The sequence below is a fragment of the Silurus aristotelis genome (assembly GCF_946808225.1).
Source record: "Silurus aristotelis genome assembly, chromosome: 8".
Taxonomy (NCBI): Eukaryota; Metazoa; Chordata; class Actinopteri; order Siluriformes; family Siluridae; genus Silurus; species Silurus aristotelis.
The window spans coordinates 21731776-21875954 of NC_139581.1; the positions used below are offsets into that span (position 1 = coordinate 21731776).

Here is a 144179-nt window from a genome sequence, read left to right on the forward strand (position 1 = left end):
ACACTTTTCTTCCTGATTTTATATAAATTTTTCATAATCGAATTATCAAATATATTACAGACAATTGCTAAAAGTGTCCAATTATTTCCAAATCCTGTGTAAGCAACTGCAACATCCTTCTTCCTGATTTTATATATTTTTTAATTACTAAATTATCAAATCAATTACAGTAAATTGCTAAAATATCCAATAATTTCCAAATCATTTATTTATTTATTTTATTTATTGCTCCCGAGAAAATTGTTGTTTTTTTGGCACTCTTTTAGACAATTGATTTGTAGACAAATAATTATTTGTGAAATAAAGTCTTTAGCATAAATATGCTGCTTTTTGCACATGGGTGTGTCAGTGTTGTTTTGTTCCAAGTCAAATAAATATATCAAGGTGCCATGTATAAACAAAAAAGTGGGTTAAAAATATTCTCAAAAAATCCAACCTTTTTTTCATTATAGTGTCTAAAATAATAGAAAGCCTTTTTTCCCAGACATTAATTTTTTTTATGTTAAATTTGAATAAAAAAAAAAAAAGAACATTTGTGCAATACTTGCTCTAATGCTTTTAGAACACATTAACTTATTTACTTTTGTATACAGCTACAGAAATGAAAGAATACAAAATGAACAGTTTTCTAAAATGGTGTTCAAATAGGTGGTCTGTAGTGTTGGCTATTAAATTAGAAACTAAGTTCATTTCCTTTGCCTGTTTTCATTTTCACAGTATGGTGTCAATGAGCTGCATAATTTCTCCTCACTTTCACACACACACACACTCTCAAACATGCACACCCCTCAGAAGCCTACAATCAATATGTATCATTTCACAACAAATAAATGCAAGATATAAATATGGAGAAAAAAGATATGACAGTTTCACACGAATGGGTTAAGTCTGATATTAGAGTAATGTAAACATTTTACCTTTTAATGGGGAAATTGGGGACTTTCCTTCCCAAGGCTCAGCAGAGACCTGCAGTAAGTGTGTCTCTGTAACATTCACAGCTGAGTATACAACAGCAATCTTGTCTCGTTGTCACTATGTAAAAACAACAAAATTGTCACAACAGCATAATAAAGCTGACTTTCACCCTGAAAGTGAACCTCAGTCAATGGACAGCATAAAAGGGGACCAACTAGACAAGAGTGAGGTCAGTACTGACCTCTAGACCAAAAATGATGGGCCTGTGACAAAGCTCTGTTTGATCATTCAGTTATTTGTTGACAGTTTATCAATTGTGAGCAATGTTTCTAAAGTGTAGTAATAACTGCAGTATTTGAAGACAAACCTTACTGTTATATGATCTGGATCCAGTTTTGTTTCTATATATATTTATGTTTGTATAGTATAATTTTACTATTAATGACATATTGTCACTGTTCACTGTTATATACTGTATGTAGCCAATTAGTTTCCAATTACTGTCTGTGCAATTGTATCTCTCTGTGATGCCCTGCACTGGAATAACCTTCACACACTGTATTCTTATGACCACTCTTTCCAGAACAGGCTCTGAAGTCACCACAACACTGACCTTGCTGCTATAACTATAAACAAGATACTAAAATCTAGTCTTTTCATATGCCTGGTTTTTCTAACATTTTTTATTCTATTTCTTTATCAATTTGTTTGCTAATAAATTAACTGGGTTACTCCTTATAACTGACACAAACTTGATTCATAAGGAACACAGCTCCCAAAATACAGCGTGGCCTACAAACATGGCCACCGAGGACTATAACTCAGCCATCGCAAACACTTTCATGTTCATGTTCACTTGAGTATACACACTTGATCAGTCACACACAATATAAGCACTTTTACTACATGTAGGCTTCATGGATTTGCAGATTGTATAAATATTGTTATCCTGATTTATGGCCTGGTTTATGACTGAAATTATCATTTTTCGTTTTAAATAAGGAAAACTTTATTTTGATTTAAGCTCAGCATCCACACCTGCATTTCACCTATTCTCATGAAATGCAAACACTACTAACATAACTGCAGTGGAGAGCTACTTTTATTGGCGTGAGTAAATTCGGGAGCACCAGCACCTAGAACTACTTGCCAAGAGCACCAAGAAATTTCCATTTCATGGGGAAACACCCACCTATGAGCCCAGCAACTGAGAGTGGCTCTCCACACAGGAGGTTTAAGAAATCTGGCAGTTCAACGATGTCACCTATAAGCTGGAACTGCCATGTCACAGGAGTTTAGCTGTTTCATTTCATGATAAACCATGTTCCCAATCCCCCTATCCTCACAGAATATCTTGACACGAAAAACCTGCCGTACATCAATAAGGAGTTCTTAGACTCACCACACAGGCAAGGTAAACTGTAGTACCCCATAGACTGGCAAGTCTACAGACCTCAGTAGAAATGCGGGGGTCCCATCCATAATGTACCCTTCTGCACTTCAGTGTTCGCCACCTAAATTTCCCAGTGGGGAAGCCAATGGGAAAGTTAGCTCCCAGAGTTAGAATTTGGGGGTGGGTTTTTTGTCTTGTTTTTTCCGAAATCAAAATATAAAGGCAGCATATAAAGAGATTTGTCTTTTATATATATATATATATATATATATATATATATATATATATATATATATATATATATATATATATATATATATATATATATATATATATATAAAAATAATTAAATAGTGGTTTGTTGTGTAAAAGTTGCACTAGAAGTAAAATTCGTTCTCTAATAAAGGAGCAGGTTTTAAAAAATGTTTGTGAATAAAACTATTTTCTCTTTTAGGATGGAAGTTTTACATTTACATATACATTTTATTTGCTCTTAATATAAAAGCTTGAATGTTAAAAGTTTAAACTTGGTTACTTCTCCGCACACAAGCCTGTGTAGTCTTTTGGGAAACAATATTAGAAAGAAGAGTGAGTTTATGCTTTTTTTTATATTCATTTAAGAACGTTGTGTATTTCAATTTGTCTGGAAGAGAAAATGATCTAAGTGCCTTTGTACTAATTTCCACCTTTGAAAAATCAATCATATGCAGTCTTATTCAATTTCTGAGTCAGAAATGAGCTTCTAGCAAAGACAGCAAAGTTATTAGTGCTGAATTGTGAAAACCGGGACAATAAGTGTCATAAAACCCTCTGCCATCTACCCAGACCTAGAGGAGTTCTCACCTCCAAGTATGAGACTGAGAATGAGATGAGATTTCAAAAGTAGTCATATTTTGTAAGTGCAATTATGATTTACATTTTATCATTTAGAATGCCTGATATAACTAACACTGGCCATTGTGTTACTTTCATATCGCCGTTTACCAAAAGCATAAAGCTCTAAATTGTGATGCTTATGAGGATCTCAGCCTGACCCAAATATATAATTCTATTTTATGACAATAGTTTTTAAACCTGTATACACGGCCCAGCCTGCAGCTCATGGAACCATGACCTTATCTAGCTAGCCTATAACTTGGATTTTTGAACCTATTATATTTAGCTTGATCATGAGAACATACAATATACAACTACATAATACAGCATCTATCTTTAAAAAAAAAAATACACACTTTTCTGTGTTAGTTTTGAAAACTTTGTCTCATTCTGCCTTATTACACCATTGCATCAACCAGGAGTTCTCAGGCCCTTCTACATTTCACTATGTGCCAAGATTGCCTTTATTATGTTATGTCAGTAGTTATCTTCTAGTTAATTAACAATAATTATAAAATAATATGAGTTAAATAACTAATTAATATTGACTTATGCAGCCCTACATGAAATTATCTACTTGCTTATGAGTTTGTCTCTGAACAATTTTTTTTTTTTATTTTACCTGAAAATCTACTTTTAAAGGAAGTACAACTTTGACAATCCTTGATTATGTATCCCACATTTCCATTGGAATCCTGCCAGATTCCAGAGGGTACTCAGGAATATTTTTTTCTAATTTTTCATTGGTCCTGAGTTCAAACCATGCATACAAATAAAACAAAATGAAACCAAGTAAATGTAATGGTGTCCTGCAGTGTGACACATTTTAATTCAAAATACTTAAAAAATGATATTGCACTTTTCTTTACATTTTTCTATTAACGCAGATGTCCAGGGATTGTTTATATTTTGTAACATTAAATTCATAACATTTTTGAACTAAGATTTTATGAGACAACCTAATCAATTATTTGTAGTTAAAATACTCAAGTCTGTGGCCGTGACATGAGTCTACACAAAGTCTTATTAAAACTTGTGAATTACCATAGTTGAAGAAATTATGATGCAATTGTTTCACCTTTTTTCCCAAGCCAAAGTTAACCTATTATGGTTTACAGTAAGTAAAATGGAGTTTGCCCAAAGTAGTAGAATTGACAACCTCCACACCTCCTGGAGTGAATTTAAAACAATGTTAATGAGCACCCCGAAAAAAAGGCACTCTAGGCAACCTGTATGTTACTCTGGCATTTATTCAAACTCAAATCTGCTCTGAAGCAAAGGGTAATGAGGTGATTGTATGCTTTAAGCAAACTTAAAGTAAATTGTGTTGCCCAAAAACATATATAACAAGGTGAACAGGAAGCTCAAAATGTACTTTCATCAGCACAATTTTCCAAATTCAACCCATTATACTAGTTAATAATGTTAAAATGGTGAACTTCCCATACAACTTAGACATCAGTTGTTACCATTTTTCTAATAACAACTAATCAGCTAACAAACAAATTTGTCATTGTGTTAAATTTGGCAAGACATGTTGTGCAGTACAAGGATGCTTCAGGATTCAGGTGTTTGTTATATTGATATGAGGTTATTATGACTATGTTAATTCAAAATTTTATTCAATTTAAAATAAGTTTCAAATGATTTGTAAAGTGCTTTCAACAATAAACATTGTCTTAAAGCAGCTTTTCAGAGATAAAGAGTGATAAAGTTATTTAAAGGAGTTGATTTAGTGTCCATAATAGTTTAGATTTTAAATTTATCACCTTGCCCGCTTTTCCTTGCCTGTGGTGACTGGCAAAAAAAAACTCCCTGAGATGGCATGAGGAAGAAACCTTGAAAGGAACCAGACTGAAAGCATCCTGGCACAGAATGATTATTCATTACAGTTCCATCTTTGTTGAGGCGTGCTGTTCGGCGATAGGTGCTTAAATGCAGAAATGTTCATGCAACCTGTGGTCCTGAGCCATTGTAGTAAACTGTTGATATTAATTACAGTCTAAATCCATCATCAAAGTTCTTGAGTTTCTCACTAACTTCATGGATCTTTAGTCTGTTGATGTGGAACCATCCCCAGCTGCACAGAGTGGACTTGAATTGAAGACAACTTCATCCAACGGTAGGGGGTGTCAGGATGAATCGGACAGATCCGAAGAGAAGAATGGGATAGGAACTTTGCTCAGTGGTACCTCAGGAGCATGTTTAACTCGACATAGAAAACAAAAAAAAGAGAGGAGAGAGAGCGAGAGCGAGAGATGGAGAGAAGTGTGGTGACAGGGAAAGAGAAATAGAAATTGTTAAACAATCTTCTGTTTCATGAATGTTTAAAGACACAGGTAGGGACTCCAGCAAGACTAGCTATGGCAGAAAAACTGAAAGGAAGAGCCAAGTATATGAAATAATTAAATCTTTACAAGAAAAAAATCACAAATGTACACTATGTACAAGCTGCTGTTAATATATAAGGAACACAATAGTAAATATTGGTTAAGACCTCACTTTGCTGGTACTACAGCATCAATTCTTCATTACATGGGCTTTACACGGTGTTGAAAGCTTTTCTTTGAGATTGTGGTCCGTGTTGACGTGATTGCATCATATAATTGTTGCAGATTTGTCAGATGCACAATTCTGCTGTGAATCTCTGGTTCCACCATACCCCGAAGATGTGATATTGAATTCATGTCTGCTTATACAGAGATTCGTTTCCATGGCCATAGAACCAGTTTGAAACACTTTGTGATGCATTATCTTATTGAAAGTTGGCATTGGTTGAAATGTGGCCATAAAGCAATGCACATAGTCAGCAACAATACTCAGATAGGGTGAGACATTCAAACAATGATCACATGGTGTTAAAGGGGCCAAGTACAGTATATACCAATATACCTTACCAGCCTGTACTATTGAAAGAAGGGAAGTTAAGTGCATGCATTCATTCTGTTGGTGCCAAAGTTGGCCCTACTATCAGTGAATTGCAGCATAAATCTAAATTTGCCAGACCAGACATTTGTTGAGCCTGTGCTTACAATAGCATCATATTCCTGTACTTGGTGACAGGAGTAGAACTCAATGTGATCTCCTGCTGTAGCTTCCCCTCCTCAGGCTTTAATATGTTTAGTGTTCTTGGATACTTTTCTGCTCATTATTGTTACAAAGAGTAGTTATCTGATTTGTTGTAACTTCCTTGTCAGCTTCTGTAGTCTGGCCATTCTCTTCTGAACTCTTTCATCAACATGGTGTTCTCACCTGCAGAACTTTTGGAAGTTTTTTGTTTTTCTCCAATTCGATTGAAACTCTAAAGATTTCCAAATCAACACTTATTAAAATAATGAAACCTGCCAATTTGGCACCAATATCCCTACAAGAGTCAAATGTTCCTGAACAATGGTAAAAGTCCTTGGATTTGGAGTCTAGGCATTACCCTGAATATCACTTGCAACTTAAGGCTCTCATGTACCTTGTGCTAAAGAGACTCCTAACTTTAGAAATATTGCCTGAATTTTCAGATTGTTTGAAAATTCTCTTAGCCAAACCTGCTGACACAGGCAACTAGGTTAAGGATGCTTAATATGTCTAGCCAAAATGTGCAGCTGCTCATCTAGAACCTTCCCAAGGCAGTGTCCATTCAAAATAATGCTTTGTCTGGATGAAGCTGCAAGTAAAACAATGTAAGCATCAATGGGAGGCACAAGTCCAGCCTGCTCATCATCCATTGTATTGGCAGAACATGTGCCATGGATCACAAGTGTGGGTGAAGTGGAGCCTGCCAAGACTCATAAGGAGGACAATTCTCAGACATCAAGTATCTGATTTGCACTGTCTCAGCTCCTGGATCACTGATTTATGTGAGCCATGACTGTAAGCCAAGACATTAATTCATCTAGAGAGCAACTCAGGCTGTTTTCAGAGTTTCTCGTGGCACTCAGTGCTTGTCACCAGTCTTGACTGTTTCTGAACATCAGGTTGTTTGCATCGAGGAGTCTGGGCCAGATTTAAATCTGCCAGCTGAGCATATGTGTTGGCACTGGCATTTCTTTACTGTAAATTCAAAAGATGACATCCTTAAGAGGGTCAGTGTCAAGGGAGTGGGCACAATTTTGTTGGCCATCATTTTTCACAGATTTAGGAATAGTCTGCTTTAACTAAATCCTGTAGCAGAGTTAGCAGTGACTGCTTACTGAGTGCAATATAGGCGATGGTACAATCCAAATACTGATAAAAAAAAAGTGACTGACAGTCCAAAAAAAAAAAAGTTGTGAGGGAATCCAAGCTAGAAATGGAATGGTGTGGTATAGAATGAGAAACCACTGTATGATGTTTAAGGGCTTATGTTAGTCACAAGCTTCATTTGCCCGTTTAGTAACAGGACTCACTAAAATTTTGAACACTTTTAGGGAGAGAAAAAAAAAGAAAAAGTAAAAGATAGAGAGCAGCAGAGATGAGCTCACTCATCTCTGAGAGTGTGTGCTGAAGTGAACATCAGAACTACAAACAACAGTGAGGGCTAAGTGCACTCTAAGAGTAGCAGAGAACACAAGGGGGAAAATGACTCAAGGCTAATAAACACTACAGTGCTTAGTAGGGAAATGTAGGATCAGAGAGGGTTTAGCATGATGCACAATATTTCAGAAACATAACAGCTGATATGTTGTCTGTGTGTCAAAGACAGGAACAAGTTTTTTTACATGCAAATTTAATTTATTTTAAGGTTATTAAATATCCATAAATGTTTGTATTGGAAACACTGTTGCAACTGACCACACACCATACCCTATTTTGAAATCTTTTATGCTAGCTAACCAGCTTAGCATTATCAACTAACATTCATGTTAAAGGTCAAGTACACAGTAATTCAACTAATTATTCCAACTTCGTTTCAATAGAAAAATTTAATATTTAAATAGTGATCAAATGAATACAAAACTTTATTTATTAATATGTAATTTATGGGAATACATTCTGCAGATTTGAAGTTCTTGTGTTATAACAGGCAGGCAGACGATGCAGCTCTATCCTCAATCTACCAAATCGGAAACTACAGTATCTTTGCATATTGAGTTTAATTCCTGAGATTTATACTAATGTATAATGACATTGTCAGGAATAGAATAAAATGTTTTTAACACAAATCTACATTATTTTTTTTTTGTCTAAAAATATTTTATCCAGTATTTCCACCCTCTTTAGATCCAGATGAGACATAATTGAAAATCAATTAAATTCACATGAATTTGTAGTGTTTTTAAACAATAGAAGTTGTCACAAAGCTCTGAATTTTGGATGTAGATTTAGATTCCTAATGAGCAAGCCAGAGGCAACAATAGCGAAAAAAAAGAAAAGAAAAAAACGAAAACCTCTCTGAGATACGGTGTACAGATACAACATGAGGAAGAAATCTGGAGAGGAACCAGCATGATGGTCTAATCAGGCAAAATTATTATACATTATGGCAAAGGAGGATGTAGTGAGGAAACAAACTATTTCAAGGCGCAATGCTGAACATTCACAGTGAGATGTCTTCATCGAAACAGAAAAGTGAAGGTGGTATGGAAGTGAAGAAAAATGTAATTGACAACAACAACAACAAAAAAAGACAAGAAAAGAATGAAATGCATCAGTGCACTGAATGTTAATTTTACGTTTGTTTATGGTGATTAGTTTCTTTATGCTATCAGAAGGTGTTACATTAACAGCCATTGGGGCAAAGGTTCATTTTCCGTGTATTAAAGTTTGCATCATTAAAAAATGCATTGCATCATAAAAAAAAAAAAAAAATATATATATATATTTATATATATATAGTATGATAATGTCACCCAGGAATGCTTTGTGTGGTTACTGATACTATTTTTTAATTACATCCCTCTCTTTTTTCTCTTTCTTAAAAAAAATAGAAGTTATACTTATATAATTTTTTTCACTGGCTTTTTTGTGGAGCAAAGGAATTGTGCCTTCTGAAATAGTGATTAGTGATTATAAAACATTTATAATGGTGCAGTTTAATTTGGAATAAGAAGATGGCCTAAAGGGAACATAATGATATAGATCCTTAATTTGATGCTATATTTTTATACAGTGTAGAATTGTACATCATAATAGAGTTCTTTACAGTGTACTGCATTAGAGATGGTGATGTCTTGAGTGTGTGACCTAACTCCACATTCTCCGACGGTGCATCATTAATATTATAAGAATTAAAGATTCTTCAACTTTTCTTCTTGCAGGGTCAGAGAAGGTGGGTTATGACCACGGAAGAGAAAAACAGTCTACAGTATATGACAACCCTCAGAAGCTCATGCATTGGCCTTTTTTTGTGTGTGTGTGTTACCTTTCAGAATGTGTGAACTTTCTTACACCGATGCTGCGGGTGAGGATGTCTGCAGGCTGTTGAACGGCAGAAGTAAAAAAAGATCTCACTCATTTATTCCACTGATTTGTGGGACTAAACAAGTCATAGAGCATTTAATACTGACGATTAAATAGATTTTAAATTTCACCTGCATTTTAAGGAGAAAAATTGCAGTTTATTTTTACGACCTGTTGGAAAATACTGATTTAGGATTCAGATTAGGCAATTCAGATTCTCTAGTATGTGAATGTATGTGCATGGTATCTTTGAAAGTATGTGCAATTTTGTTTAGCTATTCATTTGGGGAATTGAAATAATTTAATTCATAATTATTATGATTATTGTTATTGATTAATGTTACTATACAGTGTGTGTAATTCGGTTTAAGTCAGGATCATATTAGAATTGTGGTTTTTTTTACAGAGCTTTCTTAATATGCTTTATTTTTATTTCTTTTCCTATAAGTATGATTATTTGTATTTCTTCTTTTTTTATAAATGGCTCAGATACATCATGGTCTGGAAAGAGAGACCATCATGTAAAAAAATGCACATTAACTCTGGATTTTAAATTATATTATATTATATTATATTATATTATATTATATTATATTATATTATATTATATTATATTATATTATATTATAATGCCTTCAATGGTTTAAAAAACTGCATCAAGACTATGTTTTGATTCATTTAAATTCATATTTCCCAAAAATGTATATTATAAGTATATACGTAAATGCCCTTTTTATAATAATAACAGTCAGTGTGGCCACTATTATGATATATGAAAAAGAGTGAATTTTTCTCTTTAGTTTTTCTTTCCCTCCTCACTGCAATACATTTTGAATGATTCATTGCTTTGTTGTCCATACATCATCCTAAATTTGATTTCAGCATTTTAGCGCAAAAGGCTATTGCAGCATACAAAGAACATAACAAAGCTTATTTATCACACTAATAACAAACACATGATTTTTCCAACAACTACACTTCTAGAATACAAGACTAGACTACGGACTATCCATATAAAAGTCACATGTGGGTTATAGGAAAGGCTACTGACTGTGTGTGTGTGTGTGTGTGTGTGTGTGTGTGTGTGTGTGTGTGTGTGTGTGTGTGTGTGTGTGTGTGTGTGTGTGTGTTGTTCTTTTACCATGAAATGTTGAAAGCTAAATAAAAGACTAATCCTGAGTCTGATTTCACACCTCATTTTTAGACCGAAAACATCATAAAAATAGTCTAAATTGAACATATTCTTTCATGTAATGCATTTTAAAGCATAATTAAGAAATTATGAAAATAGCAAGATATATATAATTACATGTTTAATATAATTGTGTATAATTATATATTATGTATAATTACATAGTATATTTAATGTGTAACAGGTAATTTGCTACCTAAGAAACAAAGGGTTCTTACAACCCACACGTGCATGTGTAATGTTACTCTGAGTTGCATATAAAACATTAATGGCAGCATGATTCTTTGGGAGCTGGTGATGAAATTATGGTGTAACCTTTATCAATGTACCAGCAAACCAGCGGTGTGCTCCTGCATATCACAGATCAGCTAGACTACTCTCAGCAATCCTACAATCTTATCAGAAATCATATATATATATATATATATATATATATATATATATATATATATATATATATATATATATATATATATATATATATGATTTCTGATAAGATTGTAGGATTGCTGAGAGTAGTAAATATATATTTTTTATATATAAATTGATCTTTATTGTAAACAAGATTATATAGATATTTCACTGAACAGTCTCTGCACTTATACTGAAGCCTAGTTTATTCATTCTAATTAATTGGATGCATCATTTAGCTCGAAGAAATTAAAAAGAATTTACCCTGACAGATAAAGATAGGACCCTGAAGTTTTCTGGGGAAATTATATAAATAATTAATATAACAATAAATATGATAATTAATTTAACAAAATATGATGATAATAATGATGATGATGATGATGATGATGATGATGATGATGATGAAGATAATGAGGATGATGATGAGGATAATGATGATGAAGAGTGGGAGTAGTAGAAAAATTTTTTGTGGTTCTAAAAGTTATTTTACTGCCTTATTAGTTTTATATAGTATCTATATATGTTAAATAAATTATGAATCAATGTTATTATTGTTAATGCTATACGTTGTTTATAAAACAAAATAATGATATATATATATATATAAAATATAAAACAAACATATATACGAAGAAAATATGCATGTATATATATCTATTTCTCTCTCTCTCTCTCTCTCTCTCTCTCTCTCTCACACACACACACACACACACACACACACACACTCACACACACTCACACACACACACACACACACACACACACACACATATATATATGTATATGTATATATATATATATATATATATATATATATATATATATATATATATATATATATATATATATATATATATATATATATATGCATACATTATATTTGATATTATATTACAATATATTACATTTATGTGCGTGTATGTGTGTGTGTGTGTGTGTGTGTGTGTGTGTGTGTGTGTGTGAGAGAGAGAAAGAGAGAGAGAGAGAGAGAGAGAGAGAGAGAGAGAGAGAGAGAGAGAGAGAGAGAGAGAGAGAGAGAGATTGTATGTTATGATTGTTCTTATTATTTTGATCTAGTGGCTCTTTCGATATTTAGTGTAAGACACAACCACACCCACGCAAACACGCCCACTCACACACACACACACACACACACACCTGTCCACGGGACGGACATACATACATACATACATACATACATACATACATACATACATACATACATATATACATACACACACACAGACAGACAGACAGACAGACAGACAGACAGACAGACAGAGAGATAGATAGATAGATAGATAGATAGATAGATAGATAGATAGATAGATAGATAGATAGATAGATAGATAGATAGATAGATAGATAGATCGCTTTGAAGTGCTTCTCGGTCATGTTTTGGGTCAGATCAGGTTTCAGGGTGATTTTTGGGAGGAGTTTTAAAGTTGATAAGTTTTGCACTCCCTCCACCCCAGCCATAAAGCGCGCGCGCGCGCGCGCACACACACACACACACACACACACTGTACATGCTTAATGTCCTGCATGTGTCCGTCGTTTTAGCACATTACAGCGTGTCTGGGAGAGTCTGAGGCGTTTAGACAGCATGCGCTGTGCCTTGAGCTCTGACAGCCTCCTCCCCCTCAGGCTACACTTCCTGAGACGGATTGTCACATCCGAGAATGAAAGTATATTTCCCCCAAACAAAAACAAGTTTTTTTTTTTTTTCTTTTTCGAGGATGATTTTTCACTTCCCAAACAATATACTATAGGAGCGAAACTTCTCAACACGGAAGCGTAGGTTATGGACAAGAGTGGCAACAGAGTTTGAACACAAGGCAAAACTCCAGCAGATCTGATGCAACACTCGTGCAACCGGCTCCCGCTCCAAACTGTACAGCTCCAGTGTCCTTCCTCTGCGCCTCTCATTAACTAGTCCTCTCTGTCTCTCCGCCTTTAAACGGACTCTCATTCATTTGATCAGCTTTTATAGCTCCATCCTTCTTAACAAAACCAGTCCAACTTTCAATCCTTCGGAAGAACTATACATTAATAGTTATAATAATGATAGAAATTGATAGAAATATCTCTATCAGGTTATAACTCATTATAATAAATGGTTTATAGCGGGGTATTATAGCAACTCTGCTCGCGGTCATTATAGTTCAGAGCGGCGCGGATTGATTTGAGTGGGTGTGATCAGGCTGGATTGTATAGGCGTAGTGCTCCCTGGTGCCCAAAAGTTTTTTAGAAAGCTTTTTGAAATCCTTCTCCAGATCCTCTTCAACATCAAATCTTTTCAACGACAGCAGAAGAGATGCTTTATTAATTTCGCCCCTTTTTTTTTCTCCTCCTTGTGCTGGAGTTTTAACCGCGTGGACAAGATCATTTCAGCCCACATCAACATGGAGTAAGTGTTCACTTTGTTTTTGTTTTTGTTTTTTTTCTCATCCTAGACTATTACAGAAAACGCCCGAGGTGTAAACACTTTGCGTTTACTTGGTTTTAATTTTTTTACATAAATAGATCAACAAAAATAAACTTTGTTGTGATCATGTTTTGCTCTATAGAACAGTATTTGGGTAAATCCCTTTCTTTAAGGATTTGTTTTAGAGGATCATCATCTCACAGAAAAATCACTACTTCTTTATTTTTGTATGCAAATGTTCGATTTTTTATTTTTTGGTTGTTTATTAGTTTTAAAATTATTTTCCTTTACTTAACAGCTGTTCTGCTCTGTCCTGGTTTATGTCATTAATTACTCTCCTGACAGCCAGTGGTCCAGAAACCACGTGACTTCTTCTCTTCTCTCTTGGCACTTATGATTTTGTTCAATCTGTTGAGACTCCTAAATCTATAACTATAATAAAAATAAAAAAAAAACTGATTTGTTAGGGATAATCCAAGTCTTGCATTTTGTGTTACATTGATTGTGTATGGAGAAAGAAAAAAAAAAAAAAATCTAGATTGAAACCTGTTATAATATTCATCCTTAAATAAATCAACTCTCCCCAAACGTTTTCAAAATGAAACCTGCAAATACAAATGAGGATTAAAAAATTTTGAAAGGGAAAATTATTTGAAAAGAATAAAAAAAAAAAAAAAACCTGCATAATAATGCAATACATGTAACACATGTAATAGAGTCATGATTAACCCCCACATAACTGGTGTTTTTTTTTCTCCCCTGGTGTCCTTTATAGGTATCAGTTCTCCTTGCCATTGCGCTGTGTGAAGCAATCCTTGAATTCTGACACGTTCGAGTACACAGTCGAGTACTTCAATCAAATCGGAGAACATTGTGGCAGCATAGACCCTGTTCTGCAAAATTCCCCTCATTTGCAAAGCCGACCTCCGAATTCTCTCTTTCCCACTGGCTAATGACAGCCAATCCCAGAAAAGAGGGGAGGAGTCAACACAGACTTACGGACGTACATTGGTAAGCAGAGAGATGATATTTTATTTTACCTGATAGTCGGTGGACACCGCACTGCAGTATATGTGTTAATGGCGTACCGTAAGTAAAGCTAATGACTTTATTTTGTGTTGTTTCTTTTGTTATGCTTTGCTGGTGAATGTGTGTGTGTGTGTGTGTGTGTGTGTGTGTGTGTGTGTGTGTGTGTGTGTGTGTGGTATGTTTATTGGAGCTACAGTTTGAAATTCATAATTACATGCCGACCTGATAGAATTGGGTGCGTAGGTATGTTTAGTAGCAGTAAGTCGAAGTGACTTTCGAAATTGATTTTTGTATTTTTCGGAATCTTTTATCCGAGTTTATAGTTTACCGTTATTTAACGTTTGCATTCTAATTTTCAGATTGGATGACAGAACATTTCGACACCTACCCCCTTTCAGCATCAACTGAATCGTCTCCTGGCTCATCGATTCCACCATCCCCCTTGGAACATGATGTCCAGGTGCCCTCGGATTTGGAGGTCATGACCTCCCTCCTGAAAGAAGAACTTGCCCAACTCGAGGATTATTACCTATTTGAATCAACGCCCATGAAAGCAGACAAATGGCAAAAATGTGATAAAGGCTACCAAGCGATGTCTGCGCCATCATACTACCAGTTACCTTGCACTTCATACAATGTGAACCAGTCCGAATCGAACCCCAGGCTTGTGACCCTAGCAACAGGTGAGCTTGACCTAAGAGGGTTTTGTGGCAGCTCTGTTGGAAGATCTAAAACATCCAGACCTGCTCCTTACAGCTACGTTCGGACCCACTCCACTAGCCAAAGGATAGCGTCAAACGGTTGCAAAGACGTGGAAGTTTTTGAGAAAGAGACTTGGACTTTCAAAGGGACTCATTCAGGGTACGCAGAGGTGGCTTTAGACCAGTGTGCTGTTGACAAGATTTTTGGGAGGAACCATATTGGTGCAAAAAAGGTTCGAGAATGTGCCATATTGCTAAAGGAAGAAGAAAAGAGGTGTCTCACTGAAGACGTTTTTTACAGATCAGAGATGGTGAAAAGTTTCGATGCAGGTGCCCCCTTGGACCCCCACCACAGGAGAGAAGGTCAAGCTCCTGCAATGAAGATGCTCGGACATGGTCACGAATCTGTCGCGATGCCCGTACTGCATTGTAGTGAAAACGGAAGTAGTCCTGCCTTTAAACACCCAGAAGTAGCTGAGTGTTACTTCAGTCAGATTACTGCCAATTTAGAACCGTATCATGGCTTTATGAATGAGGTGGATCAGCCAGTCCGGTCCGGGGCTGTCGAGTCTATGAATAGCGGTTACTCAAGCCATGAATGCCTTGTAGATCAAAGCTTTGAATGTCTGTCCGGCGACAGTGTTGGATCTTCGTTGGAGTTCCCTGCACAGAAACCAATGCAACGGCTGAGAGAAAACCTGTGCATGTTCAAGCCAGAGGTCAAAGTAAGTTGCCTGGAAAGAAGCCATGGAGAGCGCAAGCAGAAGAAAAGAGACCAGAACAAGACAGCTGCTTACAGGTATTGTGGCAACGTGCTTTACCACATTAGCAGAATGGAATAACGCATATGTTATCAACTGAAGTGTTAAACCATTGTAGCTATTAGATGAGTTGATTGTGCCATACAATAAGTAGATATTGATTTCAAGAACTTTTTTTCTTTTTTCAGTGAGAAAAATTAATATTCTTTTGCTGATAGTTTTCATTCTGCGAGGTCTAGTTTGTCTCCTCACGCAGACAACAATAGCTCAGTAACGCTGATCTGATTTGAACATATTAACACCAGGTATCGACAGCGGAAGAGGGCGGAGCAGGACTGCTTGGAGGAAGAGCTTCATGGATTGGAAGGGAAAAACAGGGAGCTGCGAGACAAAGCCGAATCTGTAGAGAGAGAGATCCAGTATGTCAAAGACCTCCTGATTGAAGTGTATAAGGCTCGGAGTCAGCGCCTCAAAGAGGATTCCAGTGCCTAAATCTGTTCTAAGCACCAGCATCAGAAAGATCAGCTTTTTTTTTTTTTTTTTGGCAAGGACCCTTTTAAAACAAGCTCTGGTAGTAAGATTGTTTTTGACGTTCAACCTAAATGATAAGACTCAAAAAAAAAAAAAAAAGAGCTCTTTGCTGGGTTTGCTAAAAAGAATTTAGCAAATTACATAATGAACACTGTGATAATAGCCTTAGGCTGACCAGTATTCTTAGTATTCTAACGAGAGCTAAATATATTATGCATTTTAACGATTCGGTTTGACTTTTTTTGCTTCTTTCATCGTTTTTTTTTTTTTTTTTTTTTTTAATTGCAATCCTCTGTGCATATTAAATCATTTATACCAAAAAAGAGAAACCAACAGCTAAACATATGCTAGCTCAGATGTTTGTTTGTTGTGTGGGGCATGATGGTATAGCTAGGATTTGTAAGAATGTGATTGCGAATAATTACTGCTATTATTTGATTTGCGCTGTAACTATAGAGCCCTGTAATGTTAAGTGTATATCATTTTCGATTTTATCAACATTTTTTTTTTTTTTTTTTTTTTTTTGGGGGGGGGGGGTATTTTTCATATTTGATTTCGCTTGTACGTCTTTTAAGAGTTTTTTTTTTTTTTTTATAATCACATTTGAAAGTGTACATTATCAGCCAATGTACTGTGGTTTGAAGCACACTAGTAAGCTTTTAGATTTCTTGGTAACTTCACTGGCTCAGGTACTGAATGCATGTCAGAAATATCGAAAAAAGCATGTTAGGTTACGATTTACTGCATGACTCATTATATGACTGCATTGTACATTATGACAGCAAAGTAGACTTTGTTTCTTCCATCAGACCTTTTATTGCCATTTTCTTGATTAAAGGCTGCCATATTATTTGCTCGATTTCGTAAGGCATGGAACTGCATTAATCCGTATGAGAGGCCGTTTGCTTTCTTGTGCAGGTTTGCGGCAAACAATCACTGTCGTTTACTAAAGAGCTTAAAGACTATAGGCCTAATGTCGTTTATATTTCTAAGATATATCCAGGTGCATATTAGGTCTGTTATGAAAAGTTCACTCGTCTCAAACAGCAGATGTGTGAACCAAAATGATGGCATTTCTGTATACCGGTATTAAAATTAATTGTTTAATGTTGACAAATGCTCAGAATCTTTGTGCTTTTGAGTCTGGCTGGATTTCTTTTTGACGTTTCTGTGGCATTTGGTGAGAAAAAAATTCTACTAGAAACTCACTTCACTGCTTTGGATTATATTGTGTTAATCACGTGTATTTACTTGTGGATTTTTTTTTATTTATGTCCTACTATTTTTTAAAAGAGACAGCTAATATAAATTAAAATCAGTGAAAAACCTGAAATCTATAAATCTGTTTTATTAATGATATTTTATCTGTAATTTTTTTTTCTATTGGTATTATTTTGTACAACACTGACTCAAAACAGTGAATCTAGTGGTCATAATAACGTAATTATTACTATTATTCTTTTTTATTATTATTATTAATATTATTAATGTTGCTAGAAAATGCACAATGCAGTGCGTAAAATAGGGGATCTCAGAAAGAAAAATCACCGAACCCAAAAGCAATCATTTTACAGATCCTTGGCAGAGGAAATACAGAAAAAAATTACTTAATTTACATACAAGGTTTTATTTCTTAAAGAATTATTATTATTATTTTTTATTTTTTATGTCAAGCTATAGAGGTATTTTGGACCACACCTTTAGGTCTGCCAGATAAACCTTATTTTCTAGATTGTCCAAGTGTATGAATAAAATTATAATATTCATTAAAAAAAACGATATATAATATGAACATAAATTCTTCCATATAAGTAATTTTTTTCCAACAATTTAAATATTTTCCATATAAGAAGGTAAACATTATACAAAATATATTTTAACGATAGTAATATTCTATTATATCTTATAACATTCATAATATAAAAAAAATATTCTACAATTTTGTTCAAAATATACAATGCTTAAAAAGGTCAAAAAGTCTATTCATAAAAAGAAATATAATTTAGAGAAACAGAAATCAGAAAAATGACTAATGACAAATGATAAGCATTTTGGTGGGGATTTATACCTTATATTAGACTAAAAACAGCCTTAAATTAGCTGTCAACAAATATGGACCCTGTCTAAACAGGTTTAAATTAAATACAATTTACAACAAATGAAATACAATACAATTATTGTCTATTTAACAACATTAGACCCACTCACGATATATAATAATACAATTACAATAATTTAAACATCTTATTTAGAAAAATGGGATGACAGGGCCTCATTATAGTTTGGGTTCATTTACTCTACCATCTTCTGACTTTTATTTACGATTAGTTGCAGTTCTTAACTTATCCGCTAGAGGATGCCCTTCTTACAAGGCGCTGTCTCGATAGAGTGCAGGTTAAAATATAGAAGTCTGCCCTGGTCACATACATATTTTGTTATACATTTTTATTAGATTATTAATTATTACAGATTTTGTTTATATAATGTGGGCTATCATGTATAGATTAGACTATTACACTCACATCTTGGTAAAGGCAGAAAGTAAAGAAATGTAAGGCGATGTCCATTTTGGTGACTGGTGATTTTGACTTCAGTGACATTCAAACTAATTTTATTCACATCAGTAAATTTTATTTCAATAATAGGATATAGGGAGGGTTTTTTTTTTATCCAAATTGATTATCATATATTTTGGTTTTTAAAATTCAAAATAGGCTCATATTTTCAGGGGAAACTGCTGGCATCAGCAACAAACTGTTATTATTATTATTAATATTATTATTATTATTATTATTATTATTATTATTATTGTATTATTATTTTTTTTTATCAGCAACAGTGTTTAAAAATCAATTTTTTACATTTAGTATTTCTACTTGATTTCTAATTTACTACCAAAATAAGAATCAAAATAAGGAGACATGACTTACATCAACACCAATATCTAATTCTAGATAAACACAGTTTGCTAAGCAAAAAAAATAAAAAATAAAAAATAAATGATAGGCTTAGGTATAATTTATTTTTCCTGTCTAACTCGACTTCTTGCAAACCAAATGATGTTCGGCAATTTGGGGCATAATAATTTGGGACATCTTCGAAATAATTATGCTTAGACTTTATAATTTTCAAATATGCACTATGAATATATATATATATATATATATACATTTTATACCTACTTCCTGTTTAATGCTGAAGACACCCACTTTTGTGGCATCAAATGAATTGTGGCATATTTGATTTTTTTTCTAACAAGAAATTAGTATTGTAGGCTTATAAATTATAGTATATATAAATATAAAAGTCTGGACAATAGCAGGGTTAAAAAAAAAAAAATGTTGATAAGTTAAAGTGTGCAAATTTACTTTACATCCCATAAAATAGCTGCAATCACCCTAGTAAGGGGAAATATATATAAAATAATATATAAATAATATATAAAAAAAAAAAAACATTCTTTAGTATTATTAATAGTATTAACATTAAAATTACCCTTATAACTCATGTAGGTGCTAAAATTGTGTCAAAGAATAAAAAAAGAAATCGAAATAAATAAACAGAATAAAAAATATAAAAAAAAAAGAAAATCTATATTTGGAGTGATTACTATTTACCTGCTAAACAACATTAATTCTTGTAGAACTAACCACAGAACCACAGCCTCGAATCCATCTGTCTCTTCATGTGATCCCAGACCGTCTGGATGATGTTGAGATGAAGGCTCTGTGGGGGCTAAACCATCCTCCTTGTTCTTCTCTATGCTGAAGATAGTTTCTAATGACATTGGCTGTATTTTCTGGTTCATTGTCCTCCTGCAGAATACATTTGGGGCCAATCAGACGCCATCCTGATGGTATTGTATAAAGGAGAAGTATCTGCTTGTATTTCTCAGTATTGAGGACACCATTAATCTTGACCAACTCACCAACTCGATTTGCAGAAATGCAGCCCTGAACATGTATGGGACGTCCATCATGCTTTACTATTAGCTGAAAAAACTCATTATTGAACCACTCTTCAGCTCTTAGGCCTCCTGCTACAGCCAATTATTTCCCATCAGTCCAAAGCTGCCATTTCCTGCACAACAGTTCCTAAGTTTTTGTGCATGGAGTCATTTTGTTCTTCTCCAAATAGCTTGACCAGCACATCTTGAAACTCCAGTCTGCTTTGAAATCCTGCCTCGGAGAGACCTTGCTGATGCTGTACATCTAAATTGTGTCTTGTTGCTGTGCTCAGTGTTGCCATGGTTTGTGAACTGTGACATGAATCTGTCTCCCACACAGCTGTTTCTGTTTCAGTTAATGATTGTGTTTCAACTTGATGATCATTAGCATGGTATAATTAGTTTAGTATAATCATACATCTGACACTGATCCGACAAAATCCCTGACTTTGTGCAAGTATACAGTGGGCAAGCGTAAGAATTGAAAGGACAAAGCTAGTCACACTAAACATAGATTTTTTAAATTTTACAGTATTTCTTCAAGATTGGTATGTGCATTAAAAACATCACATCCCACATTTAGTCCCAATTTGCTGTTATAATTCCTACCACAAGATTGCTTATGAAGATTTTTGGCTCATTCAGACAAAAGAGTGTTAATAAAGACATGTACTGATGAGTCCTGGGGTGCAATCAGCATAAAACATTCATCCAAAAGGTGTTGAATAGGGTTGAGATCAGAGCTGTATAGCAGGAGATCTTCCACTCTAACCCATGATAAGCACATCTTTATGGAGTTGGCTTTGTGCACAGGGGCATTGTCATGCTGGAACAGGTTTGGGTCTCCTAATTCAATTCAATTCACATCATACAAATCATTCTCAACCTTCCATAAATTATTTAGGAATCATTGCAAAATTGGCTGTATGCAAACAAATACTGTATATTAAACAATAGCAGAAAAACAGGTAAATAATTTAAATGGGCAAGTTAAAGGCCGCTGGCAGGGCAGGGGGGCCTCACTGCCCCCCCTCACAAGACCCTCATATATACACAGTAATAGCGTCCTCTTTAAGCATAAATCATGGGCCCTAAAGTCATTAAAAATGACATCAACGACTTGTTTGGTCCTCAGTTTCAGAACTCGTCACGTGTTTTGGAACGAATTTTCGACGAGTACTGAGGTATTTTTTTATTTCAGATGCAGTAAATAATTTATCCACTAGAGGCCCATGCTTGTCATGATTTGTCACCGTCTCAGTGTATACAGATGAAGGTACACCTCAGCATACACATTACAGCAGGGGTTTTCGACCGGTGGTCCGCGGCGGCATTGCATGTGGTCCGTGACAGCCTACATAATTTCACTATTTAAATAACTTTTTTTCCATAATTCATTTTTCCAAACATTTCCAGAATATTTGTACATTAGTGGGAAAACTGAATTTAATGAAAATATCTAAAATATTCAAACTGACACAACCTCACACCTATCAGGCCTATGCTTTGCTAACGTTGTGTTTTGCGTCATATACGTACACATTCATCTTGCGTGCGAAATAGACCAGCATCTCGGAGTTAAGAAAACACATTATTCAGGTTTTATTGAATAGACGCTTAATAGTTTTGGTGAATTAAAATTTGGAGTGGAGCTGTTAGCTAACATTTCTAACTAAGGTGAAGTTTGCTAGTCAGCACCAGCATGGATCGCTTTTTACAATAGTGGGCCGCAGATTACTTGTTAGTCAGAATGGTGGTCCCTGGCACAGAACCAGTTGAAAACCCCTGCATTACAGTATTAAATTCTAAATGAATTTCCAATGAGAAACTAGAAGAAAGTTTGTGTATTTTCAAGGAACAAAATTAATTAGCTTCAAAATATTTCATGTGACTGTGTAACATTTCAAATTTAGCATTGGCTTTACAAAAGACTGGTGGTCTAGTGGTTAAGATGCAGCGCTCTCATCGCTGCGACCCGGGTTCGATCCCCGATCAGGGAACCATCCCTAGCCACTCTCAGTGCCGGTCCCAAGCCCGGATAAATTGGAAAGGGTTGCGTTAGGAAGGGCATCGAGCGTAAAAAAAAAAAAAAAAACTTGGGCCAAATCAAACGTGTGGAGGATCTGCTGTGGCGACCCCTAACGGGCGAAGCCGAAAGAAAGTTTTTTTACAAAAGACTTCTGGACAGCAACGGTCAGACGAGGTAAACTAACCAAAAATGTACGAAATGTATATCTCAAAAGTTACAGTGAGTCACTCGTAGTCATGAAAAGAACAGAGCTGCTGAAAAGGCTTGCAAATGTCAACCTATTATTTACGCCATATTGCACTGGCTTCATGTAGTCAATTGTAGACTTGTTGCCTTTCTTTTATTCAAAGTGACATATAATCATGCTTTCTATGAATATTGGTTTAAAAAAGGAGGTGAGCAAAAATCCTCTTGTTTTTTCCTGACTCCAAAGCCTTAACCACTGAACAACAGCTGCCTTTAGGCCAGTCACTGATACCAATCTGAATAAACCTATTTATGAAAAAAAAATAATAAAGAAGGAACATACTGACAAATGAGATGAGATTGTGGTTCAGTGCTTCATTGTTATTTTTTTTTTTTAATCAATAACTAATAGGTTTGTTCCCTTGGCATATCTTTCTGTAGCCCACTTTTACCCTTGGCTTTATTAAGTCGAGCTTTTGCAGGGATATCCGGAGAATGTCTAAATAGTATCCTTCTGGCAATCCTGAATAAAAGGTATGCTCTAAAACGCTCAAATGAAGGTAATTGATAAAGTCATTCAAAAGAGCCACATCCCACGGGGCAATTAAATTAGCAGTTAGCCGATACAACCTCAATTATTTTGTACAAAACATGTACATCTCCTTTGAAACCTTGCACTCAAAATTGGATATGTGAAAAAAAGATAACCTGAATTAACACAAAATACAGTCATTTAATTTATTTGAAGGAAAACATACTAAACACCACCTGGCCCAGGTTGAAAAAGTAATTTCCCCTTGAGAGTTATTTAGTCAATCAAACAGTTTTAACTAATTATTAGTTAAACCCATCTAGGCGTGTTGTATCTAAACCTCAGTTAAACAAAACCTTTTCAGCAAATATGAATTAGACATACAGTATCTCACAAAAGTGAGTACACCACCATGGCTTGCTTATCAGGGATAAACACACATTGCTCACCTTAACTCTTAAATTCTGTAAAGCTGCTTTGAGACAATGTCCATTGTAAAAAGCGCTATAGAATTAAACTTGACTTGACCCCTCACATTTCAGCAACCATTTATGTAAATCTTCTCAAGGGACAATATCATAGAAATGAAACTTGGCTATATTTTAGAGTAATTAATGTGCAGCTTGTATAGAAGTATAGATTTACTATGTCTTTGAAAATAACTCAACATACAGCCACTGTTGTCTATGAGTGAACATGTCAAAACCGTGTCCAAAGTGTGAATATTGTGTGTGAGCACCATTGTTATCAGCACTGAATTAATAAACATGGAATTCACCAGAGCTTCACAGGTTGATGCTGGAATCCTCTTCCACTCCTCCATAATGACATCACAGAGCTGCTGGATGACACATGGCGCTTCTCCAACATTCGCTTTAGTTTGGGGTTGTTGTCATGTTGAAAACCTGCCGTTTGGCCTAGTTCCTGAAGTGAGGGAATCATGTTTCTCTTCAGAATGTCATCCATGTTTCCTTCAATGATCCGCAGCTCCCCAGTAGCAGCAATACTCATGCAGCCCCAGACCATGATGCTACCACCACCATGCTTGACTGTAGGCAAGACACAATTTTCTTGGTGCTCCTCAACAGGGAGTACATTTAACTGTTCTAATACAAGATACACATATTTGTTTGGTCCTGTCAAGCAGAAATAATATGAAAATGAATAGGACATGCGGCTTTGCATGGTTGAACGATGTTCAGCTGATATCATTTAGGGCTGTACTCACTTTTGTTGCCTGCTATTTAAACGATAATGGCTGCATGTAATGCAGTTATTTTAAGAGGAGAGTAAATCTGTACTGCTATACAAGATGCACATTAACTACTATAAAATATATCCACATTTTATTTCTATAGTATTGTCCCTTGAGAAGATATACTAAAATTGTTGAAATCTAAAGGGGGAACTCACTTTTGTGAAATACTGTAGGTCAAAAGAAATTTCCAGCATAGATGAGAAATGTGAATTATTACAATATATCAGCCTAGACTGGTCACAGAATCATTTTTAAGCCTCTGGGACTCAAGAGCACAGTGAAATCACTTTATATGTAAAAGGAAAAAAAAAATTGAAAAAAATAGTGAATCTTCCCACCAAACTTTTTTCAAGATTGCATTGAGAACTCACACGGGAAGTCACAAAAGAACCCAGATGAACATCTAAGAAACTTCAGGCCTTGTTTGCCTTGTTTGATATGAATGAGAGTATTGCAAAAATAAAGAAAGTATTGCAAAAAAGAAAGAGGAGCATGAAGGTTTGTATCACATTTCAGCCTAATCTGATTTTTTTTGGGGGCTTTTTGTAACTAATTCACCTCTTTTGATGACCACACACATTTACAGATGTGCTTAAAATCTATTATGATCAACCATGAATTAAATTCGTAAACCAGCTCTGTTGTCTAGAAATGAACAGAAGTGTTTTAAAAAAGTAAAAAAAAAAAACCCCAAAAGTCACTTTTGATTCTAAGAAATAACTTTGTGTTTCATTTTCAATAATTTGATTCTATACTACACATACCAATTTAATTATAGCTTAGTGTTAGATGTGCAGAAAGAAACACAGGTAATAGTTTCAAATGTAAAAAAAAATTAGCAAAAAAACAATACAGCATTCATATTGTAAGATATAAGCTAAAGGGCCTTAAGGTTAGATTCAGTGTTACAGAAACAAAGAATGCACAGCTTTTCAAACTTAGTGATGACATCATTAGTTTGGAAGCTGAATGTTGTTAATGCAGACTAGCTAACACCAGCTAAAAGAATATGTACAGACTGTCAATGAACTCCAAGGCAGCCGCAATGGACTTCTCGAACACAGTTTGCGAACTCTCCAGGTGACAAAGCTAACTAAAAACACTTGTGTACACTTGACCTTTGCCTTAAATATAGATGCGATTGTTGTGTCCACACCATTTATTATTTAATGTACATTATAACTATTTCAGCATCTGAACTTATGCATTCAATTTAGCCAGCAGTCAGTCTCAATCTTTTGTGAGCACACCCTTGCTTTTGTTGGTAGTCAACAAAGTAACAACAAAAAACCAGTACCTGTATGTTCAGATACAAGGCTGAGATGTTGTTGTTTTTTTTGTTCTGAGCTGTGCAGTGGCAACCCCCAAAATAGACTGATTTTTGTAACGGTGTTGGTTTATTTAAGAGTTATATCCTGTGAGAAACTGAAAAGAACCTGTATTATATAAACAGTCATTATTCACATAAACTGTTTTCATTTTACCTAACTTATAATCAACTACTCGGGGCAATATGTTTTACAAAAGTATATTGTGTTTGGAACACAGCCTTTTTTATAACCTTCACTTCCAATTTATAGTTGAACCAGAAACGTGCTTGACAAGCACTGAGAGAAAAAAAAAATAGCGTGCAAAGACGTACACCACAGCCCAAAAAATATCCAAACAGAAAGTCACAATATGTACCAGCCTGGGCGTTTAAAATGGAGCCAAACTTGTTTGGCGTCAATGCAGGTGCATTCAGTTACATGTAATCGCCTCCAGGTCTCTGTGTTTTTCCGGTAAGTGTGGTGTGAAGCTGTGGCATATAATCGCTTTCTAATCTATGAAAATGTCCTCATGAAGTCATTGACCACAGGTTGTGACAATAATGAGAAAAAAAACAGAAGAACAAATCTAAATGTAATAGGATTAATGACAATTTTGCTAACTGTAAATTGTCCATAATGTACACAGGCAAAACAAGGTGGTTAAACTTGCTATAAATGCTGTCACATTTAATTACATTGTTAAAGGTAAAGCATGGATATGACAACGAAATACAGTAATACCACATTCCAAACAACAACAAAAAACGTATGTATTATAATCTTTAGAAATCACCCAGACTGAACATATAAGTTCAGATCAAATGAAAAAGAAACACGAAAACACCATAAAATCAACAGTAGTACCTCTTTTAAATTGGTGATGGCTGAGTATTTGACATTAACTTTAAACACTAGAATGAAAAAAAACCCCACAAAAAACACTAAAATGACTCCATGACAAGACTTGGGAACGTGTGCTTTAAGGGAAACACTTAAAATGAAATGTTTTTTGAACCATCACCAGAAAGTGTAAAAAGTAAAAAAAAAAAAAAAAAAAAACTAACATAATCCTAATACCTATTAATAACTAATAACTTCTCGATAACCCTTATATCTAATATTTATTTTACAAATAAACCACAAAACAGACTAGTTTAATTTGCTAGTGTTCCAAAAGTAAGTGTGCACCCAGTGTTAAATCCTAAATTCAGCTCTATTTTCACAACAATCCTGTCCAGGATAAAGCAGTTACTGAATGTGATTACGTTTTAATCGCTTGCTTTAAGAGGAGCACCTGCTCATTTATTCACATATGTCATCAACTGAGCAGGTGGCGGCAGCAAAAATCATACAGACCATGATCTTCTGTTATTGTTAATATCAATCATCTTTATGTGGACTGGCACTTTTAACTGTGGCATGCATGTTGTCAGCAGATAGACTGGTTTGAGTATTTCATAAACTGCTTATCTCTCGGGATTAGCACACACAACAGTCTCTAAAGTTTACACAAAATACTACAAAAAACATGCATTGAGCGGATAGTCTGCATGCCGAAATATCAAGTTGATGACTGGATTGGTTGTAAGTCAATCAAGCACTTATTACAGCTGTGGTGAGCAGAAAAGCATCTCAGAACACACAACAGATAAACCTTCATGTGAATGAACTATAGTAGCAGAAAACCACATCAGGTTTTACACCTTTCAGCCAAGAATAAGTATCTGAGGATATCATGAACACTTAGACAGCTGTGTTTCCTTTCTTACAAACTGTCTAGTTCGGTTGAGTCTGCACCCATAGACTGATAGACTCAGATTCCTATTTTTGACAGTAATAGAACCCAATATGATGTTCTGCTCATAGCTCAAACCAATCATTCTATCAACAAGGCATTTCAACCCACATAACTATCACTCATTCATGTTATTTTAGTTTTTCACACTATTTTTGGTTAGCTCTAGAGCCTGTTCTGCAAAAATCCAAGGAGATCAGCAGTTTCTGAAAATGCGCAGATCCACCCACCTGGCACCAACATTAATGTCATCACTCTTTTCTTCGTTTTGATGTCTAATGTAATTATCAATGAAAGCTTTTCACCTGTATCTGATTGTTTTTGTTTTGCATTGCTTAGATAATTGCCTAATTGTGTTATTAAAAAAATGGATGGTGTGCATGTGTGGGTTTACTTTGTTTCAGGTCCAGGCTATGGGTCTATTTTTGACCAAATTTTGACATACCTACGTATATGCAACACTTACTACAATTAGCCTAATTAAAATTGAAACTAATTTAAGAGAAAAAACTAACAGTTATCTAATTTGATTAAGATTCGAAATAATAAAGCTTTTAACTATCTAAAGTAGTGCTCAATAAGCCATCACTTGCTATATATTAGATTACAAAACTCACTTACCTAATTTAATTAAGATTCAAACTAATAAAGCTTTTAACTAGATAAAGACTTAAATGGTGTTTTTATTTTTATTTTTATTTTTTTTAAGGTAGTGCTCAATAAGCTACCATTTGCATCTTAGATTACAGAACTAACAGTTCCTGACTCATTTCTAATCACATTTGACTTTATCTAGTATTTTTTAATCAAATACCCGATTAAATATGATTGGTTTATTCTTTACACATGTATTTGATGTTCAAAATACTCTATGATCAAATATTTAGATACCATTATATTAATGTGTCTGCATTTCTGCATTACTCTAAAAGCACATTGAAACATTGAAACAAAAACATTGAAACCCTAACATAATAAAATACAACAACGTGGCTTATGGTTCACTACTTATCAGTTTTTAAAACAGTTTTGCTATTTCAACATAACAAACAGTGGAAGTTTCATAGAAACCAGCTGACTCACAACCATATGTGTTATTAGTTTACTAAAAGGACTCAAAGAACCTCTTGTCACAATAACTCTCTTTGGTTGCATAATACATAGCTTTAACAATACCACGTTAAAAAGGTAAAATATATCTGCTTTTCTGTGCAAAGTTAAAACTTGTATTCACCCAAAAACATTTACCGTCAGGAAACAACAAAGCTTTGTGTGATCGACACCCGTCACGCCTGCTCCAAGTAGTTGTGCAACTGGACAAACCACTTCTAATTGACCAGACAAACAGGATACTCACAAGGCTGCAAAATTTCTTCATACCTGCACAGGATAAAAAAAAAAAATCCTCTAAAACAAACACACAAAATAAACAACTTTCTTCAAATCTAGAAGTTAAGTCGTTGTCACTCAGTGAACACGGTGTGTCAAGTGTGTCAATGTGACTTTACTGTCGTTACTGGCTTTACTCTATAGCTTCTGCCCCGGCTGTTAATGACCAAATTTCTACATTATTCTCACCAATAAAACATAATGCTAGGTTTCATGATCCGTAATAAGAAGCACTTAATTCATGAGGGTGAGGAGTGTTGTTGTTTAGTCAAAAGAGAAATTCGCATGAACTGTAAGATCAAATTGGTGACATTCACAAAACTTGTGACTCACTTCGCCGACTGCCATCTAATCTTGTCTTACCAGACACTGCATGCTGCATTCCATCTGCAGGAGGCATTTAAGGGTTTCCATCATCTGCTCTTTATGGAGGGAATGCACTCTGGCCTGGCCAACTGTCACACTTGTCCCCAAATCACCAACTATGTTCTTCAGGGCGACTGATGCAAGCTGCAGTGCACTGAGCCCTAAAAAGACACACCATTCATTTGATTCTTAATCATAACTATTATTTTTTTAAATCCTTAATAGTAATATATAATAGTAATAACAATAGAAAAAAAATAAGCAACAATTTAGCATTACGTTCTGTTGAGTACATTTCGTCATTTAGCATGACGAAATGTTGAACAAACAAATTCTAAATCTACACACTTTGTTTATTTACTATTGAATGGGTCATCTATACAATTATTGCATCAGAACGAAGGTAATCTTTGCAAACATGAGCAGGAAGACTGAATGTGTGTGCGACAAATACTTTCCCCAAATAGGTGGAACAAGATCATAAAAATTATCGAATGCCAGACACTGAAACAGTTAACTTTCATCTGTGGTGCTTTGTTAAATATTCTTGGAATTTTTTTAGCATAGTTGTTGATTAGCATAATGGAAACCATTAGAACATACCATTATTATCTCTTGCTTCCAAATCTATGTAAGCTCCATTTTTCATGCAGCTTTTCAGAACCTGTTTGGAGAAAAGTCTGCTATTGAATGAATCTGTTCTGGTTAACATCACAGAGTTGATGTAGTATACTTGTACACTTGAACTGTAACATGTCTACCTCTAAAACTCGAATGTATCCATTTTCTGCACTGAGATGAAGGCATGTTTTTCCATATTTATCCCTTTCATTGATGTTTGCACCAAGGGAAATTAAATCAGCAAACATGAGGTGATGATTCCTCTGCGCAGCTAAGTGCAGAGAAGTCTACAAAGACAAATATGATGACATAAGAAATAGCACACACACACACACACACACACACACACACACACACACACACACACACACACACATGCACACACACACACAGACACACACACAGAGTGATCAGCCAGAACATTGAAACCACTTGCCTAATCTTTTTAAGTTGCACCACTCACTTTTTCAGTCCAGAAGACAAAATTAATTTTAGTTTTTAGATTTTAGTTCATCAGATCTTAACAAGTTTCTATCAATGAATACATGAGAGCATTCTGACCAACTTCATTACAATGTGAAAAGCCACTCAACAGATCCATTGGTGTCCAACTACTAGCAATTGTACACCATCACAGTGGATGTCTGTGTATAGCATGCAACATCATCAGAGATTAATCCCATTCCAGTCAAAAATCTATTGATCCCAGTAAAAAAACAGGAACAATCATTACCCTTCAATACAACACACTATATAATCTCTTGTAATGACAAAACAGCTTTGGCCTTTCAAGAAATAGACTCTACAAGACCGCAGTCTTTCACCAAGACATTAACTTAAAATCCATTAAAAATAAGTTGCAAGGTGTGGCCTCCAAACAGTTTGAACTCTTTGACATGTTTCTCAAAGCATTCTTAAACAAGCTGTTTAGTGTGACAGGGAGCATCATTATGGTATAAGAGAACACTAACATTAGGTAATATAAGGATATTGATATGCAACAGTTGACAGGTGTTACGGGGTCAAATTCATATGAATTCCCAGACCCAAGGTTTTCTAGTAAACATTGCCCAGCACATCACATAAGTTAAGTATAGCATATGCACCTGACCATCCACAAGATATCAAAGAAAACATGATTCATCAGACAAGGCCAACTTCTGCTGTTGCTCCATGGTCTTAGCATGACACTCTGATCACATTTAAGGAATTTCTGCTCTGTGGTATCAGACCAGATAGGCTAGCCTTCACTACCCACTTGCATCAGTTATTCTTGGGCTCGTATGACACTGTCACCAGTGTCCTTTCTTAAAGAATTACTGGTTAGTATCTATTACTGCCCACCAGGAACACCCAACAAGACCTAGCATCACTCCATGCTCTGACTCAGTCTTCTAGCACAGTTTTGGCCTTGTCAAAGTTGCTCTCATTTTTAAGATTGCCCATTTTGCCTGCTTCCAAAATATCAACTTCAAAAGGTAAAATATATCTGACCCATTGACAAGTACCAATGTGATGAGAGAATCATGGACTTGTACACATCAGTGGTTTTAATGCTGTGACTGATCATTGTTTGTATGTGGTAATCATTAAATCATCATAAATCAGGTTATCAATGCATAAATTACAATCTAATTAGCCGGGTAAACAGTAGATGTATTACCCATGCAAGTTTGTGTGTCTCAATAGAGTATTTTAAAATGTGTATGTTGTGTGTCATAACATTACCCTTCCCTCTGCATCTTTGCTGTCCAGTTTGTTGAGATCTGCCATCCGTCTGGCGAAAACATACACAAGAGACCGTTTGCCCTCATCAACAGTTCGGTGAAGGAGTCTGTGAGGATATTATGTATACAAATAATGGCAATATATTTAAAAAAACATTGAGAAAACATTCTGGTACTGCACGGCTAAATATAAATACTTATCCTAAAAGAAAGATCAGTCATTTTGAAAAAATTTTAATTCTGCACCTTTACAAGACTAATAGCAAAGTGAATTAATAATAAAGTTTGTTTCATGAAAGCTCAATATCCAAGGAAGAGTCAATAGGAATATCCTGTTGGTTCACTTTATGAGTGGAATTGTTCAGGGAATATAAACCAGATCTGCTACGCTATTCACTGGGATTTGGAAGTGTTTTAGGCGTTCAAGAACGAGGAACAATAATCTCAGTCATAAGATTTATAAAAAAAAATTATGGACCATTCAAAAGCATTCGAATTGTCTAGTTATACAGAATAAATACAAATGCTTCATTTCAATTACAGATCTTGTAAGATTTCAAGCAAGAAAATCTGATAGGATGTGGAGCAGTCATAGCCTTTAGCATACTCATTGGCATAAGATAGTAGCTCATGCGCTTGCGCTGGTAATACAAACACAAAATTACGATTAAGGATCGAAAAAACTTACGTTCTTCCCCTCTCATCTTGCGTAAGAAGCTCTTGATTGGAAATAATGTTCAATATATGTTTCTCTCTTTCAATTTGGGTCCAGAAGTGTTCCATACTGTTCCACTGCTCCTGCAACAAGTATGAGTTGGGTGGACTTCCTATTTTGTGTGGTGAATCCCACTGGTCCATCTTGGAGCTAAAATAGTTTTCGTCTGGAGATGGGACCTGCACTTTGCTGTCACCTGGAGAGCAGGTCATTTCATGCTGCCTTCTGTGTATATTGTAATCTGACTCGCCACTGCTGTTTTTGATCTTAGTGTCTGTGAAGAGGGAAGCAGCATTTCCATGTGCAGAACCATAGATTCCAGGTGGCAAAGGGAACTTTTTAGTGGCTGTATTGCAAATTGGAGTTGGAGGTGATGCATCTTGAAGCCCTTGCTGAGATATGGTCTTAGCCCAGAACTTGTTTCCAAGGTCAGGATGGTTGCTTGGCTGTATGGAGGTACTAGTCTTAAGGTCTTCTTCCAACACCTCCACTATAATGGCAAACTCGTCTTCCAAACTCTTTGTTTGACATTTACCTACCAGCCTATTCCTCCGACCACCACTTATGTTCACTCTTTTTTTGTCCCCTAAAAAGAATATTGACATTTAAAACAAATGCTTCAGGTGGAATAAACTGTACACACTGTGAATTTATTCTAACCTTTTGATCCTTTGTCTTCTTTCATCTGGAGATCAAGGGAGCAAATGATATAAAATTAGATCAATGTCATTACTCAACATTATATGTTAGAATTAGAGAGTTATTAATACCTGCATTTCTATTGGGTCCATGCCTTTGGCTATGCGAATATCTCTGAGCATATCTTTTACAGGCATTCTTACTCTGACTCCCAGGTATGTCCGATCTGCTTTGGTTCTCAGAGCATTTTTACCTAAAAGAATATGTCTTAATGAGTATAATTCTGAACAAGTCAGTGGGAAAAGAACAAGATGTTTCTTACAATTATATGGCAATTATTTATAACCAGAAACTGTCCAATCATATAAGTGTCATTTGTTGTGAAGATATGTGAAATGGGTACTAACTTGTCATTCTATTCACATTTAACCAGCCAAAAAAAATATGATATAATTATTACAATGAAAGCACAAGTAAATGTATCAGTTTAATCTAGAAAGCCCTTGTGGAATGAGTATTTTTACCCACCTTTTGGAGAAAACGATTTTTGCTCAGTAATTACAGCAAGGTTACATACTTCCTCATCCAGTCCTGTAAGTGCTGATGTAGGTGAATTTGTTTCATTCATGTTAAATGCAAGGTCCCCGGGAAGTGGTGAAAGGTTGAATGAACAAGCTCCATATTCTTTCTCGTTTCCCTCACAATTTACTGGTATCATTTTACTTCCTGTGTTCCCCCCTCGACTCCTCACCATGTTTAGCTTACCTCTACAGCACACACAAAAAAAAATCTGTCATATTTTGAGCCAGTGGTAAAGCAAGAATCCTTGTAAGAAGTTGTTTTGTTCAAAAACGTAAAAAAAAAGCCATGTTTATAGTACCATTACCATGCGTGTTTCCGTGCGTGTCAGTATGTGTGTGCAAATGTGTGTGTGTGTGTGTGTGTGTGTGTGTGTGTGTGTGTGTGTGTGTGTGTGTGTGTGTGTGTATGAAAGGCTGGTACCTGCCTGGGATGACTCGTGAAGGTGTGACTGAAATATAAGGCTAAAAGAATGTTGAACAGCCTGCAGCGTTTTCAACCTGTCTTGTCAGTACAGTTCTCTGATGAGAAATAAACACATGATAGGCATAAGAACACTAATAAACATAAAACAAACATAATAACAAACCTAATAAACTGAAAGTGTTCCGTCAGTTCATCTGTAGATTTTGCCTTAACTAATGTGATCAATTTAAGTCTATTTCATATTCAAACATGGCAGGAAAGGCTTGTGGCCATAGCTTTTGGGGTGGTAGGTCAAATAAATTCATAAACTTCCTGTGAGAAATTTGAAAGGAAAATATTAAAATAATAAGTTAATATAAAGACATAAAAAAATTTGAGCAGTGGTATATTGCATATATTTATAAGTAATCTCGTTGCTACAAGGACCAAGATCAATGCATGTGGATCTTCAGTATGTGAGCAAACACTACCAGTGTAGGCCACCAGAAGTTTAGACACACGTTCTTCTTCAATCGTTTTCTTTTCTATTTTTATTGTTTTCATTCTATAGTAATACTGAAGGCATTACGTTTCTGACAGAACAAATATAGAACTTTGTAGTAAACAAAAACATGTTCAATATCCCAGAATATGTTTATTTTCAATGCTTTGAAGTAGCCACCTTCTGATTTGATGACAGATTATCATATTCTTGGCATTATTTTATAGTCAGCCTCATGAGGTAGTCACCTGGAATGGTTTGCCAACAATCTTGAAGAGGTTTCCAGAGGTGTTACGTTCTGTTGGCTGCTTTTCCTTCACTCTCCAGTTCAACTTATACCAAACCATCTCAGTTGGATTTAGATCGGGTGGTTGTGTGGCCAGTTCATCTGATGCAGCACTCCATTACACTCCTTCCTGGAACAATAGTTTCTACATAACCTAGAGGTGTGTTTGGGGTTATCGTCCAGTTGGAAAACAAATGATAGTCTTGGAAAGGCATGTCGGTGCAAAATGCTGTAGTAGCCATGCTGGTTAAGCCATCAATTTAGACAAAGTCCCCAACAGTGTCACCAGCAGAACAACCCCACACCATCACACCTCCTCTATGCTTCTCAGGGGGAACCACACATTAGGTTCTTCAGATTTCTCTGACTGACTGACCTTCATTTCTTGAAATCATTGAAATTCTTTTCTCTTTACTTAATTATTGTTTCAGAGTGGGACCCAATGTTGGCTTTTGCCTGACCCTTTCCTCTGTACAAGGCAACTGATGGTCTAAAGCACTGCAAAAATTGCCACAAATGAACTCTTGACAAGGCACACCTGTGAAATGAAAACCATTCCAGGTCACTACTTAATAAATCTGATGAGAAAATGTCATAAGCATCAAATCTAAATGTAGCTACTTTGGACAATCTTAAATGTATTACATATTCTCAGTTGTTTAACACTTTTACTATGTTTACTACATAGTTCCCTGTGTTTCATAGTTTCATAGTTCATAGTTTGGATGTCTTCAGTATTAATGCATAATAAATAATAAAAATAAAGAAAAAACACTGAAGGAGAATGTTGACTGGTAGTAAAGATGCAGTAAGGAACTGCATCTGGCAAATCATATAAAAAAAAATGTTTTTACCATCTACGTAGATAAATCGACTTTTTGGTGGGGTTTTTTTGCCAATGAAGGAGAAATTAAAAAAGATGTGACGAAAGCTGATGAAATGAACCCTGTCTCTAAACCAGAGGTGCCCAAATCTTTTTCTATAAAGGGCCAAGCATCAAACTTGATTGAGGAATGTGGGTCTAAAGTAAATTTTGCATTATACCAAACTGTATAATATTCAAGTTCAAATTGCCATGGTTCCCCTCATGAATGATTTCATAATATTTAGAAATAAATAAATATATAAATAAATAAACAAACAACAAATAAATAGGAAACACTACTTTGTAATATGCACAACCAACGCAGTTTTCTTTTTTTTAAGATTCTTGTTTTTATGTTTCAATATTTTTCAATGAAACAATAGAGTTCAGTGCCTAATACAGCTATTCAAGCTATAAGCAATAAAGCCATATGCTTGTTGTATCAGTGATCTCTAATGAGCGACATGAAACTGGTCCTTATTTTTCCCCAAAAAACAACAAAACAACCCAAAATGTTATGCAAAATCAGAATTGAAGGTCTGTGTCAATGTATTTTTTTTCCCCCTTTCCCCCGACTTTTTTTAAATGGCATGATGCACCAAATCAAAGGTCAGTAATGGACAACTTTTGCCTGCAAGCCCAAGTTTGGGCATTTTAGCTATATACAGTAATGCAAAACTGAACTGACCTGAAGCTAAATTCAACAGGATAATAATTATTTTCAGTTGTGATCCTGTAAAACAGTGTGAGGCTTTGATTTGCTGTGTATGATTTTGCTTTTTTATGTTAGAAATATTGCCCGATTTTATCTCTTTTTATATAGATGTATGAATTTCACACTGACCATTGTACAGATGTGTATTTGACCTAATTTTGCAGACACTTGCTATGGAATAGAATAATAAATCTTTCATGTTTGCATGATTTCATGTCAGAGATAAGTAAGACGGCTAAAACCAGTCATATCATGACATCTAGTGGTGGATTAACATGATTTAACAGCAACACATCTTGTGATATTTAAAATGCTAATTGACTTAGAAAATAAAATGCTTGTAATACCAGCTATACTCGTAAAAATATAGTACACATATTACACATATTTATACTGTACTGTACATATAAATATATGACTTAGTCCAGTAACGACATAATTATAACTATCTGGAAAAATCATGTACAGATTATAATCCTGTAAAATTGTCTGCCTTTTTTGTGGTAACAGTTTGGGACAAAACCACATATGGCTGGAAATGTCAGGTATTACAGAACGTTTGTCCAAATAGTGTAAATTGTAATGTTTTTAACAGGAAATATCAGAGTTACTGGTGAAAAGTTGAGAACAGAGTAAGCTTTTCATTTAGAAGTGCGAAAAGCTGATTATATTCAAATTCAACCCAATTGTAGAAACGTGAATAAAAAGCCCAAAAAATGGTCAGACTTACCATATCAACACTCAGACGAATCAATTTTTTATGTCTTTTTATGCTCCATAGTCCTACAGGAACAAGTACTTTATTCTGGCAAAAAAAAAAAATTCTTCTCACACAGCTCTTACTATTCATCCTGCTTACAAGGAAAATAACAATAATAAAAAAGCTAAATGAAGCACACAAAAGCTTTAAAACTACACACAAACTCATCGTAAGGTTGTTTTTGTTTTTTGTTAATTAAAGCACCACATTTAAATAAAGTTTGACTACAGAATAGACAAAAACCTCTGTTCACATCATTACCATGAAGTTTAACATTATTAGCTGGACCTACCTACCCTATAGACCTGTGTATAAATTTGTTCCTTATCATTTTATGTTTATTCCTAAAAAGTGAGCCAGTGGTGACTGTGACAAAAAAAAAACCTCCCTGAGATGGCATGGGGAAGAAACCTTGAGAGGATCCAGACTCAAATGAAACCCATCCTCATCTCAGTGGCACCGAATGTCCATTCATTACAGTTACATCATTGTTGAGATGATGATAGTTCAGTGATAGGTGCTTACATGCAGAACTGTTCATGTATGTACCTTTATTTATCTTAATATTCTGAAGCATTGAAATGCACAGTATGAAAGGCTTTGCCACATATACATTACAACAACCTGAAGTTGTTCACTGTTGTTCTATTTGTATATCACAGTTTGTTAAAAAATTGTTATCAGAATGCAGAGTCAGCTATGATCTGGTAATCCTAGAGTGTAAAGGGTAAAAAGCCTGGAAGTTGGGACTTGAATTCCTGACCAAATGAACAATAAACTAAATGATCAGTAAATATGAGATTTGATTTCTCTAAGCAAAACTTACCTGCCTACACCCACAAAGAAGCAATTAAAATGGTGTGTTGAAATCTGACTGTTAATGTCATGAAAACACACTGTGTTTGAATCTTTTCTTAGGGTCACCTTATATTTCTGTATTCGGTTGTGGTTTTGTGATTTTACACAAATTCTGCAGGGTTGATAGAGAAGTACATGAAATATTCTTGACAGAAATGTTTCAACGTGTTTTAAGTTTTATGATTCACAACTAACTGGATGAAGATGTTAAATGTTAAATGCTCTACAAAAAAAGTACAGTGTTTTGTTTTTTTTTGCCTTAAGGCATGCCATACATTTGCCTAATTTTATTAATCTTTTTAAAATACTGAATAATCCTGTACCATGTATTTTCAAAAGTGTTGTAAACAGGAAACATTTTTTCCAGACTTTTTAACACTCATTGGTACAGAAATATTTTGGCTGGTGTCTAATGTATTTTTGGTACTTTTATGTTCATGCCTGAATCTGCACCAAACTCAATTTCCCATAGTACACCTCTGCCTACAAACATTAACAACTACCCACATTTCAAATTCAGTGTCACATTTACATTCGCCTAATTAATGATTGCACCAATAGGCTAAGCAACGTGCTTACAATAAAGGGGAACTTATTTACACTGGTAACAAATCAGAGACAGAGGGACACAATGGCGACATCTAGTGGTGGGAAAGAGACATAGAGACAAAAGAAAGTCCAGACATTCAAAAGCCGGAATCCCAATATGAGGCTAATCACCTGGACAAATATATAAGCGGTGTTGTGCTTGTTACTAAGAAATAGTTACTCGTTTCTTCATTCAAAAAGTAACTCAATTACTTTGTTGATTACTTACACCAAAAAGTAATGTTACTGTTAAAAGTAACTTTTTATTTACTTTTTTAAAGAACGTTTTTTAATGTTTCCATTAATGCCCTTTTATGCGTTATGGTTTATACAAACACAAAACTGACTTAAACACAAAGTCATTTTTAAACACTATTTTATTGAAGTCAAACTGAATATATCACAAGGATTTCTGAAATAAATAACAAAACAAGCTGAATTATATATTCACAATCAAAAACTAAAGTGACTTCTGCATCATAAAAGCTGTTGTGTTGAGCTCTTAAAATGTTCCTTTCACAGCTTAAGTATAAAAACGATCAACAATGTAGAACAGAACACTGGGTTAGCTTCTAGCTTCTAGCTTCGTTGAGGCGTGGAGTTTCTGGAGGAGCTTCGACAGATTGGAGTTGCTGTTTATCGCAGTAGATACGAGCTTCGAACCAGAAAGACACAACTTACATTTGACTAAAACGTTGTTGTCTTTATGCTCAACTAAAGTGAAATAATGAGCATATTTCCACTTTGAGAAACTCGTCTTGCTCTCGCCTCGACTCGCCATTACTGCCGCACAGACCTGAATAAACGGGGACACGCCCACAGCGCGTCTTCTTCGGTTCATCCACCAATCCTACAATGTGTCTCTGCTGTAAACAGGTTACTGTAGGCTACACTTCAGCCAAAATCAATTCATTTTATAAATGTAACGGAAACGCATCATATGGTAACGGAGTTACTTTATTTAAAAAGTAATGCGTTACAGTATTAGTTACTGTCAAAAGTAACTGCGTTACAGTAACCCGTTACTGCACAACACTGCATATCTTCTTCTTTTCTTTTCGGCTTCTCCCGTTAGGGGTCGCCACAGCGGATCCTCCGCACGTTTGATTTGGCACATGTTTTACGCTGGATGCCCTTCCTAACACAACCCTCCCCAATTTATCCGGGCTTGGGACCGGCACTAAGAGTGGCTGGGGATGGTTCCCTGACCGGGAATCGAACCCGGGTCGCAGCTGTGGGAGCGCTGCATCTTAACCACTAGACCACCAGGGGACCCACTGCACAACACTGAGCACCCTTAAAGCACTTTCATCTCAGTAAGAGTTCAGTTAGATCAGTTCTGTGTTTCCACCTAATGCACCTTCTTTGTGTGTATGCTGTTACTCTTTAGACGTGTATTTCTCTTGTTTCAGAATTGTTGTTCTTGACCCTGTGTTCCGTATTTGTACATCACCTGACCCACTGTCTGTTTAATGCGTTTGACATTTTTCAGTGATATGGAATTCTTTGCTATTGCCAGTTGTTTTATGTAAAATCACTCTTTGCAATTGTTGCTGTTTTTGCCACCTCACCAAATACTTCGCCTGTAACATGGAACTGGCAACAGATGATTCCAGTGCAAAGACATTTTACAGTTAACCAATAACAGCAAATCACCATGCTTAATGCCAAGTTTGAAGTAACTAAGTTCTAGTAACTACTCAGCCAGTTGCATCAATCTCTACTATGGCAGCAACTTGCCATGCTGCTCCCTGTGCACTGGATAAAATGTTCAGGTGGCACTGCTCAATGCAAGGAATTTTTACTCTCTATTAATTCCAGAACAAGTAGAAATCTTAAAAGTTGTTTCTGTGCTTACAGCATTGGTTAATTCTGGCTCCGTGGGTAATTTTATTGACTACAGCATCACTGAAATCCAACACACACTTAAATACTCAAATACAATTCATACACATCCATGCCTATCACACCACCCATATTGTAACTGTTTACATGCTGGGGTTTTTTTTTATTTATTTCTGCTGCTGCTGTTTTGCACAACCTTTTGTGTTTATGGTTACAAGTACACTATTGTTTACAGCTCTCTTTTTGCATGTTGTACTGTATAACACATTATTTTGTGTATTGTCTGTTTGCACTGTCTTGTCTTGCACTGTTTGCACTAGGTTGCACACGATGCACTAGGAATATATGTATTCTGCAGTGTTGTGCAGTAATGCAGTTACTTTTGACAGTAACTAATACTGTAACACATTACTTTTTAAATAAAGTAACTCCGTTACCGTTACTGTATGGTGCGTTACCCGTTACTTTTATAAATGAATAAATTTTGGCTGAAGTGTAGACTACAGCCTAACCTGTTTACAGCAGCGACGCACTGTAGGATTGGTGAATGAACTCTAATCTGTCGAAGCTCCTCCAGAAACTCCATGCCTCGACGAAGCTAGAAGCTAACCAGATGTTGATAGTTTTCATACTTAAGCTGTGAAAGGAACATTTTTAAAAGCTCAACACAACAGCTTTTATGATGCAGGAGCCACTTTAGTTTTTGATTCTGAATATTTTATTCAGCTTGTTTTGTTATTTATTTCAGAAATCCTTGTGATATATTCAGCTTGTGCTGCTCTGACTTCAATAAAATAGTGTTAAAAAATTACTTTGTGTTTAAGTCAATTTTGTGTTTGTATAAACCATAACGCCTTAAAGGGCGTTTTTTTTAGTTTTTTTAAAAAGTAACTAAAAAGTTACTTTTAACAGTGACTCATTACTTTTTGGTGTAAGAAATCAACAAAGTAATTGAGTTACTTTTTGAATGAAGTAACGAGTAACTGTAACTAGTTACTATTTTTTAGTAACGAGCACAACACTGGTATTCTGTATCATTTTACTGTGTACAGCATCAGCGAAATACAGTATATGGTTGAAATTACAATAAAAACTTCTTGACTTGACTGAAAAAATGGCAAGATATTCATAAAGCTAAACCTGTGCATACTTATAAAATTGTGTGCATTAGGGATGGCAATGGATGAAAAATAGCCTTCAACATCAATTCTGAGAGCTATAACTAAACTTTCTTTCCGCTTCTCCCATTAGGGGTTCACCACAGCGGATCATCCGTATTCATGAGGCACTTGTTCAATTTGGCGCATGTTTTTACACTGGATGCCCTTCCTAACCCAACCCTCACAATTTATCTTGTGCAACCCTAATAGGTTGGGGTTGGTTCCCTGACCGGGGATCCACACACACACACACACACACACACACACACACACACACACACACACACACACACACACACACACACACACACACCCCCGACAGTCTTACACTGTGTCAACCCCAATGTGCTCTAAGAGATACTAAGAGTGCAGGAAAAACACTTTTTTTTTAAATATATACAGAATAGCCTCTATGTAAAGAGAGATAAATTTAAGTTTTATAAATGAAAAGGAAATCTCCTTATATTTTTTATTTATTGGTTGGTTGGTGTATTTGACCATTACCATTTAAAAGTCTGGACACCTTGTCTTTCACTGGTTTTATCTTTATTTTTTATTATTTTCAACATTGTACATTCATAATAAAGACATCTAAACTATGAAAGAAAATGTATGGAGGTGTTGAGTGCTTGTTGGCTGCTTTCCTTTCTACTGTCCAATTCATCCCAAACCATCTCAACTGGATTTAGATCGGGTGATTGCGGAAAAAAAAGTCATGGATCCCACAAATGGATGGAATCTCTATTTTGAGTACAAGTCTAGATTTCCTATATTAGTAAATATGTATATTTACAGCTCATGTCACTGTATATAAAATTATTACATTTGTATTAATTATTAAATTATTGAAGAAACCTGACAAAAAGTGAAGTCTGGCATGCTGTTTAGTAGATTTCAGTCTTAAACCTCAATTATGAGCCAGATTTTTTTTCTCTCTTCTGTATGGATGAGATTCAATAGAATAATAAAAAATAAAAAAATCCTAATACTGATATGGTATGAGGAAATAACCTTGAGAGGAGCAAACTTCAAAAGGAACTCATCCTCAATTGGGTGACACAAAATGTTTATTCATTATAGTTCCAGAATTCAGAGGTTCTTTACTGTTTACTGATGGAGAATTTTTATTTAAATTTTTTTTTTATTTTAGACCTTAAACATTGTTGCAAAGTGTTCATATTAATTATAGTACAAATCCATGTTCATTGTTCTTCAGTTTAGTTAAGATTTATTTAGAATAAATGAGATATATTTATTAGATTAGATGTATTAATTTATTTACTTTGCTGTGTATAACACTGAGTCCCATTTACTAAATGAAAGGTTGTTCCACAACAGTGGGACTTTCTAAAAGAAAGCTCTGCCCTCTGCTGTAATTTTCACTATTTGAGGTACCAACAAATAGCCTGTACCTCTCAACCAAAGTACGTAGATGTGACCACACCATTCAAATATATTTTCCTATAACATGCCTCAACATCCTTCTTTTCTAATTGTGTTCCTTAGTTCCTTTTAAACACATATCTTGGCTTTTTGAAAATCTTTCTAAATATTAACATAATTTCCTACTAATCTGTTGAATCAGATTTTTAGTCAACAGTCTGCTACATTGACTCATGACTACAGTTTGCTTCTGATCACCATCACTGCACCCTGTTACATCGTATATCTGCAATAAATGGACATTCGGTGCAACCCAGATGAGGATGGGTTCCCATTTGAGACTGGTTCCTCTCAAGGTTTCTTCCGTTGCCATCTCGGGGAGTTTTTCTTTGCCACAGTCGCCACCGGCTCACTCATCAGGGACAAACTTACTTATCAAGAACATATTCACTTTTATTACCACATTATCTGTGTAAAGCTGCTTTGAGACAATGTTCATTGTTAAAAGTGCTATGCAAATAAAAATGAATTCAATTGAATTGAATAGTCACATGTTATTCATGTTACTGACATAATAAATGGTTCAAATGTAGGTAACAATTATAAATCTAAAATTTTTTAAATAAGAGGTTCAGGGCTGCCGAGAATTCATTATGTCATCTTATGGTCATTTTCTCCAGAAGGTTTGAGAACCCATTGCTTAAATCTTTAAGATATTAAACACAATTACATTATATTATATTATATATTGTTCCACCCATGGTACTAAATTTATCTGGTCTATGGGATCTATGGGTCTTAGATGGGTTACATCATTGCCCACCTATAAACCTGTTGCTGGTTCACTGGTTGTCCTCCTATTGATCACTTTCAGTAGGTGCTTACCACTGCATACAGAGAACATCTCACACCTCACACTGCTGTTTTGAAATGATCTGATCCAGTCAAATAGTCTTCACAATTTGGTCCTTGTTAAAGCAGTACAGATCCTGACCCATTTGTCTTGCTTTCAAAACACCAATGTTGAAGACACATGACATCTATTGACATGTCCTATTGTATTGGAATAAACAATGTTACTGACTTTACATGTCAGTGGTTTTAAGGTTTTACGCAGATTACTGCAGCTCGGGTTCAATCCCCGGTCAGGGAACCAACCCCAGCCACTCTTAGTGCCAGTCCCAAGCCCGGATAAATGGGGAGGGTTGTGTTAGGAAGGGCATCCAGCTTAAAAAAGTGCCAAATCAAACATGCGGATGATCCGCTGTGGCGACCCCTAATGGGAGAAGCCGAAAAACGTTTTACTAAGTGAAGTGCAAGTACACTGTTATCACTGAAACACTAGATGGCAGTAATACACTGTCAGGGTTAGTTAAGCCTGAGCTTGCAAAAATGATTTAAAACTAGTTTTTGTCAAATGGTCCTCTTAATCGATCCTTTTTGCTGTTACTGTTGTTTGATTTTATATAAAGTAACTATTGCATTTTTTAATCAAAGGGTTGAATTTTCAGTGCACAATCATTGTGCTAGCGTTTTACATGTGTGAAAATCCATATCACAACTCGAAATTGTGGAAAAAGCAAAAGGTCCGTAAAGCATTACTTCTCGGTTACATTTGTTCTCATTTTACTCACTTTTGCTCAAAGTTAAGATCACAAAGATTTCCCCCTAATTTAAGCAGAGACGGTTGAACAGGTTTGATGAGTCTGGGGGGAAAACAAGATTAAAACATTTTCTCATATAGTAATTCTGCAGTGGGGACCCTGTATCGCTGCAGGTTTAAGATTACCCCTGAATTTCAAATCATTTAGATTTTTGTTATGGTACATTACTGATAACTTGCTATTGTGAAAACAAACACAACTTGCATAGTGAACATACTCATGTAGTTTTTAGAGGCCTGTGATTCATGGTTATAGGTGGGACATGCCCATGCATGCAGCTGCCACAAGGGTTAGAACCTAGTCAGTCAGAATATGGCCTTAGCGTGCTGTGGTGTTGCTCTGATACAATCTCAGGACAATCAGTGAAACATTAAGTGCTTTTCAGGAAAAAAAAAAAAAAAAGCAGTACACTTCTGGGAAAATTTTTGCAAATTTTCTGTATTTCTGCATGAATGAATGCATGTGCACCTGATAAAAAAAAAAAAAAAAAGATATCTTAGTTAGGAAATAACAATTCACACAAATGTCTGATCTGATCCCCTAAAGGGTTCACAAAACATAGCACCAAAGGGCAGTTTCACCTCGTAACTTATAATTTAAGAGTCAAGAAAAAAGGAAAAAGGGCATGGCCTTAGCAATTTGTCTTAGTAAAATAATTTTCTTACACTTTTTCCTACTTTTCACCTACATAAACATGTCTATATCCACGCCTCTGTATGACCTCATTAGTCAGAGTCTGTCTATGAGAAGTGGATTGTGAGGCTGTTGTTTTGTGTACAGAACATGGTTACCGTTCCTTTGACTGATGGTGTTAATGATATGCTGCCCATACTGATCACAATCATCTCAAGTGGCTGCCAGTAACAAACCCATTGTATTACACAGGTGACCCATTGTGCAGAAAATAAGTTAACTTGTGTGAACAGTGAAAGTTGCCTGTATAGTAACCATTTGTACCAAATGCTCCAAAATAATTTATTGATATCATTGATTTAAAAAGAGATGCATAACAATAATTGCAAGCTACTCTCTTAGAAACCTCTATTAAAAAAAAACGGGTTTTAGTAGTTGATTTGTTTTTTACTAGCTTTACTATCTGTCATCAGTTTAGAAACATGCATACTTACTAACTATACAGCTTACTACACAGCTAAATGGTTCAAATGTCTCTTGAAAGCTCATCATTTAGCATACCAGCAGTAAAAAAATGTATTGCCCTGACAGCATGAAGCATTCCTGACTGATTAAATGACTTGGCAGATTTAAAACCCAAAAGAGCATGCAGCGTTGCCTGCTACAGCAAGACATGTCTACACAGGCGTAAGAGAACATTGTTGGGTAATGTGTTAAAGCACATGGTGACATTAAAGTATCTTAAAAACAGTGCATCCTGTTAACAGATAGTCAAATGAATATGGTATATATTGTACATATATTACATATATGTTTTATACATACAGTCGGGTCCATACATATTTATTGTACACCAACACAATGGATTTGCGATAAAGTAATCAAGATGTTGAAGTGTAGATGTTAAGCATTGATTTAAATATAAAAAAATATATTGGATTAACTCTAATTTTAAGTATTGTACATAATCTTCTATATATATATTTTTGCCATAGGCTCAAAATGAATTAGACTAACATAATTATAAATATAAGGATTATTTTTATATATATATATATATATATATATATATATATATATATATATATATATATATATATATATATATATATATATATATATATAAAAAACCTGAAGATAATATTAAGTAGTCACACAAGCTAGGGAAATTACTATTTTTAGAATCACTGGATAAGTGATTTGGAATATTACCCAACATGCAGTTTCCTAAATATCCTTAAATGCTGAGTTTTCTCTCTTGAGATACTTTGCCAGGTCTTTACTGCAGCCACCTTTATTAAATGATTGTTTCTTGGTCTTTCTGTCTTTAGTTTGGTTTTCAGTAAGAAATGAAAATGCAAGCTCAGTTTGGTTGAGGCCAGGTGACTGATTTTGCTATTTAAGCACATTAACATGCCTTAAAAAGCTCTTGGGTTGCTTTCGCTATATGATTATTATTCACCTGCATTATGAAGTGCCGTCCTTCTCTTTTTACAGCATTTGACTGAATCTGAGCAGAAAGTAAATCTCTATAGTCTTTACAATTCATCCTGCCACTTCTATCAGCAGTCACATCAAACACCAATATAATATTATTGTGCAAGCATTTTTCAACTAATACAGGTTTTCTAGCAATATATAAGAAATTGAGGCTGGTCCTCATAAAACAAAAATCTTAGAATACAAGTTTAATTAAAAAACTAAAAATGTATTAAGGTTACAGTTGAAGTTAGTGTTGATAAGGTTTGTGCTCTGCAAAACAGAAAGCTTTTACATCCCAAATATTTTTGGTGCCTGTTAGTTGCAGAAGGCTCCCTCACTGAAAAAGTCATAAATAGGTATGTACTGTGATAGCTTCCATGGAAGAAACCTGGTCCAAGCCATTGTGCCATGCCAAAGTACATTGGAAGGGACACATGCTTTAATTCAAAGCTGTTGTTTAACCTAGATAAACTTAAAAAAATCCCTGGCACTGTACCAACCGTTGTTGAGCTGCAGAAAGAGGAAGTCTGTCTTACTGTAAGTCCAAAAAAATGCCCCTTCAGAACACTCTGTAAGTCTAAAAGGTTTATGCACTTTATCAAGTACATTTATTTAAGTCATTTGATAAAATGATCACAATAGCATTTAAAAATGTAGTTTATAAAGAGTAGATTTAAAAGTGCTGTGTATAGTTGAGTGTAATCAGCTGCAGTTGAATCTGGTTCAAATTATAGTTTAAACAGTGTCAAAGTGCAAATTCAGCGATTCATATTAGACAATGTTAGATACCAGTTTAAGGTGTGGTTTATTTTAAAAGAAGGGGCCAAAGAGCTCTGTTGAGGTTTACACTGAAATCACTCTGGTTGGCATTCATTTGCATTCATCCATAATATGGGAATGCCACACCTTTGACACATTCATTTTCTTTAGAACATGTGCCTCAACTCTGTATTGTCAGAAATAAATGGCCAAACAAATCACATTTACTGTAGCCAGTAAATGAACATTACTGCAACCATTATGTTACTCTGTGGACAGAACATGTTAGATAATTATCTTTACTGCTGAAGATTATGTGGGATGTTAATTCAACCAAAAGGATGATGGAGTTAAAGATAGTAGTCCCTGACACATGCCAGTAAGAGGAAACTACCTCAGCGTTTATTACAAACTATAGTGAAATGTAGGTTTGAAGATGAACTAAATATATTAATCGGATGAAAGCTGTTTGTCAGACCTGTTTTGTTGCTGTAATGGACATTCATTGAATGTTATAATCATTACAGGTGAATAATTATGGGTTTTGGTAGATATAATCCTTCATTCCTATATAGAGTTTAAATTAATGTATGCTGCATTAAATTCAATTTAAATTCAGTTCAACAGTTCACATTCTCCCACAAATTTGAACATCATGAATTAGTCCCAAGATATGTATCACTGAGTATGAGCATGCCAGTGGCGACTGTGGCTTGGAAAAGCCCCCTGATATGTTGTCAGGAAGAAACCTTTAGAGGGACCAGACACAAAAGGAAACCCATCCTCATCTCAGACACCAAATGCCAATTCATTATAGTTCCAATAATTCACCCCTCTTTCGGATTATTGTTTTGATGTTTTACAATTACAATAATGTAATTGCCTTCCTTTATATCCATTGGTTTACTTATTTTGTATTGAGCTGACATTGGGAGAGCAATTATATGGGAGTTTTGTTTGTTGCGCAGGCCAGGGCCTGCTCTAGTGTTCAGAGATGTCAGTGCATACAAGTTGCAGTTTAGCTGAACAAAAAAAAAACATTTACCTACAATGCTAAGTCAAAGTCAAATGATGTTATGCATGTTGTGGAAAGAAAAGACATAAAATGAATGGATTTAATATGTAAATAAAAGTGTATATAAAACACATTGATAATGATCTATTTGCAGGCTATAGCTATAAACCAAATAACTCATAAACCAATAAATCTGATACAGGCTCTCCTCAGTACATGAGCACTCAGTAGAGGCAAGTTCAATGGAAGGAAACTTGCCGCTGCTTGTAACTGTGTTGGCTGAATTCTGACATGGGAAGTCCCAATGCTTGTTTGTTCAAATGTGAATGTGTGAATGGATACGCCCTAATGTCAAGGACATGTACTAATATGTCAGATATCTTGAGTTTCAGATAGTGTTTTTTTTTTTTTTTATTGAACACAGTAGGACAGTGAAACAGGACTCATTTTATTAGGTTAGTTTAACATAAGACTTAAAACTTAAAAAAGACAAACTTTTTTATAGATTTGATGTTTATACACTATATTAACAAAAGTTGTTGGACACCTGACCACTCTCACTCACATGAGGCACAAAAGTTAAGTTATACAAAGCCCTGAACTTGGAGCAAAAACAAAGCCCAGTGGACATTTTTTTAATTGGAAAGCCAATCATGCACTAGGATTTCTAGTGTCTGATGTCAACCTATGTTATGCATGTTCAAAACTGAATGTTAAAAAAATCACATATGAGTGTGGTGGTCTGGTGTCCACAAACCAGAAGAATAGCATTATTCTTTATCCACATATCTAAATCTAAATCTGATTTTTCTGTCAGTGTGTGCATTGTTTAAAGTGTTACACTGTAAGTACGGTTTGTATTTTAAGAGCTTTTATAGGCCAAAGAATTCTAGTTACAGCTCCATTTTGTCAATAATAGCAGGTCAGACCCCAACATTTATACAGTATCAGTTATACTATTTATATTTGAATTTAAAACTCAAAGCAATGCTGCATTGCTAATTACCAATTTTGATTGATGACCAATTTACAAAATTTGACAGAAGTCCTTGTTCAGTTATCTTGATTTTCTTGTCTATCTACACGGTGTGCAATCATAACCGTTCTGCCCCGTTTCTTTCAGATATAGTTATTTTTTTATTGTGCTCAAAAATGGAAACTGTAACAATGCATGCTCTGGGGGAGGAGCTATTATAATACTTTCCAAAATACTCCACCAATGCTGCCATTTGTCTTATAGCAAATATTCAAAATTCAAATGTATTAATTTATATATGTGTGTCTTTGATATACAGCACCTTTTATATAACAAGGCCTTTTTCAGGGCTTTCTGTAGTTTTCTAAAATAATTGATATTTTGCTGAGAAATTTTAACCCTGGTTTAAATGGGAAACTGCTCAGAATGAGTATTTGCTGGATAAGACTGTATGCTGGACAACTGGATAATTCACTAATTAGCAGCCTATTGCATAAGTCAAGTGTGTTTGTAAGGGTCAAGTGTGTTTATGCCATTATTAATGTTGCCCCCAGTCCACAAAAATCTGTGGCCAGTATATATTATATAACAAAAAAATTATTCCTGTCTAAACACATACACTGTATATAATAATATTTATATTTTCTGGAAAAATACCGCTTTACTTTAAATGCTAATGCCTTATGTTACATTTAGCCATTTGAACCACATTCAAAGTTTTATTTACCAAAAATAAAAAAATACAAAATCTATTTCTAAATAAATTCAGTGCCAGTACCTGCAAGCTACATCTTCATCTACTTATCAATGTCAAACATTTTCAACTCAGGCCATACATTTTCAAAAAAATTTCAATGGCAATGCATTTGGTGTGGGTCACTTACATGCAAGTGCTTGCTATGGCGACCTCTCAGGCCTGCCTCCTCCCTGTTCCTCAAGCAGTGCTTCAGGTGAAGAAGATCACAGTAGATAAGATGCTTTCATTTTCCTCTCCCCTCTGCTGATTGGTGACCTGATACACCAGTTGACGATGTTAAATCAATTGAGCCTGCAAGCAAGAATCTTTAAAACTTCTTCTAGTTTGATGGTAAAAGGAACACTTGTCTGTGCATCGTTTTTCCTTAGGGAGAGTCATCAATCAGCATGAAAGAAATCATTTCAAAATGACATGCAATACCTGAGGAGGTCAGGAGGCTAAGCATTATCTATCATTGCTTGACCCGTGTAAAAACAAGGTGTCTATCTGGCAACTCACCACAGACCAACAGTAAAAAAACAAAAAAAACTTTAGAATGTATATATATATATATATATATATATATATATATATATATATATATATATATATATATATATATATATATATATATATATATATATATATATATATAAATTTTTTGTTATTTTTTTATACACACACACACATATATATATATATATATATATATATATATATATATATATATATATATATATATATATATATATATATATATATATATATATATATATATATATATATATACAGTGAGGAAAATAAGTATTTGAACACCCTGGTATTTTGCAAGTTCTCCCACTTAGAAATCATGGAGGGGTCTGAAATTGTCATCGTAGGTGCATGTCCACTGTGAGAGACATAATCTAAAAAAAAAAATCCAGAAATCACAATATATGATTTTTAAACTATTTATTTGTATGATACAGCTGCAAATAAGTATTTGAACACCTGTCTATCAGCTAGAATTCTGACCCTCAAAGACCTGTTAGTCTGCCTTTAAAATGTCCACCTCCACTACATTTATTATCCTAAATTAGATGCACCTGTTTGAGGTTGTTAGCTGCATAAAGACACCTGTCCACCCCATACAATCAGTAAGAATCCAACTACTAACATGGCCAAGACCAAAGAGCTGTCCAAAGACACTAGAGACAAAATTGTACACCTCCACAAGGCTGGAAAGGGCTACGGGGAAATTGCCAAGCAGCTTGGTGAAAAAAGGTCCACTGTTGGAGCAATCATTAGAAAATGGAAGAAGCTAAACATGACTGTCAATCTCCCTCGGACTGGGGCTCCATGCAAGATCTCACCTCGTGGGGTCTCAATGATCCTAAGGTAGGTGATAAATCAGCCCAGAACTACATGGGAGGAGCTGGTCAATGACCTGAAAAGAGCTGGGACCACCGTTTCCAAGGTTACTGTTGGTAATACACTAAGACGTCATGGTTTGAAATCATGCATGGCACGGAAGGTTCCCCTGCTTAAACCAGGCACGTCTTAAGTTTGCCAATGACCATTTGGATGATCCAGAGGAGTCATGGGAGAAAGTCATGTGGTCAGATGAGACCAAAATAGAACTTTTGGGTCATAATTCCACCAAACGTGTTTGGAGGAAGAAGAATGATGAGTACCATCCCAAGAACACCATCCCTACTGTGAAGCATGGGGGTGGTAGCATCATGCTTTGGGGGTGTTATTCTGCACATGGGACAGGGTGACTGCACTGTATTAAGGAGATGACCGGGGCCATGTATTGCGAGATTTTGGGGAACAACCTTCTTTCCTCAGTTAGAGCATTGAAGATGGGTCGAGGCTGGGTCTTCCAACATGACAATGACCCGAAGCACACAGCCAGGATAACCAAGGAGTGGCTCTGTAAGAAGCATATCAAGGTTCTGGCGTGGCCTAGCCAGTCTCCAGACCTAAACCCAATAGAGAATCTTTGGAGGGAGCTCAAACACCGTGTTTCTCAGTGACAGGCCAGAAACCTGACTGATCTAGAGAAGATCTGTGTGGAGGAGTGGGCCAAAATCCCTCCTGCAGTGTGTGCAAACCTGGTGAAAAACTACAGGAAACGTTTGACCTCTGTAATTGCAAACAAAGGCTCCTGTACCAAATATTAACATTGACTTTCTCAGGTGTTCAAATACTTATTTGCAGCTGTATCATACAAATAAATAGTTAAAAAATCATACATTGTGATTTCTGGATTTTTTTTTTTAGATTATGTCTCTCACAGTGGACATGCACCTACGATGACAATTTCAGACCCCTCTATGATTTCTAAGTGGGAGAACTTGCAAAATAGCAGGGTGTTCAAATACTTATTTTCCTCACTGTATATATATTCTACTATATTACTATATACTTTATTGCTTTGTTTCATAGCCACTGAGACCTATGGAAATTGCTTCTTTGCATTGGGCCACCACTATACTTTGCATTAGGCAATTTTTAAATGCATCAGCTGTTAAGTGCTGTGGTGAATTTCATTTGAGTATGTGTGGGGAAAGTGTACATTCACACCCTGATAAACTACAGTAAGTGTTGAATTTCTACTACATTTTCTATTACAACTGAATTTACAACTGATGAAAGGTAGTGTCAGTCAAACTAGCTGTTAGTCTCCTATCATACAAATTACTGGCATCAATTAGTATGAAATATTACTTTTCTGATTCGATTCTGATTTAATTTATGAATGTAATGGACTTAAGGCAATAGGCAATAAATTATCTGCTACAGCTGCTACAATTGCATTGTTCAAACCATTCTACTTTTCTATGTTGTACATGCTGAAAGCTTGATGCTAAATTAACACAGAGAGTAGATCTGAGAAAGAATGCGTTGCACATTTAAGAGCTTGTATGGTCAGTGAACCTCAAAAATCTAAGCAGGTGCTTCCTTTTCAGCACTGATAAATCGACTTGTGAGGTTTCAGCTGGGCTCGAAACTCTCACAAACATCATTTAGGCACCAGATTTGAACATCTTATTGTCCCTTAAGGACAAACTTGTAGATAAGTGCAGTTTACCAGAATAAATGTAATTTTAATACAAGAAATTATGCCTCCAAATCCTAATTTTTTCACAGCTTAAAGATATACAGTATACAGTATAATATGAAACCAAAGTGACTGTGAGCTGCTTTTAATCCTATCCTAATTCCAATATGATATTAAGAGGTAGTTATAGAAAATAACAATAGCCAATGTGTTTGTAACAGTAAAACACTATATTAATACTCTAGCCCTCTTCTAAAGCAAGAAGTAACATTTAAATTAAATGGGAAACTCGTGATCTGCATTGTGGTGACATCACTTGAAACTGCATTGCTGTTGCTTTTATAAAGCAGCTCACTCAGGCGATCAGTGTACACTTCTGAGACGAATTAGTTTGTCTGTGGTCTTCTAAATGATAAAAAATATATTAGTTTAACTTATATCCGATTATGCACATGGGAAAATGTAAGTATGATTTTTCAATATGCATTTTCATGCCAATTTCCCCAATATACCTGCAGTCTATTTTCAAAATGCCTAATTACACACATCGAATTGTTTTCAATAAAATGTATATTAATCAATTTATAAGCTAATGTGATTAATTTATATTATCATTTAATTAATTAATGTATATTTCTACTTTTTTAAGTTCATTTTGATTGAATTAGACTAAAACTCAAATCCATGCAACCCTTGCATGGTGTCTTGAATGTAGAAATTCCAGTAATTAATTTATTCGATTCATTTGGATGAAAAAAATCATATTTCCATATAACTTTATCACAAATGTAGACCAATATCACATGACCTTATTTGAATTGTATTATCATCATGCTGAAATTCTGTAGGTGATGTAATAGTAATAAGAGGTGAGGATGAATATTAGCAATTTTATCTTTGTCAATTTAATGTTAGAATGGAATCTTTTCAACAACATTAATTGAATAATAAATAATACACTAAATATATTAGAGAGCCGGCAGTCACTTAACCTGGAAAACAATACTATTTTATATTGTCACTTATTTAATGTATATTTATTGTATATATTAACCTTTATTTAATTGTATATATTTATTTTTTTATATTGTGAAAATTATAGCAGCCTCTCAACATGTTGGGCTTGTGGACATGTATGGCTTAATCTTGATATGCAAAACATCACAATTACCGCCCTCCTGCCAAAAAAAGATGGGTGCACAGCTGCATAGCTTCCTCTTTTTGAGTTTCTGAAATTCTGTCACGTTTGCAATTTTCCCAATGTCTTCTTGCTCTTACAAGGGTTGTAAAGTGCAACTGTAAGTTCACATCTCATTCTGATTACTTCATTCATGCTTGATAAGGCATAATAAATAAACCCATTATTCTGAAGTAGAAAAAAAATTGTCCGGTAATTAAGAGAACTGTGAGTACATATAAAAACACTTACAGTATAAACTCACACATATTTATCTACTAATAATTCACTGCTGTTATTAATTGTAGAATATTGTAATATGATAAATATGGTAATATTTCGACACTGAGTTCATCAGAAAATTATTGGATAGGTAACATGAAAGAGAAGTATATGTGGTTTTCTGTATTGAAACTTGGAATTGATTGAAATTTGTTTGCAGGTTAAATAATTAGAAATAATTTTAGAGGTTACACCTTCTGTTAAAGAAAGAGGCTTTTACCTAACACATGTACATTACGGCACAGTGACATTTTTACTTTGCATATCCTATTGATGTTAGGAAGCAGGAGTCAGACATACAGTGCCCCTGGAGAAAATAGGGTTAAGGGCCTTGTTTAAGAGCCTAAGAGCCTAAAGGCAGCTTGACGATGCTGGGGCTTATACCCCTGACCTTCCGAGCAGTAATCGAGTCTACTCATTGTACCAGACTGGAGTGTCCACAGTAATCAATTTTCTTTGTTTTACTGAATGTGTCAGGTTTCTGTACTATTTCTATGGCTCATGAATGAAATATTTGTACATAATAATGTTAATGGATGTTTATGTAATGTATGCAGGAAAAGATATGCAGGCATTTATTTAATTGCAGACTCAGCAATAGTAGTGAAAACATTACACAACTGAACTTCAATGATTAATAATATGTACTGATTTTTACTGACAATACAAATTCAAAATAAATACTAAACAATAAAATAAACAATAAATCTCTAAGCCTGTTCTTCAATAATTCTATGAATACTTTAGTCATTTAAAAATCTATACTACCTGCACAAATCATAGGTATATAAGACAGGAAAATCCCAGTAACTAAGTTACAAGAGTGCAATGAGTGCACATTGCAATGTTCTTCCTGCTTACTTCATTGCGTTACAATTAATTATGCCAAGAGAATACCTACTAGATACTGAGAGCAAGTACAAAGTTCATTTAACACTGACCAAGGTAACATCAATTTGTCTGTGCTGGTAAATTTGTAAATTGGTAATGGTGGTAAGCCTGCATGTGGTCATGTGTGCATGCAATACACTCTGTGTGCAGAAAAGCATGAAACATTTAATTCATCAGCAGGCCGATGTGGAAATCCTGAAAATCTATCTCTTTATTTGATAAAAAAAAAAAAAAAGATTGCTCACAAAAGTAAATGTTAACCAATCAAGATTCTTTCTAAGGGCGGGAGAGTCCAGGTTTAACCACAATAGGATATAGTGTTCTACAAACAATGACTCATAAAGTGATTGTACTTGAAATCTTATTAACCTACTTGAGAACACTTGAGAACAATTTTTATTAAACATAAGCGGATGTTTGTCAGGGTTTGTAACCAATTATGTCTGTTGTGAATAGATAAACAACTGATGACTTTTTAATTAGTGCTCTTACAATTTTCTCAATTGACTCATTCCTTCTGAAATACACAACCCAATCTGTGTATCTGTTCATAGCACTGTCAGAGCAGGCGGCATCTAAACCATACCAGGGTGTGAGAGTCAAAGACCCTGTGAAAGAGTTGCTACGTCGAAAGAGAGGAAATTCAGCCAAAACAGTGCCCCCAACTGCAGTAAGAAAAAAAGCCCCAAACACACACACACACACACACACACACACACACACATTTGTGCATATATACATATATACATATAAGATGAAAAATTATAAAATGATTACCTGCGGCAAAACAATCTAATTTAGAGATTATATCAAGTTTAGATTAACAAGTAAACAGGTTTGTTTGGTGGCCAGAATGTTTTATGTTTAGTGAAGTACATGTAGCATGGACAAGCATTCATTTTGATCTAACTCAAGTCATGCACTGCTAAGAATCAGCTGGACCTTAGTTTCATTTGTTAAGTGCATGCAGGCTGTAAAGGGGGATTTTGTCCTTATATAATCCAGGTGTTTTTCCATGACAGTTAAACCATTCCCCCATATTGCCACAGGGCAATAGGCCTATGCAAATCAGCATGCAACCTTGCCAAGTGTCTTGCCTGCCAACTTCATAATTATACCTGACAACTCTTGAAAACATAAATATACACAATCATATCAGATTCATATAAAAGAGTGTCACTCATTGCTATTCTGCAGTGGATTACTCCCACCCTCTCCTGGACGTCTTCACGCATACATTTATATTTAGATTTCAACATAGTCCATCTTGTTTACACACAAAGAATGTGAACAATGTCTAGCTCTGGTTCCTTTTACTTTGTTTTTACTAGATACTCAGATTTTCTTTTTTTCAGATGTACTGTATATTAGATTATTTTATTATACACATTATAGGGCATTTTTTAAAACACTTCATGCAATCTTCAACAGGTGGTGATTCCCAACAATAGTTTTTCATCATATACACATGTTGGTGAGTAATATTAGAACAAGCTTGTTTCATTTACTGCAAGGCTAAAGTTTTCTCAAACAAATATTATTTTCTAAAGGGTCTTCTGGTTTCCCGGGAAGTAACCAAAGTGCTCCAATTGAATCAGCTGTAGATGTTGGTGCACTGTGTCCTGGTTGGGTTGCTCAGCCAAGCAGCTCAGCAGCTTTTCAGCCTTTGGGTCACTGGGCTCATCCCGAGTATTTCCAACATGAGCAGAGTCTCTCTAGCCTCCCCTCCATTTCAAGTGACATGTATGTTCAGTCGGTGTGTCCCAGCTATGCAGTGGTGGGCCCGTCTTCTGTTCTTACCCTGGCCCACACCCCTCTCTTCACCAACCTCGGGGTAAGATATAACCTGTCAATGTACTTTCCACTTGAAATGATTGACAAGTGTTAACTCAGTCATTGCCTCCACCTCCTCTTGTCTCTTATCCCTATATCTACTCCAGACCATAAGCTCCTCCAGCTCAGGCCTGTCCCAAATAGATGTCCAAGATGGCTCACTGGCATACATTCCATGGGCCCCACCCTTGTCCCCCTGCCCACAAAATGTGGCTCCGCAGCTTCTGCCGATGCCTGTGCCTGTGGCTGAACCAGAACCTCAGCAGGAGGAACCTGCTCCATCCTCAGAGGGCACCTTAGCTTTGGAGAAACTTCTGGAAGAGGAGGAGGAAGATCAGAAAGAACCCTATGCCTGCAGTTCTTCATTGTTTACACAAGACATTTAGAATGCCTCAATCCCCTTGTATACCTTTACATTACCTTGAAGTATGGAGTCTGCTTTTATACCATAAATCATATATGTAACATTCTGTTCTTATGCAATTATTCATAAATCTGCATTTTTGTAAATAGAAAGCTTAATATACTTTTTGTTTGGGATAAAAAAAAAAAGACATAAATACAAAACAATTGCTATTTCCATAAGTGTGTTCAAGCAATTTGCATCTAAGAATCATTTCTCTCTTCCATTTTACTGTGATTTTTTTTCCCTAAACCTGGGAAAAAAAATTATTTTGTTTGTTTTCCTGAAAATATATCCTTTCATATCCTGTAAGAAGATATATCTTTTCTCAGCAGGTGCCACATAAATCTTATGAGAGCCTTGGGAGTCCCTCAGAATTCCAGTGTAAATGTCATTCATTAGATGAGTGTTTGGGGGGGGGAAACAAAAGATTTGCTGTACAGTCTTTTATCTTATTATCTTAACTAAGCCTTTGTCCATTACCTAGGGGTGCTAGTTTTACCTCGTGTTCCCACAACATTTTTCCTGGCTAAGGTTGTCAGCCCTGCACCTGTTCTTCAGCTGTCAACTTAACCAAGCTTTCAGTATAGGTAAATAATAGTAAAGCAAAAACAAAGTCAATAAAGTAACATTTAGCTCTATATACTTAGAGTCTTTGAAATCAATTTGCTTTCACAATATTAACCTGACCAGTTTGAGATCATTACATCATACAAGCGATTAGAGTTGAATCTAAATCCCATGGTATAATAAACAAACATTTAACAAGGCCTTCATGTCAGTAATATAGCACCTGAGTAATATGCATCAGCATCTTGGCACTATGGCTAGTAAAAATTTTTTTTTTTTTACCTTTTATTTAATTTCAGGATACAGATGCCATGATACATAACCCCATAGCATACAGGAACATAATTTTGCTAGTGCACTGCGGTTACTCTGCTTTCTAACCGTTAGTTAAGAAATGTGATAACTTTTTAACTGCAGTAGGATTACTTAATGTTCAAAGTCTACATTTAACAGCATCAAAGCTTTTCTAAGTAAGCTGCAACTTATTAATCGTCCTATGTGTTGCTCCAGCATTCACAAATTAACTTGCGCAAATTGATTCAAGTAATGTTTGCCAAATGGCGCCCTTTATTTTCTTTTTGAGGGAAATTCCTAAAGAACGATACATTTTAATAGGCTTCCTTTCGTAGAATTATTGACTTTGGAAATTGAACAAAGATGGTTGAAGGGACTTTTTTTAAATCAACCATAACTCCGTACTTCCTTCTCTATCCTCTGCTCTTCATTGCCCTTGTTATTCTTTCATGAAATATGAGTAATTGCAATAGGTAATGTCACGCCAAAAAACATGTTGAAACTCCTGCTTTTGGTTCAGCTTGGTGCGAATAAGAGAATTATTTCTCATGCATGATACTGCCACGACCACATCTACACAACATGTAGCCAACAGGATCCAGGCAAGTCTGAGTCTGAAAGGAAGGAATTAAATTTTTCTGCCAAGGCAAGATAGAACTAAAGGCATCCAGGATCTGCAACTCTCACTTGTGGGATAAGCCCAGGATTTGTAACATTGTGCAAAATTCTTTAAAAGAAAATGTCAGTTTACATGCATTGAAAGAACAATTCACTTAAGCCAACAGTTGAAGGTTTTAATACCTAATCATTTTAAGACCTGTAAGTCAATATGACTCACTAATCTCACTCATGTACCACATCTAAAATAGGCTTATGTCAAATAAAAAATGGCAAGTTCACAAAGCAATGGTTTATTGGACAAATCAGTATTTTATTATTTAGTCTGCCTGAACTGCACACATTTTTACTGAGTTGTAATTTGATAAAATATTTTGTACTCTGCTTATAATTGTACTCTGAATTGGGCAATGAAAGGTGGGTGTGGTAGAAGGAAATCTGTGAATTTGGTTATGACTTAAAAGATCATGTATTTGATCCCTTGTGCATTACATCCTTGAGTGGGGTTCTCAACCCCAAGTCTCCCTGATCGTTAAATATACATGCCTTTGGCCAAGAGTGTCAGCCACATGCAAAAACTTAACACCTCTTCTAGTGTAACCAGATCTTTGGGATTATCTATGTTGAACAAGCAGCCTATAGGGTTGTGTAAAATACCACAAATGACATGTACACACTGTGTGTGTTTTTCACATCTTAGCAGATCAGAAGCTTGTGTAACTTAGTTTGCCTTAAAAAACCTTCTCGTTTTCACAGGTACAATCTTCCATCAAAGCAGTGTGAATTTACTGTAATTCATGTGTGGAATGATAGACATGCTAAGGTGCCTCTGCACAGATACAACTGTCATAATAATATGCGCAATATTTCTTTCAGTGTGCAGTCCAGACTTTGCATGTCAAAACATTTTTCACATTTTTTACACAATACAGAAAATATTTATTGACTTGGCCGCATTTTAAATGTAAATGTATCATCGGGTTAAGTTTACAGAAAGTCGGAAACTATTGAGTGACCATCGTAGTTTTAAAGTTGATGAGTTATTGCACTTTTTAAATATTTTTAGCTATGAAGCAAAGTTGCCTGGGGTTTTTTTTTTTTGTGTGTAAATATATCTGAAATGGTCTATGAGGAAACAGAACCAGCCAGTCTGGTTTAAAGAACCATAGGGGAAAACCCCCAGCCTGTGAGTTTAAACGAACAGATCCTTACAGCCTGTCAATTTGCCACAAAATCTGATTTTAATATGAGTTTAAGGTCAACAGCAGTTCCTCTGTTGTCTTTGTTAAAAAAACTGTAAACTGATATATCCAGCACGAGAATGCTGGAAATTAACCTGGGAATGACCTAAAGTGTGCAAGCTCAACATGCAATCTACGATTGTTGGCACCCAGACCAGGATGGGTTTCCCTTTTAATCTTCTTTCTGATATTGTCTATTGAGAATTTTTCCTTGCTACCATCACCTATACTAAGGTGCTGCAAATAAAATGTAATTGCCGTTGTTGTTGTTGTTGTTGTTGTTGTGGCTCTGGCTGTTGTACATAAAGGCATATATTGAAAAAAGTCTTATCAAAATTATTTTTCTTTCACGAAATGAATTTGCAGCTGGCTGATGAAATGGCGTTAATTTATTGCAGGCAGTGTGGATTCTTTCTGCATCCTTCAGAATGAATGGCACAGAAATAAAGATTTCCAGTTATCTTAGCTGTAACATTAGGCACTAATTTGTCTTCTCAAGCATTATTAATGGGCATAATGTTCTTTTTTTGTGGGCTTTTTTTGTTTTTAAATATTGTCCAAATATCTATTTATTAGCAATGGACATACTGACATAGACAAACAGAACAGTTGCTCCCAGGTGATAGGGGGAAGTTCTTTCCCAAAGCACAGAAACAGGTTCAGGCCAATCCATACTGGATGAGAATGTAATTGCTGCAAGCACAGAAACAACGTGCAGTGGCTTGCCTATCTTTGAACATGCAGGTAAGCCTGTACCACATTTTGTGTTCTGAACAACTGAGCAAATGGTGTTAATACTTATTTTTTGCATGAATCATAATTGAAAGTACACAAAACAATTCTGGTTTTGTTGTGAATGTTTTTAACCGTACCAAAATCATCATGCATTCTCTTACAAAGTGGAGAACTTAAATTTACAAGTAAACAGCAAACATGTTCAATGCCTTTTATTCAACTTTTATTCAACTTAAACCCCCCACCCTGGTATTTCAGTGTGAGTAAGCTTTAAAATATAGCAGGTTGTCAAATAAACATTGATATACAACCTCCATGAGCAAATCGATGAGGGAAAAAATGACATTTTTACAACTGTATGTCATATTGCATATTTTCAATAACGTATATTATTGTACATTATTTTATATTATAAATTGAATGTGGTCCCATTTGAGCTATGAATCGTTTCATTAAAGCTAACAGCTTACAAGCATGAGGCTTTTTTAAAGGACAAGCATTTCTTCAATTTCTTGTGTTTAAAGGCCTATCCTGTAAGTCTAATGTCTAGATTTAATGCCTAGATTTTCTTATGACTTCAGCCTCACACCTTCTCATGGCTTCCTAGAAGTTTAGCTTTTGGAGTTTGATCCATCAGATGACAATAGGGCCTACTCATTTAGGGAGAGTTAAGATAACACATCATGGGTGTGGCCATCACAGCCTCACCCCAAATGTCTTCAGTGACCCCACTATTATTGCTTTGCAGTTTATAAATCTTGATAAATGACTAAATGTATATTAATAAATAAAGTTATAGAGTTATTAAAGTTATAGTTTAGGCCGATAGTTCAAATATATCTATAGGTTTATATGCATATGGACCAAAGACATTCATCTGCCTGTTCAAAATCCAATTGATCTTTATGTAAGATCATTTAAAAATACCTAATATAGTAAGAGAATGATTTCAGCTTTCATTTACTATATAGGATTTTCAGTGAGTCGAAGGTTAACATGTTCTTGTTTATATTTTATGGCATCATTAATTGCTTTCCACAAGCTTTTCACAATACTTTGGGAATTTTATTCCATTCCTCCTGACAGAACTTGTGTAACTCATTCATGTTTGTGACCCTCCTTGCTCAGACATGCTTTATCAGGTCACTCTGCAAATTTCCTATGGGATTCAGGTCAGGACTTTGTGATGGCCACACCAATACGTTCACTTTGTTGTCCTTGAGCTATTCAGAACTCTTTTAATAGTGACACCTTTAACTACTTTAGCAGTTCTTCTGTTGTTGTTTTGGGGTTCAGCTGAAATTTTTTGGACCAAAGCTCATTCTCTGGGATTTAATTTGTGCATTCTTCCTCAACAATGCAATGTCTGTGTGGTCCTAAAATTTTTAGACTTGCATGCAATTGTTTGTACAGATGCTTATCGTGCATTCTGTTGTTTGCAAATTACTCCTATGGAAGATCCAGACTTGTGGAGTTCCACATTCTATTTTTGAGTTCTTGGCTGAGTTGCATGGATTTTCCCAATGGTATTGCAGGCAAAATGGCCCTGGCTCTAAAGGTAAGCCCTTTTACAGCCACAGGTGTGTTCCAATTAACTCCTAATTGTGCCAATTGGCCAAATAAAAGCTTCTAAAAAGCAAAGATAATTTATGCACTCTCCCAGACTGTTTTATGAGGATTTTTGTTTGTTCAGACTTTGTATACGTAAACTTTTGACCCACTGGTATTCTGACATAGAGAATTAAAATCACTTATGTAGATGAGATAATCGACTAAATGTATAGTAACATAAAATGTGTGGTGTTGTGAAAACATGAGAATGAATATTTTTAGCTTACATGTACGGTGAATATAAACTCTTGGCCTCGGTCGGACCACCAGTGTATCACAGGGCACCATGCATAGACATTCACAAACCTATTCACTTCTACCACATACTTTAGTATGCACGAACCCTCGAAGATTGATTAACATCAGGCATATGTTTGGATGTCTACCATCTATTTAATGCTTGTAGCTGTGGAAACAGGATGTAGAAAAAACCCTAAGGGCACTGAATATGTCAGTTTCACTTTATTCTACCATTAATGTTTGGCTTAGCTTAAGTGTGAAGGATAACCTTAAGCCTATTCCTGCATAGAGGCCTTAGACTGTTCTTCATTACCTATTGCGAGTTATTTAATGCCCTTATAATGTACTAGGTCTATACATGTGGGCTTTTTACAGTTCGGCCCAAATGCTGTCTGGGTAAAAAACAGAAACTGTAATGCCTGTTGCTAAAACACTGTTTCTGTTTTGGATGAATGTGTTGAGTGATCAAAAATGTCATGTCATCAACCTTTGCAAATGCTTCTGGACCACTAGCAGCTCCAAAGAATTAATAAATAATCCACTGTTCATATAATAATAACAAAGGTTTTTCCATTTATGTCAATAGTGCTCATTGCAAACAATTTGCATTTTAGGAGCAAATCGTTGGAATCGGTACATCTGGTAAATCAAGAGTTTATTATTTTATCGAGGTAAAAATGAAGTTACTAGGCCATTGCAGTGGAAATAAAGTTGATCCCAGTAATATTTTTTTAAATGACATATACTTTGGCTAGTCTTTTTTAAACTTACAAATTTGTCAAAGTTTTCAATCATTTTTTATTTAAACCCCAATAAAAGCTCATTTGTCTTCTATTCTATTTTATATTAAGTTATATAAAGTGGATGAAATACAGACTGGAATACACAGAGTTGAACTTATTTATATTTAAAAGGCAATGTTTTGTACAAGATAAATCATCTACACTGAGGGAATGTTTGCCCTTTTTCCGATAAAGTTTCCAGATAAAATTTCAAACTTAACTTTTTGTTTGTTATTAACACAATAAGTTTTCAATTTACATAATGTAAGTACACAAACACAATCAATCGTGTATCTGTTACAGATGAGATTTTTGCTTCCAGACCATTAGGTCATAAAGGTAATAAGCTTTATGCCTTTGGCCATCAAAACTACACAGAGCACAAGCGAACAGTTTTAGGACAAAAACCAACCAACCATTTGTGAGCAGATGTGTTTGTCCAGATCAGCATAAACAAATAAACATGTAAACCATGTTAAATTAAGCAAAAACGATTATTGTATAAATCAACTTTGTATATGTGAATTTAAAACATTGATTTTGTTTACTTTTCTGAGTGTGGCTCATCTTTGCTGTGACATTTTTCAAGGATCATTTTGATAATTGTAAATAAGATCCCATTGGATCCAGTAAATAACAGGGAAGTGGATCCCCTGCACAAAGTACTGATGAAAAACTGACAGCAAAGAACAGATTTCTTTCTTATCTAAACACTTCAGCATTGATCTTCTATCAACATTTGTTGGTTTCCCTCTTTACCACAATGTCTATAATAGTTTGACTGCCAAACTTATGGGTCTTATAACTCAGGCATGTTTACAGCAGGATTAATTTTAGACCAAAATCTAAATTCTGCACAAGCATTTGTTTTGGCCCACATCTTAAATACTGTTAAAACATTATGTATTAAAAATCAACCATATTTGTCCCAGATTTTTCAGTATACCATAGCAAAATTTACACCACCACAACCAGCACACAAGACTAGAATGAAGTTGAAACAAACATGTGATCTTTGCTGTGCATGAGGTTCATGTGAAACACCATAACATTTACCTTAGGTGCCTGGGCTTTTTGCTGAGTATGCATTTCGAGGTGCATCTGTGTGCCAAATATCATGTATCAAGTATCACTTCTGTTTATTGGACATACAGAACCTCCATTTGAATGACAGAACCACTTGAAGTGTGAATGGATGAGGATTTCAACCCCATGATCCTTAAAAAGGGAATTTCCATTATGGTGCTCCAGGAATCATGGCACATGAGACACACCCTCTTGTTTGTGAAACATTAGCTTTCACTCAAGTTAATATGTACACACTGTTCAGTGACCCATTCAGTGAATATGCTGAAATATACTCAATCTTCAGGGCCTGTGTAATGAGACAGCGTCATATCAAATGGAACAAAATGGAAAAACGAATAAAGGTATTCTGTTGAATTTGGTTTAAATGAAATATAGAAATGCATTTTGCATTTTCAGAATTATGGTTTCCTTTCCTCACTAAAAGATAAAACAATGTTGTTATATAACACGTTACATTTATCCATGCATCTGTTTTTATTTTATTTATTTATTTATTTTTGTATTATACAATTTTTGCATTATTAGTCATATAATTTTCTTTTAAAGTGGCATATAAAGACACTATTCCCTATTAAAAATAGCTTCCTTGTGGGTTCTTTGGAAAATGATCATTCCAATGACTAGAAACTTTTGTCTGTCAGCTCATATTTAAAGTTAATTTTTATATTAGAATTTTTTTTTTTTTTATAAATCTCTCTCATTCTCTCTCTCTCTTTTTCTCTCTCTCTCTCTCTCTCTCTTTCTCTCTCTCTCTCTCTCTCTCTCTCTTGTATTTTATGTGAGAACTGTTAAAGATGACATCACGGGATTACAAAAAATAACATTTTATTGTAAAAAACCAACAAACAAGCAAACGAGAAAACAAAATATTATAATAATATTAATAATATTAATAATAAATGAACAGTTTGTTCGTCATCGATACTGACCAGCATTTTAACAAAGATTCAATGAAAGTAAAAACGTAGTCTTTGCTAGAGCCTGTAGGTTATGACCATAGCAAGCAATACATGACCAATTTTATGTATTTTTTTTTTCTTTTTTTTTTTAATGAGTTATCAAAACGAAAAATAAAATATTGAAATGCTTTCTGGCGCTGTACAAACAATGCTTCGACAAAGTGCTCTTATAAGTAACACAGCTCTGAGCCGGAGGAATCTCTTCTACAGTAAGCTTCCTCTTCGAGAGCTTGGTAAAAACAGTCTGAGGGGCTGTAGTGAGGGGGTGTGTAGTCTGGTGCCATGGTGCCATCCTGCAGACCGGGCCAGTGCGACAGGCAAAAGCAGTGCTGCACAGTGCAATGCTGATAGTGATAATTTTCTAAGGTAAAGCTGGAGCTCATGTCCATGCGAGTCGGAGAGCTGTAGCAGGAGGAGGACGAGGAGTGAGACTCGGGTGGGGTGTAGCTGTTATAATCGCACGGACTGGGAAGGCTGAACGAGTGTGTTGGTGAACTGGAAGCCTGGAAGAAAAAAAAAAAAAAAAAAAAAAAAAAAAAAAAAAGGAGCGTTACAAGACTTTTCTCTAAACACACACACACACACACACACACACACACACACACACACACACACACACACACACACACGAATGCACACTAATGAACACCTACAACACTAGACGAACATCCAATGATTAATAACACCTACATTGTTAGACCTGCACTTAAAAGTGCTGCAATAACGCCTAAACAGTGCTTATATCACCTGCCAAGTGAAATTATCACGAAATAATTGCAGTCATTTTTATAAGTTCACAGTGCTGACTAATCACATTTAATATGCACCGTATAATTAACTTGTAAAGTTTTTGAACTGCCATTTTAATGTACTTTTGGCAGTCTGAATAAGTGTTTATACCCTGGTCAGATGAATGAACTTTTGTACACACTTTAACTTTCCCAGACAGACACACACAGTATGCTGAATTAATTCTTACAATACCCATTGTACTCTTGCAGTATCCATTTTGTCCAGCTGAACTTATTTAGCTGTGTTATTTTTATTTAACACAGTTTTATTTTTTTTAGAGAGAAAATCCTAGCTGAATGAAGACAATCAGTTTGCTGTGGTTTTTGTTGGTCTGTTCCACTTTCAAGCAGTGTTTTTTACATTTCCTGGGGATCATATTAATGAGAGCTTTCTAAACAAATTCAATAAGATTATCAAGTGTAAACCCTGATCATTTTTTTTCCCTGTAATATTTAGAAAAGAAAAATGACAATCCATGGTGCCTTTAAAAATGAAAAAAGAAAAAAAATTCCAAGGCAAGGCAGAAGAAACCTATATGAAACAGTTTTTTTTTGGTTAGCAGGTGTAGAAATAATACATACTAAGCTGTTAGTGTAATAATCCGTGCATGAAGGGAAGTATCCGTGCGACCACTGCGCAGGAGCGGTCGCACACAGCGCAGCACTCGGGCTGAAGTTCTCTGCAGGGATCATGTTCATCAGCATCTGATCATCAAACATGTCCTCCATGGGCATATGCACGCTCGCTGCAAACTCCCGGGGTTGGAAATAAGCATCCTGCGCCGAGCTCCCGCTGATGATATCGAGGTGGGCAGCTGGAAAATAAAGATGGGAGAGAGCAAAATACTACATAAGCACAGCAGGGTATTTAAATTGGGCATGTAAAGGCTTGAGATGATGTCACGAGTGGAACAGCCAACAGCTAAATCACATTTGAATAGAAGTTTATAAAAGGAGTCCTTTCACATTTTTAAGGCATCTTCCATACTGTATGATGTCCTTTTTCTCCCCCCAACTGTTCTGCATGACGACCGAATGGTTTCATTTTGGAGTTTGTAAGTGGGAATCTATCTAAATAGCTTGAGAAGACTTGCTTTGAGTGATGATGCTGCACCCTACCACAGGCTGGCTCATCCATGTTCTTTCTTTTCTTTTCAATTTTTTTTTACATTTTTATTTTATTTTATTTTTTTAATCTATTCTGTACAACCGAGGACTGCCACCATTTACCAAAAGACAAAACCGGTGTGTAACTCACATCTATGTATATCTATTAGTTCCATGAGTTACTAGGAATAGAAATTGCCTTAAGTGATAATTATATGATTAATAGACACACTCTGGCCGTTACGTAGTAGCATAGGTTTCTTTGCAGCAAGGATGTCACTTTTGTATGCATTCTTACAATGGAAGAATTTTTTTTTTTTTTTTTTTTTTACAGTCTGCATAAGTGTGTAATTGAGGATAACCTTGATGAACTTACCAGTTACTGGTGTAGAACAGACGTCTTGAGTCGTCACAGCTTGTGTTTTCTTTGGGGAGGGAGGGGCGGGGTGGAGAGAGAGAGGGAGTGAGGGAGAGACAGAGAGAAAGAGAGAGAGATTAGCACTCAGCATTTATTCTCTATTGCTTTTTTTTTTAACATGCTTTATGTCTATTCCAGTGCAAATATCTACCAACAATGTTTGCTCACTCATCAGACCTCCTCATAATGTACAATAGCAGGTGTGGCCATGTCGAACATTGGAACAGTTAGCTACTGATTAAACACCCTGACTCTGATTCGCATGAGAAAATCCTGTATGATTTGTGCTTTAAAAAAAAAAAAAAAACAGTTCTTACTCTCGACTCTGCTGCTTGAAGCGCCCTGCGCTTCTGAAGCAACTCCTTGACGGTGGTCTTCACCCGCACACCCTGGTACACCTTAGGTTTGTCTGGGGGGGTGAAGATAAAATGCATATGATGAATGTATATACAATGCATATCACAAATTATTTCTTCATTCATTTAGAAATAATACATGTTTTGTCCCCACATGCTAGATTCTTGTTTAAGTAACTCGGTTGAATGATTTGTAAAAGAAAAGTATCAACCTAATCTTTGATTTAAAAAAAAAAAAGAAAAAAAAAGAAACCTATTTACATAGTTGCGCAATTGTCATTCAATGGTTCTTTGTGGCAAAGGGCGCCAGGTAAATGGTTTCTACGCTGCGCATTACAATAGGCGCACATGCAAAAGTGAGATATTAGTCTTATAATTTTAATCAAAAACTCATCTGGGAATGGTGCCTCTTTATTTGATAAGACCTTAACCTGCAGAAATCTGCAGAAAAATCAGCCTTTCTTTTATTAAAAAAAAAAAAAAAAAAAAAAACTTCCAGCACCCTGCTGGGACTAGTGGCGTATGCAGATACTATGGTATGCAGAGACACGTTAAGTGCAGGGAAAAGCACCGCACCCACTCAGGAAACACAACTAAATCCCGCGTGTACTATGGAGTGTGAGAATAATCGCAATCGGAGTGTGTGTGTGTAAAATCTCATCCAAAAATACTCTGCACGGTAAGAAGCTATATACATTTATATTGTCGGAAAGAAATCGAGAGCAAACTTTAGAAAAAAAAAATCTGTGCTGCTGCGTGAAACGGAGCTTCTTTGTGCGTTTGTGTGTGTGTGTGTGTGTGTGTGTTCTTGCATGGTGTAGAAATAAAACAGAAATCCTCTGATCTCGGATCATCACGATTGATAGGATGCTGAGAATAGAAGTGCGAATTTATGAATAAACATCTTGAATCTAGAAAACATTGGCAAAGGTAGAAAAATTCCTAAAAAATCATAATAAGATGTTGAAATCGGTTGCCTAATCGATCACAAATGATCCATAACACGATCGAGACATTTAAAAAAAAAATGGTGATGTAGTTGATAGTTAGTGAGTGGGCGTCTTCGTGGAAAAACTTTCAAATATGTCTAAAAGTTCCTATTCAAGAAGAGAAGGAAAAAGGCTAAGATAAAAAACAACGCCACGCTATGGCGGAGCTGATAGAGGCAGCAGAGGTGAAACTGGCACTGATGCTGATAAGATTGCGACAGTTCAGCGCACACTCACACTTACTCTCATATAACTATTCATATCACTTATACCGACACCTCAAATCGCATTGGAAAAATATTCTGATTAGTCTGCGCTCAGATAGAAGAGTAAAAAAAAAAAACCTGGCCGTTATACAGAGGGAGGAAAAAAAAAAAAAAAAAACCCTTGGGCAAGATGCATATTTAACACACTAAATCAAATATCATATTAAACGAGTAGCCTACACTACATCCACTTGAAATCATAAAATGCGCCCATAAATCGAAATACAGAAATATGAGATGTCTAAAAGCAAATCATGCGCATGAGCACAACACGTGGTCTGCTTACTGTTATTGAATCAAAGTGCATTAAAGTTTTTAACACAGGTAGAAGAAAAAAAAAAGCTTTTTTTGTTTTTCGTGGAAAATCTATTTCTAATACTCCTGGTTAGAGCATGCACGAGCTTCTTGGTCATGCTTCTTTTTTTTTTTTTTTTGAACCGTTTGATTAAATAATTTGTTGTAAACCCATTTTTTTAATCCATCTCCTGTATTTGTTTTTTTCCAGGTTCCAAAAGGAGAAAGAATAAAATAAGAAGAAAGAAAAAAAAAAAGTACATCGACTCACCAGACATTATTGGCGTGAAGAAGAGCAGGACCCAGTGAAACACCCCAAGCGCCTGTTCTTGGCTCTATTATATGGGCAAGAACGAAATATTGATAAAATTGTCACAAAGTCTCAATCAATCACCTTCACAACACTCTCACTATGTACAATCATGCAGTAATATAGGCAGGGAAGCATTAGTTTGACTATTTCTACAGTCAAGCCAGGTATTTAAAGTCCTAAGAACTCAATGATTTGACAATGATTTGATTGCGCGATACTTTCAATTTGAATATTCAAAGACTTCGCAAAAATACTTATATCTTTGCGATATTCGCTATCAGAGCGCATGTAAGAGCACTTCCTTTAATAGAATATTGCACTAATTCACACTTTGACACAAAAACCAAAATATATTTTTGACATTTTATCACCCTTTTGATAATGATGCCAGGAGGTTGGCTCTAGAGCTCTCTTTGCACTTTACAAAATCACTGAGCGAGCAAATGTCATTCCAAACAACACACAGCACCATACACACATCCTACAGTGCATAACTATATAAATAAATAAGAAATTATAATGTTATGAGGCTTGACAGTAAACCATTTTTCCAGAAATGTAGGCATGGTGGGCGTGGCATATAGTGGCAGCCATTTTGACCATCAGAGCATGGGGAGATGGGGCTCTCTGACACACACTTCACATGGGAACACTTGTGGGATGTGTATGATTTTTTTATGAAGATCAGAAGGAGCCTGAAATTGATTTTTAATCATTTGGAATCTGATATTTTGTGCAAGAGCTGCCTTTAGAGGAAGCTGTTTGCTGGATCAGTATCATGTATATGAAAGCACCTTAAATCAAATGCTGATGTTGATGTTTCTATAGTGATCATACTATGTTAGGAAAATATAGAATTTTTTAAACAATTTATTTATTACCTCCTAGCAAGAATTTTGTCAATGTAAATTTGCGAATTTCACCTTTTTTTCTTTACAATATTTCTTTCCTAATCAATTAGCATGCAATGTTTACTATAAGGACCATAATATATAGTATTAATATTATCCAGATATTAAACTATTAATAAATTATGCATCAATTTAGGATTTGTCCAAACGTGTCAAAATCAAATGTCTACAAAATAATTATTTCTAATAAAAAAAATAAAAAAAAAGAGGTTTCTAAAACAATTGTTTAGGTGATATTTGTATGATTTTTTATTCCTCGTTTATTTGAGATGTGAGATTGATATTTGATCATTAATTATGGTAACTGTCAGCAGTCATTAAGTTCATCATAAGGCAATTTTGGAGATGCCAGACATTTAAGCACCATATAACTAGTTTATATGTGTGTATATATATATATATATATATATATATATATATATATATATATATATATATATATATATATATATATATATATATATATATATTATGTGGACGTGATTCACGTATATTATGTAGACGTTATTCTTTCTTTCTTTCTTTCTTTTTCTGTCTTTTTTCCCTTTCCTATTGTTTTATAAAGAGACACCTGTCGTTTGGACTTCAACTACTCAGTTCTGCCTACTTCAAATGTTTACCAATGAAACTGAGCATACATAATTATCATTATAAAAATATCCAACAATATTTAAGAGTTTTTATAGGGTTTGTGCGTGTATTAATGCTTTGGCTGGTCCGGATGGGTTCTTCCCTCCTGTCGCCACCACGTGGTCCGAAATGTGAACAGCTGGCCAAGAGCAGGACAAAGACCATGAGCACTGAGACAAGATTGTGATTACAGCACAAAATAGGCTTTACTGCTGATCCATTCTCTTTCGTGAAACATCTTTAACATTTCAGTTTTGCTTTTGAAATCCTTTTCATTGATAGCTTGTCCAAAAAACAGAGAGCATTTCCAACTGTTATACTTAATATCATTAATGTTGCTGAAGAAAAGCAAATCAGCATTATAGTACTAAGTGTACCAAAGAAAGCTAAAAGAAAGTCAGGATAGAGTAAAGAAATTGTAAGGTCTCAGAGGCATATTAATTCTGCCAGATTCACATAATCATAGCCTAATGAATCATCTGTAGCTTTTCAAGTTGAAACCAATGCAGTTATACTGGGTAGTAGTTTTGAGAGTATGATCAATTTATTAACTATAAAGTCAAAAAATATATAATTATTTGCCCATTTAGAACAACACAGCTTTTCTGCAAATTCAAAAGTTTTCAAAGAAGTATTTAAGTCTAGTACTTTATACACCAGCAAAGTTTCGCCTGAGATTTTAAACACGTGCTAACAATTCAGAATAACCAAAAGTTCAAGAAAAGGTTTATGTAAAGCAAAAAATACAACAGAGAAAAAAATGAAAATGTTCTGCTTACAGTTTATTTATCACATAGACATTGCTGACATGACATCACCGAAAACTCCTTGATGAACCCCTTTTGAAAGTAGACTATATAAAATAAATTATACATTTGAAATCATACAATCATTTAAACCATACGATAAACACAACATCACTTTACGAAGCAGGTGGTGTGTATTTCATTAAACTTTTTATTTGCTTGCTTAAAAAGATACATTACAGTAGTGTTTAGATATTTTAATAGATATGCAACATATCAGTGAAATATATAAATAGAATATTATATTAAATTAAAATAAAAGAAGAAAGTTGAAAAGGAATGCCCTGCGTCTCGCCGCTATTCTTAGTAAGATGTCTTATCCGGTTGAGTTTCATGTTTTCCCCTTTCTGAGGAGGTTGAATTTCTTGAAAAAAACCTCATAGGCCATAATATTTAATTGTACATTTATGTGTGTTAAAGTTTGAACATGTTTATATGAAGCCGATCCACCACACTTAGTTATTTATAAAAAAAAAAAAAAAAAAAAAAAAGTTAAAAAGGGCTGTCCTTTGTTTCTCCTATATTCAACAAGCTTTTGCCAAGTTTGCAATTCAAATGCTCTGCATCAGAAAGTTCTCCTAATTTCACAGTGTGACCAAGCTCCAGTGGCATCTTCTTTGACCCATGGCAACATGTCGTTCAGGGCAGATGGGGCATTCTCAGTGTCCTCCATGGACAGGGCTGGCAGTTTGGCTACATGTTCACTATATGTGGGGAAGCTGGTAGGAAGCTGGAAAGAAGAGTGATATGGCACATCATCCAGAGTGTGCAGGGAGTAAAACTGCGATGAGCCCAGGCTGGAGCTCCTGGAGGACGAGCGGAATTGGCTGGGGCTGGACGGCTCCACAGACGTGGGGGCCAAACCGTTCCCACACAATCCCTCCGCTGGCTCCATCCCGGCCTGCTCCCAGGAATCCCTCTGTACACATAAACAAAAACAAGACTCAGATTCCTGCCTGTGTGTTAATCCTCAGATTGGAGAATGCCAATGATCTTATCAGAGATTAACATGACAGTTTAGCCTGTGGTACCAGGCTGATTACATATCTTTGCTTTAGGAATGCCCAATAACACTAACAGTTGTTTTACATGGAATTGTGTACATAAATGAGAAAATAGGATTGGAAATTAGGATTATATCACCAGCATCATGAGTCTGAAGAATCCTGGACATTTCTATCAAAATATGCAATGAATGGACTCTTGACTTGGCCATATCAATAATATATTAAGCTTGTTGTGATTTTTTATCATTACTTTAATAAAGATTTTTCATTACTACATTTTACTACTACCTCACTAATAGCCTTACCAGCATAAAGTGAGAGGCGTCTCCAGGAAATGGGGTTAGTCGAGTGGCCAAAGCACTGGATGAGAAGATAGAACTTCCTCCACCAGAGTGAGCAGCACTGCGGTAGTCACTGAAAGACTCTGGGTAATAACTATCGAGTAGGGATGAGTAAGTAGACATTGGTGTAGTATCACAGGAGAAGGACTTCCCGGTCAGTGCTGAAGAGTAAATGTCTGTTGAGAACTGTTTGCTCGAAGGGCAAAACTCAGCATCAGAAAAGAATGGCCTTCTCATGCTATAGTATCCAGGCAGCGTATGGGAACCTGAACACAATGTGAATGAGCATGAGTCAAGCAATAATAATAATAATAATAATAATAATAATAATAATAATAACAATAATAATAATAATAATGACACTCATTTCATTGTAAGACCAACAACTTAGTGTACTGTAAAAATGATGTGAGTAGTCTACCTTCTTCTACCGTATCCCAGTACATTTCACATGATTGCTTAATAGGGATACAGTTCAGAATTTGTCAACATTGTGAACATTTTGTTACCATTAAGTATGAGTTGTTTGGGCCATGTGATTGTTGTTATTGTTTCAATAATACAACCTTAACATTAGCCAAAATCTATGGGTTCAATGATCGTTATTCGTTTAACTAAATATCAAGCGACTTCCATCTAATTTCCAAATGTCCAGTTTAGATGAAAAGTTAATGTTATCTGTATTTTACAAAAAAATTTGTTTGTCAAGATAGTTAATAAATGTATGTTAAAAATTCTTGTTCAAAACAGTTGTTACTTGCAGTAAACATTTATCATAAAACCAATGGGAGTCTAAGCGAGATACAGTTGGACTTTTAGATCAAAATAATAATAAAAAAAGAAAATGCTAAAATAACTTTAAGGTTTGAGAAAAAAAACGTTTGAATTTGTATTAATCATAAAATATGCTACTCACCTGCCATTTGGACGAGTGGGCTCTGAGCAGACACCCCCTAAAAACACAGATAAAGTAGAAAGCTTAATCTCAAATGCACCGCTTTATGTAAATGGAATATGTATATGACTGAAAAAGATATTACACTGATCCTCTTGTAGGACTAAAATATACCACTATGTCTACAATTTTAAGAGGTACTGGTGTGTAATTATTGAAGAATAGGGACAGTAAAAAGAAAGCTTATAGTTAGGAATACTCATCGGCTAATTATTTTGGAGGCATGGGCTCGTCTCTTGGTGTAGGATATTGTAAGTGTGGCCCTTTATGTGTTTTGTGCAATTTTCAATGCCTTCAGGTCCCTTTAGTTTATAATAGAAGTGTTGTCTTTTTACCCTGTTATTTGTTGTTAGTGTGCATTGGGTGGAGCAGTCTGCTACGACTGAAAAAGGCTGAGTTTGAATGGTGGTTTTGATACCTATTATTATTTTACATGTTGATCTTGTCCATTGGTTGCTCTTTTTCTGCATTCGCACTTCTACCTCTTTAACTTTTAGTTTGGCTTAAAAAACTTATTTTGTTCATGTGCATGTGTTTTTTTTTTTTATTAAAGATTAATCAGAAAACGTTTGCCGGGATGATTATTTTATGTATATCTCCGCAGACCATTCGTGTTAAATTATAAAAAAGCATAATAATAACAAACCAGAGGAATTATAACAATAACAACTAAGCTATTGCTTAGTACAACTTTCAATGCGTTAAAAAATTTATAGCTTTTTATAAATGAGTTACATTTACATTACCGATTAATGAGAGCTTTGCAGCTCTCATTAATTATTTCCTTTAGGTTTTTTTTTTGCACAGCCTGTGATGCAGAACAAACTAAGCAAAACAAAAACTCGTATAAAAGTAAACACATGAAGTCCACATGGAAATCATCTTAGCATGTCAAACGTGGACGAAGCAGCACACAGCGTACAATACTGATGCGATGGAGGTTCTCGATTATTTGCATATTACAAACATGAAAGGGTTGATATCAACGTAACCCTGGCTGGAGGGCAAACAAATTTTGAGGCCTGGATTTGAATGTCATTTGCCCATCACAAGACTTCAAGTCCATGTTGCCTATCTTTAGTTTAGTGCATCTCTGGAGGCAGGGTATGAAAAACAGGTTGCTGGGCAAAGAGCTTATAGCTTTCTGTGCCCAAAAGGTGCTTGAGGAAAAAGCAATAAGGTGAAAGCAGAGAGTAGATTGGATACAAATATGGTGCATGTAATAATTAAACATTGCATCACTTTGTGTTCCTGTTTTATGTTATACATCTCTTCATAAAAATAAAAAAAATACAATAATTAATTAAAAAATTTAAATTCTGATAGGATTTTGTTATAGGTTTCTACACAGAACAATTAAGATTTCCAGTAATGGGAGAGCTAAAGCACCATTAAAGGTTCTAAATTTGACCTTTATACTGTACATACGTGTGTACTATGTCTGTCAATTTGCATGGCAAGCAATATACAAATTCTAAGAAGAAATGACTTAACAAACCATAAAACATTAGTCTTAGGTAAAGACAAATAACCAAACACATAAATCTAAAAAGAAAGAATTGATCAACCCTTTAATAACAAGATATAAGGGAACAATTGATCTCGTTGTTCTCATGTGTTCAGCGTTCTTTAACAATACTATGCCTTCATTTATTCAGTTTTTCTTCTCAACTTTTTTCACAAACACCAAAAAACTTTAATGAGGCCCTACTGAGTAAAAAAAAGTGAGTAAAACCTTTCGGCCTAGTGTTTACTTATCAGAGGTTGTCCCTCCCCCACATATCCGGCTTAACCTTCACAATACAGTTCATACAATTCACATGAGTGACAGGCAATAGGGCTTTTATACAAAAACTGAACATTTGCTTCTGAGGATTATTAGACACAGTGACATAATAGACAGTGCAAAGTATAAATGGAGTCTAGAACAGTGTGATTAAATAGAGCATTCATGTCACAATGACATTATTCGAATCATGAACTGATTACTGGATAAAAACCCAGCAACTTGCACTATGAGTAGTTATTATTGTTCCCAAAATACAAAAATGTCACTTTGCAAAGAGAAGACAAACCATATACATGAAATAAAATGCGCTGTTGGTTTTAACGTTGAGTTGGAAACGTTGCATGTCATACCCACACCTTTCATCAGAAGTGTCGTTTCAAGTAATAACAATAAAAAAAAAATATTGACAAATGAGCCATTATGAGTGTAATTGGATTTAGGTGCAAACAGAAAATAAAAATGTAGTTTTCACCACTGAGAGCTCATCAACTGAAAAAGTGAGGCCAGGTAAATCTTTTAAAACTTCCCTGCACCTGTGCATGCTGTCTCAGTCAACACCTGAGGCCATTCTGAGTTAAAAAGAGGTACAAAAACCAGCAGGGTGTATTTACAGCTCAAAGTGCCATCAATATTACAGGTTTGTTTTGCGCGCGTGTGCATGTGTATGTGTTTGTGTGGTGAAGCATCGTAATGCTGACATAGTCGTGACTTTGGTTTTAATTTAAAGTGCAAGAGATTTTTAGGGTTCCGGAACACTGCATTTTCTTATTTTCTATAGTTGCTTTATTAAGTACTTATTAATACTACATAAGATGGCTGGTGATATATATATATATACACACAGGTTAACACAAATTCATTTTAATGGCACAAATTTTATTAACCCGCAATTAATGCAGCCCGAATTTCTATTTGATCATTTTTACATTTTCACTTAAAATATACATAAATAAATATAAAAGGGGCAAAATTACAACCTTCAATGCAACACAAATTTATTCACGACGTCCTTTCTCTACTCAAATATAAATAAATAAACTTTCTGTCTTCATGCTCTATGTTAAGTAGGGTTTCACTAATAATAAAAATATATTTGCATAAAGCATCCACATTTGTCCATGCCCATGTTAATTACAGTATTAAAAATGAAAAAGTACTCATTTAAAGTACATTTAGAACAGATACAAATGTGTGAATAAGTTGCGATTAATCACGAGTTAACTCATGACAATCATGTAGTTAATCGTTTTTAAATATTTTAATCCCTTGACAGCCCTAACTGCGGATATACAGTATATACAGTATCTCACAAAAATGAGTGCACCCCTCACATTTTAGAAATCATTGTAGTATATCTCCTTAAGAGACAATATAATAGAAATGAAACTTGGATATATTTTTAGAGTAGTCAATTTGCAGCTTGTAAAACAGTACAGATTTCCTGTCATCTAGAAAGCCATTATTGTCTAAATAACTGGCAACAAAGTGAGTACACCCTAAGTGATAACAGCTGTACGCTGTGTAGCCACATGTCCTATTCATCACGTTCATGTTTTTGTCTGCTTGACAGGACCATACAAATGTGTGTCTCTTTCATTAGAGCAGTTTAAATTGGGTGCTTTGAGTTCAATTCTCACATACTGACCACTGGATTTTAAACATGGCACTTTATGTTAAAGACTCTCTGAGGATTTGAGAATTTGAATTGTTGCTCTATACAAAAATGGCCCCAGCTGTAAGAAGATCAGTAACACCCTGAAACTGAGTTACTGAAGCTAGGGATATACAGAGGTATACAGACTCGCAAGGGTCAATCAAAGGAGTAGAGTCCTTGTGCTGTGCATGAATTAATTCAACTGTTCTGTGATTTAATGAGACTAAGATAAACTTGTTTGGCTCAGATGGTGTCCAGCATGTGTGGTGAAGACCTGGTGAGGAGCACCAAATTGTGCCTTGCCTTCATTCAAGCATGCTGGTGGTAGCATTATGGTCTGGGGCTGCATGAGTGCTGGTGGTACTGAGGAGCTGGGGTTTGTTGATGGAAACATGGATTCCAAAATCTACTGTCACATTCTGAAGCAGATCATGAGGCCCCTACTTTAGAAACTGGGCAGAACGGTAGTTTTTCAACATGAAAACGACCCCAAACACACAACCAAGATGGCAACTGCCTTGCTGAAGGTGATGGAGTGGCCAAGTATGTCTCCAGACCTAAACTCTATTGAGCACCTGTGTGGCATCCTCAAGCGGAGGGTGGAGAAGCACCATGTGTCTAACATCCAGCAGCTCCATGATGTCATTATGGAGGAATGGAAGAGGATCCCAGTAAGAAAGTGTGCAGCTCTGGTGAATTCCATGCCCAGGAAGATTAAGGCAGTGCTAGAAAACAATGGAGCTCACACAAAATATTGGCACTTTGGAGACAGTTTTGAATGTTCACTCAGGGTGTACACACTTCTGTCTGTACTGCTATACAAGCTGCACATTGACTACTCTTAAATATATCCAATTTTTCTATAGTATTTTCCCTTTAGAATATATAATAAAATGGTTGCTGAAGTGTGAGGGGTGCACTCATTTTTGTGAGATACTGTATGAAACAAGTACACAAATGTTCCAACCCTCACCTATCTATTAGTACACTGAGATAGATCTTTTCTAAAGTTTCAACAAATACCTAGGTACAGAAAAAACATCAGCAAAACATCAGCTTAAAAAAACTATAAACCCCACTATAAATGCAAAATAGATTTGCTTGAGTATATGTGCAGTCCAGTGTGGTCTGCAACATATTGCAGTTCACATTGCACATACACTTTGTGCTAACACCCAAGATAACATGCTAGTGTGGTGAGTAAAAAAAATAAAAAGTAAAATGCAAATGCTCTTTCCAGAGCACTGGATGGCAATTGCCTTTGCTAACACATAATAGAGCTAAAGCAACTATCAGTTTAATTTATTTGTTAATTAATTAATTAATTTATTAATTTATGTATTCGTTTAAGCAAAGTAGCACTTATTGTTCGATGTTTGTTTTCTGAAATTGTGACTCACTTTCTGTTGCTGTAACTGGTCTTAAATGGATACTCTGGGAATACTTCGGGGAAGATTTCCACTTCCCCAAAACAAATGTATGTGTAAATCTCAAGTAAGTCTCATGTTTAGAGAAAAATCTTATTTGGATACAGCTGGGAAAAACGCTGCTGTAATCACAAAGCCTGTCCTGTGCTCAAAAACACAATTCTTACACTCGATATCTTTTCAACACATAGCACAGTTTGCATTTCTTCATCTACAGTTATATACTATAATGATTTATTGTTGCAGAATTTAACTCTCTGGTGTAATTCAGAAGACGATGGGTCACGTTTGGATCCTCTTAGTGTTTTATCTCAAATATAATGCTGTGTATATTTAATTTACTGTTCAGACACTTTGCGCTATTTAAATACAGTATAGAGTTTTAGAAGAGAAATATGAAATGTTATCCTGATGAGTAGAGGTTTGGACTCAAGAGTTCTATCTTGAATATTTATATCCGGATTTTTGTAAAGTTGCTTGGTCACAATATCGTTTAAGATTCTTAGGCCAAGTCCATTTATATAAAAACATCCTTTCACTATTTTATTTGATTCTTCAAGTTGGAAAATGTAGATTTTAACATATGGATTAATTTGTTGCCATATGCAGTTTATGGGTCAGAAGAAAAAGTATGTTTTTTTTCAAAACCAAACATTACTTTTCCAACCAGTGTGAAGCAAAAATATTTGTATGCATTTTGTAACATAAACTGTGGCAAGAATAAAAATACCAGTCAATTTATTGATAAAGATTTACAAACTGTCCATGGAATTACAGTTGTCTTAATAAAGACAGTGTTGTTTTGTTGTTGTTGTTGACAGAATTTTATTCAGTTTAGTGCTATTTACTGCTTTTCTTATTGAATCTGTATTTTCTGTATTGTGTCATATTGTCTGTATTGTCTCATATAGTCCATATTGTCTTGTATAGTCTAAGCTAAATGTATAGTATAGTGTTATTTATGTTGTCAACACACTTGGCCAATAAACTTGATTCTGATTCGAATGTAGAAGACATTTTTTTATATGATGTTTGGAGGGTATTTACAGCATTGCATTATTTTTCAAAAAACACACGATCATAACGGTTCATAATAAAGAAGCCTTCTCATTACATTACAGAAGAAATACGTGAAATAAGAATTAAGCAATACCAGGCCCAATACCCCAAAGCTTCATTTATAGTATGTAGTTATGAAAAGCTTTTGCTGATGCTCAGCATGATTATAATATAAGCGTGCAAGCTGTTAAGCTCTTCTACTGTTGCTATGATATTCAGTACAGTAAGTGTGGCAAGGGCCTCCCTTTACAGTGTGTCAAGTTTAGACCTGAAACTTTGTTTACACCTGTAGCCAGTCTGTCTCTCCCTTTTTAGTTAAAAGGCCACAGACTTTACAAAAGCCAGCTGAAACTCCAACCACTTTTGTGTTGTCCGGTATTTGCTCAATTTACTCTTAAAAGATTTATGTCTATGACCACAATACAACTCCTATATTTAAACATATTTCCTGCTACTTTTGTTCCTCTTTTTCTACAGGACCTAAAAAAACGAGTGCATTTTAATCACTAAGTAACATTCAAAAATGTAACTGATTACCAAAGATATCTCGATAACACTGAATAAAATAAAAACAGATTTGTCTAGCATTTTACATACAATTGTTAAGTGACACGATTGCAATACTACACAAACTTGTTGATTTACAATACTTTGCATCAAGGATTGCTATCTATTTAAGAAAATGTTTGCAATTTTCAAACAAATGATTTTTTCTCCTGACATCTATGTGCTTACAGAGCACTTTTTGTGACTTTGAAGAAAAAAACCTTAGTGGACAGATATTTATTCATGCCTATGCATGACGCTTTTACTGCCGTGTGTGCTGCTGTCCATAAAGTAACCTGGTTTTTGTGTGCTTGTTTGTGGGCTTTCTTTTCTGATACTGCCTGAATGAATCCAAAGTGAAGATGGCAATGCAAACAGAAGCGCCTCCACCGAGAAACAATAGCGAGGACTTAACCATGAAAGGCTGGCGTTGCTGCTGCAGCAAGATGTCTAAAAGCCTTATTCTAGCCAGTCTGGGACAACAATGGCAGACTTGTCTGTGGTCTGCAGGAAGAACAATATTACTGGGCAGGTGTGCGAGACTCTGACTTTGCATAGGCAGACCACAGACCAAAACGGCAGCTTAACTTGCTGTGGCATGGTGTTCGTGACCATTTCCATTGTTGGTTATTGTTGCTGCCTTCATTGTGAATGCACATGTGATTGCTGTGTTCCTTTTAGCTACTTATCGCTTATGTTTTGGTATTTGCTGATGGGCTTTGCATTACCACACGAGATGGAGAAAAAAAAACAGATTGAAAAAGGCATGTACCTCGGACCAAAGATGCGAGAATCATTAAAATACAACGATAATCCCATGGGCAAATAAAAGTGCAAAGCAATGCATAATTTTACCAGATAGCCATACCAACTGTTTTTAACTGACTGTTTGCAAGCAATAAAAAAAGAAAAGTGCATGGGAACTACGATGTAGACCGAATTTCAGTTTAGCTTCAGGGCCAGGCACAGTAAATGTTAAACTTACAGTAAAACGTGGTCCACTGGTTTGGTGTGATCTCTTTTCAGCCAGAAGGTCCTTCACAGTGTGCTTGACTCTGACACCCTGATACACTCGCTTGGAATACTCTATAAAAATCAGAGATATCTCAACACTGAACAGCAAAAAAAAAACATTAAATGACAAAAAATTATTTCCTCAAAGACAATTTAGTTCATTTTAGTCCTTAAAATAATATTTACGCATACATATACAGTACAGACTAAAAGTTTGGACACACCTTCTCATTCAAAGAGTTTTCTTTATTTTCATGACTATGAAAATTGTAGAGTCACACTGAAGGCATCAAGGGCTATTTGACCAAGAAGGAGAGTGATGGGGTGCTGCGCCAGATGACCTGGCCTCCACAGTCACCAGACCTGAACCCAATCGAGATGGTTTAGGGGTGAGCTGGACCGCAGAGTAAAGGCAAAAGGGCCAACAAGTGCCAAGCATCTCTCGGGGAACTCCTTCAAGACTGTTGGAAGACCATTTCAGGTGACTACCTCTTGAAGCTCATCAAGAGAATGCCAAGAGTGTGCAAAGCAGTAATCAAAGCAAAAGGTGGCTACTTTGAAGAACCTACAATATGACATTTTTCAGTTGTTTCACACTTTTTTGTTATGTATATAATTCCATATATAATTCCACATGTGTTCATTCATAGTTTTGATGCCTTCAGTGTGAATCTACAATTTTCATAGTCATGAAAATAAAGAAAACTCTTTGAATGAGAAGGTGTGTCCAAACTTTTGGTCTGTACTGTATATCGATTTGTCTCAGAATACCCATGCATGCTGTTTACAAAACTGAAAAATAAACACCAACAGCTGTGTTCCATTAATGTATGCTATGTTTTAAGAAACCAAAATGAAGTTTATACATGATTCATGCATGAATAGGCATAGGCATGCTTTTGCTTAAGATTGCGCAGGTGACATTTTGATAATGTCCTCTGCCTACATGGGGGTTTTTCTCACAGTTAAAAGGTCGGGCAAGTTTTGATCAGTGCAAAACAGGCCCATATTAAATCTAGGACAGCGTAATATCACAGATGACTCATCAATGCAATGCAAAGGATGCGACACCTGAGGAACATTTAAAAGTAAAAGGCAGATAGGTTTGCATTAATAACCAGTTGGATTAACATTCCTGGGCAGCACATATTCCTGTTGCCGTATTTGCAATTTAAAAAGCTCTGAGATAGGAAATTGCATGCAAAAACCATAGTAGTATTATGTAAAAGACCACAGATTTATGAATGAAATGCAGAGGCTATGATTAGTTTCATTGCCTCATCTGCCTCAAAGTGACTAACTGATTAAAGTTAAGTTGTCAATTATGATAAGTGCTGTTTTCCAAGCTTGAGATGAACTTTTGTTAACTTTCGAGTCTTCAAAATCGCAGTCTGATATTGTGAAATAATAAAGAGTAGAGTGCAATTCTAAGAACAAAACGATGTAAGAAATATAGTTTCAGTACTGCACATGGATTAATTGAGAAAATCACTGTAACCTATGCTATAGACTGCATCCCAACTTATCTTATCAACATATCTAGACCTCCCAAACTAAAATATAGTTTAAACCACTAAGAGTTACTGTAGGATATTCAGCTTACCAGATTCCATGTTGAAGATCGGGTTAGTTTGCGTTGAGAGAAAATAAAAGGCTTAGTCTCTATTCCAGCAAAATGCCAGTGTTTGCTTCGAAATGCGAACAGAATTTGATCATGGTACCATAGACACTGGATCTTAACTAAGCCTAAATGCTACTTTTCCATCAAAGCTGAATGAGTAGGCAGCCTTTGAAATGACCATCACCAGTTTGTTTAAATGCAAATAAATGGCAGGACGTTTTTCCAATATTTGCATCTATGTTCTAGATTAAAGTACAGAGGACACTGAAAGCAAGGCAACATCACTGGCAAACTCCATTCTCTCCCTTTTGCCATTTGTTTGGTATCTCGTATTTGATTTTAGAATTGTAATGATTGAGTATAATGTACAGAAAATCTGAACATTAATATCTGAGAACTGAACTAGTGGTAATCAAACCCAAACATTTGATATTATAAATACAAAACTATTCCCAAAGCAAAATGCGACTTCATAAAATATATGAGTTGTTATATGTTAATCTGTTTTAATGTCTGTTTTGAGGATTTTTGTAGGATTTAACTACATTATAGGTTGAATATAAAGGCTACTTTGCATAAATAAAAATAAAATAAAAAAAATAGAAAACAAACAGATTTTGCCTGTGTATCCGTTTAGATTGTTGTTGTTTTTTTTATCGAAAAAAGGTCTGAGTAAAAATCTAATTACTTATAAGACAAATGCTAGCAGATTGTATAGAAATGAACAGTATGCATATAACAGGATGTGTCTTAAGCTCCAAAATATTCGATTTTTTTATTTAAGTAAATGATATTGCATGTACAGTGCAACTGAATATTCAATCATTTTAATTGACTGATTTGTAAATTTCACATTTATATTCATAAAATCTTTACTTCTGTAAAGCTGCTGTGGGACAATGTTTATTGCAAAAAGTGCTATACAATTATAATAGAATTTCATTCATTAGGTTGGTATACCAGTTTACTGCACACTAAAGCTTGACATAATGTGGCCTATTACATGACTTTAAAAATTATGCTAAAGTAATGGGCGGCCACTTGGGAACCTGTCTTGTATTATTCATAAATCTGAACTGAAATTGCTAATATGTCGTGAGTCAAAAAGTTAAGTTGAGATAAAAAAAGAAAGAAAGGTTTTTCCTGTTCTAACATGTCGTCGCTTCGGGGTAAATGTCAGTTAGCATCTTCCCTCCTCGCAGTGCAGATTCAACATGTGCTGTCTTCTTGCCGAAGTGATGGCTATTGGCTTTTTTTCTCATTAATGAGAGATGTTTCATAATGATGTTTCAGCAACAGAATAGGAGCTTATAGATACTCCACAGCCCTGTGCTGCCCTCTGTAGGAGATCTGTGGAGTAACACCTAATGCTATTCTTGCCAAAGAACTTCCAGTTGATAAAATAATAATAATAATAATAATAATAATAATAATAATAATAATAATAATAATAATAATAATAACAAAAATGAAGTAGGAAGTTTTAAATATGAAAAATTAAAAGGAACGTATTTGAAAATACAGCATTAACAATAAATAGTATTTGAAAGTATTTAGTGATTTAAAGATGGGAAGTAATGACGTACAAATATTTTGTTACTGTACTTAAGTAGACTTTTCTGGTGTCAGTACTTTACTTCTACTTTACTACTTTACTCTACTTTGTTTTTCGGACAACTTTTTACTTTCACTCATTACATTTTTTACACAAATATATTTACTTTCTATTTCTTACATTTTCAAACATCATCTTTTCTCTGCTTGTGTTCTACAGTACATGGTGGTTGTTAAGCCGGGGTACATTCATTAGATAACAAAATGTCAATATTAATATGATAAAAGGTCCAGTTACCAGAATGACTCTAAAACAGGCAGTAGTAATGGCTACTTTTAACTTAAATACATGTCAGAGCCCAAACCTTTTTATTTAGCCTTGGGTGAAAAAGTGTAGGCAGTACTTCAGTTTATTAAAACATGAGTATCTGTACTTCTACTTGAGTGAAGAATGTAGTTTGCCATCTCTGTTGATTTGTATAATACATTGAACCTAATAAAGAGTAAAACAGTGGTCTTAGACATTCAGACATGAAGGGATCGCAAGAAAAATAGCTAGTCTGGTCTCTTAGGAGTTTGAACACAGCTCGCAAAAAGACAAATGATGGATTACAGTATCTCCTCCCCTTGTCTTGCATGTCTTGTTATCAAAAGGGAACAGCCAGTACACATTCCACTCCACTGTTTTAGAGGGGAAATATTCCTCTAGCTCAAGCACTTGGGATCACACTCGCAATCCTTTACTTTGCCTTGTTCTCCTGTCTGCATCCTAAAAAGGGAATCTTTTCTTTGAAAATGTCACCATCTAGAAGACTGACGTCAATTCAAGACATTTCTCAGGGCTCCATGGAAAGGCTGAGAGGGTATCCGAGAAAGACATTTGTAAATGTAAAAAAAAAAAAATACTACTTAATAAACTCTAACCCTTCATTACAGATGTTCTTTTAAAGATATTTTGCAAGTGGATGTCTGTTTTTAAATGAAATCATTCATTGATTCATTTATTCACACTTTTTATATAGTAACCCCTTTTACACTGGTCAGGGTCCCAGTGGAACATAAGTTCACTCCAGGAACACTGGGCACGAAGCCTATTCAGTCTGACTCACGGTGCACTTAGTCACCGACTCATCCTGACTGCCATTACATCACTGAACAGCTTGCTTGAGGGAATAGGGGATAGACCTGGTTTTAAACATGAATGAGACACAGCTCTGCCTCTTCTGAATCACTCTGTTATATAAGCAGTGGTGGGGAAAGCTTTACATGGGGTTCACAGTTAGAAGAGTTCCTGTACTCTGCTGCTCATATCATTTACCTTTGAAACTAAATTTAGGATCACCAGACATTTCTACAGAGGAATTCACAGCAAAACAAATACCATCCATTTTGATCCAGGTGGAGCTCTATGCTCTTCCTCCAATACGATTTAACGCAAAATCTGTCTATTATACAACTAATAAGCTAAGCTAAGCTAAGACCGAAACTTACAGTTATATGGCTGTATTTGAACCTCATTTCATTGAATACTATAAATGTCTTTGCTTATAAAAATTCGTGTTTGTAAAAATCTGCTTATGAAATAGAAATGTGAAGGTCGACTACGCACTGTTTGGAAGCTTCAAATGACAGAAGCATTATTTTGACTGAGTTTCAGTCTAAAATATGTTATAAGTATTTTAACTGCTAAATTTACAGGATCAAGGAACACATTTTGTCAAAGTTTTACATTCAGTGGTGTAAAGTATTTGAGTAAATGTACATAATTAAGTTAAAAAACCAAACTTTTACTCTCCACTCAACTACATTTATGATTCAATACAGTATATTTACTTTTTACTCCACTATATTTTTCATTAAAAATGACTGTTACCAATTATACTTTCAATATATGTTGAAAATGTGATTAAGGCTCAACATTTGCATCTGCTGCCTGTGAGTGATTTTTTTTAACACTGCTGGCCTCATTTTCAGTCCAAAAAGAGATCGAATAAATTCCAAAAATGTTGAGAACCAGCTTTTGTTGAATAAAAAAAAAAAAAAAAAAGATATTGCCCCTCTCTGAGACTGAGAGGAGCATCAAATCACATTCAGCTCTGATTAATTAATTTAACTTTATTTACTATTATTTGCTTTTATTTTATTTGTCCATTAATTACTCATTTTGACCGACTTGTTTGATCTTTGTTTCATTCTGGGAAGTTGAAGAAGCTATTGTGTTGATCCTGGTTAATGTAGTGTTGATGTGTACAATTTGATTTGTATTTTACGGAAGAAAAAAAAAACTTCACAAAACAAATGTTTTTGGTTTTTTAATAATGAGTATATATGAGTCAAATGCTTTTACTCAAGTCATATTAAAATTGGTGACTTTTAACTTAATAGAGTAAGATTTGCAGTAAGGTATCTACTTTTACTCAAGGTACCCTTTTACCGGATATTATATTAGATTCCAGGAAATTGTGGCTACAACCATATACAGTAAATATACAATACAGTGTGTCTAGTATAGGTAGAGGTAGACAGATCGAGCAAGAGAGTGACAAAAAGATATGATAAAAACATAAATGATAAGTAATATAAAATCATTTAAAATCATATACCACAAAATGAAGACAAAACAAACGACAAGCCCATTTAACTAGTAATTTCCTCAATATGCTTGTATGCAATATATCACTGGCACTGCAATTTCCCACGCTTCAGCAGTGGAAAAAGTAAATGCCACAGCTTAGGACAGTAAATGTCACAATGTTCATGTTTCACTGAGGTACCTCAACCCCACATTATAATGAAAGAAATAATGAAACGTTGCAGTGTGTAAAGCAGAACTTTATAAATGTCAAGCCCAAGCTTAAAAGTAGAGCGTACTGTAATTCAGGAGGCTCCCGTTTCAGCTGATGATTAAGAGTGGTCCTGCTGTTTCAATAAGGCATGTTTCTCATTACTACACTCTTCACAGGACATTAGGCAAAACATGCCTCTCAGTAGTGGAGGATGAAACCAGCAAGTAAGATTATGTAAGCAAGCCAAGCAGCAGTAAGTGGGAGATTTATATTTACACCAGTGGAGAAAATGGAGCTTAAAAGTTCAAAGGAGTAAAACGTTTTTTTCAAATGGGAGAGAACCTGTATATTACCATACATAGATGTGTATACACCTTTCCTATGTGACCTATAGACCAATAGGAAGACATATAATATCTCCCAGAGAAGCACGAAATTGTAGGCTAGTCATGAGTACTAAATATTTAATGCAATCCATTAATTTAATCCAACTGAAAGTGTCATGGAAAAGTTGGATCACTGTGCAGATTTGAAAGGTTTCGAAAAATAAATAAATATTACAAATGACATATTTAAAAAAAGAAGAAGCACAAGGATATATAATTACAATGTTTGGTTATATAAGGAGTGCTGCAGATGCACCCCAGTGAGAGCCAAATGTTTAGCCCACTGCAGGATGAACCACAGCTGCTTCTCAGTTATGTGTCTCCTCAGAGGCAGGAGATTTTCCATTTCTTATTCTGGTATACTAAAAGCTTCACTTAGGCCTATATGGGTGTAACTATGTTTTAGAAAGTGCAGGGATAGGAATGTTGACAGGGAACCGAAAAAAAAAACAATGACTCATAAGCCAATTCATTTCATTGTCTGTATCAAGGATGTCTAATGCTTGTATTTTAACCTTTATTTAAAGTTACACTAGCTTTTCCAGCAGTTAAAGATTTGAGCAAAAAGGCTGATCAATTAAAGAGTCATTATAATGAGAGACGCATGTCGTATCACAAATGTAATTTTTTGAAAAATAATTCATAAATAAATGCTGTGATTTCATAGAACTATCTGACAACATTGAAATTATGACTGAACAAATAGGGGATTATGTAGTCTAAATAAACATGTTAAAATAAACTAGAATATGTTGAATATTTTTCGATTCTTCAAAGCAGACACCTTTAGCTTTGATGACAGCTTTACACACATTTGGTCTTCTCTTAGTCGGCCTCATGAGGTAGTCACCCAGAATGATTTTCAGACGATCTTGAAGAAGTTCCCAGAGGTGTTGAGTGCTTGTTGGCTGCTTTTTCTTTATTCTCAGGTCCAATTCATTTCAACTGGATCTTAAGTGGATTTATTTCAAACAAATAGATTTTACATAACCTAGAGGTGTGTTTGAGGTAATTGGTCTCTTGGAAAACAAATTATGGTCCCATTAAGTGCAAACCAGCAATGCTGGTTAAGTGTACCCTCAATTTTGACCAAGTCTCCAACAGTGTCACCAGCACAGCACCCCACCATCACACCTCCTCCTCCCCCATGCCATGGAAACCACACATTCAGGAACCTTCTCTATGTCTAACAAAGCAGTTAGAACCAAAAATCTCAAATTCACACCTATCAGACCAAATTGTCCATTCCATTCCTTTTGTTTTCTTGGCCCAAGCAAGTCTCTTCTACTTGTTGTTCTTCCAAAGTCATTTGACCATGAAGACTCACACAGCCTCCTCTGAACAGTGGAGGTTGAAATATGTCTGCCATTTAAACTCTAAGATGCATTTTTGAGAAAAATAATAATAATAATTAATGTGCAAAAGAAAATGGATTTTGGGTGTGGTAATTCTAATAAACTTATCCTCTGCAGCAGAGGTAGCTGGGAGTCTACAAACTTTAAAAAATGTTGTGATATGTTTGTATATTTCAATTCCTGTATTTTACTGGTACAGACAGAAAACCCAGACAGGACCAGAACAGCTTTTCTTTTTATTTTGAGTCCATTTATAACATAGTAAATTTACTTAAAAAATAATAAATAACTCAATGAAAATGTTATGAAATAATAAAATAGACCTTCATTGAAGGAATAATATACGTTACTGCTTTTTCAATATGTTTGATACATGTAATATACACAACTGGAATGCACATATAAAGTTTGTGTCATGTGACAATGCATAAAAGATTGAAGGATCTAACCAATTTTCCAAAAAAATAGAATAAATCATGCTCATATCACCTCAGGTAATATAGATGTTCAGTAAATGCATTATGTCACAAACATGACTAAAATATTTTTTAAATTAATAATTAATTAAGTATAAATTACTACAGAGAACGATGGGAAAGCGATATTGACTGTTATATCATAATACTCAAAACAAATCGCAACAATCCTACTTGCTTTGGACAAAAACAATTTAGTGAATACCATAATGATTTTCTAACAGGCAGAAGGAAATGTATTTAACTGTCATGTATTTGACTGGCTGTAGGTGAGTCAGCCAGACCTACCATACACAAATCAGAATAATAATTTGCCTAGTATGTATCCCAAAATGTTTGAATACTTATTTATTTGGTCTGTATTGAGTTTGTATTTTTGCTACCTGGGAAAAAATGCAGTTAGAAAGATCCTGATTAAAATAATATATCCATTTTAGGTAGCTCTCTCCTGGATATAAGGTGATAGTGGTTTTCAATAAACAGCAATTCATTAAAACAGGCCATAGCCATGTCGTTTGGACTGGTTTAGTCCCTTATTCTAAAACTAACCTTTTTCTGCTTTGCTTCAAAGCCCTGTCAAGAAAGTTAATAGTGTTTGTCATTTTTCTGTCATTCTATTAGATCCCAAATGGCTGAAGTTCCAGCACAGTTTGGTTTTTATCCAATTTTTAAATCCAATTTTTAAAAACTAAACTAATGGCATTCAACTATTGGGCTACTTAATGACTTAATGATGAGAGGACTCACCAAACCATGCTAGACGTGTGCCCTTCAAGACAGGTTTCAAGTTAAACTGTTCTTAGGTGAGTTTAGCACTCCTGGTACACACATTCTACGAATACTGTCTTGGGCCGCTTGGAAAAATCACACTTTTCATCATCAACAACCTTCCCAGTGAAATCAGTGCAGTCCACACTGCGATTCCGATTCCCACGACCACATGTTCGGGAACACACAGACCATGGGCCTATTTGCCACATGGGACATGGAAGATCTGCACAAGGCCTGATGTCTGCAGGTCGGAGGTCTTTGTCACAGTGTTTAGAATAAAAGCCAGCATTGTCCTTGCACTCCACTGTTCTCCGAGACCATCCTGAACCACAGGTTTTGGAACAATCTGACCACTCTCCCACTACCCACCGTGGAACACCGAAAGGATGCATAAATGGCTTTCCTTCTTTTGGTTTACTAAAAAAGATGCCTTTAGGGATAAAGAATGTATATTTGATCTTTGCTGGGGTTGTCTCTCCAGTGGTGGACAGGAGTTGGATGGTAATGGCTTCCTTGAGTTGGCGAAAGCTCTGGATCCGTTCTAAGATGGTCGCTGAGCCACTATACTTAAGCACAGCACCGTTAGCCGGAATGTCCTGTTCGATAGTTGACACAGAGAAGTTGCCGTTCAGGATGTACTCACCATTTTCTTTTTTGATAGCTAGGTAATTCCCATCATGTTTTTTGGCGTTGTGGCTCCGCTGCTTAATATCAATATTGGTGGCGCCTATTGGGATTGTGACAATATCGTTGTACCCCTGTCTGCAAAAAGGAGAGTTTAAATTAGCAATTGACATTAACTTATTATCACAGCAGTGACTATTGTATTTCATTAAAGTTAGCATTCTTACAGGATGTTATTATATGAGCCTGATATCTTCCTGCAGCTAAGGCCATTCCCACCACATACACCACACTTGTCAAGCTTCTTATTGGAGCCAATCTGGAGGTCACAGCCAGCTTTAATGCACTGGCCTTTGACACAGATTGATGTGGAATCTGGGCTGCACGCTGTTCCATCAATGACCTAGAGTTAAGAAGTATTTATATTTAGAACTTTAAGCAAAGCTTTGACCTTAAAACAATGGTGGCATTAAGTAATCTACAACATGAATCTCAGATATCTATATGATCAATATGATTTCAAGGATCTGTATTAAACTTGTGAAATAATGAATACATTTATACAAGATGGTCCCCGAGTTACAATGGTTTGACGATTTTTCGATCCTATAGTGAGGATAGACATATGACTATATAGTAAAAATATTTTATAATTTGTGGCTCACTGTCACATAAAAATATACCGACCAGGCATAATTTTAGGGCAAGTGATCAGGCATAACATTATGACCACCTGCCTAATATTGTGTTGGTCCCCCTTTTTGCTGCCCAAACAGCCCTAACCCATCAAGCATTAACTTGTTCAGCAATTTGAGCCACAGTAATTCGTCTCGCCCCACGTAAATCAATGAGCCTTGGTTGCCCATGACCCTGTCACCAGTTCACCACTGTTTCTTAGTTGGACCTCTTTTCATAAATACTGGCCACTGCAGACCGAGAACACCCCACAAGATCTGCAGTTTTAGAGATGCTCTGACCCACTCGTCTAACTATTACAATTTGGCCCTTGTCAAACTTGCTCAAAATCCTTACACTTGCCTATTTTTTTCTGCTTCTAACACATCAACTTTGAGGAAAAAATCTTCACTTGCTGCCTAATTTATCCAACCCACTAACAGGTGCCATGATGAAGAGATAATCAGTGTTACTCACTTCACCTGTCATAATGTTAACATGTTATACTGTTATGCCTGGTCAGTATACACTGTAAAGTTTATAAAGTACGGTACTGTAAATGGCCCTGTTTTGCCAAATTTTATACAGTATACTACCCTATAATGAATACCATTCTATAAGACTCCTGGGTAAGCTAGGCCATGTCTCGACTTACAATGGGGTCACAGGAACGTATCTCTGTCATAAGTCGGGAACCAGCTGTACATTTGCAATCTATTTCTGTAAAGCTGCTTTGGGACAATGTTTATTGTTAAAAGCAGTATACAAGTAAAATTGTATTTAATTGGGTACCTTGGGTTCAAAGACTCTGAATTCACTGCTACCTCTTGCTCTACAAATGAGTTTGCATCGGTCCCGTGGTGATACACCAACATATTTCGGTGTCCACTGCTTGACATTTCCATGAATATCAAAGTGATTGGGCTTGTTATACTTCTCACACTGTTCTTCACGGAAGCTCTTTCCTGTAATTAACCACCATTTCATATTAAAGCAAGAAACCTACTATGAAGAACAAAACTATTTAGCACTAGCTCTCTCTAACAGTTCTTCCTTCCAAGCTTTATTCAGCAGTAGCATTTGAGTGTTACATACCATGGCTGGTTTCACAGGCCTGTGTATTACAGGAGTGATACCGAACTCTTTGTCCCTCGCAGTATTTTCCTTGGTTCTGAGGAGTTGGCTGATTACACTCTCGGTATGAGAACATAACTCCTCCACCACACATGCGTGAGCAAGGCTTCCACACTCCCCACTCTCCCCAGCCTCCGTTCACCACCTCCTACAGACACATGCAACCAATGAAGCTAAATCACCATGCTCTCTCAAGTTATATCAAGAATATCAAGTTTTAATTGGATCCGTTTTAAGCAATAAAAATATAGACCAATAATGACTTAATCGAGATTCATACAAGAACCTCATGAAGGGTTATTTGAGAAGAAGAAAAAGAAGCGGTAGAGGAGGAGAAAAAGAAGAAGCAGAAGAATATTAATAATGGTGTTTAACACTACATTATTATACTGTACTATTATTTTCTGATTGTAACATTATTTACCTTTGCTACCATTACCTCCTCAGATGCAGTACAAACACCATGTAGGCACTTCCTGTTAGGGGCACAATCTGTGCCATCTGCCCAGGGTAAACTCCCATTTCTGGTGGTACACAGAGACGCTCCTTCCTCCTGGCACCACAGCTGGCTGCACACCTCACCAGCAGAGGCATTTTGACAGTGTGAGAAATTCTCTCCATAGATCTGCTGGCATTGGTTGTCCAGGCTATAAATCACACCCGGCAACTCGGTGGGCAAGATCAACGTCTTTTCAGGGGCATCTAGTAGGCAGTCTCCTATTAATAAGTAGTAAGGAAGAAAGGACGGTAAATCTACAGTGATGCATATTGTGCAATCGTAGGAGCGTCTGGCTCTCTTTGCTGACGTTTAGGGAGGCCTGCAGGAATGCACATCTGGACGAATAAGCTAAGAAGAGAAATCCAAACGGGAGCAAGAGCCATATCGGAGAAGATTACCTACAGTAATGTAGGAGGGAAGTCCATATTTGGTCAAATAAATGTAAATTAGTTTACTTTTCTAAAGGAAGCAATGAAAGAGTTTCTTATGTCAGATAGATTTCATTTAAAAATCATTCGTTCCCAACTATGCTATTAATCTGCGTATCTGCATTATATCTTCAGCTTAATATTTTTCTAAATGATTGTACTCCCATTTTACAGAAAAAGGGCAATAAGAGGTCTTACAAAGTTCAGTTTAGACTCTTATTGCTGTCCTTTTTTTATATTGCCGAGAAAATGTTGGCTTTTGCTTTTTATGATGATAAACTTATCAAAATAGTTGTCGGTTTAGTCAGATTCAGCAGCACAGCTGTGTAAAATAAAAGGCTTTCCTAATAAATACTATTACTTACTTATTGTACATTATGTTGTACATTGATGATAGACACTAAATCTTACATCAATTACACACAATTATGTACATACCGTGGCCATTGTCGAAGAACTCTGTGATGTAGAATGCACTGCAGGGGGACCAGGGGGACTTCTTTTTGAAGCTGGAATATACAGGAGCCATAACATGGTGCTTGGGCTGAGTTCCAAAATACCTCTCACAGTTTTTGGAATCGTCATGAGGCATGCTCATCACGTGGCCTACACAGAACATATTAATTCCTGGATGCAATGGTATTCAATCGTTGTTTGCAGATTTGTTTGAGCATAAAAACACGGTCTGTTAGTACGATTTAACTATGTGCATACCTAATTCATGTGCTATTGTAAAGGCCGCTTGTATTCCATTGTCTTCAATAACAGAACAACTCCTTTTAGGGTCACACATGGTCCCTACATCAGCAATGCCAAGTGTGTCACAGCTCTGATGGCCACAAATATCCTTGAAGGAACAAAAACAAATAGATTTATGTATCAGCTTCTCTTCATAACAATGGAAAACGAAAATTGTTCATTTCAGAAAGTTCAAGAATGAAAGATTTCTGGCAGACAGCAAACTTATCAAACGACAAAAAGAGTCCTAGCAACATGCCTGTAAACTTTTTAATCCATTTCCCAACATAAGACCCAGCCACACATAAATTGAATCACTGCTGGACAGGACACAGCTTGTTAACCAAATTCACATGTTTACACCTTACAGAGGGCCAGCACAGTAGCAAACATGCACCATTAGTTAAACTGCATTGTCTGGACTAAAAAAGAGTTCTAGCTTCATTTTTTTCACCTCTCTAGTGAATAGCAGAGCAGTGTCGTAATGCTCAGGATGCCTCTGGCTTGATGGATTGAACTGCTGCTGCCAAGAACAGAAATTACGCAGTGCCAAGCCTCCATTACTGGAGACAGATGGTCCAGCCTTCTCGTCTTCCACTATCAGCAACTTCACTACCACCATGTTCAGCGAGTTTTTAATGCTGGGATGCTTGTAAATCTGCGCAGCCACGGACATCAACATCAAGACATAGTGCTGTTAGTAAAAAAGAAAAGAAAAATGGCTCCATATTAATCATGACTGCGAAGCCTTTTTTGTAATATGTGATAATTAGCTAAAATCATTTTTCTTATCTTACGATTCAACATTCCAAAAAGATGAGATCGTCTACAGTTTAAAATAGCTGCATCATCATTCAGCATGGAATTCCCATAAAGCACCTCTTCAAAAAAAAAGGATTAATGCAATAAATTGTAGATTTATTTCCACAGACCTCTCACATACTGTAGGTGGGAACTGCACAATACAGACTTGGCTTGTGTCTACGATTTTTTTGTTCGAAGAAAATTGAGTTAATTGACTTTCAATTCAAGTCCAACCTTGAATCTACATTATGCTTTTCCTCTATCCAGATGGTGCATGCATTTACACTTCTGCCTATAATCTGCAAACCTTCCTCAGAAAGTATGATTTTTGCCCTTCTGGGATCATCATAACACTTCTTTGGAAAAGAAAATTGCTTAAAAGTAGACTAATACTCATATAACTCAAATGTCTATAGAAAATATTGACTTTTGCTTTATAAACTTCACTTTATATCAATTTTATTGTCAATATTCGTTTAGAATAAAATCCTATAGAATGTGTTGTTTTGCTAAATGTTCAGTGTCGGATTACTTTCAAACGGTTACAGAGCATTTTATAGTGTCTAATAAAGAAACCATGAGAGCCACGAGGCAATTGAGATGACAGAAAAGGATTAGGACTATGCGAATTTGTTGTGTGAATTGCAGCAACAGATTTTGACTGCAATTTCCAGGTCGTCATCAGAAAAACAAAGGATAGCGTCAACAAAATATACTCCATGCTAAAATTCTAGTTCGACAATTGCACTCTTTGTCCGTATGATAGCAGAAAGGGAATTATTTTATGATCACATTGTCTGGTGTCACCTAGATAAAGGCAAGTTTGGAGTCTCGTTCTTTTCAAGGCTCCTTCCTCATAGTGCCTCAGGTAGTTTTTTGTCACTAATGGCCTTGCTGATTAGAGGGACAATTTATAGGCATATGTTTTGTTTTGTATACCTGTGGCAATGTCCATTATCCTTTGCTCTACACACTTAACACTGCACTGAACTAGAAATTATATATACATATGGAAACACTAATACAGAATTACTCCAAATATCTATCATGATTATAGATATATATATGTTGTCCACTAATGTTAGATATAATCCAGCAGAATACATTCACGTAATAGAGCAGCAATTTTATTTCTCTCTATTGATCTAATTGATCTCATATCTGCTCACGTATCTGTTCACTCGCCTTTGTGTTTTCTCCGTAGAAGCTCGACACTGACGCGTCCGCCACCACCAGGGTCTCGATAAACCTCGGCACGGACACAAAGCGCCTGCGTCTTGAAGAGCCTGAGCTGACCCTCCGTGGTTTTCCTAACATCTGGGAACTTTCCTCATCTCTTTTTAATGCGTCTCGAAGTGTTTCATGCAGATGTTGTCTTGTGATTACATGCGGCTGCTCAGTCGAGCTGTGCGTCGTCCCCGTGCCAAAGCGCTTGGGCTTGATCTGATACTCATCTCCATCCAAAATGAACGATCCTACAATGCCGTGACAGAGACTAACCGACACCACTGAATTATCATTCTGGTCCACGGTTCCTGTAAAGAAGCAGGCTTGCAGTTCGGATCCAGCTGTTTTCCCCATGCGCACATCTGTTAGGTCGGAAACCGACACCTGTCTCTCAGCTGTGGATAAATCCTTCTCTCTGATATGATACACTTGCAGTGAGGGGGATATAAAGCTCGTGTCCGGTTGTAGATTCAGTGTGAAATTGCGCCCGAAAGCCGAGAGGAAAAAACTCGGATGATCTTCGTTTTTCTTCCCAACGCGTCTCCCGGTGCGTCCTGGTACGGGGACAGGGACGAACTCCTCTGGTCCCAAATCCTCAGAAACTCTTTCACTGTATACACAAGCGGCTAAAATGACAAGGGAATACCAGGGGCACATTTTATCTGACAGTCAGATCAATAGTTTTAGGCGCAATTGATGCTCAGCGTTTTCTCCTGCGCTTTTATGTGAACCAGCTGCGCGTTCAAAATGACCAGGTTCGGGCACCTTGGTGTTAAAAAAGAAAAAAGAAAGAAAGAAAACCAAATAATTATCCAGCTTATGCTTTCATCGAAGACCTAATGCATATTCCTGTTTGGTCCACATACACTGATTGAGACAGAGGACGCTATAGATGCTGTGTGCCAGATGTTCTCTCTTGCGCTTTAGTGCAGTGGATGTCCACTACAGAGACTCTCTTTATACTGTCTACGTCTGGTGAGAGAGAGAGAGAGAGAAAGAGAGAGAGAGAGAGAGAGAGAGAGAGAGAGAGAGAGAGAGGGGGAAAAAAATTGGTATTAGAGGCTATTTTTAATCTCTGAAATAGTCTCTCCTCCCACTCATATCTCTGGTGCAATATAAAAACTGTGTCCTGCACAGCCGCAGTGTCCAAGAGGAACTATTAAGTCATTCTCTAACCTCACAGCTCAGATTGTCATTTATTACTGTAGAAATATTACACTTTTAGAAACATTTAGACATCTGGATCGTCTTCTTCTTGATACAAGACCAAGATGGTGTATCTACTAAAAGCCTAATTATATGTCAAACAGTCGCATCAGTTAATGGGCAACACGTCTAATTCAGTGTACCTTTAGGATATATGTGAATCTGTGGTAAAATTCTGATTATGAAATTGAATCTAATCTGAATCATCTATAGAAAATTTGCAGCTGGAATAAAGCTTCACATCCACCAGGAGGCGGTAGAGAGTTTTCAAAGGCAATCACGCCACCACTTGATGACTTGTAAAGGTTGAGGCTGTTTAATTCATTACATCATTTAAGTAAAAATAATAATAATAAAATAGAATCAGGCTATTACTTCTGCTGGTCAAGTGAACATTCCATCATTAGAGCTCCATTGTGGCATTAAAAACAGCGTGTTTGTTACATGGTTGCTAGGAACATGGTAGAAGTTCCAGGCTCAAGGATGGAACCAAGTACTGTTTTTAAGTTCATGACATGAAATCCTTTCAATTTGATATTCATTGTATCTTTAACTTTAGAAACGGAGTTATGTTCTTAAGTTATTTGGTGAAATGGCTTTTCTCTTTGGCTGTACTTTTTCTAATGGTCTCATGGATGAATTGTGCTGTTTGTGTTGTGATTTTTTGGCTTTACTCCTCCATTAAATAAAGAAATGAAGTTCAGTATCCTTATTTAACATAAATGTATAAACTTTATGAATTAATATGGCTCAACGTCATACTTATTACTATTATTATTATCATTATTATTATTACTATTATTATTATCATTATTATTATTATTATCATTATTATTAGTAGTAGTAGTAGTAGTAGTAGTAGTAGTAGTAGTAGTAGTAGTAGTAGTATATTCGACATTTGGGACAAAAGAAAACATGAGTCTCAGGGGTAGGGTACATTAAGGTTATTAATAGGTTTAAAATATATAGATAAATGTTTGCTTTAAAAAAAATCTGTAATAGAACAGATGCAGTTTATATTACTGGTATTTCTTTTATATTCTGTGCTTGTCTTCTTAAAAAAAGCTACAGTGATACAAAAAAGGTATTGAGAAAAGACCCTTTATTCACTCATATAAACATAAATTCCAACACATTTGTTTGTTTGCTTGTTTGTTTGTTTCTTTATTTCCTACTCATCTTCTCAGGTATGGAATAGTGTATGGTCAGCATTTATAAATAAATGAATTAATTAATTAATAACTAAATAAATAACATTTCTGATTGAAATGCACAGACCAGTAACCAAGCATGAATTATATATTTTATATATAGAAAACAGTTACAAACCTCCAACACCAGAGGGCGAAAACTTGCTTTTTTTTGTTAATCCATTTGGCGCATCTTCGTGCATTTATTACATTTGGGGAAATTCTTAGTGTATATAACTAAATAGAATCAAATCAAATGAAATACAATAAAATGTATTTGATGCCAGATATATTTGCTCTATAGCTAGAGTTTTATTTTATTTTTTATTTTTTTATTAATTAATTAATTTATTAATTTATTTTTATTTCGTCTACATGATCTGTGGGAAAGTGCGATTTTTTTTTCAGCATTTTTTTATTTTTATTTTTTGTATCATGCATTTCCACTTTTTATAATTTCCCCCATAAGTCAAGGCCACGCCTGAACGTCACACTCGCGCGTGCAAAACCAGTATCCAATCATCTCCACGAGCACTCTGACGTGAATTGTTACATATGACGCAATAGATGAAACTTGACTGCAGGGTCTGCAGGATCTGTACAGCCCTGGATTATTGGGTCGTTTGGTCATGCAGTGCGCCGGTGCAGGATAATGAAGACATGCGACTGAAGGCATTGCATGTTCTTGCACGGTGTTCCCGGAGCGCATCTCTGCACTAAAAGAACAATGTCGCTCCAGATGTTGTTTCCCATTTTAAGCCTGTTCCTTATGACTCATGCATGCACGTGCGTCGAAATGGATTTTTGCGAACTTGTGCGACTTGACAGCGCACCCCGAGAGCGCGAGCAGATCAGACCGAATGGCAGTGTGGTTTTCCAAATACACGCTTTCCAACAGGTGTTCAGTCTGAACGTCGCACCTGACTCTAGTTTCCTCGCGCCTGACCTCGCACGTGTCTCCGCTCTGCGCCGCTGCTTCTACTCCGGGGATGTGAACTCGGACCCTTCGTCCTCCGCGGGTCTCAGCGTGTGTGGAGGAGTGCGCGGTGCGTTCTCTTATAACGGCATGGAATACGATTTTCAGGTCAAAGCGAACGAGACAGTTGATGCGTTTGGAAAGACGTACGTGATACGCCGCCGCCGCACTCTATATAACGTCACTTCAAGATGCGGAGTGACCACAGGAATGAACCAAGTTACTGCAGATTTAGTGCAAATACCCGAGCGCGTAAAGGCGCACGCCAAAATGCGCACCAAAGCTCCTCTGAAAGGTGCTGACAGATCCAAAAGGTTTGTTTCATTACCCAGGTATGTGGAGGTGTTGATTGTAGCTGACGAGTCCATGGCCAAGTTTCATGGGGACGACCTACGACATTACCTTCTGACCCTCTTGGCTGTTGCTGCCAAGCTGTACAAACACCCAAGCATCATGAACCTTATCAATATTGTAGTAGTGGATATGCTGGTGATTCATGGGCCTGAGGAAGGACCCCAGGTTTCCAGCAATGCTGCTCTGACGCTGCGCAACTTCTGCACCTGGCAGAGAAAGTTGAACAAGATGAATGACAAACACCCTGAGTACTGGGACACTGCGATTCTCTTCACAAAACAGGTAAGTAACAGGACCGGGTCACTTGATTGAATCGCAGTGGGCAGTTTTTAACTTGTTATTGAGCAGAATGAACAATTATCCTCAGGAAATTTCCTCACATGTCTACTCAGGACTACCAAATTACATAAACACATCCATTTCCCACTTTTTTTGCATTTTTATAAACTTCTACTAAGGGGTTACTTTAGATTTTAGAACATGATTGTGAGGAAATACTCATTCAGTCACAAAAGCACTAGTCAGGTAGTGATGTCGGGTAAGGAGATCTCCGTCAGTGTTCCAAGTTTAACCCAGAGGTTTATTGGACCTCATTTTGTCCTCGGGGGCACTGTCATACTTGAACAGGATTGGGCCCCTTCGTTCCAGTAAATTGTAATGCAATAGCATATAAAGACATCTTATACCTATCCTGTGTTTCCTAACTTGGTGGCCGTTTGGAAAAGAATCACATATGATCAAGGTGTCCACTCACTTTTGGCAATATTGTGTATAATTTTGTCTAATGACCTTAGAATCTAAGCTTCATACAGTTTCCCTGATCCAGTGAATTAGTAAAGCTCAAGGGTGCTTACAAGAGGTCTCCCAGGACCAGGACAAATCACACACTACAGAATATAGCTCAAAAAATCTATTTTTGTTATTCATTCAAAGCTGCAGATTTAGATTATACACACTGCAGCATGTGCGGGTATGTGAGAATGATCCACAATGATTCAAATGGTTCATTGATCAAAAATGTTTCAGTTATTCATCCTAAAATAAGCAGCCTCTTTAAATGTGGGCGAATGTTAACCCCAAGAAGTGGTGAATACCTTTTAATTATTATTGCTATTCTGTAATGGTGTTAATCTGTCATTCTCTGAATGCTATTTACATTCATGGGAACTAGTATGAGAATACGTAAAAAGAATACGTTTATCCAAAAAACGCATGCTGCAACGGTATAGAGAGTACATATACTACAGCCACAACGAAGACTTACTACAGAAAGATACAAGCGAACCTCTTAACAAGCAATGTATGCAGAATATGTGAGAGACAAAAAGGGAGAGAGAGAGAGAGAGAGAGAGAGAGAGAGAGAGAGAGAGAGAGAGAGAGAGAGAGAAGAAATCTATGGAATTCCCCCATGACAGTAGTAGTAAAGTGCTTGAAATATTCGAGTGTGACTCAAGTGTTCACAGGGTCAAGGCTACTTATTGCTGTGAAATCATTAAGTGACGCATTTAATCCCAAGCTCTTGTGAAGGAATAACCTTTCGTTTTCAAGTAATAACACCATGCTTTTGCGGTAGACTGATTCGTGTAGTGTATGTAATATTAGTTTGATTATAAAAAATACTCTTGATCTCATTGCATAAGAGTGAATCTATTTTAATATACTGTGAGTTAAGTGGAGTATAGGCCTTTAACAGTTGCTGGACACATGCAAAACTATGAACCCAAGCATTAATATGAATACATTATGAAAAAGAATTTACTATAAATTTCCATTTCCGTTAACTTCAGTGCTATTACTATTGAATGAATAAACGATTCTGTAAAAGCCCTAGTAAAGTTTCAATTTTATTACAACCATTCACCCTAACAATTCTTTATTCATGGAGGCGACAGCTGGCCATACCATGATCATTCTTCTCTCATCTGTGTTTTGACTGCAGATTTTCATGCACATTCTTGGCCACCCCTGTTGGTCATTTAGAATTGCACTACCTATTATTTGGCCGGACAATAAAACTCACATTCCAGTTTGCTGATCAGTACCAAGTGACCAAAAATCAAAACCCTGTGATCACATATTTCAGCCACAATAAAATTCAAGCCCTTATCAGTGTATTTAGTCAGACCACTTAGCCTGCTTAAAATAACACTCACATTACATTACTTCTTGCATGAAATCTCTACATACTGGTCATGGGCTTTGCAAAATTCCAACAGGATTTGTGTGGGGCTACGACCTGTGACACTCTGGGCATGGCTGATGTTGGAACCATTTGTGATCCCAAAAGAAGCTGTTCAGTTATTGAGGATGATGGCCTACCCTCAGCCTTCACCACAGCACATGAATTAGGTAAACTCTATTTTTGTTTCTTGTAAAATAATGTACATGGTATGAAAACTGGGCTGCAATCGTTATGACATCAGTTGTTGGACCATAACTGAAGTATTTTCTCTCAAGGAGTGTGATTCATGACAAAAGTGATGACAGCGGATATTAAGCTATGTTATAGAACATTTCTTTAACAATGTTAAAGTAGTACTGTAATGAGAACCAGATGGGAAAATGCTACCATGTTCTAACAAATACATTTATTTCTTAGTGCATGTGCACTGCATGCAAAATGAAACAACTTCACTGTAAAAATACTTTACAATATAGGCCAGTTCATCGCAGTGATTATTTTCATGTCCAGGCCATGTCCTCAATATGCCACATGACAATGTGAAGGCCTGTGAGATGTTTGGGAAACCAAAGGACAACCACATGATGTCCCCTACCCTTATCCAGATTGATTACAACAGTCCCTGGTCCAGCTGCAGTGCAGCCATTCTGACTAACTTCCTAGATTCTGGTCATGGTAAGTCCACACAGGCTGCTTGCATAGACTTTTCCTAACGTGCTAGATGTTAGTTCTCTCCCATTAAAGCAAGCATGGCCAAACAATGCAAGACTAGCATCTAGACATGGCTGCTCAGACAGTTACAAGTTCAAGTCCAACCGGGATTGTTTTCATTTTAATTGTACATGTATAAAAATGGATGTTAGCTCAGCAGTACTACATGCAGTAGTACTTCAAGTGGTTAGTGTGTCCTATTACTGATAAGTGGGCCAGTTCAGAAACCGTTAATCAAGATGGCAGACAACTGTGGGCATGCAACATGGTAAAGTTTCTTGTAAACAAAGGTGTTAAACCCACATTTATTTTCATAAGACTTCAAGCACAATACTGTGATGAGACGCACAGCCACAGCAAGACATGTGAGTCAGCCCACAGCAATCATTCCAGTGAACTTTCAGCACGTGGAATAATCCAATGATCCTTAATAATCAACACATAACCTGTCATGAAGGCATAGTGTCAAATCTTTCTATGCCAAATCTTTCCAGGCATTAGTCAAACACTGGGATAAGTGTATAAATGTAGCGGGGATGTATGTCAAAATATACATGCAGTTTTCGCTCCTTCGTTCTTTTATTTTATAAACTCAAAAGTCCCGGTTTGACCTGAACACATATTGTAGTTCAAACTATCTAAAACAGTTTGCATAGACACCACTTTAGAATTGTACATATTTATAAAATAAAAGGCAACAAAAAATTTTTTTTGGAGGTTCCAGCTAATCCGCTTAGACATTTATTAATTTAATATGGAAAGTTTGCTATATGTATGCTCGCTAGCTACTAGATACTAGCTAGCTAGCTAGTATCTAGTCGCTAGCTAGAATCTAGTAGCTAGCTAGCATAAATATAGCATACTTTTCATATTAAATTAATAAATGTATTTGTTGCCTTTTATTTTATAAATATGTAAAAGCTAGCTAGCTAGCTAGATAGATATGTGTAAGTATGGTATATGACCAAAGTTTTGGTCTGTTTCCAAAAGGTGACTGTCTACTAGATAAGCCCCAGAAGCTGCTCATGCTACCAGATAACTCTCCAGGGTCTGCCTACAGTCTTACCCACCAATGTGAGTTGGCATTCGGCTCTGGGTCCAAGCCTTGCCCATACATGCAAGCCTGCTCAAAGCTGTGGTGTACAGGAACGGCCAGGGGTCAGTTGGTGTGCCAGACTCGCCACTTCCCTTGGGCTGATGGCACCAGCTGTGGCAACAACAGGATATGCTACAGGGGTGCTTGCACAAATAAGGACACCACCATTAAACCCATGGTGAGAGCATGAAAAAAGTCATAATATTGCTCCAATTTTTTTTGTTTTGTTTTTAAATCAGGTACATACATTTCCTCGAGCTATATTCCTCTTTAGAGAAAGCATATGGAGAAAACAGATCTTAGACCAGGGGTCCCCAGACTTTTTTCTGTGAGGGCCACATAATTTTGGGCCGGAGTGACTACAAGTATTATTTTGAAATTTTATTATGTTTTAAAATGTATTTATTATATGTATTATTACTATAATAATGACATTTTTTCATATTCATTGCTATTGAAATCAAAATGTTTATGTTGAATCTACTATTCTGTTGGTTGGTAAGTGAATGTTAATAACTTTTTTAATTTTTTTTCTTTTATTTTAGTATGGAAGCCAAACTTTTCCTTGTCTCTGGCATTGTTAAGAGCGTGGTTCCAAATATGGGGCCAGGTCGTATTAGACCTGCGGGCTGTAGTTTGGGGACCCCTGTCCTAGACAATAAAAAAAATTAACATAAAACTGCTAATATATAGTTTTTCCAAATGGAATTCTGTAAATTCTGATTGGTTTCTAATGTTTTCTATCACAGGTAGATGGACAGTGGTCTAAATGGGGGTCATATGGATCATGTTCTCGAACATGTGGAGGAGGAGTTCAACTGGCAAGAAGGGAGTGCAGAAGCCCTGTTCCTGAAAATGGGGGCAAATACTGCCAAGGCCTTCGTGTAAAATATCGCTCCTGCCACCTGGAACCTTGCAAATATTTAGGTAAGCAAGATGGATTTTCTTTAGACCATCTCTACAAGAGAATGTGTTTCATTTTGTCTGACAGGCACAGGGATACTTGTAAGTTTATATTTCTTTGTGGCAATGTGATCCCGAATGTGTTTATAAAATTGTACTGATGTTGCAATACACTTGGCAGGCAAAAGTTTTCGTGAGGAGCAGTGCGAGTCCTTCAATAACTTCACTCTCAACACCAACAGACTTGGACCTTCTGTGATGTGGGTCCCAAAATACTCAGGAGTTTCTCCAAAAGACAGATGCAAACTTATCTGCAGAGCCAGTGGCACCGGATACTTTTATGTACTTGCGCCAAAGGTGTGAACGTCATACTCTGTCAAAATGTACACAACCTCAAGTATCAGTGAAAGGGGCTGATTCTTATGAAGCTTATCTCTGTCAGTGAGAGGGACTGGTTACATCAGTGTCAAGTCTGGAGAGGAAAGAGTAGCTGTGCACAGAATGATATGCAGCTGTAGTGTATCAGTCAGAACCTGCTCAAAATAAACAAATTACAGACTGAAGCTCTCAGTTATTGATACTCCCATTGTACTTTCCAGAGGCTGAGTAGTTGGAATGGTATGGTATGTTAAACCACCTCCCTTCAGAAAAATCAGTTTTGTATAATGTAACACCTTTTATCCCTGTCTGAGTGTTCTGTATTCACTGATATTGTAAATACATTGGCCATCATGGTTGTTAAGCAGAGTGCATTGACGGAGTGTTTTATCTATTTGAGCAGGTTGTGGATGGAACACTCTGCTCCCCAGATACTTCAGCAGTCTGTGTTCAAGGAAAGTGCATTAAAGCAGGTTGCGATGGAAAGCTGAGCTCCAACTTAAAGTTTGACAAGTGTGGTGTGTGTGGGGGGAACAACCAGAACTGTCAAAAAATCTCTGGAGTATTCACCAAACCTGTGTAAGTGTAATTTATGGTGTTTCCATATTTGGACATTATGGATAAGGCAGTAAACCAAATATAACAAGTGTTCTATTTTATTTTTTTTTTTAGACATGGGTATAACTTTGTGACCACTCTACCAGTTGGAGCCTCAAATATAGACATCAGGCAACGTGGTTACCGTGGTTTGGTAAATGATGACAACTACTTGGCCATCAAGAACATTCATGGTCAGTATCTTCTCAATGGAAATTATGTGGTCTCTACTGTTGGCCGACACATCATTGTAAATGGCACTACACTACGCTACAGTGGAACATCCACAGCAGTGGAGAAGCTGCAGGTAATGAGACCACTTCAGGAGCCCCTGACAGTAGAGATACTGTCTGTGGGGAAAATGACACCTCCCCGTGTGCGCTATTCCTACTACATGAATAAGGAGAAAGAGGGGAAGAATCAAAAGAAAGAAGAGAAAAAGCATGTACAGAACAGCGTTCTGGATGACAAGGCGCATCTAAATAAGCTAGCCTATCAAAAACCTTCCAGTAAATGGGTTACCAGTGACTGGGAAGAATGTTCTGTGAGCTGTGGCAATGGCTTACAGAAAAGACTTGTCCAATGCCTGGACTCGAATGGGAAAGTAACTGCATACTGTGACAGCACTGAAAGACCTGGTTCTCAGAAGGCGTGCGGGGACCCTTGCCCTATGTGGAATATCGGTGAGTGGTCTGCTTGCTCAAAAAGCTGTGGGAAAGGTTTTAAGAAACGGCCTCTACACTGTATCACTAAAACCAGACTAGTCTTACCCAGAAACCACTGCTTAGGCAAAAGGAAACCCCAAGAACTGGATTTCTGTATTGTACAAACATGCTAGCGACTTGTCAAGACTCGCTGGAACTCCTTTAAGCGTTGCGGACATACTCTGTAGAACTGTTGTTTTCAGTCTAAACAAACCTCTTTGATTTATGTTTGCTGTCATTTGTGTCTCTCATGGTACCTCACCTGTGTACCATGATTCAAGAGAAGACACTGACTGGCGAGACTGTAAGACATGCAAAATTGAAAAGACTAAGGGGAAAAAAAATTGTATTTTGTGATGATTCTAAGTCACACATAACCTACCTCGTGACACATTGGAAGATAAAACAAGGTCATTTGGTGTATCATAACATTCAACTTTTTGTGTCAAACATAAAATGACCAATGCAAATCAGTGACATAAATATGGTTTATCTGATCTGCTTGAGTTAAATGTATAGCATTGCACTACCAAGTAACATATAAGTCTGTCTAAGTACTGCAAAATAGCATTCCACTAGAATGCATGCTTATATTCATTAGACTTAGACTTAGATATGCTTTTTTGATCCCTTTATTGAAAATGTAAATGAAAATTGAAAATGCATTACTACATTTAGAATTAAAATTAAAATGTATTACTACATTTACAATTAAATAGCCACACAAGTTAAAACACCGTCAAAAATTTTTTGTCACAAAATATTTGTCATTTATGTATAATTATGATAAATTGCATCTAAATGTAATGTGTCAAATACTGTATTTTTCATCAGAGTGACTATTTTAGCCTAAGAAATTGAACACCCCTTTGTGTACTGTTTCATTATCTGCTGTATTCAGGGGAGATTTTAAGACTTAACCATCAGAAATGTTTAGAAACTGTTACTTTTTCTTTTTAAAAAGAGTTTCGAGCATTAATTCTGTATGTTGTATTTTTTTATGTAGTAGGAAGCACTTATTATTGTTACCGGTTTCCTTTGTATACTGTGTATACATTATTTTAACTGTGCATAAATAAATATTTATGCATGATTTGAAATTCTATTTAACTTTTTGAAACAAAGAGTATAAAATGTAAGAGATTGGATATTCCCAAGCAACAGAGAGTAAAGTGTTAGATCATTTTGCCAAGCTGCAATCACTGATCTCTGAGACCCTGTTGGAAATTGCGTACCACACATTGTAATTTTGCTGATACAACTGTTAGGATACAACCTAGAAAAACAGCCACAGCCTACCACATGCCTAATAATTTTTTTCTATTGTCAAGGAGAATGGAAACCACCCCTGTATTTCATACGTCTAACTGCATAGGCAGCTAGCTGTGATGTTCTGTACATGCCTAGATTGAAAGTTTCTTCTTCTTCTTCTTCTTCTTTCGGCTGCTCCCATTAGGGGTCGCCACAGCGGATCATCCGTCTCCATACCACCCTGTCCTCTACATCTGCCTCTTTTACACCAACTACCTGCATGTCTTCCCTCACCACATCCATGAACCTCCTCCTTGGCCTTCCTCTTTTCCTCCTACCTGGTGGCTCCATCCTCAGCATTCTTCTACCAATATAATTCATGTCCCTCCTCTGCACATGTCCAAACCATCTCAATCTTGCCTCCCTCACCTTGTCACCAAAACATCCTACATGCGCTGTCCCTCTAATAAACTCATTTCTAATCTTATCCATCCTCGTCACTCCCAACGAAAACCTTAACATCTTCAGCTCTGCTACCTCCAGCTCCACCTCCTGTCTTTTACTCAATGCCACTGTCTCTAATCCATACAACATCGCAGGTCTCACCACAGTCCTATAAACTTTCCCTTTCATTCTTGCAGATACCCTACTATCACAAATCACTCCTGTCACTCTTCTCCACCCACTCCACCCTGCCTGCACTCTTTTCTTCACTTCTCTAACACACTCTCCATTACTTTGCACTGTTGACCCCAGGTACCTGAACTCCTCCACCTTCTCCAGCTCTTCTCCCTGCAACCGCACCACTCCACTGCCCTCCCTCTCATTCACACACATGTATTCTGTCTTACTCCTACTGAGTTTCATTCCCCTTCTCTCCAGCGCATACCTCCACCTCTCCAGGCTCTTCTCAACCTGCTCCCTACTCTCACCTCAAATCACAATATCATCCGCAAACATCATAGTCCAGGAAAACTCCTGTCTGACCTCGTCCGTCAACCTGTCCATCACCAATGCAAACAGGAAAGGGCTCAGGGCCGATCCTTGATGCAGTCCAACCTTCACCCTGAACCAGTCTGTCGTACCTACTGCACACTTCACTGCCGTTACACTGTCCTCATACATGTCCTGCACCACCCTCACATACTTCTCCGACACACCTGACTTCCTCATACAATACCACAACTCCTCTCTTGGCACCCTGTCGTACGCCTTCTCTAAATCCACAAATACACAATGCAATTCCTTCTGTCCTTCTCCATACTTCTCCATCAACATTCTCAAAGCAAATAAGGCATCTGTGGTGCTCTTCCTCGGCATGAAACCATACTGTTGCTCACAGATGGTCACCTCTTCTCTCAGCTTGGCTTCCACTACTCTTTCCCATAACTACATGGTGTGACTGATCAACTTAATTCCCCTGTAGTTACTGCAAGACTGCACATCTCCTTTATGCATAAAGATCGGTACCAGCACACTTCTTTTCCATTCCTCAGGCATCTTCTCACCTTCCAAAATCCTGTTAAACAATCTGGTCAAAAACTCCACTGCCATCTCTCCTAAACATCTCCACGCTTCTACCGGTATGTCATCTGGTCCAACCGACTTTCCACTCTTCATCCTCTTAATCGCTGCTCTCACTTCCTCCTTACTAATCCTATTCACTTCCTGCTTCACCAACTCCACATCATCCAACCTTCTTTCTCCCTGATTTTCCTCATTCATCAGCTGCTCAAAATACTCCCTCCACCTTCTCAACACACTCTCCTCACTAGTCAACACATTTCCCTCTCAATCCTTTACTGCTCTAACTTGCAATACATCCTTCCCAGCTCGGTCCCTCTGCCTGGCCAATCGGTATAAATCCTTTTCTCCTTCCTTAATGTCCAACCTCTCATACAGCTCCTCATACGCCTTTTCCTTGGCTTTCGCCACATCCCTCTTAACCTGCTGCCGCATCTCCTTGTACTCCTGCCTACTTTTCTCATCACTCTGTCTATCCCACTTCTGTTTTGCCAACCTCTTTCTCTTTATGCTCTCCTGCACTTCCTCATTCCACCACCACGTCTCCTTGTCTTGCTTTCTATTTCCAGATGTCACATCAAGTACTTTTCTAGCTGCCTCCCTCATCACTCCAGCAGTAGTTGCCCAATCATCCAACACCTCCTTAACACCACTGAGCCTCTGTCTGACCTCTTCCCTGAACCTCACACTACACTCTTCCTCCTTCAGTTTCCACCATCTTATTCTTCTTTCAGTCCTCACTCTACTCCTCTTCTTCTTCGGCTGCAAAACCATCCTACAGACCACCATCCGATGCTGTCTGGCTACAATGTAGCTGTCCCCTGCCAACACCTTACAGTCTCCAATCTCTTTCAGGTTGCATCTCCTGCAAAGCACATAGTCCACCTGTGTGCACTTTCCTCCACTCTTATACGTCACCCTATGATCCTCCTTCTTCTTAAAATAAGTGTTCACCACTGCCATTTCCATCCTTTTAGCAAAATCTACTACCATCTGCGTATGAGGAGGTGATACGATGTTGCGAATAGTTAATTAACACTGCTCCTTTTCCAAATACATCATGTGTTAAAATGTTTTATTCCTCTTATACCACAGCAATTTCTCAATGCAAATGTTTCATGAGTTTATATACTGATTGATATATATATATATATATATATATATATATATATATATATATATATATATATATATATATATATACAGTATATATATATCAGCCAAACTTTTCTCAGTACCCACACATCACACTCATGTTGTTCTTTACTTTTGTTGGCACAAAATGAGAAACACAACCGTGTCTAGAGTGTCATTCCAATTTGCCTTCAAAAGGAAACTAAACATTGCAGCACAAAGCAAGGTTTATAAGGACGACTTTTTCCAAGGTTGCAGTGATAGAACTTGGGTGGCAAAAGGGGGAAAAAGTCTGCTTAGGCCTGTTAGTAGTAGTGTAGTCACTTATTTTATAATTTAATATCAGCTATTATGTCATTTCCTCACTTTGATTATTCAGTCATTTATTAGATTTAGATACCTGAATAATGAACTGGATTTTTTTTTTTAAAGCAAGGGGACAAAGGGGATAGAAAATGCACACTCTCAAAACGTATAACCTGTAAAGCCTTTCATTTCACACCAAATCCTGTGAATGGGCAGCCACAATAAGTTCGAAGAGATGCTTCCCATGTTTCGGCCTTTGTAAAGAAGATGACGGCTTTCCTTTCAAACAGCCGTCACATAGCCTTTAACCCTGCTGGCTAAATATTTTCCGCAGCTTTGGAGCTTTTGTGCACTTGAGCTGGCAGATCCCACCATTTGGCATTGCAAATATCCTTTGGCATTGCAAATATCCATAAAAATCTTTATGATCAGCATTTCAGAGGATAATGCGAGATGAAGGCCATAGATAAGTGACATCAAAAGCAGACTGAAATTTGGTAGTTAAAATATTTACCAAGCGAAACATCTGTGTATTTTGTGGATTGTCAAAAAACTTTATCTAATTTTTTTTTTAAGTATTGTGAAAAAATGTGTGTGGGGATTTGGAGCCAGAAAGAAAGTGCATTGTATATACAGGACTCGGACAGCTAAAGTTCCTTCATGATTTTGAAAAAGAAGCCTTTTCTAATCAAACTTTATCCACACCATACCTAAAAACAAAACCTTGGTTGGATTATGGGTGAGTCTGAGAAAACAGCAGGGTTGTGGTCAGTTTTCAGCTCTTACTCATCCAGTAATTCATTGTTCAGACCACCCTGGAATTCAAAAGTCAAGCGTGACAGCAATTTACTATTGTGCCAGTGATGTTTCACAGAAGAAGGATGAATTCCTTTATCTTGTGTGGGTGGCACCATGTGAGGAGAAATGTTTTGAAGGGTCATGCAAGGGCTCAGGCTTAAGTAATTGACAAGCTCTCTTAGAAAGGGTCAACTCTTTTTAAAAGATCCCACATAATAATGAGGGCTTCTAAACTGCAAGACGTAGAGTCAATAATGTGCAAGGGAACAGAATTCTGTTTTGGACGGAAAATTAGGCAACAACTTTACTTTCAAGTAAAGGTGTAGTAGGAATGTGCCAGTTTAAACCTGATTCCTAATAAGTCCCAATTCTAAAGCTTTATTCTTTATTTTTATTTTTGTTTCTCAAAAATGCTAAAAAACTAGGTGTTTCCAAACATTTGATAGGCACCGCAATTAAGCCAAAAATTTAAAGAGGTTATGGTTTGGTTTGCTTTGGCACCTCAGTTTTTTAAACATCACCATGGAGTCTAAACAAATAAAACATCTCTGTCAAACTTGGAGTGGAGAATAAACACATGCAATGCCTCCAGAAAGTATTCTCCCAACACATACATAACCCAAGATTGATTATCTCTGAGCAGAATTCATTTCTTTCTGCCTTGTAAAACCTATTTTACGCATACCTACATGGGATTTTTATATTTCTGCTCAATTGACAGTGACCACAAAATCGATTTTAGAAAAAGTATAGATAAACAAAAATCTACATAATCAAAAATCTTAGTTGATGAATGGATCTCATGCATTTAAATTCTCTCAGATTATGTCTGTACTATTGCACATATTGATTTTTACTATTTTTTTCCATTCATCCATGTAGATTTTTACCAGCTCTGCCAAATTAAATGGAGAATGTTGGAGGTCATAACACATGCCACTCTCTCAAGGAATTCCTTTGTAATCTTTTTTCCCTGTATGTTGGCTAAATGTGCTGTTGGAATATAATTGCATTTTTGCATTCAAAAGCAAAAAAAAATATATATATATGTTTAAAAAAAAAAAAACATTGAGCATGATGATACCCCACCATGTTTGATTGTGGTAATGGTGTTACTTTGAGGTTGGTCTATATGTGTTTTACACCAATTATTATACTTTTTATTTTTAAAAGCACCCAGATTCTTCATCAAAACTCTCTTTCATCGGGCAACACTCCAATAGAAGCTAGAGCTGTGAAACACTGATAGCACAGGATCTTCTATTAACGGCTAGGACTTCAGAGTTGTAGCTAGACTCAGGGACTTCTATAGCAACTGACCTTTGTGTTGCTGCACTCAGTTTGGTCTGACCTTGCTAATGTCTGGTGTATTTTTTGAACTTGGTTATTTTGTTATCAACTTTGTTAATGGATTTCACAGCACTCCGAAGAAGGTTCAAAGCTGATGATGATGCTTTAATAGCCTTTTTTATCATATATCCACCTAGTAACCTCTCATTAAAGACTCACAGGCCGTTCTTTAGTCTCCAGGAAAGCAAGAACTAATCTGATCTACCATTTTAGCAGTAAGACCTCCTAGATTTTTGGATTATTTATTGTAAATCTAAATCTGGAGTTTCCTACTTTACAAAAAATTTTTTTTTAGGACTCAAAATTTAGTTTAAATATACTTAAAGTTTATATTACAATGTAGCAAAAAAGAAATGTTTTTGAGAGTTTGAGAGGTTTACAGTGCTCTGTTCAATTTTCTTCATAAATGTCTTGTTAGATGTCATTACCAAACCATGTCATCACTTCACTGTTCACTATTAGATGACGGCCCATGAGTGAATAGACCACTACAGAGGGTCTTCTGTATAAGCTGTGATGGTTCATGCAAAAAACTTGAACTTGCTGAACTACAACCTTTTTTCATGCACTGTCCAGGTCTGCTCTAGTAACTGGTTTAATTATCAGAAATAAATTGCTACGCCAGCATTGTAAACACCGTGTTCCACTTGTTTAAAATAAAAAAGGACAAAAAAGTATGATCCCAGTGACTTTGACCATGGAATGAATGAATTGTGAGACAGGTTGGTATATCAGAATTAACTGGTGTTTCCACAAAACAATTTTTGATAGAAAAAAAACACTTCTGTGGGGGGATGCTTCAATAAGTAGGTGAGATGTGTAGAATGATCAGATGGATTTGAACTGACAGGAAGGCTACATTATCTAAAATATTCATTCTTTAACTATGGTTGAGAGAAAATTAACTCTAAATGCATACCATATCAGGCCTTGGGATGGATGGACTACAACAGGAGAAGACAAGATTAGGTTATATTTCCAGGATCTGTGAGCCAAGATCTTTCCAGCTGTTCATTGTCATTAAGCCTGTGCCCATGATAGTCTTGAATTTGAAACCCTAAACCCAATCTGAGATTTCTGATTACCGTGGTTGTAATTTTCTTAAGTTAGTGTAGACTTCATATCAACTCAAACAGTCTGAAGTTTTTTCCCAGACCTTGAAATTGTTTCAGACCTCTCAGTGTATGTATTTTTGTTGTTGTTTTCGCATCATCCTTTGTATACTAAATAGTCTCATCAAATTTTTTTGAGATACTTAAACTAGCATGTAACCAGAGGTGTAAAGAGTACCTGAAAATCATAATCCTATTAGCTTGTTCAGACTCCCCAGCTGTTTTGAGAAGCTAAATATACATCAGTTAGGTTGTTGCTAACAAAAGATGAACATGGTGGCTTTCATATTCTTCCCACTATGTTGCTAGAACACACAGTCTAAAATAACAGAGGTGTAAAGAGTACCTGAAAATAAAATTAGAAAAAAAAAAAAAAAAGACTTTTTTTTATTCTCCCACACCATGAGGCGCATTGGGCGGCAAGAGCCTAATGGGTTACCATTTCCGTAGCAGTATTGTTACGGGTGCTAGCCCAATGCCCACCCTTTCATAGCTTGGCTTGGGACCATCTATGGCAGAGTACTTTTATCCCCATTCCCACAACTGAGCACCTATGGAGGGAAGTACCCTTACTCAAGGCACCAAGAGTGGCAGCCTGGCATGGGCAAGATTCAAACCCACAACCCCTGGATCCAAAGTGCAATGCTTTAACCACTAGGCTACCTTTTAAGAGTGCTTGAGTATTTGAATCAGCTTGAATGTAAGCTTAAAGTTGCACTAGTCCTCGACACCAAGACTTCTTAGTAAAAAGCCAAAAACAGTTGTACACAAATTGTACACCTCAATACTGCATTAAACAAGATCAACACAACAGCCTCTTCAACATGCCAGAATGAAACAAAGATCAAACAAGTCAGTCAAAAAAAAAGTAGTAGTAAAGCAACCTTTCAAAAAAGGTGTCTTTATTTAACAAATAAAAGTACAGTATCATGTCACGAAGCAGAAGAACCATTAGAATATAATAGACAAATAAAATAAAAGTAAATCATTTTGGATAAAGTAAAACCAATTATTCAGTGCTGACTGATTTGATGAACCTCTCAGTCTCAGAGAGGGGCCAATATTTTTAATTCAACCTCAACAAAAGCTAATTCTCAAAGTTTTTGGAATTTATTCAATCTCTTTTTGGGCTAAAAATGAGGCCAGCGGTGATCAAAAGTTGCAGAAGCAGGTAAGGGAGTGTTGAGTCTTAATGGCATCATCAACAGAGGTGCATAGTAACTGGTAATGGTCATTGTCAATTAAAATATATTGGAGAAAAAAATACATATATTGAATCATAAATGTAGTTAAGAAGACAGTAAAAGTTGCTTATATCTTTGATACTGAGTAAAACTAGAAAAGAACCAATAAATATATTAAATACAGTAATGAAGTGCATTCACTCAAATACTTTACACCACTGCCTGCAACTCACTGAGACCCCCATTCTAATTTGCACTGATCCTTAACTGAAGCATGGGAATCCCTAGTTACAGTCTGTTCCACAGTCGGGTTGCAGCTTTCGAGCTGCCGATTTTGCTTCTTTGTACATGGGAGAAGGAGTTTAATCTCATTTTGCTGAAGGTCGACCTGTGTTCATGCTAGAATGATCGGTCTTCTCTCCCTACTTATTGTGTAGTGCCAAGCCTCTGAGAACGGAGCAGCTCAGCTCTTTTACAAAGATGAGTGCTGGCAGAGATTGCAAGCAATTTGCAGGATGAAAGTAATGAAAGCCTCACTGGTTTTCACTCAAGTGATTTTGGCAATACCGCCCAGAGGAGCATAATTATAAAGTCTGTAAAATACAAACTCACTGTTGGGTCAGTGCACAGTAAAGTTTTTTTTCCTAGTGACAGGCATTCATTTTGTACAAATAGAATTTGGGGAAAAGGACTATTAATACTGATAATAGAAAATAGAAATACTTTGACTCAATACAGTGGATGACAAACATTAATATTCATTTATCACTTGAAGGCTTATTTATTTATATATGTAATAGATAATTGAATTAGAATCTAATCAATCAGAATGTGCTACAGATTATGCCTGCCTGGTAAGAATGAACACAGGGGCTCTTTAAGAGATGCTTGGTGACGTCATCGCATGTGCGTGCACCTGAGAGTGGAAATCGGGGAGTTAATAGGGATATAGGCCTTACTTGTACTGGTTTTCTAGGTAAAGGATCCAGTATCATCCATTATAAAGTAAATCTAAAAAAGGATCACTAATTTCTTACCTGTCTTGTTTTCTGAAGGGTGATGTATGTCTGCAGTAATTTGGGCAGATGCACAAATTTCGAGGTGTGACGGTTAGCATAGTGTGAGCTAACGCATCAGGTCAGTGTTTCAGGTGTATATTAGTTTAAAAATGCATTATATATGTGATGTATTTCAAATATTTCTAAGAAAGATCTCAGAATTCTAAGCGTTCATGAATGTGTTGATTTATGTAGCACGTGTTCTCTTGGTATACGAGTTCTCTTGGTGTGTTCGGCCTATCGGAGCATAAGTAGCACTGTTTGGAAAGTAAGTAGACCATGCCATAGGATCTTGGAGGAGTAATTTACTTTTTCTTAGTTTGGTCAATGATGTAATCTTAAGGCATTTGTTTATATTTTTTTTAGAATTGCCACTGCCGTATTTTGTTTACTGGATAAATATTGGTTTATTGTTTTATATATTGCACACCATATAAAAAAAAAAAACTGATTGTGTATATCAGGTAGTACTTTATTTTATTTTTATGATATATTTTTTTGTTTAAAAAAATATTTGTCCTGTAATTTTGTTTCATTCAACTCCTCATTTATCTTCTTCCACATAAAAAATTAACAAGCAGGATATTTATATATTGTTAATTAGAATAAAAGAACCCCAGTGGAATTTGTTGGTTTTCTGCGCATCATTGCAACGGCCACATAATCATTCATCCATTGATTGTTTTGCTGTGCTTGTTAAACTATCATTCGGTTTACTTTTTTCCTGGACTAACACAGCTGCTCACAATCAATATGAAGGCAAAAAGCCATTATTTATTTTCATGCGACCAGAGCAATGCACCAAACTAAATATCTGACCCTCATCATAATTCGGGTGGAGATTAAAAGAGAGATTATAGTGCAATCATTTTTGCTTATAGTTTTATTTCTGTGAGCTCACCCATCATCTAAATAGATTACAACCTGTCAGGTGTCTCCTGAAAATACAGAACGCCTTGTGTCCCGTTCATGAATTCCATCATCACGCTGTCGAAAGAGTATGAGGTAATGCCTCTAAAGGGCCTCAGGCACTTCCTCTCCTTCACTTCCTTCTATCTCTTTCATAAATGTTTAACCAATGCAGTGCAACATTAACTCTGCAGATTTTATGTATTGGTTATACAGCAGGTCCTAAGAGGAGGGCTATAAGTGTATTGCTTGGTTCCAGGGGAGTCGTAAAAGCTGAGAGGCTTGAATAGTCCATACAAAAAAGGACCTGTGTGGCATCTTTTCAAAATGGTCTCCAGCCTTGTACAGAAACCTCAATCACACCAGTGTATTTTGCCTGTGTCTCACTGAGCTCATTCAATCCTCATTAAGAGCTTGATTGCAGACACAAGCCAGAAGCACAAGCGCAGATTAGACGGTGCAGTTTTGTTAGAATTTATTGTTCTGACGTTGGCCATAACTCTCAAATAATGTTCTGGTCTTTCCAGCTGTGTGGTTGTTCAAGTGAACTGTGCTGGAAGTGTCAAAATTACAATAAACTATTATGCAAAACTTGATGGGCCGTGTTATGAGGTACAATATTACAAAAATCATTCATGTTTGCAGCTGATGTGCACAGTGGAGAACTGTACAGTACTTTGTAAAGCTGATGAATTCTTCTATTGGGCAATAAATCAGGACACAGTCATGGTGTATTAATCAGGTCCCTTTACACTAAGCACACAGCCGTGGCCTTGTACTTGTAAGACCATATTGCCCTATTATATTTTTCTCTTATAGACTTGAATGGCTGTTGGCACCACCAGGCGAACCTTTTTTTATGTTTCTGAAAACCCTTAGGACTGTTGGATGTCCGGCAAATGGCTGCTCATTTCCTGAGAATTTAAAAGCCTAAACTCTTTTTATACAAATTCCACTCAACAAATCAGTGATTAGGAAGACAAATAGGACAGCTGTTACAATTCAACTCATGACTTGGTCTGTGTTATTGAAAACCACTTATACTGACAATGCCAAAGCAGTGCATAAATACATCAGAAATTCCCATTAAATCAGTCAATTTATTTCCTCACTTTCTCCTTAGTTTTTTTTCTATTTGAATCATATTCTCAATATTCCATGCTTGATAACAGTCTTAATAGTATATCAAAAAGCTCAGTGGAATTTTAGCAACCTCAGACTCAAGAGATGCCATTTCTTGTGTGTATATATATATATGGATTACATGCTAAATTAATTAATAAGATTCGTACACATCTAGTAAAAGAATATTGGCGTATGCTCAGACCTCCACTGCTCAAGATCTCCTAAAGATGAAGAAAGCAGCCCAGCTCTAAAATCCTCTTGACTGCATTCCCTTGACATTCTTTCTCAAAAGCAGATGTTGTCTTTGGGAAAGACATCAACAGTTTACTGCTGGTTACAGCAGCTTGAAATTAGTTTGTAAAGGACCATTTAAAACCTGAAAACAGGCATAAAATATCATTTATTTAACACAATTCTGGTAGATTTTAAACAGGAAAGCCAAGTGCAACAGTTAATTTCTTTAACATTTCATTTATTTAACATCAAGCAGGGTCGGGAAGCGTTTAAATATTCATCTGAAATCTGAATTTAAATCATTAAACAATATAAATAAATATTCGATAATGTTCAACATAAAATCATCGATATAGAACCATAGAATCGTTTCCAAAAATATGTAGACAGCATATGATGAGAAAGACCTGAGCTGAGAAAGCATATTGTACTTTTAAATCAAGTCAAGTGCCAAGAACCTTTTATTGTCATTTCAACTATATATAACTGGCGAAGTACACAGTGAAATGAGGCGTTCCTTCAGAACCCCGGTGCTATACAAAACAACAAAGAGCTACATCACACTACATAGAGCTACATAACAGGACACAGCTAAGCTAAGGGCTAAAGTAGGTTGTCCGAGCTACATAAAGTGCATCGTGTGTAACCGAGTGCAAACAGTGCAGGACAAAATACACGCCAGTAATACTACTGTAAAATGTGTTATACAGTACAATGTGCAAAAAGAGAACTGTAAACAAGAGTGTACTTGTAAATATTACACAAAACCTCATGCAAAACCAGCAAGAGCAGCAATCGAGTAGATGTGCAAAACAGCATGTAAACAGTTATAATGAAATAATAATATAAAATGGCTGGTGAAAACACGGATGTGTGTGATTTGAAATCATGCTCACTGTATTCAGCTGGATGTGATCATTGCTATGCATTGATCATTGCTATGCTGTGTTCTGTGTACACTGGTGCTGGTTCATGTGCACACAAGAGACATTTTAGCTTTAATTATATTTACTATAAAAAAAAGTCAACAGTAATAAGTGCTACCCCATTGGAAATTTCTCTTCAAGTCTGGCCTAGGTAACCTTTTTACCAGTGGGTCATGAGGAACCAACTCACCTTCTCACTGACTAGATAGCCCACCCAAATACTGCTCCTGTAGAACCTGGAAAAGATGACATCCAGATAGCAGCAGTACAAATCTGCAGTGGCACAACTCTTATGTTTTTCTTATGAAGAGAAATTGCTTCTTGTAAAGTGAAATTTTACAAGTAGGGGCCTGATGAACAGCCTCTCTAGAAGCAAAGGTGAAAAAAAGGTGGAAACATCTCCCACCCAATAAGCTAAACTTTGCTTATATAAGGGAGCACCTAGTGTCCCTCTACCATAACAAACAGCTTATCTGATGCCCGGATCACAGTTAAATAGTAAGGACTGCTCAGTTGGTTCCCTTCACAGAAAGTTGCAAAGAAAAACAAACGGTTCACTTTGACGTGACCTAATTTAAGAACCCTGGTTCATGCCACAGAGTTGCCTCTCCATTGTCTGGCATTTTGCCCCCTTCAAGGAAATTGTACTTAGCTTTTGAGTGCCCGGTGAGTTACTGCAGGACATTTTGCACCTCTGGCACCGGACCATGCACTAGCGCTTGTCTGGCAAAGTACAGAACAATTTCCACTTGAGTACATACAAGGCTTATGCAAGGAGCTCTTGCATTTCATAACATTTCCTTCGCTGCTGGATTGTAATCTATAGCCTGTGTCCTAATAGGGCATACATCAAGGCTTTTGCCATTTCAGCCAAGGGTGCCTTCTTCCTGGGACTGTAATTCCATTTGAGGGGGAGCTCCCAAGTTGATCCCTTCATCAGCAAGATGCAAAGAGAAAACGGTCTTAAATGATATTTTAGAGACACAAGCAGATTTTTGAACCATTTGCAGTTTTGGTAGGATTAAAGAAGTAAAAAATTAATAGCCAATAGCCAAATGCATCCTTACCTAAGATTGCATGTTTTCGCACTTCCTGATGGAAAAGCAGTCACCAATGAGACATGGCTACGCATGCCCTGCTGAATTTCTCCTAAAATCTGGAACACAGGTGCTGGATGTATACACTACTTCACTGTGTGTAAAGCCACAGCTTTGCCAAGTGAAACTACACTGAGAGACACAAACGAAGTCCTTGCCTGTGTCTTTATTAACTGGCCTCACTGAGTGCAACCACTGTTTTCCATATTTGTGAGTTTGTGGAAATCTCATGACCCAATCTTAGAAGAATTGGCTTATGAGGGTTAACTATTCAACCACAATTTTGTGGCCGTCTCCTGCACCATGATACCCCACAACGGTCAGCTAAAGGATACCTCATTTAATTGCATGCACAATAAATGACACAAAACTAATTTATAGCTGACCAAGTAGGCTAAGCATAACTAGCATGATGCTTATTTGAAGCTAATACAAACCATCATTCAGCTAAATATGCATCAATTGAAAAAGGTGTTTTTTCAGTGATGTTGCAATAGCAAAATTAGTAGGATATGCTCTCTAGTTAATGTTCAAATATCAAGGAAAATAAAGCAACTTCTTTAACCTAGGATAGATTTTGGTTGCATCTGAGTTTACGAGATTTTTCCTTTCTTTTCCAGAAAAATCTACTACAGGGTTTATCAATATAACCAATAATCAGGGACAATCAGGGATCCTCGATTACATTTTGATTTTCTCAATATTCTCAAAAAAAATATTACAGTAGTAATTTTTAGAGTTCATTTAAAAGCCTTTGGCATTTATTAGGTAGTTTTTCTGTGATCAGAGCATTTTCGCTGCCCTTGAATAAGTAAATTAGAGGTAAAAGCATAGCTTCGGGCTCAGGTAATCCTTAAATGTCAAAAAGAGCTGACAATCAGGATGAAAGATGGGAGTCCAATGGCATTATTGAATTCCTTTGCACTCAGTAAACAGAAAGGCCCCTGAACTACAGAGAAGAGAGGCCCAACTCCGTGGGTACAAGAAAAAAAAGCAGACTTTCATGTTAAAAAGTCAGCATGAAAACAGGAGAGGCAGCACACTACAGTAGTCTAAATAAAGGATTCAGTCTACCTGGGTGTTCAGATGTGTAGCACAGCTGGCATCTTGAAGAATCTGTCATGTCCTTAATCCCCCTGTGTGTCGAACAATATTTGCTAATGTTCTGCCTTTCACTTTTGAGGAGTATACGGTGTATTTGTTACTATGGAAATTCATAATAATACCCTCTTAAACTGAATAGTACAAACACCTCTTCAAACTGCCTCAAATACATATGTTTATAATTGGATTTCAGGAGTATTAGTGTCTGAACAATTTGTCATTTTAATTAGGCAACTCAACAATAAAAGAGGAACTCATACTGTCAGTAGAAAGCAGCTTGAGCCTTGTAGCTTCAGTTCCCACAAACTGAAGCAATTCAAAATTAAACTTGAATTAGTTTTTTTTTTTTTACATATATATATATATATATATATATATATATATATATATATATATATATATATATATATATATATATATATATATATACTTAGGCTGTTTTTACCTGTTGGTTTCTAAACTACAGACTTGTACACTACTCGTTATTGCTCTTCAGTTTAATTCAAAATGACACAAACACAAAACACAAAAGGATTATTTAAATGAATAGTGGTTGATCATTTAATTGAAGTTGGTCACATTTACAGGTAGACCCCAATTTACGACTTAGATAGGGACCGGAAAAAAAGGTCGTAAGTCCATCAGGTCGTAAGTCGAGAAGAGTGATTACTCTATGATGCGTTCCGACGCAGACATAAAGAGGCACTGTAAACACGTTAAAAATGTTTTACATAGTACAAATAAAGTGAATAAACAATAATAAATAAATAAATAAACAAATAAATAAATAGTAAATAAGATTACAGAATTATTTACTCACCATAATATGGAGTATTTTTTATTTATTTGTTTTGCGTCGGACGTGACGTCGTATCTCTGAAATGTCGTAAGTCGCGTGACCAGTTGCGTGACCATATACCATATTATGGTGAGTAGGTCGAGGTCTGACTGTATCTACGTATGATAACTTTCTATTGAAAAGAACCTCTGTCTATTTGCTTGGTTAAAGGGGTTTCACATGTTTTTTCACTGCTAACACACATTTTACATCTATGAATATGAAATGAAAAACACTGCCACTGCATTTTTTGGGTTACAGTCAAGTTTACAAAACTTTCTAGAAAAGTACCAAGTGATGTTAAATCCCTTAACCAATGCTGGTACAAACAGTTGACTCATTAGTTAGTATATATGAAAAGATGTAAAGGATGTTGAATTAAAAATGTTTCATTGCCAATCTTTTAAACTTGCCGAAAATAACATCTTGGCTACTTACTGGTACATCATTTTACCACAAAAAAAAGCCTTCTTGGCAAAAATATAAATGCAATTTTAACCAGAACAATATTATGATTTTATAATAAATCTTTTCTTAGCTAAACTGAAATGTTGCTAAAGTTTTTGGTCAATCAAAATCAATCTATTAAGTACAATTATTACATCACATACACCATGTATAGAATGGACGTTTATTTTATTTCTTATGGGTTGAGATTAATAAGAATAATAAAGCTTCATTATACAGAGTTTTTGTCTACAGTATTTTTAGTACTTTTTTAATACACTTATGAACTGTGAAAATGTTTAGATGGGTCTCTAGATGGAGTTTGGCACTGTAATTAAAGGTCTGCCTGCTTACTGTAAGAAGATAAAACTTCAAAGGGACCTGGCCATAAGCACTCATTTCCTAGTGTATTGTTTGGACAAACTACAATCATTCAGACATCTGTAGGGTGTACAGATCAGCAGGTTCCCTCACCAAGACCTAAACACAGAGGCTATAATGTTGTTTTAACTTTAAAGCTGTCTAAACAACCAGGGTAAAGCAGATGGGTAGTCTAGTTCCCTGATTGCAATAACTACACAAAGCTTTCAACCTGGTGAGAAACATGAACAGTTTCAGGTGTTGACACTACTTATTTCAACCTTTGCGCACATCAGAATAAAGAAAACTTGATGATCCACTGCACCTATTGTTAATTGTGCTATCATTCGATATTCTGGCACACATAAATACATTGAGGACTGAAATTCCTTTACAGAGTTGAGACATTGAGTGCATGACATCATGCACAGAGTATGTAATGCCTCTACTTGGCTATGACAGAGTCTATTAAGGAGAACAGTATAAATCGTGCCACTTAGAACAGTCCCTTTATGAACACGCTGGTTTCACAAAATTGAAAACAGACTGTGTAGGTTATACAAGATAAACGTCATTTCCCAACCAGAGAAACAGGGCCAGGTGTCAGAACATTTACATTTACAGACTAAGCACAAAGCACAAAAAAATAATGAGGGTGTATGTCATGCTGCTGCATTCGATAGTAGTGTAAATGTATATGTAATGAAAATCGAATGGTCTACACTACGCCCCAGTGACCATACACAGGACAAATTTCTCTTATACTGTAGACAGAAACTAAAACAAAAAATAATAATAATAATAATAATAATAATAATAGGTGCATAGATTTACCTACAGCTTTCGGTGGACAAATGCAGGGGGAAATCCACAAACAATTGTACAGCACAATTATAGGCATGGGGATCCTGAAAATTATTTATTGCCCCATATGATTAGACTTACAGTATATAAAGGCAGAAGTTGTTCCATTTGAATATCACACAATAACTACACACACAGGCGGTGCCACTGGTCAGTATCATAAAATAAAAAAAAATCCTTTTTTATAATGCAGAACCATTTCCTGTCTCAAAATCTATTGAGTTGAGTATAAGTTCCATTAAACGCCCAAGTGAGAGCAAGTGCTTAAGGAATGCAGAGTGAATTGGGCCAGTAATCTCTGCTCTAAAGGGAGGGACTCGTGCCTAAACAGGAATGGACTGTTTTCCTTAACTGCAAGCGAATGTCATGGCAACATACTCTTTCTGCCTCTAAGTGAGCGATAGGGAGGCAAGGAATGAACAAAAGAGCGAGCATGCATGTTCTGCCCTGTACATCCATCTTTTACCTCACAGCTGTTTGCACACACAGCCCAAATATATGCTGATCTGTTAATAAACCTTAAAGTAAAAACAAAAAAGTTATATTATTATTTAACAATATTATAATATAATTGTGGCAATAGTAGAACAAGTTTTAATGTCTTTTATGAAATATATAATGTCAATATTTTATTCAGAATACAAGATAGATGACATATCAATTGTTTAAACTGAGAAAATGGATTATTTTACAGGAAAAATAAATAGATTTTAAATTTCATGGCATAAACACATTTTTAAAAAGTTGGGACAAGGCCATGTTTACCACTGTGTGGCATCCCCTCTTCTTTTTAACTGCAAACGTCTGGGGACGTCTGGGGACTGAGAAGTCTGCAAACGTCTGGGGACTAAGGAGACAAGTTGCTCAAGTTTAGTAATAGGAATGTTGTCCCTTTCTTGTCTAATACAGGCTTCTAGTTGCTGTTTTAGGTCTTTGTCACATTTTCCTCTTTATGATGCACCAAATGTTTTCTATGGGTGAAAAATTCGGACTGCAGGCTGGCCATTTCAGTAACCAGATCCTTTTTCTACGCAGTTATGTTGTTGTAATTGATGCAGTATGTGGTCTGGCAGTGTCATGTTGGAAAATGCAAGGTCTTCCCTGAAAGAGACGACATCTGGTTGGAGAATATGTTGTTCTAGAACTTGGATATACCTTTAAGCATTGATAGTGCCCTTCCAGATGTGTAAGCTGCCCATGCCACACGCACGCATGCAACCCCATATAATCAGAGATGCAGGCTTCTGAACTGAGCGCTAATTACAACTTGGGTTGTCCTTATCCTCTTTAGTCCGGATGACATGGCGTCCCAGTTTTCCAAAAAGAACTTAAAATTTTGATTCGTCTGACCACAGAACAATTTTCCATTTTGCCACAGTTCATTTAAATAAATGAGCCTTGGCCCAGAGAAAATGCCTGCGCTTCTGAATCATGTTTAGATATGGCTTCTTTTTTGACCTATAGAGTTTTAGCCGGCAGCGGCAAATGCACGGTGGATTGTGTTCAACGACAATGTTTTCTGGAAGTATTCCAGATTTCCATTACAGTAGCATTCCTGTATGTGATGCAGTGCCGTCTAAGGGCCCGAAGATCACGGGCATCCAGTATGGTTTTCCGGCCTTGACCCTTACGCACAGAGATTGTTCCAGATTCTCTAAATCTTTGAATGATATTATGCACTGTAGATGATGATAACTTCAATCTCTTTGCAATTTTTCTTTGAGAAACTCCTTTCTGATATTGCTCCACTATTTTTCGCCTCAGCATTGGGGGAATTGGTGATCCTCTGCCCATCTTGACTTCTGAGACACACTGACACTCTGAGAGGCTCTTTTATACCCAATCAAGTTGCCAATTGGTCCTCCAGCTGTTCCTTATATGTACATTTAACTTTTCCGACCTCTTATTGCTACCTGTCCCAACTTTTTTGGAATTTCATATGTTATCTATATTCTATTGTGAATAAAATATAAGTTTATGAGATTTGTAAATTATTGCATTCCTTTTTTATTCACAATATGTATAGTGTCTCAACTTTTTTGGGAATCGGGTTTGTATTTATATGCCTCAACTAACACATTAATTGTAAGAGAAAAAATTTTAGGGAAATACACTATATTGCCAAAAGTATTGGGTCAATTGGTTATAAGTATGGTATGTGATTTGTGACCATTGTATTCCCCATTTAGTCCCAATTTTCTCTTATAATTCCCTCCACTCTTCTGGGAAGATGTTCCACTAGATTTTGGAGTGTGCTTATGGATAATTATGTTCATCAGCCATAAGGGTGTTACAAAAGGCAGGTACTGATGTAGGTGAGGAGGCCTGGGGTGCAGTCAGTGTTCCAATTCATCCCAAAGGTGTCCAGCAGGGATGAGATCAGAGCTCTATTGCAGACCACTCAAGATCTTCCTCTCCAAAGCATGTAAACCAGATCTTCAAGGAGCTCACTTTGTGCACAGGGGCATTGCCATTGGTTTTGAGTTTCCAAGTTCAAGTGAATGGTAAATTTTATTTCAGCACATCTAAAGACGTCCCATACAATTCAGTGCCTCCAACTTTGTGGTAACAGTTTGGAAAAGAAATACATATAGCAGAAAGGGCAGGTGACCCAATACTTTTGTCAATTAAGTGTTTCATGGTCAACTTCACTTGTAAAAATGATAGAACACAATTGGCAAAAAATTTTTAGTAGACAAGTAAAATATTGTTTAAAAGTTTGGAATCATTTAGAAAATGTCATATTCCATATAATTTATACTTAATAATATACTTTTATTCATAAGCTGCAAAGGAATACAAAATATAGTCAAGCTATTAACATGGATATAAATAACGATCTCCTTTTGAAACAATAATTGAAAAACCTTTGACATTCTATCTGCCAATACATTTCACCCCATGATTCCTAAAGCACCAATGACAAATTGGATTTGCTGATACAACAATCTGGTCTAACTTCGCCCACAACTGCTCACCTGGGGTGAGATTCATTGATTGCACTGGGCAGTCTACTGCAGAGAGACCTCCAGCAGAATTCCTGCTGCTTCCCTAAATAGGCTTTGCTTCATTTAAAGCTGGGCAAAACAGATTGATAGTATTCTGTGTGTAGAATTCCTCTTACCATGCACTAATTTCTCACTTTACCAGCACCAAGGCATATCTAGACTATCACATTTCCTCCACCACACCTAACAGATGGTGTTCAGCACTCCTTCGGCATCTGGACCTCACAAAATCTTTTCACTTGTTCGTCTCTAAAAAGCAAAAACATAAAATTTTGTTTTGTCAAAATAAATAAAAATTTTTCCAACCATGCACCGTCTGATGTCTATATTTCTTTGGCTCAATTTAACCATTTCATTTTAGTGACTAGTCACAGATTTCTTTACACTGGCTTAAAAGACCAGCAATGCTGAGTCACCTTTTCACTAACTAGCTGCTAACTTAATATCTTTGAGGTATCTATTTCTCAGTTTTATTCCTCAAAGACTCTGTTGCAAGATCACACACAGACCAGTCTTCACTTCTCAAAACTTTCTACTACTTTCTTTCGGCTTCTCCCATTAGGGGTCACCACAGCGGATCATCCGCATGTTTGATTTGGCACATGTTTTATGCTTGATGCCCTTCCTAAAGCAACCCTCCCGATTTATCCGGGCTTGGGACCGGCACTAAGAGTAGCTGGGGTTGGTTCCCTGACTGGAGATCAAACCCAGGCCGCAGCGGTGAGAGCGCCACATCCTAACCACTAGACCACCAGGGACCCTAATCTTCACTTCTCAAAACAATGTAGAGAAACCAGAAATCCCAAGAAAACATATTTAAATGTAGGTGGGGCATGGAACTCTGGACAAGCAGTACTAAATACATGCAGTAATACATAATGGATGAAACCAATGACTCTGTAGCTGTAAGGTGGATTTTTTATTTTTTTTTGATTGCATGTGGAACAGGGATGTAGACTAAGCTGACAGTTGCTAAATGTAATAAATTGCTTAATTGCTTCAAATTTTGATTGGATAAAATCTAACCCGATTCACTGTGAGCCATTATTTGGCTACAATATAAAATATGTTTTATAAAGACTTTTTTGCTTGGTAATAAAATATTTGGTTGTTTAATTAAACCGAAAAGGTTGTATAATAGAAGTAGATGTTTATGTTAACCCAAGAGCCTCTTATTTTGTGGAACATTATGTATGTATAGTATGACTTTGCATCAAAGTTAGCCACCTATGCTAAAGTGGTACCAGAGCAAAGCCTTCTCTGCTGGCCTAAACTATATCAGAAGCACTGACCTACATGTACAACCTAAATTGTAATATTCGTTCCATGAAATTGTATTCATTTATTCCCAACAGTTTATTCTCTTCATTTCATAGCGTTTCTCTTGGCTGCACTGCTTCCAGTACGTGTATGTGGAGGTTATATTTTTTTGTCCAATCAGATTTTAGCCTCTTTGTGCCTAATCTGCCCATAGCCTTCACAATCAGTAATGCTGGCCGATGTACCTTAGACTATATTAGCAATGGCTAATAGGGTCAGCATTTTTCTGTCCTCTGATTGGTTGGTCAGAGGGAAACTGTTACAGCCAAGTTCAACTAGTAAAACATGTCTGTAGTGATCTGCACACATTAATACATTAGACATAATGTATTAATGACATACAGTAATGACATAATTACATCTAAGTTAGACTTTTTATGCCCACAATAGCTGATGGAAGAAGAGAAATTAATTTGGTCTCTGAGATTCTTAAAAATAAATTTTCGAGCGGTACCACTGGCTTACAGCCTCCGAGGAGCAGTGCAAATTATGAGTCTGCATCTCTGGTGAGTAGATTGTATTTTATTTTATTTTTAATGTAAACTGCTCCAGATGATGTAGGTGGCACAGTTACGGTGGTAGTGTAGAGGTTTGGAGCTTGCTTTACTAAAATGGTATTCACCCTCCATATGTGAAATGCCTCTCACTCTGTAATGCCATGCGTTGTTATATTGCGTTTTTGTAAAGTATTGATGATTTCTAGAATCGCGACGTGATAGTGGTGGTATTAAGAGGTGGATTAAGTTGGGTAAGTCCCCACTGAAGGCCCAGGTACCAAATACACGGCCCTTCACTGATATGCTAGTCACCCCTTAAACAAATGCTCATAGATTAAATCACATATAAGGCAATAACATTGAACTTTACACCGTCTGTACAAAAACGTCCCTGCCTGGTTGACAAACAAAAATATTTCGGGAACTTAATATAAATAATACAGTGTATTAATATACATTTGTACGGTAATATACAGACTTTGATGTTCACTAAGGCAGATTTATACAGTGCATTCAATGTGGCCCAGCTTTAGAAGATTGGCATATGGAAGATGTCCTTTAGTACTTCCATTGTTCATTTGAAGTATCTGGTGATGCCATATGGCCTTTGGAATTCTCCTTCTGCACACCGAGTATTTGCTAATGAGGTCCTCTTTGAGTTTCTCCAGCTAATCAGTAATGCACACACTGACAGCAACACCCTCCATGAAAGAGCACATCAGTCATGTGAATGCTATTTCACTAATGCTGCAGTGAATCACCCTGGCAGCCCTGCAATGATAGTTCACAGCTAGCATTGGAAATATACAGTATATACCAGCTTAAATACTTTTATAATTGATGTGCTTTGTAAAATTTGCATCGCTGCCCAGTGATGAAGTTTGTTTAAACTAAAGAAAACAATAGCGAAGTGGTGAGTAATTTGTTGCATTCGGTGTGATATCTTGCCTTCACCAACAGTGATCTGTAGAAATGACCATAAAGTAACACTTTACCTGTCTACAAGAATTAATACTGTAGCCAACTCATTAATGTTAGATGATTTGGCTTATTGTATAGGCTGTTACTGATTAGGTTACTGACCACTTCTGCAGGTCTCAGAATTTGACTGGTTCCAATATTGCCTGATTGTACCACAACAATACCCTTTGGATATTCTCAAGCCAGGTTTGTTGATAAAAAATAATTGGATCCTGTTACAAACTCCAGTGCTTATGTTTCATCAACCTTCTGAAAATGTTAACTGAAAATGAAATAATATTTGCCATGTTTATCAAGAAAGCACTAAAGGAAATGCATCCCTGCTCTTTGAAAAAAATTAAAATTATAAAAGAGCTTTTGTGTAAGAGCTTTTGTGAAGATTGATGGTATCATGATCGTGTAGCCTGAAACTTGAGCATCTGCTCCAGGTGGTTACAGCTTGGTCACAGATGGATCCTATACATTTAAAATATATGCAATTGAAATGCATTAATATTTATGGGAACATACTATTAGTACATTGCACAGTCAAATGAAAAGATGTGATTTTTCTGTGTTTTTTTTTTTTTTCTATGCGACTTACAACTGAGCAGTTAAGGGTAAAGCGCCTCGTTCAAGGGCCCAGCAGTATTAGCTTTGTGATGCTGTAATTTGAACCCATGACCTTCTATTTCAGTGGCCTAACCACTAAGCTTTCACCTATTTATGCATTGAATCTGGATCTCCATAATACCATTAGCTAAGCCTAAAACTTTCCCATGTCACTTACTGTTGATTACTCCTTGATCCAAACTCCTCAGACAAGACTACTTGTAATTTTATCATACAACAGGTGATTGCACTGTATTTAGCTGATTTTCTTTGAAAGCATTGCAACACTTTTTTTGCATTTTTAACTGTGTATTATATTTAAATGTGTATGTGTGGAAATACATTGACATGGTATTCACAAAGGTGGTTCAGTTAATATTCAGATGAGGAATATCCTCACTGAGGGAGATGATGGAATGGGAATAAAATTGGAGAATTCTCACTGAACTCCCTCTCATATATAAAAATATTGAAAATAGTTCTACACAAAATCCTTTTATGTCACACATATATAGATGAAAAATAATTATATTTTTATTATATATTTATATTGGCAGAATCTCTTGAAACTACTTGCAGTGGTCATTTTATGGTGCTTACAGATCATACCAGGGCTTCATACATAGAGCAAAAAAGCGGGTCTGGCTCGAGTTTGTTTTGAACAATCTTCCACTTTGTGTGCAGCAGCTCCTTCGTGTTGCAGCAGCTGTGCAAACCAAACACCATCTACACTCCGCCAGCTATAGTCTCTCCCATGATGTCATTCATTTGGTGAGGTCAGCTCTGTCAGTGTGCGTCCAATATTACTGGGGGTCTAGGAGTCCAGCATGTCCATCTAAATGCAGGTGCAGTGAACTGGTGATGGCAAAACGAGCAGCTGTGCAAGCTTCCAATTCAAATCCCAAGGCCCCTTCATAACGCATCCAAAAATCTGACTTAATTTCAACTGAGCTGACGTCAGACATGAGTAGTACACGTTAGCTGCATATTATTCATGCATGTAAGGCAGGGGGTTTCCAAAAGTTTTGGAAAGTTGACCAGAACAGACCACATCAAAATTCTGGATGGGCGGTCACCAAAATAATATTTTTAAAGCTCTGTTATAGAGAATTGAATTTAAGAGGAAAAACTGCAGGGTAAAACCTGACAGCTGCACTGACCAACAAGATGATATTCGTATATTCATGCTTCCTTTTGCATTGGTCACTTGAATTAAAGACAAGAATTCACAAAAGGTTTTTCATGCTTAAAAGCATTGCTGGTATTAGCTTTGGTAAGGTTCTGTGCCATGCTCACTGTAATAAGGTTGTTGGATAGCTTCCAATAGCTGCAAATCCTTCTTTGCCCTTTCATCTTCAGATTCTTTTTAATGCCTATGATTTGTTTCATAATGTCTTATGAGATTAAATTCCTATTAGCACATTATTAGTCTCTTAAAGCACAAAGCACACACATTTGCTATGAGTCTCTACATGAAAGTATTGTTTTCAGCTCTTTTTTAAATCACACCATGTCCTTGATAATTAATTTGTAAATGAATCAGTAGATCGAGCCAGGAAATTCAGATAAGTTTGCTAACACAGTATGTGGCTACCAAAAGGCACCAAAGATGTGAAGCAATAAATATGCAGGGATAAATAAAACAAAGAAAAAATCTCTGTGATATTAATTACTTACTCTCTTTAATATAGTTTGTGATATAAAATGTAGGGCTGTCAATCGATTAAAATATTTAATCGCGATTAATCGCATGATTGCCATGAGTTAACGCGTAACTCATCCGCATATTTTTTTCTGCTCTAAATGTACCTCAAATGAATACTTTTCAAGATTTTAATACTCTAATCAACATGGGCATGGAAAATATGGATGCTTTTTGCAAATGTATGTTTATTATTAGGAAAACCAAACTCAACAAAGAGCATGAAGACTAAATATTCTTGGAAATGTTTTAAAGTAATTATGGTGTTTTAAATTACGTAAGTCATCTTGGCACCAACCGGGACTTTTGCACTGTTTCCACACGGACGGTTTTAATTGCCGGATGTGTGCATCATGGTGGATTTTGGTGCTTGATTTGAGATTTGGCGAATCAGTAAAGCAAATGTTGAATGTTTAATAAGACATTGAATTAAATGTGTGTTGCAGGTTTAAATTTTGCCTTTTATATTTATTTATTCAGATATTTTTTTTTAAATGGTCAAACAGGAATGCATGCTGCATTAACCGTGCTTTAATAAAATCAATTTTGACAGGACTAATAAAAATATATCTCCTAGCAGTCTATAAATAGTAAACTTATCTGACAAGGCTCCAGGTCATTGTAACACGGTATCTTGTACTGCTATATACTGAAACAAAGGCTTCTTTCCCAGAGCATTCCTAACGTTTAATTACTGATGCACGATATTCAGTTACGTTTTTTTCCTGAATTTGTACATAGATGAGGTCATGGGGTAAAACTCTCTGTGGGGATTTGTAACAAAACATTGCATAATCCAATCTGTGAGCATTAAACTTGAGAAGACTTAAGGGAAAGCGCACCGCCTGTGAGTCACCGCACCACCCAAACATAAGTCTGAGGGGAGTATCATTTTGCGAGATAACATTACAGCGTTTGCTGAGCATATGACGTTAGAAAAGACTTGTGATGATTTCAAAGTTTTTGGTCAATTAGTAATAAAATAAACCCACCTTCACTGTCCATTAAAAGTGATCTGTCTGAAGGGAAACATTTTCATTTCTGTCAAATGTAAGCAAAAGCAGTAATGAGTTCCAGTACTTTCAACACGTCCTGCAACATGGAAATAGTGTAATCTATCTCGCAAACATGGGGCTCCTATAGTTCAGTGGTTTTCATGTGATGACTGAATTAAATGAGCCAAAAGTTCACTAATAACCCTCAAAGACCCTGACAAAATATAAAAGCATTTTCCCACCGAAGAGCAGAAAAGTCCCAGCAGGTGCAGATGACAACAGTAACACGTCATTCTGAGCTGTTATTGAAGCAAAAGCATGTTTCCAACACAAGTGGCCTTTTATTCTATTGCCATTTATATAATCAGTCGATAAAAGGGGCAATTGAGGTCTGAAATTATTTACCCAAGAACACTCATTAAAAGCAGATGTTGAGGTTTTCGTTGGGAGTGACGAAGATGGACAAGATTAGAAATGAGTTTATTAGAGGGACAGCACATGTAGGATGTTTTGGTGACAAGGTGAGGGAGGCGAGATTGAGATGGTTTGGACATGTGCAGAGAAGGGACATGAATTATATTGGTAGAAGAATGCTGAGGATGGAGCCACCAGGTAGGAGGAAAAGAGGAAGGCCAAGGAGGAGGTTCATGGATGTGGTGAGGGAAGACATGCAGGTAGTTGGTGTAAAAGAGGCAGATATAGAGGACAGGGTGGTATGGAGACGGATGATCCGCTGTGGCGACCCCTAATAGGAGCAGCCGAAAGAAGAAGAAGAAGACTCATTAAAAGCATTAAAAAAAGAACAATATGTATGGAGTTTATAGACTGGTTTGTCTCTGAATGATATGTTGCCTAATTATAACCATGTAAATAAAAAGGGGCCCTTCTGCTCAGTTAGATTGCTTAATGCTGTAAATGTTATAATTAGTGGTGATGATAAAGCAAGGGATTCTAGGTCGTCTTTGGACCCTTGGTATAGTTTTGCCTCCCTATTGCATCACATCAGAAACTTTGGTATGTTTGCCTTCGTCCCAATGGACATAACATTTTTTACAAACCCATGTTAAAATTTCCGCGAGCCTTTTTGGGATAAGAATCTATCAGCTTAGTACATTCTGATTGGCAAATTGGATTCCACTCTCCCCTTAATCAACCCTCTTGAAATCATTCCACAATTTTCCGATGGAATTTAGATCTGGGCTTCGACTGCACTATTCCAAAACACTGATCATCTGATTCTGAAGCCAACAACTCTGCCGATTTTTTTAATTGGGCCATTATCGTGCTGAACGGCAAAATCTTTCAGCATCAACAACTGCAGGTTTTTGCCAAAATAGATTGCTATTTGAAACTATGCTCGATTACCTCAATTGCTGTCCCTGCTGAAGAGAATTAACCCTGTAGTGTGATGCTGCCACCACCATGCTTCATCATCATCATTCATGATGTAAAATCTTTGGTGGGTTTCGATGTTTGTGTCCCAAAATTGTGAAGAAATTGTTTTTCGCATAGTATTAGTCTTTATTATTGTCTTAACAGATAAGATTTCAAATTTCCCTCAGGCAGTTTTCAAGGGACATTCTGTTTTTAGTGGCCTACATTCTCCTGTTGTTAATCCTGCCTGTCACAGTGGTCTATAGAACATCTAATGTTCATGAAAGAAATTTTTTCTTACCCTCTCCTGATGCTTTTTAAGTTTCTTTCAGACTATGACTTTCACCAGTTGAATACATTTGCATTTATGGCATTTGGGGGACGCCCTTATCCAGAGCGACTTACAACCGAGCACGGAAGGGTTAAGGGCCTTGCTCAAGGGCCCAACAGTGGCAGCTTGGTGGTGGTGGGATTTGAACTTGTGACCTTCCGATCCAAACACCCAATGTCCTAAACACTAAGCTACCACCTCCCAAAACAGAAAGACTGATGTGTAATGGCTCATAATCAAACTCTGATCTGGTATCACCCAGGAGACGATGAATCTTTTTGAATCTTCATCACATCAAAGGGAGAATTGGCATGAATGATCTGGTCTCAAAAACTACTGGTGTGTGGACTTTGTGTGTGGAACCCCTTACTAATCGTTATAATAAATAAATACTGCGAATAACTTAATAAATACGTTTTTTTTGCATTTGAAATTCAAAGCACCATTTGTGTTTATCTTTTTGTTTGCAAGTAAAAAGAGGTTATTTTGTTCTTAATTGAAGGATCCACAATGATGATGATGATAATAATAATAATAATAATAATAATTATTATTATTATTATTATTTAAATAATAATAATAATTATTATTATTATTATTTAAATAATAATAATAATTATTATTATTATTTATTTAAATAAATAATAAATATTTATTATTTATTTTAATAATTATTATTATTATTAAAATAAATAATAAATAGTTATTATTATTTATTTATTATTAATAATTAGTTATTTATTATAAATAACGAACAATTTGTACCATTTAAATTGACAGAATTCTTGAAACTTGTCTTTAAAAGTAAAAAGTTATTATCATTACCGCTTCATCGGCACATGTATTGCTTGTGTCTTTCTGCACTCAACCACAGACTCAAATGAATGTTTAGAGATCGGATCCTATTAAAACATAGAAAGCGAACAAGTTTGCTTGCTAGCAAATATCACAATATGCTACTGTTAGCAAACTTGTTAGTAGCTCAATAGGTAGCGTGCTAGCTACGAATACATCGATCAATTACATTTTCAAACAGAAATACCAAAACTATGCGGACACGCCAGCATCTCACACATAAGTGATTCTTTTTTTTTCAAAAATGTTGCCAGAATGTTGAAATTACGTTACATTTTGTGTTTTCCAACACCACCAAGCTGCCACTGCTGGCCCCTTGAGAGAGGCCCTTAACCCTCCCCTGCTCTAAGTCGTTCAGAATGAGGGCGTCTGCCAAATGCCATAAATGTAAACTTTCTTTTGGACGAAAGCTCAAGGAAAGGCTGTTACAAAAATGATCAATGTTTTTCATGAAATATAAGCTATAAACTAAGAGAGAAAAAAAACGTATACAAATTTACAAGTAAGTACATTTACTACTGCATTCTTATAATTGCGCAATAATTTTTTTTATTATTATTTATTATTCCTGAAGACATCTTTGCTTTCTTCACAAGAGTTTGACAGGAAAAGAGTGGTGTGTGCTTGTGTGTGAGAGAGAATAGGAAAAAGAGAGAGAATAGGAAAAGGTCAAACCCAGTGAGAAGAAGAAGAGACAGCAGCTGCAGCTCAGAGTGGGTTATTCATCGGGAATTCAATAAACACATACCAGATTCCTGAGAAACTCCGCACTCTTGCAGATGCTCCTGTCAATACCTGCGTCATGACCAATCAGAAGTCCTGCAGAATAATACAGTAGAGACACTGAACGCAGTAAAGCCAGCAGCATAATATGAAAGAACCACAGACCTGGTTCTAATATTGTTTTGAAGTGAAAACACTCCGTTTGGAAAGACATTTAGTTAACTGGTCCACCAACCCATCAACAATCTGCTATTTCAGACCTTTATGGAAGGATATCTTTTGCTTTAAAGCCTTGTTCTACATTTGATTTCAAATGCGATCACTTACTGCACGTAGCCATACCCTTTTTTTTTTACCCATTCATCTTCTCCCGCTTATCCGTAATTCGGGTCGGGGGGGCAGCAGTCTAAGCAGATTCCCCAGACACTTCTCTGTGTCCAGGGATCGGGCTGTCAAGGCCTCCGCCTTCGACTGCTGCCCAATCCTCTCAGCACCGGTCCCTTACGGTCCCTCCTGCAGGTGGTGAGCCCACGGGAAGGCGGCCCCACGTCGCTCCGACGTCACGGTCCTTGATTTATTTTTCTCGTAAGGGTCCCCTGGAGCATAGAGGGTTAAGGGCCTTGCTCAAGGGCCCAAGAGTGGCAGCTTGGCGATCCCGGGGCTTGAACCCCCGACCTTCCGATCGGTAACCCAGCGCCTTAATCGCTGGAGCCAGCACTTCCCCATCGCTTTTTTTAAAATAACCTTTTTTAAAATAACCTTCATACTTCTATACCTATAGATAAAGTAATTACTGACTTCAGCTGCAGTTAACTAAATTCAGAAGTGGGATATCTGAACTAATTCACAGTGTTTTAAAGTATTTGAGTAAATATACTTCATTATTGTACTTGAGTCCTCTTTTTCTACTTTCTAGTTTTAATGAGTATATATAAAAGAAAGAACATTACTTATAATCTTACATTCCAGTGCTCATGTTGGTTCTCTCTCCAGTGTTCTGTATTGTTTAAAGACTATAATCACACTCTTGATGTCACCCAAATGAGGATGGGTTCCACTTTTGAGTCTGGTTCCTCTCAAGGTCTCTTCCTCATAACATCTAAGGGAGTTTTTCCTTGCCACTGTCGCCACAGCTGCTCATCAGGGATAAATACACACCATTAACTTTACTGTTGATTTCTGTAAAGCTGCTTTGAGACAATATCTGTTGTGAAAAGCGCTATAGAAATAAACTTGACTTGACTTGAGTATCAAAGATATAAGCAACTGTTACTACATTTATGATTCAATATGTTTAATTGACTTCTGATGGTTCTTCATCTCTGTAACATGTACTGTTTTTGACAGATTGCTTTACTACTTTTCTTTTTTGACCGACTTGTTTGATCTATGTTTCTTTCTGGTATGTTGAAGAGGATGTTGTGTTTATTTTGGTTAGTCTAATAATACAGTTAGCTTTTTTTTCATTTTAGGAAATCAAATGGTTTTGGCTTAATGTGGTCACAATCTTATGCCTGGACATTGTAAGTCTGTACATTTATAAAGACGTGCTTCATTGTTTACAGTTAAGTAGTAAGTAGCCATATTCATTTAATGTTGGGTGCCGTACTCCAGGTTCTTCCTGAGTAGAAATTCCGATTTGAGGCTTTTGTAATCTGGACCATTAAGCATTGGAAGAAGGTGATCTGATCTGATGAATAATTTTTTTTTCTTTTACATCATGTGGACTGTTTGGTGCATTTATTTTAATTGACTGGGGAAGACATGGTATGAGGATACACTTTGGGAAGACGTTAAGCCCGGAAAAGGCAATGTGGTGCTCTGGGCAATGTTCAGCTGGAAAACTTTTGGCCCTGTTATTCATGTGGATGCTACTTTGAGAGATTCCACCTACCCAAACATTGTTGCTGGCCAAGTACACCCCCTTCATGGCAACAGTCTTCCCTAAAGGCAGTGGCCTCTTTGCCACACTGCAAACATTGTCCAAGAATGGTTTGAAGAACCTGACAAAGAGTTCAAGGGTTTTACCCTTTCCTCCAAATTTTCCAGATTTCAATCTGATTGAGTGTCTGTGAGATTTGCTGAACAAGTAAGTAAGATCCATGGAGGCCCCACTTCACAACTTACAGGACTGAAGGACTGAATCTGGCACTAATGTCTTAGTGCCAGATAAAACAAAAACCCTCTTATGCAGTTTATGCGTCTAAGAGTCAAAGCTGTTTTGGTATCACGAGGGGAAATACACAATATTATGCTGGTGGATTAATTATTAGTATTGAAAAGTGTAAAGGTTATTATTACAGCAACTCCGACACTAGTTTTCACAGCAAGGTCTATTTGAAGGTCTGTTCAGACACTTGTCTGGTGGACATTTCATATAAAACTAATATAAGAAAATATGTGTAATCATTGGTATGGTGGAGTGCGATTTTGTTTTCATTCGTTTATGCTTTCTGACCAGGGAATGTCTTCAGAAATGTCTTTACTTGTGAGGCTGAAATGGATAAAAAGTACACAATAACCCATAATGACAAAGTGAAAAACTGAATTCTATAAAAAATTTTATTAAGAAACCTAAAATATTACATGTATATACAGTAAGTACTCCAATCCTTTGCATCTCAGCAATGATCAGAAGAAATAGGAGGCACCTGAGCAAATCTTTAAGTGTTGTCTGAATACTTACTGTATGTACATGTGATATTTCAGAAAACTGTACGTACATGTGATATTTTCAGAAAAAAAATACATTTGCAGACATTTTCAAATTCCATTTATTTTTTTGGTGTATATTAATAAGAAGAAAAAATTTGAACAATTTTAGTATCTTATGTATACTATGTAGGCTGCAACATAACAGAAAGTTAAGGGAATCTGAATACTTTCCAAATGCACTGGATGGATGGATGGATGGATGGATGGATGGATGGATGGATGGATGGATGGATGGATGGATGGATATTACTTAAGGGTGGTAACAGTAACTCTGGTTTGTTTTGGGACACATCATGATCAATGATTTTCCTGTATCAGCATAACCCCTAAGTGTTTAGGACATATAATTATAGCATGTTGGCTGAAAAATGTGTTTGTTGACTAAGTTTAGGAATTTTAAGAAAAAAAATAAGCAGAGGCTAAATACTGAATAATAGTGAGCAGTCTGAATGCGTGATTCTTTTGACAGCCTGAAACAAACAGGGCTAACGAAGCACACCTATTCAGAGCAGTCACAGAAACAACAGTGCCACAATCTTCAGTGTGTGTGTAGGATAGGAATAAAAGTTATTTGTGCACTCTATTTGGAAAGAACACTGATTTGTTTTGTTATTTAATCAAGTCCAGTGGCTTTATTGTCATTCCAATAATATACAGTTAATACATTACAGCGCAAAACGAAAATAACGTTCCTGCCAAGACCAAGGTGCGACGTAAAGCAACACAGTGTCACAAGACAACACAAAACTAAGACTAAGCAGCTCCAAGCAGAACAACATACAATACTACAGAAAGTGACCTTAACTGTACATCCTGATGACTTCTCAATAACAATCACGATTGTAAAACTAATTTCATGCCCATTGGTAGCTACAGATTACATAGAAGAATAAGTAGCTCTAAGGGCCGCACAGATAGACAAACACACAAACACACACACACACACACACACACACACACACACACACATACTGCCACCTTGTGGATTATACGAATTCATTATAAACTCAAATCTGTGACCAGGGCTCCCCCTTTTGTTCACATAAGAACATGAGCCCTAAAAGTTAACGAAGGTAGGTGAGAGTAGTGCTCGAACTGAGGGGGGCTGGGGGGATCAGGGACCCATAAGGCATTAGGGACCCCCCTTAACAAGTAAAAAAAATAGACTTATAGGGGTAAAAAATAATCTAGACTTAGATTATTTTAGTAAAAAGAATATATAAATTACACAACAACTGGGGACCCCATAAGACTCAGAGACAAAAAAAAACAAGCCTCATTGATTCAGACAAAGCCAAACTATAAAGACAATTGAATAGCGATGTTATTGTTTTACACTACTGGGTATTTCTGTTTTTGGATCTTATAGAGTACACAAATCATCTGTGAGGAGGGTCTGCAATGGGAACATAGCTGAATCTGAAAGGGGCTGCTTACTGAAAGAGCCCAAAAAAAATACATCATAAATAAATCATTTTTAAATAATTATATTTACTCATCTTCAGTAAGATTCAAGATTTTTATTTGTCACAGACATAGTTATATGCTTTCAGTGAAATATAAACCTGATCGGCTTTTCAGAAATGTGCATGAGATAAAAGTCTAAATAAAAATAATAAATAAGAGAAAATTTTGATACCATTTTAAAATGATCAAAATGTAAACACTACTCTTCAGTGCTGTATAAGTCCTGCCTAAAACCAACCACGTGTCCTGCACCATCCTATTAAACACAACAGCCAAAAAAAAGAGCAAAAATTGTGAGCATGCTTTCTGTGAGCAGATAAAGTCAAGAGAGACCACTCTAAGCTTGGGTTATCTACAGGGAAGGGAGGATGAAATGAAAATGAAAAAAATAAGTAAAAAAATAAATAATTGATTGCAAAATCAATTAACAACATTGCACATGGTTGAGATTCTCCATGGCTAAGCCCCAGCAGATAATAATCTTTTTTTTTCAGCTGATAATAACCATGACAACGTTTTGAGTTGAAAAGTTGAGAATTCAAATTGCTTAAACTTAAACTATATTCTTTAGAAAAACAACTGCACCCATGATGTCATGAACGTTAACTCTTGTCACCTGCATAACCTAAGCGTGAAGGCAAGACTCCTTCTTCAATACATCTCTGAGCTATCAACTCAGTTTAAAGAGAAAAACTTTCATGGACAATGCCCTCTATTTGAAGACTCTGAGGTGGTTCAATCTTTCACACACACACATCCACACTCCCACACCACAACAAGGCTTCGGTCTCACGGTATCATTAAGCCTGATTTGAACAGCCTGTGGAGAGAAGGAGGTCTTTTACCTGAGTAACCACGACACGCACTGCAAATATGCGAGCTGCCGATAGTGGAGAACAAGATCTCGCACCCCAGGGGCTCCATCTTACCTAACTCTCCATGGGTTACCTCAGCAACTAACGCTGAACAGGCTGGACATGTGCAGATGCTTTCGCAAGACTCAGAATCCAAGTACGAGTTGTATGGATCAGACTGTGGGTCTAGTCTTATTCCCACATGCTATTCCTCAAAAGGTGTGGTCAAATAATTCCTATAGCATTTCCCAGATCTTTTTTTTTTTTAAACATTATAAAGCAAAATACATATGAACAAGATAAAAAGTAGAATGAATCAGAATAATAATAATAATAATATAAATTCTCTGGTGGGCAATGTAACAAATACACACTTTTGTTTTTTGTTTTTTTGGGGGGAGGAATGAGTGGTATCTCAGTGGTTATGATATTTGACTTCCGATCGAAAGGTCAGAGTTCAAATCCCAGCACCACCAAGCTGCCACTGCTGGACACATGAGAATGGCTCTTTTGTTTAAAATGACATAAGTGTATAAGGGCACTTATGTACTATGCATGTACTAGGCATGTACTATGAGAAAACTTTTCAATAGAATAATGAATAATTGATTGGTCATTATATTTTGAAATTATTATGTAAATAAATTGTGAATATATACAGGATGTGGGGAAGGATAAAAAATTTAAATTAAATATCTGAATACACCGTTAACATGAATAAAGCATAGAAATGATTAGAATATTCAACAGCCCAACAGACCCCGCCCACCCACCCCAAAAAAAAATAAAAAAATCCCAAAATTGGTCCCAGAGACTTGATCTGATTTTAATAATAGGAGGCCTGCTTCATCTATTTTTGTTGATCTCAGGCAGCAACCCCTTACCCTCTGGAAAATAGATTAGCATTGATTAGCGTACACATGTTTAAATTCCCCCAATCCACATTCTCTCCCCAAACAAAACAAAGTTAATAAAGTCAAGCTTTCTATT

At 36.2% G+C, this 144179-nt stretch overlaps 7 protein-coding genes and 2 long non-coding RNA genes across 13 annotated transcripts; 5 read left to right on the forward strand and 4 right to left on the reverse strand.

Annotated features, from left to right (window-relative positions):
- Positions 1 to 13329: 13329 nt before the first annotated feature.
- On the forward strand, positions 13330 to 17128 carry atf5b (activating transcription factor 5b). Its single transcript, XM_083547645.1, has 4 exons — positions 13330 to 13572; positions 14366 to 14601; positions 14979 to 16119; positions 16387 to 17128. Exons 3-4 carry the CDS (start codon positions 14984 to 14986, stop codon positions 16571 to 16573), a joined length of 1323 nt encoding a protein of 440 aa, XP_083403771.1. The 5' UTR covers positions 13330 to 13572; positions 14366 to 14601; positions 14979 to 14983; the 3' UTR covers positions 16574 to 17128.
- Positions 17129 to 23204: 6076 nt separating this feature from the next.
- Positions 23205 to 27764, forward strand: LOC310730604. Its single transcript, XR_014534863.1, has 3 exons — positions 23205 to 25151; positions 25261 to 25583; positions 25628 to 27764. It is a non-coding gene; the product is annotated as an uncharacterized lncRNA (long non-coding RNA).
- A 219-nt stretch (positions 27765 to 27983) lies between these two features.
- Positions 27984 to 34090, reverse strand: LOC310730596 (uncharacterized protein). Of its 3 annotated transcripts, XM_083549626.1 has the most exons (10): positions 34012 to 34090; positions 33654 to 33892; positions 33257 to 33378; positions 33147 to 33171; positions 32460 to 33072; positions 31773 to 31878; positions 30185 to 30331; positions 30027 to 30087; positions 29421 to 29584; positions 27984 to 29048 (listed from the first exon to the last, which is right to left on the reverse strand). In XM_083549626.1, exons 2-10 carry the CDS (start codon positions 33877 to 33879, stop codon positions 29043 to 29045), a joined length of 1470 nt encoding a protein of 489 aa, XP_083405752.1. In that variant the 5' UTR covers positions 33880 to 33892; positions 34012 to 34090; the 3' UTR covers positions 27984 to 29042. The 3 variants fall into 3 exon arrangements, with proteins under 3 accessions (XP_083405752.1, XP_083405751.1, XP_083405750.1); XM_083549625.1 differs by lacking the exon at positions 27984 to 29048 and having other exon boundaries at positions 29055 to 29584; XM_083549624.1 differs by lacking the exon at positions 27984 to 29048 and having other exon boundaries at positions 29055 to 29584; positions 33654 to 34070.
- Positions 34091 to 53735: 19645 nt separating this feature from the next.
- pou2af1 (POU class 2 homeobox associating factor 1) lies at positions 53736 to 58609 on the forward strand. Its single transcript, XM_083547683.1, has 5 exons — positions 53736 to 53844; positions 56287 to 56402; positions 57164 to 57206; positions 57283 to 57566; positions 57673 to 58609. Exons 1-5 carry the CDS (start codon positions 53829 to 53831, stop codon positions 57949 to 57951), a joined length of 738 nt encoding a protein of 245 aa, XP_083403809.1. The 5' UTR covers positions 53736 to 53828; the 3' UTR covers positions 57952 to 58609.
- A 7557-nt stretch (positions 58610 to 66166) lies between these two features.
- linc.pou2af1 (lnc RNA pou2af1) lies at positions 66167 to 71490 on the reverse strand. Of its 2 annotated transcripts, none has more exons than XM_083548810.1 (5): positions 70600 to 71490; positions 68741 to 68832; positions 68382 to 68430; positions 67481 to 67713; positions 66167 to 66610 (listed from the first exon to the last, which is right to left on the reverse strand). In XM_083548810.1, exons 1-5 carry the CDS (start codon positions 70604 to 70606, stop codon positions 66275 to 66277), a joined length of 717 nt encoding a protein of 238 aa, XP_083404936.1. In that variant the 5' UTR covers positions 70607 to 71490; the 3' UTR covers positions 66167 to 66274. The 2 variants fall into 2 exon arrangements, with proteins under 2 accessions (XP_083404936.1, XP_083404935.1); XM_083548809.1 differs by lacking the exon at positions 70600 to 71490 and adding an exon at positions 69041 to 69074.
- On the forward strand, positions 69222 to 71774 carry LOC310730057. Its single transcript, XR_014534722.1, has 2 exons — positions 69222 to 69458; positions 70540 to 71774. It is a non-coding gene; the product is annotated as an uncharacterized lncRNA (long non-coding RNA).
- Positions 71775 to 72943: 1169 nt separating this feature from the next.
- On the reverse strand, positions 72944 to 84528 carry pou2af2 (POU class 2 homeobox associating factor 2). Its single transcript, XM_083547705.1, has 5 exons — positions 84384 to 84528; positions 82752 to 82852; positions 75253 to 75289; positions 74301 to 74602; positions 72944 to 73907 (listed from the first exon to the last, which is right to left on the reverse strand). Exons 1-5 carry the CDS (start codon positions 84391 to 84393, stop codon positions 73554 to 73556), a joined length of 804 nt encoding a protein of 267 aa, XP_083403831.1. The 5' UTR covers positions 84394 to 84528; the 3' UTR covers positions 72944 to 73553.
- Positions 84529 to 90704: 6176 nt separating this feature from the next.
- LOC310730592 (A disintegrin and metalloproteinase with thrombospondin motifs 8) lies at positions 90705 to 98827 on the reverse strand. Of its 2 annotated transcripts, none has more exons than XM_083549620.1 (9): positions 97817 to 98827; positions 96282 to 96521; positions 95804 to 95936; positions 95528 to 95695; positions 94602 to 94879; positions 94124 to 94310; positions 93821 to 93993; positions 92581 to 92756; positions 90705 to 92491 (listed from the first exon to the last, which is right to left on the reverse strand). In XM_083549620.1, exons 1-9 carry the CDS (start codon positions 98513 to 98515, stop codon positions 91768 to 91770), a joined length of 2778 nt encoding a protein of 925 aa, XP_083405746.1. In that variant the 5' UTR covers positions 98516 to 98827; the 3' UTR covers positions 90705 to 91767. The 2 variants fall into 2 exon arrangements, with proteins under 2 accessions (XP_083405746.1, XP_083405745.1); XM_083549619.1 differs by having other exon boundaries at positions 94587 to 94879; positions 97817 to 98825.
- A 1997-nt stretch (positions 98828 to 100824) lies between these two features.
- Positions 100825 to 109255, forward strand: adamts15b (ADAM metallopeptidase with thrombospondin type 1 motif, 15b). Its single transcript, XM_083548808.1, has 8 exons — positions 100825 to 101866; positions 103801 to 103933; positions 104277 to 104441; positions 105468 to 105751; positions 106323 to 106500; positions 106658 to 106833; positions 107258 to 107433; positions 107527 to 109255. Exons 1-8 carry the CDS (start codon positions 100934 to 100936, stop codon positions 108287 to 108289), a joined length of 2808 nt encoding a protein of 935 aa, XP_083404934.1. The 5' UTR covers positions 100825 to 100933; the 3' UTR covers positions 108290 to 109255.
- Positions 109256 to 144179: the final 34924 nt, after the last annotated feature.

Bases quoted from the DNA above. Each gene is read 5' to 3' on its own strand.
- LOC310730596 (XM_083549625.1), bottom strand. From the start codon at position 33,879: ATGGTGAGGAGTCGAGGGGGGAACACAGGAAGTAAAATGATACCAGTA. The intron at 31,879-32,459 runs GTAAGTTTTTTC...ATATCCTCACAG, and splicing joins CAAGATGAGAGGGGAAGAAC to ACTCCTTCACCGAACTGTTG. The intron at 29,585-30,026 runs GTATGTTCTAAT...GTGTCTTTTTAG, and splicing joins GGAAGCAAGAGATAATAATG to GGCTCAGTGCACTGCAGCTT.
- linc.pou2af1 (XM_083548809.1), bottom strand. The intron at 67,714-68,381 runs GTAAGTTCATCA...TTTATTTTCCAG, and splicing joins CTGTTCTACACCAGTAACTG to CTGCCCACCTCGATATCATC. The intron at 66,611-67,480 runs GTATGTATTATT...TTTTTCTTCCAG, and splicing joins ATTATTACACTAACAGCTTA to GCTTCCAGTTCACCAACACA.
- atf5b (XM_083547645.1), top strand. From the start codon at position 14,984: ATGACAGAACATTTCGACACCTACCCCCTTTCAGCATCAACTGAATCG. The intron at 16,120-16,386 runs GTATTGTGGCAA...TATTAACACCAG, and splicing joins AACAAGACAGCTGCTTACAG to GTATCGACAGCGGAAGAGGG.
- pou2af1 (XM_083547683.1), top strand. The intron at 56,403-57,163 runs GTAAGAAAAAAA...AATCTTCAACAG, and splicing joins AAACAGTGCCCCCAACTGCA to GTGGTGATTCCCAACAATAG. The intron at 57,207-57,282 runs GTGAGTAATATT...TATTTTCTAAAG, and splicing joins TTCATCATATACACATGTTG to GGTCTTCTGGTTTCCCGGGA.
- LOC310730592 (XM_083549619.1), bottom strand. From the start codon at position 98,515: ATGTGCCCCTGGTATTCCCTTGTCATTTTAGCCGCTTGTGTATACAGT. The intron at 95,937-96,281 runs GTGAAAAAAATG...TGTTCCTTCAAG, and splicing joins CTCTGCTATTCACTAGAGAG to GATATTTGTGGCCATCAGAG. The intron at 94,311-94,586 runs GTAAATAATGTT...ATGTGTCTGTAG, and splicing joins AGGAGGTAATGGTAGCAAAG to GAGGTGGTGAACGGAGGCTG.
- pou2af2 (XM_083547705.1), bottom strand. The intron at 75,290-82,751 runs GTAAGTTTAACA...CTGTGTTTTTAG, and splicing joins CCAGTGGACCACGTTTTACT to GGGGTGTCTGCTCAGAGCCC. The intron at 73,908-74,300 runs GTAAGGCTATTA...TTATGTGTACAG, and splicing joins ACGCCTCTCACTTTATGCTG to AGGGATTCCTGGGAGCAGGC.
- adamts15b (XM_083548808.1), top strand. From the start codon at position 100,934: ATGTTCTTGCACGGTGTTCCCGGAGCGCATCTCTGCACTAAAAGAACA. The intron at 106,501-106,657 runs GTAAGCAAGATG...TACACTTGGCAG, and splicing joins GGAACCTTGCAAATATTTAG to GCAAAAGTTTTCGTGAGGAG. The intron at 106,834-107,257 runs GTGTGAACGTCA...CTATTTGAGCAG, and splicing joins TTTATGTACTTGCGCCAAAG to GTTGTGGATGGAACACTCTG.